The 143774-nt window shown below is 47.2% G+C and overlaps 5 protein-coding genes across 5 annotated transcripts; all 5 read left to right on the top strand.

Moving 5' to 3' along the window:
- The first annotated feature begins 2395 nt into the window (after nt 1-2395).
- s100b (S100 calcium binding protein, beta (neural)) lies at nt 2396-4687 on the top strand. Its single transcript, XM_083938082.1, has 3 exons — nt 2396-2422; nt 2572-2727; nt 3275-4687. Exons 2-3 carry the CDS (start codon nt 2578-2580, stop codon nt 3419-3421), a joined length of 297 nt encoding a protein of 98 aa, XP_083794208.1. The 5' UTR covers nt 2396-2422; nt 2572-2577; the 3' UTR covers nt 3422-4687.
- Nucleotides 4688-5683: 996 nt separating this feature from the next.
- On the top strand, nt 5684-7547 carry LOC310964733 (signal transducer and activator of transcription 1-like; the record flags this gene model as incomplete). The annotated part of the gene is made up of 3 exons (XM_083937989.1): nt 5684-5812; nt 7059-7210; nt 7385-7547. The coding sequence occupies exons 1-3, from the start codon at nt 5765-5767 to the stop codon at nt 7545-7547; spliced, it is 363 nt and encodes a 120-aa protein (XP_083794115.1). The 5' UTR covers nt 5684-5764.
- A 16467-nt stretch (nt 7548-24014) lies between these two features.
- On the top strand, nt 24015-84300 carry LOC310964804 (aryl hydrocarbon receptor-like). The gene is made up of 11 exons (XM_083938072.1): nt 24015-24426; nt 35286-35473; nt 73319-73497; nt 73580-73669; nt 75499-75625; nt 75836-75945; nt 76161-76363; nt 76810-76919; nt 77042-77183; nt 77280-79026; nt 79674-84300. The coding sequence occupies exons 1-11, from the start codon at nt 24368-24370 to the stop codon at nt 79758-79760; spliced, it is 3042 nt and encodes a 1013-aa protein (XP_083794198.1). The 5' UTR covers nt 24015-24367; the 3' UTR covers nt 79761-84300.
- Nucleotides 84301-86493: 2193 nt separating this feature from the next.
- Nucleotides 86494-108296, top strand: ahr1b (aryl hydrocarbon receptor 1b; the record flags this gene model as incomplete). Its single annotated transcript, XM_083938288.1, has 11 exons — nt 86494-86617; nt 87317-87504; nt 93947-94047; nt 95995-96084; nt 97456-97582; nt 97738-97874; nt 99480-99685; nt 99996-100105; nt 103274-103415; nt 103502-104993; nt 108150-108296. Exons 1-11 carry the CDS (start codon nt 86577-86579, stop codon nt 108294-108296), a joined length of 2781 nt encoding a protein of 926 aa, XP_083794414.1. The 5' UTR covers nt 86494-86576.
- Nucleotides 108297-130336: 22040 nt separating this feature from the next.
- Nucleotides 130337-140875, top strand: LOC310964563 (major facilitator superfamily domain-containing protein 6-like). The gene is made up of 7 exons (XM_083937740.1): nt 130337-130552; nt 131571-133113; nt 135473-135570; nt 137544-137705; nt 137790-137888; nt 138141-138475; nt 139501-140875. Exons 2-7 carry the CDS (start codon nt 131573-131575, stop codon nt 139690-139692), a joined length of 2427 nt encoding a protein of 808 aa, XP_083793866.1. The 5' UTR covers nt 130337-130552; nt 131571-131572; the 3' UTR covers nt 139693-140875.
- The last annotated feature ends 2899 nt before the right edge of the window (nt 140876-143774 follow it).

Here is a 143774-nt window from a genome sequence, read left to right as displayed (position 1 = left end):
AGCAGAGACAGAAGTGACGGCTGTTATCTCTGCTCCGGCCCGTTTCTCCGCACAGACTCTCAGTGTTTGAAGCAACAATGAGACGGTTTGTCGTCGTCCGCGTGAGGAGTGCATTTATCACGAGGACAAAGAGGCAGTTTATCATGTTGGGACTGAATATACAACGAGTGGAGGGGGGAGGGGGTCGGTCAGAGGTCAGGGAGGGCGCACATTCATATCGTACACCTGACAAATGTCATCTTCAGAGTCACTTCTGGAGTGAAAACCCCAAAGCAGAGGCTTCCGCCCACAGTTGGAGAAGAAGAAGCAGTACAGATGCACGTTATGGCCCCAGACCCACCGGTTCCTGATGTTTGTGCGGACACATTCTGCAGCTTTTCATATTCAAGCGGTTTTAAATGAAGCCTGTGAATGTTCTCATGTGTCCAGGTCGTCCTTCTCCCCAAAGCAACTGGACTTGGTTCTTTGTCTAGTTCAGGGGTGGGCAACCCTGATCCTGCAGAGCCACTGTCCTGCATGTTTTAGGTTCCTCCCTGCCCTCACACACCTGAGTCTAACACACCTGACAATGATCAAACTGTGACGAGCTTCAGCTGCTTGATAACGAGCAGAGCATCAGACTCAGGTGTGTTAGAGCAGAGAGACACCTGAAACATGCAGGACAGTGGCTCTGCAGGATCGGAAGTGCCCACCCCCGATCTAGGAAGACGTGTCACCTCTGATCAAAGAGGCCTCATCAGTTCATGTACGCATAGGACCAGTCCCAGCCTGGTCCTGATCCTGCTCCTGGTCCAGTCCCAGCCTGGTCAGATGCGTACATGAACTGATGAAGCCTCTTGGATCAGAGGTGACACGTCTTCCTAGACCGGGTGTCTCAAAGCGATCCAGTAAAGAGTCGCTGTGGCTGCAGGTTTTCATTCCAACCAATCAAGAACACACCTGATCCAACAAATCAACTGTGTGAAGACAGTTCAGGTGATTGCACGACTCAAGTCAGGTGTGTTCTTGCTTGGTTGGACTGAAAACCTGCAGCCACAGCGACTCTTTACTGGATCACTGTGACGCCCCTGTCTTAGACAAATAACCAAGTGCACTTGCTTTTGACTGAAATGACTTTGGGGATGGATTTAAAATGAAGGTCACTTGTTGCACAAAAATCATAATTTGAGTTTTCTTCCTCTGTTTATTCATGAATCCTTTCTTCCTTCCCTGCAGCAGTCGTCTGCAGAGCTCCAGAGGATCCTTCCCGTTTGTCTCCAGCGTGTTTGGGTGCAGAAAGCTCCACTTCTGCCCGTTCGGCTGCAGCAGACTCGCTGTTTGTCTGTGCGAGCTCTGTTTGGGCAGCGGAGGGCACACGTCTGGCCAACTCCACCACAGAAAAGCACGTCTTCATTAACATGCACGACCATCCGCTTCCTCTGAAACGGGCCTTTGTCTCCCAGCAGATGCCCCCAACACAACGCAGAGAGGCAGAGCTGGATCAAAGGGAGACGCAGCCTTCAGTGTAACCTGTGACACCGTCGTCATTTAGAGAGAGTGACTGATGTGAAGCTGTGTTCACATGGAGGAGGGAGGAACCAGTCCTGATTACAAGAACACTAAGGACTTATAGTGGAAATGCATGATATAAAACACACTTTCCTCATCATGTAAAAGACATCTTTGCTGCTTATTTCATATGTTCTGTATGAAACATGTGGGTAAAGTGACTGCAGCTGCCAGAGTCAACGGGAGTAAAGTCAAATGTTGAATTTGGTCTTTGAGAGCAGAACTTTGGGACTTCACAGGTGACACTTGCACTCAAAGCTGCAGGGTTTGGTTGATTTGGATGCAAACACATTAAAAACAGGGCGCTCTGTAAGGAGAGCAGCTGAGCCGTCCCTGTTTGTGGATCTGGGCCTGTGGTGACAGACAGAGACGCGTGAGTCAGTGGGTTCACCAGTAAAAGTTTGAGCTCAGCTGGAAGAAGGATTTCTCATGAGCGTGCTCTGCCTGTTTCACTCAAGGTGGAGATCTACTCCAACTTCCTCTGCCGCCATTTTCACACGTCCGGGTGAGAAGTGTTCCTCTCTCGACTCTGGGAGCGTTGGGAGTTTGATTCTTGCTCTCTTGCCCTCAGAAGAGTGTGGAAGTACGGGCTTTGGGACGGTTCAGTCACTTTCTGATCGTATGGAAAGACATTTTTGTCGTTCCTCACATGAGAGGCAGCGTTGCTCCTCTGTGTTTCTTCATCTTCTTATAAAAGGACATTAAGAGTCAGACAATAGAGCAGCAGTGGAGTGAGGGGAGGTGGACTGACGGGATTGGTCAGCAGCTTGAATGACCTCAGTGCTCCACACTCCTCCACACGGCTGCAGTATAAAGGCTGCTGTCCAGCCTCAGCCTCCACCCCGGGACGACTTCTGCCTCCACTCACACTGAGGTAAAGTCTGGAAACTAAACTTTTCATCTTCCAGAATGTGCGTGTGTGTTCTCCAGAGGCTCTGTGGGAGTATTTCTGTCGTAAAAATCCTCTTTAAAGTGGTAAGAATGGGACACTGTGCTTCCATAAATGTACTTTTACCCGTCTAGGTGAAGATGACGATGACGATGACCGACCTGGAGACGTCTATGGCGACCATCATCGCTGTGTTTCAGAAGTACTCAGAGAGAGAGGGAGACAAACACAAGCTGAAGAAGAGCGAGCTGAAGGACCTGCTCCACGACGAGCTGCCCGACCTGATGGCGGTGAGGACTTTAACTCCGTCCTGTTTGTTAATAATCCACTAAAACGTCACTGAAGTTAAACTCCTGCATTCACTGATGACAAGAACATGAGTTTCTTACAATTCAGAAGCAAGTATTTTACTTTTGGCTTCATAAAACAACATGAAATATGATGCAAACTGTGAATTATAGAGAGCCGGTCCAGGCTTTACTTACAGAAACCAGTAGAAATACTCTGTTAGAAGTTAAAGTCCTGCACTGAAAATGATACGCACTTAAAAGCATACACATATGAGCATCACAATATACTTCATGTACCAAACGTTTGACTTCTGCCGGCTCATTCTACTAACTTTCACATCATTTTCTGTAATAATGCATCATCGTTTATGAGTTGATTTGTATTTTAAACTCTTTAAAGTGCATTCAGATATCTCACCTCGTCTTTCACCGCTGCACAAACGTCTCAGAGAACGGAAATTGTTGCCGTTCAAACATGTTTGACCTCAGATCCTCCTGTAAAAGCTGCTCCTGAGTGACCTCACGTGACCTCTGCGTCCTCCCGCAGCACGTGAAAGACCAGGCGGCGCTGGACAACCTGATGGAGAGCCTGGACGCCGACGGCGACGCCGAGTGCGACTTCCAGGAGTTCATGACATTCATCTCCATGGTCACCGTCTGTTGCCACGAGTTCTTCGAGCACGAGGACGAGTAGAGGAGGCGGTGGCGAGCTCGGAGACAAAAGAGGGGGAGCTACAGTAAATTATAAAGAAGTAGAAGAAGAAGAAGAAGAAAGAGCAGCAGCAGGGTGGGAAAACACGACTCCAGCCAGCAGCCTCATCATCATCGCCTCGGTTTGGCTGGTGGCTGGGAACCAGAGCGGCCTACTAGATCAAACCCCCCGTTTCTATTTGGCGTGCAAAGTCTTTAAAGCGGCTCCGAAGTTTGTTACAAAACACCGATTTGTAAAAGTAGCTTCTTCCACAACACTGTGCTCATCGGGCGACACCAGAAACCGTCTGTTCCTGCACTTTTTATCCAACTGAAACCTTAGAGAAGTGTCGGCCAAAGACTAAAAAAAACACTCTCTCCACTCTCGCATGCATTTATATGCATTTAAAAAATACACTACGTTGGCAACACATCCACCAAGGGTCAAACGTTTGAATGGGAGCAAACAGGGCGATGTTTGAGGTCGTGATAACGTCCCGCTGAAGAGCGGCGTAGACACCGACGCTCTTTACATACATCGTCCTTTGACTCGAGAGTCTGGAAGACGTTAAAAACCAGGTGGTCGGTCCATTGAGTGCCTCCGTTTTGAGGAAAAGCATCAAATAAAACGTCCCAAACCTTCATTGTACACGTGTTCTGGCGTCCTGGGGTCATGAATGCCCTTCGTGCCCCGCGTGGAGAATCACCACCTCTTAAAGTGAAGTTTAAAACACACGTTTCAGCCTCTGATCAGCGTCGTTCCTCTGAGATTTGACACGCTAAGCATCTGAACCCTGTGAGGGAAAACCCTGTCGACTATCAAACGTTGAAAAGTGACTTGTAAGTTGTTCGCTGGCTACTAAAAAGTTTGAAACGGCTTTAGGCGTTAGAAGTTTTCACTGAGAATTAGAAACAAAAGAGAAACGTAGGTGACTATCAAACAGTGTGAGTGACGCGTGACGTAGTCTCCAGGGAAATGTGTTAAAAAATGATCGTGTAGCTGATGCTTCATCATTTGGGTTGGACTGTAAAATGATTTGTTAGGTTTCAGACACTGTTCAGCTCTTGTTTCTGTTCAGAAGCTCTTTCAGGAGGAAGGTGCTGTTGAAATAATCATAAATAATCATAAAATGTGTATTTTAGCAGCTCTGACTGCACCTGCTACAGTAAAGAGCGTAGTTCCCCTGCACGGTTCTGCTCATGTAGGTGGAAATATGTGGATTAAAACAGTGTGAACACGTCTGATGATGGATTAAATATAAATGTGTGACTCTTTGGTTTCATTTTGTTGCCTAAACTTAACCACACACACATTTAAAGCAATAAATCTGGTTACAAATAAGATTTCAGAGTGTTTTATGTTCCTGTTTACAGCTGTTTTAAGCGACAAACAGCTAAATGATAAAGTAACATATTTTTTAGTGTTAGTTTAGATAGTTTATTTTGAATATGTGAGAAAAAAAATAAATGATCACACATTAATGAGGATTCATAAAGAAAAGGACGAAAAAAACGAGAAAAATAAATGTGCAATAACAAATTAAACTGAAAAAAATATAAATTCTGTTGCCATATCCGAAAAGGAGCGGGAAGAAGTATAAACGTATTTTATTTTATTTACCCTTTTTAATAAATATTACTGAAATATTTTGCCTTAAAGTCTTAAAGTAATAATAACAATAACTTCCATTTGTCTTCAATTATCCTGGTTCTGTATCTAACAAAGCATCTTTCTATTAAAAAGATATTAATCTGAATAAAACATATTATTCTCTATATAATATATAACACACACACACATACTGAAGATGACACAGAGTACAACATAGCTACCTATATAAACATACACACACACACACGGACACACACATATATACACATATACATACATACATTTAAAACTACAGTTGAATTAATCGAGTTAGTGTGATTAAATATACTCAATACTTCTGTTCACACCTTTAAAATGATGTTTAGGAAGCGATTTCACGCTTACTGACTGATTTATTCATTTATCTCTTTATTTATTTATACATTTGTTCATGCATTAATTTATTTCTTTATTAATTCATTAATTCATGTGTTCACTGAGACTTGAGTCCAGTTGAGTCCTTCTTAGTAAACTCGCTCCAGTCTCAGCAGGGACGTTAAAGGAGCGGCCTGTTCAAAGAGGAGTTAGGGCGCCCTCCTGTGGCCGCGCTCACAAACTACAACTGCATCCAGCTCAAGTTAGCGGAAGTACATATGAAGCACTTCCGCTTACACCCTTCACAATAACAGTGAGACTCCTGTGTGCACGCTCTAATAATGATAGAAGTACACTACGCTTGTGTCTGACGTCAGCTTGATGGTAACCATGGAAACGTGTTCAACCTTCTTCTTGTTCAGACCGAAGGTGCGAGAACATTCAGTTTGGAGAGAAGTAGATATGTGTCGGTGCTTCCGTTAGCTTCGGCTAATGCTGTAAGCTAACTACGGTGGCCCTGCGGGCTCAACGCACTGGAAACACACGCGGCTAATGTGAGCTAACCGTGAGACTCGAGCCAGTGAGCTTCTAAAATGGCGTCTGGTTATTTTCCTGCCGCAGTTTAGTGACGTTTAAATGTGAAACAGTGTGTAAAGTAACGTTAGCTGCAGTCGGAGCAGAATATCTGAGTAACCTCCTGTTCAGAAGGTGAGAAAGTGCGCCCTCCTGTGGCCGCAGGCACCAACTACAACTGCACTCACGGCAAGTTAGAGGAAGTACATCTAAGCAGCACTTCCGCTCTAATCCTTCAAAATAATATGTTTTAAATGGATTAGCGCGCCCTCCTGTGGCCACGGTGAGAAACTACAACTGAACATTGAGATCAAATTAGAGATTCTTAAAGTCTGTGCAGCTAAACACTACGTTAAAAACACACTTTAGAGACATTTCTGTGAATTAAAGTGTATTTTTATATTAATTAATTAAAGCTGTAAAGGAGAGTTGGGTGTTTTTACATGGACCCCCCTGCAGCAGCAGCAGCAGCAGCAGCAGCAGCATCATATTGTGGTGCGACCGTGGCCGTATGTGCTGTCGATGAAACATCCACTATAAATGAGTCTAAATGAACACAAGCTCAACACAACAGCCACAGCAGTCACATGCAACACACATGCACTGAAGCATCACAACAGGAAACAACCACAGGGACCATTTATTGACTTTTCAGTCAGCACGGGTTGGAAGGCCCCACTTTTACTGGTGTTTATTATGGGAGGATGTGCTTTGACCTGAAAGCCAAACGACAGGTGAGCACACAGACGTGTTGGTTCCTGTAAAATGAATCCAGGACTTTGGAGAAACAGCTCTGCAGAAGTTTTCTGGGGAACAAAAATGTCGACCCAGCACTTTAGTTTCTCGTAGATCTTTTTGTGTGTGCACTAAAGGCTCATTGCTCTCAAACACTGGTCATCTGCAGCCCTTCCCACAGGCTACAGGTCTTGTTGAGCCCTTTTTGATTGTGGATATTTGTTTATTTAACATTTTTATGCTTGAATCATCAAGATCTAGCTTTTGTTTGTTCAATGCACAACATTTACAGTGGAGCAGTCGTGGATAATCCGTCTCCCACCAACGATGCTGTTGAAACGGTTCCATGTTCTCTGCCGTTCCTCAGGACGTGGTGATCCAGCTGACGGACCTCCTGAACATCACTCAGGCTTTACTCTCAGACCTGATTTCCGAGGAGCTGCCGGAGTGGAAGCAGCGGCAGCAGATCGCCTGTATCGGAGGTCCCCCCAACGCCTGCGTGGACCAGGTGCAGAACTGGTGAGACTTCCTGTCATCCAGTAAGCTTTAAACAACAACCGCATCTCTCCTTCAGTGTCTGCATTCAAGGTCCTCTTTGCATCCTTCCCCCTCCTCTTCCTGTTCTCTTCCATCCTCCTCCTCTTGTTCCTCTCTCCTCCTCCTCCCCTCCTCCTCCTCCTCCTCCTCCTGCAGGTTCACAGCAGTAGCAGAGAGTCTCCAACAGGTCCGTCAGCACCTGAAGAAGCTGCAAGAGTTGGAGCAGAAGTTCACGTACGACAGCGACCCCATCACACAGAAGAAAGCTTCCCTGGAGGCCCGAGCCCTCGACCTCCTCAAGAACCTTCTCTCCAAGTAAGGAACCTCTCACTCAAGTTAGTCATCATTATTGATTATTGATTATCAACTAGGAAATGGATCTCATCCTCTAGTACGACTAGTAATGGTGTGTGTGTGTGTGTGTGTGTGTGTGTGTGTGTGTGTGTGTGTGTGTGTGTGTGTGTGTGTGTGTGTGTGTGTGTGTGTGTGTGTGTGTGTGTGTGTGTGTGTGTGTGTGTGTGTGTGTGTGTGTGTGTGTGTGTGTGGATGATGTAAGAGGCATTTCAGCTGCACAGTTTCAGACATCTGCAGGCTGTGGAGCATCACAGAGGTGGAGTCAGCGATGTGATTGGCTGGAGGAGGAACAGATCCCGACCCTAGGGACTGACACCACACCCATCTGTGCGTGTGTGTGTGTGTGTGTGTGTGTGTGTGTGTGTGTGTGTGTGTTGTCCAGCATACGCTCTGTTGTGTTTCTTCTTCTTCTTCTTCTTGCTCCTCCGCTCAGATCTGGTGAGTTTTTACATCTTAAATCTTACTTTAAAGTCTGATTTTCCTCCGTTTGTCACTTATGACTCTTTGCGTCGTGTCTGTGTTTTGCAGAATAAGCTGCTGTCCGAACTAACTTGTATTCAGTCATCACTGAATAATGTGTAGAAGGGTGACTGTAGAGTTGTTTGTCATCACTAAACTTCACTTCGCTGCGTGTGTTCTCAGTTTGCAACGACTCCTGCTCCGGTCTTAAATAGATGAAAGAAGCTGGATGAGAGTGACGCGTGGCTAAAGTCAGAGAACAGAAAAGATCGGGTTTAAATGACCTTCAGGCTCTGCAGCTCCTTCCAGTTCATCTTCAGTCTGTGAAAAATCCCCTAAAACACTCTAAATTATTTCTTAAAGTTCTGCGAGAAGACATGAGACGCAAACGCTGCTGCTTCAATATTGTTTCATCAACTTGGATTCACTCTTGTACTTTCACAGAAGTTCATTTCCATGGAAACGGCATCGACACAGACACTTAAAAACCTGCTTCTTTAGTCATTCGTAACATTATTTGCATATGAATTCATCATTATTGATCTCTTCAACAGAAAAAAGGACTGTTTAACTCTTATAAACATTTGATAAATGGCAGTTCAGCGTTTGCCTTGTTCTTTCTGCTCAGGTTGCCGTCAGCATGGACGTTTCCTCCGCTCCTGCCCCCGCTGGAGCTTGGTCTCCTCCTCTCCCTCAGGACGTGACTGAGATAATGACCAAAGGTACGCACCTGCACGTGATCGACGGATTTAAACTCTCATTTCATGAACTGTTTCAGGTCCAAAGACATCAAACCATGCAACATTTCCAATCAAATGTTAAAGATAGAGAGAAAAACTCTCCCATCGATCACCTCACGACCCCTCAGGCTTAAGTGCCGACCCTCCGCAGGGCCCGACCCTCAGGTTTAAGTGCTGACCCTCCGCAGGGCCCCGACCCTCAGGTTGGGAACTATGTGCAGTATATAAATGAGTTAAAGCTAGCAGTGGTGGAAGAAACACTCTTGTGTGTGTGTGTGTGTGTGCGTGTGTGTGTGTGTAGCAGGGAGTGTCTTATCTTGCTGGTGTCAGGAGAGGAGCAGGGGAAGGAGTGTGTGTGACGCCTCCAGAGTCTGTAGCCATGGAGATAAGAACTGACACCCTGATACTGGCTGGCCCTGGTTTCCACAACAGGGCCAAAGTGGGCCCAACCGGTCCAAACAGTCAACTTTAGTGTCATTCGTGAACAACAACACCTGAATGCAACATCTGATGTCGTATTTCTGACTTTTAGAAATGGACCTAATGATCGTTCTTACAGAAACGTGCTTGTGTGTCTCTCTCGTATACGTTAGTCTCAGTTTGTGCAGCAGGTGCAGTGGCACTTGTCCTGCAGTCAGACACAAACACACACATCTGTAGACATTAGAACTGTGAGTATGAGCTGTGTGGGGCGAGCTGAGCCCTCTTTGGCCCTGCAGTGTAAAAGCAGCCTCTGTCACCTCGTCTCTGAACACACTGAGCTTTAAAATAGACCGCGGGTGTTTGAATTCCATGCATTGTTGGATTCTGCTGCCGTGCGTCCTCCTCCACCTTTCCCGCTGTTCAGTCGTGACGTGACGCCCTTTCAGAATCTGATTTCTGGGTCCGAGCCTCGTGTTTACGCCGCAGCGCCGTGTTCCCCGTTGTTTGAACACATCTGAGTTTTTAAAGTAAACAACTTAATCGTCTTTGAGCTCTTTTCTTCTGGATGAAAAAGAGAATCTAACGGACCAAAGAGGGGATCCTGAGTGTTCACAGCGGGGCGTTTGGACCCGGGTGTTGGGTCAGACTGAACAGCTTTATAATGGGACTAACGCTACACGGGCTCAACACTGGAACTCACATCTGAACATCTTCATGCCATATCGCATCATTTTTCCTGCATCAGATGTGAGAGTCCTTGTTTCTAGCGCCCCCTATGGCAGTCAGGTGTAACTGCAGGTGAGCCGGTTCTTTCAGAGCCGCCATCTTGTCACGTTGGCGGCCGCTGTGTGTGTGTGTGTGTGGTGACTTTTTTAATTTGTTTAACACAATTTGTTTACGTAGTTTTGTAAACTTTGACACACATTCACCTCTCTACTTCCGGTCCGTCCCCTATATGTTCCCCTGTCAATTACACACACACACACACACACACACACACACACACACACACACACACACACACACCAACACACACACAGATGTGAAAATCACCACTGTTTTAACTCTGTGATAGAGAGGAACTGAACACACAACTAACTAGATGAAAATCTTACGGATTATATATAAATATATATATATCGCATCACCATGACGTCATCAATGCGTGTGACGTGCTACGGCGTGATGACGTATAGGCAGCAAGAAGCATTCTCCGAGGCCCAGGTAGTGTGAGTACAAACGGGCCTGGAGGGGGGGACAAGGACCCTAAAGCACGGGGCACGGGACGGAGGCACAGTGGGAGGGCGCCCTTAGAAAGCTGCACAGTGCTTGAATTGTATTGTAACTAAAGTTGCGTTGATGTCTTTTCCAGACACGGACATGGACCACGGAGCCTTGGCCTTAATCGGAGGTGAGAGCTGAACTTTAATGATGCTGCCAGATAAGACACGGGCAGTGAAAGGTGTTCTGTCCTGAGCCAGAATCACACCACTTAAACACTTAAACACTGAAACATCTTTTAAAAAAAGACACATATTGCCGCTGCAGATCTCAGTGCTCTTTCTCCTGCCTCCCCCCTGCAGGGCTCGTGGGCTCCTTGCTGCTGCTCCTTGTCCTCAGCCTGGTGGTGTTGCTGTGGTGTTTGTCCAGACACAAAGGCTCCTACGTCACCAACGAGACGGACGACAGTGATGACGAGTCCGGAGGTTCTGACAGGGAGCCCCTGAAGACCAAAGGGGACGAATAAAGACAGGAAACAGAGCTGAGGTGTTGAGGACTGAAGTACGGTGGCCCTGAGAGCTCACAGCTCTACATCTTACGAAAACGGACGCAAATAGTCCAAACGCAAGCAAATTAATGAAACAAATCGACGCAACACAAGGGAAGTGTTTCCGGGGGACACTTAAACGTGATGGACACTTTAGTCTCTCTGGGACGACCCAGTCCTGACTCAACACGTCTGGGTTGATTGGTTTTGATTCTGGACCTGCTCTTATGTGGGCTGCGTGTGTAAAAGAGCAGTGAAATCTCCCGTTTTGCATTTTCATAAATAGAATAAAGCTTTCTTAAAAGTCAAAGTAGGTTCCCATTGAATGCTTTACCCTGAATGTGTGACGCGCTTTCCCAACAGTGAGAGGAGAAACCGGACGAGTGGCCGCGCGGCTGTGTCAACGTTCCCTTCAGCTCCGTCCGTCTTCAGTTCACTATGGTGTGAACCTGTGACGGTGCAGCCGCCCACTGTCCTCATCCACAGCTCCTATACGTACCTACGGAGAGTCCTGCGCTCTCATTGGTGCGTGATCCACGTGTTTGCGTAGCCACTCACAGCGTTTAATAGAATATCCTATTGTTGTGCGTACGCTTCCGTAGTCACAGGGACCTGCTGATGAGACGTGGACCTGTTGCATCGCGACCCTCAGACTCTCGTTCTAAAGCTATTTTTTAACGTCCATACTCACATTTGCTGTTTGCGATGTGATTATGTGTCAGGTGAAATCTGTAATTCGAGCCCGAAACGCAGCAGTGATGCGGAGCCCACTGATATTCCCAGTGAAGAGACGATCTGGGTCTGTCGTTCCCCGCGGAGCCGACCCGACGACAGGAACAGGAGAATCTGCGGCACTTTCTCAGGTGATGAGTCTACGATTGGATCGCTTTACTAACTTTAAATAACCCAAGGGACATGTTACATCTCCTCCCGTTACTCTGCAGGTTCATCCTCCTGAGTCTATGGTTCAGATACTTTGACTGTGACGTGACTTTTCCACCAGACACGAGCTTTTACAGCAGAGGGGCGGGGGAGCACGTAGTGGCTGCTGCTGCCTGTTGCACTCATCAGTGTGCAAAGACACTTTATTTGGTTATAGTTCAAACCCCAGCTGCTGCGCTTGTGCTGCATTTGTTTTAATGTCAAGTCCTTAATGAAGACACAAAAGTTCTGATAGCACAGAGTGTTAAAAAGCTTTTTAGAGGAAGAAAGTCCAAACGTATTTGATTGTTTTCTGCAGCGAGACGTTGATTTGACTTTGTTTACTCCTTCAAATCTCTTCTCTGACTTATTAACCATTCATAAGACTAAAGTTGACACTTTTTGACACAATGGAGACCTTTGTTTTGGTTTGATTTTATGCTTAATGCACAAAAGCACTGCACTCGTGAGGGAATGGTGCATTTGTTGGACGTTAATCAGTCAAATGATGGTTTAAACAAATAAAAATGTCCTCTTTATATGTTTTATCATTAGATTATTATTGTTATTAGTCATGCTTTCATGCAAAAGCTGCATTTTACTGCTCATTCCCATTTTGAGCGATTAATTAATGATTGTTTTCATTATTGATCGAAATGATTATAAATGAATATTTATATAAATACAATAATAATAATAACGAAATACCAGACTTCTCTCCTGACACAGATCAGCTCCATTCAGCTGAGTGTGTGTGATTCTGTGTGTGTGTGTGTGTGGGTCTGCATTTGTGTGTGTGGCTGTGTGTGTGTGTGTGTGTGTGTTTCTGTGTGTGTGAGTGTTCGTGTGTCTGTCTCTGTGTGTGTGTCTGTGTGTGTGTTTCTGTGTGTGTCTGTGTGTGGGTCTGCATTTGTGTGTGTGTCTGTGTGTGTGTGTTTGTGTGGGTCTGTATGTGTGTGTGTGTGTGTGTGTTTCTGTGTGTGTGTGTGTGTGTGTGGGGGTCTGCATTTGTGTGTGTGTCTGTGTGTGTGTGTTTGTGTGGGTCTGTATGTGTGTGTGTGTGTGTGTGTTTCTGTGTGTGTGAGTGTTCGTGTGTCTGTGTTTGCGTGTGTGTTTGTGTGTGTGTGTGTGTGAACCTAGAAACTGAAGCAGAGGGAAAAACCCATTCAATGGAAATCTAAGTACCTCTTGTTGTACGTGTTTAAAAGTTTCTAAAGCTCTGAATTAAATATATGTGAAGCAGGAAACATATATATTCAACCTTTAGATCAATATAATGTTCATGTTTATGAACCACACACACACACACATGCACACACGCACACACACACACACCCATCATCAGCGGCCTGCAGGTGGTGCTGTTGGAGCTTCACAGCAAACAGCAGAGTTTTGACTGCACACTAATTCAAAAATGAAGTGATAATGAGTTGCAACATATCATCTCTTAATGATTTAAAATACATATTTGGACTTTATAAATAAAAAAAGGAGCAGAGGAGTCGTGTAAAGCTGCATAAATGTGAAAACACGGTAAGTTTCCAGCGCTGTTATTAGACTCTGACACGAAGCAGCTGCTGACGTGCTGATGTGTGTTTGACCTCCCAGAGCCGACTCACACTGCACCTTTGAACTAAAAGCAATGTCATGGTTGATTAACTCTTGGTTTTATGAGTGTGTGTGAGTGTGTGTGTGACACAGCGTCCTCATTACTGGGAGTGGAGCAGGTGAGGACATTAAAAAAGAGAGTTCAAAGGGAAGGTTTGGCCCTCTTCCCTCTTCATCACAGCCACAACTGCGTCCATTAAAGCCGAACCGTTGAGGATCCGAGGGGCTCGGAGCGTCGCCAGGGTGGGAAGTTTCATCTGTGACTCACATGCTCGCTGCTCGTCAAATCACTCTGAGTTAACGCCGCTGCCAAGGAAAGAATGAGCCCAAATTGTTTTGAGGGAAGAAATCAAAGATGTAAAGTACAATGTGGATTTCCCCGGAGAGCTGGGTAATTTCTCTCTTTTTCCACAGAAGAAGAGGAGGTTTGGCAGCGTCCAGTTTCCCACCCGGCAGTCCCACAAGAGCATGACGGGAATGTGGAAATACATCCATTTTAAGTGATTTATTGGACCTGGAATCGAGTGCAAAAGGACGACTCCAGCTTGGCTGTAGGGTCTGCTCGTTCCTGCAGCCTCTTCCTGTTTTCCATCACTCCTCCTGCTTTTATCATGAAAAGTTCCCCCGTATCACAAAGACAGGAGCTTTCAGCAGCAGTGGGAGGCAGATGATGTGTGTCTGAAGGTAAAGAGCTGTTTGTCTCGTCTGCAGAGCCACCGTGGCTGTAAGTGATGAAGAAAGATGACAAAACAGACGCAAAACACCACAAAAACATGACAAAATTACTAAAAACAGACGCAAAACTGCACAAAAACATGACAAAACGACTAAAAACAGATGAAAACACCACAAAACGACCCAAAGAAAGATGGAGGACAGGAGCTTCAGCAGATGATCTGTGTCTGAGGGTAAAGAGCTGCCATGGATGGACAGTTGCGTGTCACTCACTCGCCCCTCTGTCCCTCCGGCTCTCAGGTGATCATCGCATCCTCATTCCCTCTCCTACTGCTCCCATAGCCCCATCCCCCCCCGACTCAAGTTACACAACCCCCAAACCGACTGATCCACGTCCTCCATCACCAATCAGAGTCCATCCTCTGGTGATCATGAGCTCCAGGAGGGTTCCAGTGAGGACACACACCTCTCTCTCGTTGCCTCCACACCGACCCTACGACCCTACGGCGGCTTTAGTGACTCACTCCCAGGTGCACCACTGCCTTCCAGAGAGGGGTGCAGCAAAAGAGGGCTTTTATTTTGAAGGGGTAACTGAGTTCATGGGAACACACACACACACACACAATTTACACATTCATACACCACAACTTGTGTGTGTGTGCGTGTGTGTGTGTGTGTGTTTGGTGTTGTTAATCAACCCCAGATGAGCAACGAGGCGAGTCAGTGTGTGTGTGTGTGTGTGTGTGTGTGTGTGTGTGTGTGTGTGTGTGTGTGTGTGTGTGTGTGTGTGTGTGTGTGTGTGTGTGTGTGTGTGTGTGTGTGTGTGTGTGTGTGTGTGTGTGTGTGTGTGTGTGTGTGTGTGTGTGTGTGTGTGTGTGTGTGTGTGTGTGTGTGTGTGTGTTAGCAGTAATAACAGTCTGAGGCTAGTGTAGCTTGACCCGAGGGCTGGTCCCCCAAAATCCTGTGCCTGTGGCTGACACACACACACACACACACACACACATAGTGACGTCACTATCTGAGAATGTGGGGACAAAGAGCACTTTTGCTTATATCTATTTTATGCTAATTTATGCTTTTACTCTGCAACATGTCAGAGGGAAATGTTTCATTTCCCCACATTTATTTGGTACATAACGTTTATAATGAGCTTGTGTGATGCAGGAATAATCTACTACATGAAATGGAAATGCTTGTATCATTTACTTGGATCCTTTACTTAAAGTTGAGACACTGGTTTAAGATCATGGGTTCTTATTTCTCTGTTAAACATGTTTTATAATTTGTACATATCCTCTTTTTACCTCTGCTTGTTATGTCCCTGTGCTGCTGCAGCACCTGGATTTGTTTTGTGCCATTTCATATTGAACTTGATATCCTGTGGGCCCGCCACTCGCAGGAGGAACCACTTGGGTCGGGTGCGCTGCTGCACGGGTGGCAGTGAAGGTGAGGGGCCTCGACGGACCAGACCCGGGCAGCAGAGAGGGGGAGAAGTTCAGCATCCGTGAGGAACTCGGAGTAGAGCCGCTGCTCCTTTGCGTTGAAAGGAGCCAGTTGAGGTGGTTCAGGATCATCTGGTAAGGATGAACCCTGGGCGCCTCCCTAGGGAGGTGTTCCAGGCACGTCCAGCTGGGAGGAGGCCTCGGGGAAGACCCAGGACCAGGTGGAGAGATTAGATCTCCACACTGGCCTGGGAACGCCTCAGGATCCCCCAGTTAGAGCTGGTTAATGTGGCCCGGGAAAGGGAAGTTTGGGGTCCCCTGCTAAAGCTGCTGCCCCTGAGACCTGATCCAGGATAAGAGGCTGAAGATGAGATGAGATGGGATCTTATCAGGTATCAAGTCCATCCCTCCCAGTGTGGAATGAGTGGAAAGAGTGTTAACCAAGATGCTTTCTGACCTTAACATCCCCAAACCAGTGCTCACTGGATATTCTGCAGCTTAAAGGGTTTGTTTAAACTCCCACTTGACCATCTGTGCCGGCAGGTCTCACTACATGAAGTTGGCGAGTCATGAATGACGTAAACTGATAGGAATGATGACAATAACAACCAACATGATGGAGCTTTCCACGTAGGATGTGTCACATTTTCCTGAGGTTGACCAACACAAACCCTCATACCTGTGAGTCACAGGAGCAGCCGCCCAAACTGTCCCAGCGGAGCGTGTTTGGCTCTGAGAGGGAGACAGAACAGCAGAGGTTGTGCCACAGTTACGTTTGGATTGGTTTAAATGTGTTTTTGTGCCCTGAAAAACGAGCAGCACCTCACATTCTTCTCTTTCTTTCCTCCTGACTCATCAGACAACTTCATTTCATCCTTTCCCAAAGTCTGGGTTTTAGAGTGACTCATCAAAACAGCAGGGTTTGGAAAGGATCGCCGCTGGAGGAAACATTTCCCAGCATGCTCGGTTAGTCACATAGCAGGATGATGGATTGAAAGCTCGTCCAAATAAATACTTGAAGAGGAATCTGTGCTTCCATGTCGGAGAGGAGGTTTTTATCCACCCCCTATTTATCCACGGGAGGTTTGCCGGGCGCATTCTCAACAATGCCGTGATTTGGTTTCAAAAAGCTGCACACGTTATCATTTGGGAGCTGCCCGGTGAGGCCACAGCCCTCTGCTGTCGGCGACCAGGAGCTGCCCAGCATGCAACCACAGCCTGCTGCTGCACAGACTTAATGAAGTGTCTCGTTCAAGGGCTCAGCTGTGGCGTCTGGAGAGCGTTGCTGCTTCACTCAAAGGGTCAGTTCACCCAACCAAACATGCAGCTGCCTCTCAGATTATGGTGTCACACAATCTATTCATCCCTTTCTCTCTGATTAAATGTTTTACATGGGGAGGAAGTGCAGCTGCCAAAGCGCTGCAGCTGGAGTCAATGCTTATCTGTGTATTTGCACTATTGCATATTTCAAATCCAACTCAGTATGTGAACAATAAGATACATACATGCAGAGGTTATCTCAGCTCAATCTGGCATAATAACAGAAATGTTTATTAACATGCACTGAAGCTCTGGATCTACCGCTCAGTCCTGGTTCCTACCCTCACCTGTGGTCATGAAAGCTGGGTCAGGACCCAAAGAACCAGGTCCAGGTCAGGACCCAAAGAACCAGGTCCAGGTCCAAGCGTGTGAAATGTGTTTCCTCAGGAGGGGGGCTGGAGTCTCCCTTAGAGAGAGGGGGAGAAGTTCAGCATCCGTGAGGAACTCGGAGTAGAGCCGCTGCTCCTTTGCGTTGAAAGGAGCCAGTTGAGGTGGTTCAGGATCATCTGGTAAGGATGAACCCTGGGCGCCTCCCTAGGGAGGTGTTCCAGGCACGTCCAGCTGGGAGGAGGCCTCGGGGAAGACCCAGGACCAGGTGGAGAGATTAGATCTCCACACTGGCCTGGGAACGCCTCAGGATCCCCCAGTTAGAGCTGGTTAATGTGGCCCGGGAAAGGGAAGTTTGGGGTCCCCTGCTGGAGCTGCTGCCCCCACGACCCGATCCAGGATAAGAGGCTGAAGATGAGATGAGATGAGATAAACTCCCAATCAGCTAAATCCATCACAATCACTGCTGAACTCTCCTTTTAAGGGAAAGTGAGCAGGAACAATGGAAATGTCTTTATATTTCCACATTTATTTATATTTAAATGTATTCTCACCAACTTGTGCCTTGTTTCTATTTGTTCCACATTCATTCTCTTATTCTCTAACTATTTGTTGTTATTCTTATGGCTCCACAGGAAGCTGCAGGATTCATCTTGGAGTATTCATGAGCACATCTCACTGTGACTCAAACTGCCTCCAACACTGGACCCTGTATGTCATATGAGGTGTTTCACAAAGATTTGAATAATTGCGATGATTATTTGCATGCAAACAAGATGAAAAGCTCCGTGTGAATCTGAGTGCAGCTTACTGCCTGATAACTTTGCCCCAAACAAATTGCGAACAAGCTCGCTGCGCGCCGCAAGAGCCCGTTTAACGAGTGGCTGATTCAGCTGTGTGCGGTATAAATAGGAGCAGAGGTTTCCAGAGGCTGTGGGGTTAAAGTACAGGGCAGGAGGCTGTTAGGTCAGAGGTCCAGACGGTTTCATGAGAGGGAGACGACTGGCAACGCTACAGTCGAGCTGCTGCCTCCGTGGGAGGGCCGACACACAACTCAGTCCGAGAAAAACCCTGTTTAAGCTCCAGTGAGAGTCTCATCAAGGAAGACATCTTTAATATACGGAGGCTAGAAGAATCCCTGTGCCTCGTCCAGCGTTCCCAAACTGCTCTTGTTTGAGTTTGAATCCAAAAGGAGGCAGAGAAATATGCATAACTTTTAAAACATAACGTCCACCAGGCTTGTTGGACAGTCACAAGGTGGCCAGTGTACGGCTGCACGCTGCAGCCTCTGGTGCAAATGCATGTTAATGTCAACCAATGATAGGAAGTCAGCGTGCTCCCAAGATGATTCAGCAGAACGAAGGAGGAATACGGTAGTTTGCTGCTCTGATGACAGAAAGATGCTGGATAGTATGATGGATGATTTCAATTTATCAAGCTCACTGTTACAAAAATGAGATTTTAAGACCATGTAAGGACTTTTTAATATGAACATCAAAGTTAATCTGAAACAAAAATGCACTTAACCACAAGGACAAATGTCAGATTTTCACACGGTGAGCGTTAAAACCCATGCAGTCCGTTTGATTCCTCTCCTTTAAAACGGTTTCCCATTCGTTAAAAGTGGGTCTGCAGGCAGCACGTCCCACAAATGACAAAAGCATCGTATAAACAAGAATAAAACCACAGTCAGTAAACTATAAAGGCGCCGTAAAACAAGCAACAAACTTCCGGAAGATACAGACTCAACTTTCAAAACATCAGCTGATGAGACAGGACAGGGAGAGGCAGCGGTGCACGGGGTCACACACACTCACTGCTGTGAATGCTGTAAATGAGAGTGTGATTCTGTAATTGCTCAGTTTGGAGTTCACACTGGGGCAGGGAAGAGTTGTTTTCCTTATTCTGGTGAGTGATTAATGCTGTAAAAATATACAAAACTGGAATAAAACAGGAACACCATTTACAGAGATGCCTGTTCAAAGAGGACGGAGCTGTTTGCAGTTAAGCAAAGTGCTGTCATTGTTGGGGGAAAACCACAGGACGCCAGTTTTAGTGATCCAAAGGTCACGACTCCGGCTGTGCTGCTAATGAAACCCTTTTAAACTTCTGTTGCAGGGACAAACATTAAGACTTCTCTTAATTCCTGGACATTTTGAAGATGCAATGAGTGGTTAATTAAGAAATCAGCCCTGTTGCTCTTCAAAAAAGCCCTCGGATTCAGCGAAACATCTCTTTTTATCGACGGTGACGTTGTAATAACGACGACACGTGCTGAACTGAGGACGCCGCTAACTCGCCACAGACAAACCGTCCTCCGTGGCGCTCACAGAGATTCAAATAAAACCCAGTGGCCTCACTTAAGCAACTTGGTGCTTTGTTCAACTGCACTTTCCACTGAGGTTAGAGACTTTATTTAAAGGGTGAGTTCACTCAAATCACAGCACATGGGGCCATGTGTGGAGACGTGCAGTAGGAGTCCCATAACTCAAATCTGTAGAAGAATAAGAAAACAAATGTGGTGATTTAAAGAGAAATAAATCAACGTGGATCTAACCCCGTGTCTGCGTGGGTTTTCTCCGGGTTCTCCGGTTTCCTCCCACAGTCCAAAGACGTGCAGGTGTTCGGTTCATTGATGACTCTAAATCACCCGTAGGTGTGAATGGTTGTCTGTCTCTGTTCGTCTCTATGTGTCCTGTGATAGACTGGGGTCCTGTCCAGGGTGAACCCCGCCTCACGCCTGATGTCAGCTGGGATCGACTCCAGCCCCCGAGACCCCGACAGGGACAAGAGGCTGAAGATGAATGACTTAATGAATATAAGCATATAATAGAATCATATTTTCCTTTATTTTCGCATTTGTTTTGTCATCTAAAACCACTCAAATAGGTTTCCTTAGAAAAAGCTCCTGAGTGACCGTAATGAAAAGCAGGAGACTATTAATTCCTCACATCTACAGTTTAATACAAACCAACCACTCTTCCTCTGAAAACCCCCAATTTGCGTCCAAACTCACCGACATCTGCCACCAATTTACCAGAACCCGCCTGTCCCAGATAGCACTATTAACCAGCTCTGCCTGCCGTGTCTCCCCGGGCTTTTTCACCACTAACCAGGGCTGAAGGATGAGCCGCAGGTCGGAGCCCTTCCAGACCTGGAAGACCTGACATGGAAAATAACATGACTGCAGCAGGCCTGTAATTTAGAGTGACTGTGACCTTTAATCATATCTTGATCTACATCCTTTATGCCTGCATCTGTCGGTGGCCCCGTGCTAATTTGAGACCTCGGATGTCTGAAAGTCCCGACCTGGTCGCCGTCCAACGCTCGGCGCTGTTTCATATTCTGGAAACGGGGATGACCAGACGGAAACGTGCATATTTCTGTCAACCGTCTGTGAAACCAGTAAACAGAGGCTTTAATGAGTGCAGATCTGAGATGCATCGAATGTTTGAGGCGGCAGCTGCTCCAGCAACGGATGTTTGAACCTGCTGCAGGGATTTGCCCCCATTCAGACACAACAGCACCGGTCAGGTCCGACAGTGGTGTTGGCTGATCATGCGTGGCTCACAGGCAGCGCTCCAGTTCATCCCAGAGGTGTTGGATGGAGTAGAGGTCAACCTGAACCTTAAGGAACCCATCAGTACCAACCATCAAATGCTAGCTTGTCAGGAAGGAGGCTCGGTAAAGGTCCAGAGTTCTGCTACAGCTCGACGAGGGAAATGCTGTCGTGGCCATTTTCAAAGGGTTCCCTTTGACCTCTGACCTCAAGATCTGTGAAGGAAACGGGTTCTCCCCTTTACACACACAGAGTAAAAGACTTCATGATTACCTCGTGCAGTTTGGGGCACTTTAACCTTTTCTAAAATGGAGTCATTTCATATTTGTGCTCACTGGGCTCCTTAGACAGGCTTGAATTGTATAAACTGGGTCTGCCTGGAAAGCTGGGACTCTCGTGGATCCAGGGAGCCCTGTTGTTTTCACGCCGCCCTTTGCGAGCTGACAAATTAAGCCTAAAAAACATGGCGGATCAGAAAAGTTCACACGTTGTCTTCAGAGTTTGGGAGTGCGTTAACTGCCGTGTAAATGTCACCTCTGCATGTCGCAGTAAAACGCTGCAGCGGCTTGCGGTGGCAAAGTGGAAAGTTACCGCAGCTCTTCAGCCGGTTTCGCTGCTGGCAAATGTGTAACGTTTAGTCATGGTATGCTAATGATGAGGAACAACGGCTGCTGGCTTCAGAACGTCTGTACCACAGCACAGACTGCTGCACGTTCTGATCCTAACAATCATGCTGTCAGACCCGCCTGAGTTATCAGTCTTTTCTCTCCTCTTTTAAAAACAACAGCACTGTGATTTGTTTTAATTGCCGGCCGTAAATCACTTTGTGGATGTCTCAATTAAGGGCAACAACTGCTCGGCTCCATTAGCGCCTCGAGATCACAAAGCTATTAAGTTCAAGCTTTGCAGACACAAATCAACCTGTCATCCTCCTCACAGTCGTTCAGCTCAAAGAGAGCCAAGCAGAGCCAAGCAGAGCCAAGCAGAGCCGGGCTGCTGACACAGAAAGAGCCTCGTAAAGTAAAGTGAGCGAGCGCGGCTGCCAGACACCGCCGGTCCGAGCCAAGCCGTATTAAAACTGGGTGTATTTTAAACAAAGGTTGCATTTGATCGGGCCAGAGGATGGCATATCGCAGATAACTGTTGACTTGTAAAAGTCGCGTTCAGCGTTGAACACAACGTCCTGCTGCCATGGCAACGTGGAGGCCAACAAACTAACCTGGAACTGTTTTATGTGCAAAGCAGTCCCGAACGAGAAGTACATTTTAATTACAGGGAAGAACAAAAAGGATGAAAAGACTTTTATAAGAGAGTTTATAGAACTGCGTCAGATCGGTGCGCAGCTATCGCCATCATCAGCATCTTTGCAGAGCTTTAAAGGAGCAGTTCACATGTTTGGGAGTGGGGTTGTCGGCGTGCCCACAGTTGGGAAAAGCACACAGAAGTACTGACACAGAGCTGAATGAGCTGCTGTGGACGGGTGCAGCAGCTAAACGCGTTTTAGACACCGAAATTATTATTTTTCATCAGTGTAAGTGAATGCAACCGTCACCATCTTACCTTGCTGTCATTTTAAACACTCCATTGGAAAAAAACACACTAATTTAAGCTCACAGAACACAGAAGCTGCTAGTCTGCTGCCTCCATCGGCTGCTTTTGTTAGTTTCTAGCCCTTTAAAACACAAAGTAATGACAATAACATGAAGTATTTCCTCTACGGTGGGCGTGCAGGCAGCCTGTGTGACACAGTTTGTCCCTGTGAAGCTGCAGGAGGCAGGACATTGTTCTGGTGAAGCTTTGGGGAAGGTGATGTTTACACTCATCTGGACCGGTGCACCTTAAGATCACACAATGTTTGGAGCACAGAGTCTTCTTAAATTGCACTAATTGGCCGTAGAGGGCGCTGCAGACTCTGTTTACACTTGTTTGTGTTTGCTTGTTTGTCACCAAGGGTGTCTCCATCTTTGCACCTGCAGAAAGTCCTGCCTGCTTTCACCTGATAACAACAAATAATGGAGTTCTGTCCTCGTTCTCCCACTGAACCTCTTGGTCTAAATAAAATCCCAGCTTCTCGTCATTATTTCCACCCAGAAGAATGCTGATGCGTGACAGCTCATATTTACAGTGTGATTGTGGAGGTCGATAGCGTGTTACACAACGTGAACCTTCATGAAAAGTCACAGAAAATTCCAGTTTACTTTATAAATGACAGATGTTGCATGACACATATCGCGGCCCTGACTTCTGAGGTTTTCATTTTCAGCCTGAAGTTGGATTGAATCTGTGTGCCTGTCATATTTCTTTGTAAATTTGGTTCCTGGCGTGCTGCAGCAAGTCCCTCACCAAGTGCAGTAACAGCACGATATGTCACGCTGACACGGGCTGCACTGAATACAATGAACCGCACAGGAATCCTTCACAGTCCTGACCCCGTGGAAGCTGGTTCACCTTGCTCTGAGGGCGTAGGAGGACACGGTGACTGACTGCCAAACGACCGAAACACTGGATAAATATGAACATGCACCGTGGCTGTGAGGTGGTGAAAGGGTAAAGGCAGAGTGAAGCAACAGGGCACAGAGACTGATCCCTCACCTGGAGATAAGCACCAGGCTGGAGGCAAATATTGAGCTTTTTACTGACTGACAGCTTCTGTCACTCTGCAGAGTCATATCCTTAAAGCAAAATATAACTTTACTAATAAATGTTGATGTATTATTGTAGGATAAAGTGATGAACACATCCACTAATGCAATATAACATATATGAGTCTGAAACTGACCATTCTGCACAACCCTACTTTTACTTTGAGTATTTTTTATGCACTTTACTTATGTAACATTTGGATTTTATGCCAATACAACTAATTAAACTATATTTGTATGTATTAATAGAGTCTTCACGGTGCTGTAAATGCACGTGTGTATAAATGCTTTAACACTTTACTACATGTAACACCTTCAAATGCACATCAAGGTGCTGCATTATTATTGTAATACTGTAATATGATAGGATGTCCTCCTTAAGGTCTGCCCGCCTGGTCTGCACTCCTCCAGTCCTCCCCTGTGTGCGGTGTCGGTCTGCGTTGGCCCACATTTGGTCCACCTTAAATATTTCTGCTCTCGCGCTGTCACACAAGTACACGGCGACGGGAGCGCGCAGCGGCGGCAGCAGCCCCTGTCAAATCACAACGGAGGTGACGCGCGGGCGGAGGGCTTACATAAAACCCCTCCGAGGACTTTTTAAACGTGTCAAAGTGACGCTTTTTGCGCTAAACGCAGTGGAAATACGCAAACATGCGGACTGTGAACAGCCGTGATAGTTAGGCGAAGTCTCGCGGGCGTTTGGAGCAACTACAGCCCGGAGGCGCACGAGACGCAGCAGAGGACTAACTTGAAGGGGGTTTTGGTGTCTCATGCGGACACTCTGGGTCTCTGCTGGAGGGCTTTGAGGGCTTTGGACTCGATACTGGTTCGGAACTGGCAACAACAATAACTTTTATTAATATTATTATTTATTTTTGACGCCCCCGTCTTTGAGTTCACCATGCTGCCCAACACGGCGCTTTACGCAGTCAAGAAACGGAAGAAGCCGGTCCAGAAAATGTGAGTGAATTACCATAGAGACACACACACACACACACACACACACACACACACACACACACACACACACACACACACACACACACACACACACACACACACACACACACACACACACACACACACACACACACACACACACACACAGATCTCATAATGTGTCAGGAGCTTGTCCACAATGGCTCCTTTGTGCTGTCTGACCTTATGTTACTGTGCTGTCTGTGATGATCATGATACTCCTGCAGGAGCTCTGACGCCTCCATTGTCCTGTGTGTTGCACTTAATTCATACAATAATAATCCAGTTTTCTGTGCTGTTTGATCATAAATCCTTCTCAGATTATGTGCAGGGCCAGATGTGGCTGTTTTTAGGTGCTTACAGCTGAGACTCACTCATCTGTGCACCTCAGCCCGTGTCACATGTGATGTTAGCAGTTGTTCTGTGTCTGCAATAGTAGCTGCTTTGTCCTGAATGCATAAAGACCATAAAGTCTATTCCCTGCTGTTATGCAATGTTGGCCAGCCCCACCGAGGTACCGTGAAGTGCTGAAGTCCACCTACACTGCAGGCCTCTCCTCTCCAGCATGGCACATAAAGCAAACTGTTGCTTCACTATCCTTTAAACCTAATATACCATCTGAGTCAGCTCAAGCAAAGGTGTGATTCCCCGTCCTTTCTGAGTGGATGCATTGCATCTGTCTTGGTTTTGAGTATGAGTGTGCTCTGTGGGCGGGTGGGAAACAGTGAAGACAGTAAATCCCCACATCAGAAACATCAGCGTACCACTTTCGCATGAGTCTGAAAGGAGTGTAAATGGAAATTGCGTCTTGTTGTCTCCTGGATTCCCCCTCGAGACCACACTTTGTCTTTCCCCAGGGTAGAAGAGCAAACGCTTGTTGTGCATTAGGAAGAAGCATTTTGATCTTTATTGGATACTGTGCTGTGTCCAAATGTTGTCACTCATGGTCTCTCTTGACCCGCTCAGGGACCTCTGGGGCTCAGGGACCTCAGATGCTCTGTCAAGCACATACTCAAACAGTTTTATTATATATATATATATATATATATATATATATATATATATATATATATATTATTATATATTATATCCTTATATCTGGAGGATATGTCCAAACTCTACCCTGCTTACGTCAGTTCATATCTGAATAATGGAGGTATTTTCTCATTTTATTAACAACTTTAGTGCAAAATGAACAAAACACGCAATAACCAGCTTCTTGTTCTTTGACATTACCATAGAAATGACAAGAATATAAACAATAGGCATTTTTATATGGCTCTGACTTTGTTTCACATACATGAAATCATTGCTTATGTAATCCAGATGATGATAATCACATTGGACTTGGTGGTAAACAATGTGAAGTTTGATTCTCAAAACAAAAACTGCCATTTGGTTTGACTTGATGTGCTTGTTTTTGTCGCTTTAGACGACATAATGTGTAAATCGTGAAACCTCAGTGTGATTAGGGGCGGATTTAATCAGTGTCACAGGGGTCGTTCTGCCACGACAGGGATTATGCAGAAGCGGCATCACCTGGAGCATGAATACGTTTTAGTTTTAGCATTTAGCACATGAGGGAGACACGGCGTGAGTCCTGAAGTAAAGTCTTTATGTGTGAGAAACATGCTCAGCAACAACAGCATGACTGTAAATACCTCTGAGAGTGAATCACAGTACATTATTTACTAATTAACCTCCATTACTGGACCTGCACCTCCATGTTTATTCGTATTCGGACCCATTTTTCGTTCCATCTTTCTTTCTTTAGATGAGTTCCTTCCTTTGTCAATACAGAGAAAAAGATGCAGAATCACGTTTTAAGTGGAATATCCCGTTAAATTTTGTAATAATATCATCACTGCAAACAAAACCACGACATAAATGAGTGTTTTTAGCATCGATCCCATGGACAGACAGTGAATTATTGCATTGAATCCTCTCCCTGCACTGGTACCAGACCCTCGGTGGGTCTGTGAAGAACCCGTGCAGAACATGGGAGCTTCTCCTCACCGTCATTTTACCAGTTTGTGATTTTTCACTTTAACAAGCCAGATGGGGGTGTTAACTGTTCCACGCGGGACCACAGGCCCGAGCAGACACCAGAGCCAGAACCCTGCCAGAACCGTGGTTTCAGTGTGTGTGTGGTACTACCTGCATTAATCATAATCAGGACGTGGAGCGAGAGGACTCTCACGCGATGTTTCCATGAGGGAGGGAGGGAGGGAGGGAGGGAGGATGGCGTAATCTGAGACTCGCTGTGTTTTTTTTCTCCTCCTCCTCCTCCTCCGACTGCCACAACATACTTTTCCCCTGTCTTTCTTTCTGTCTCTCTGGGTGTTTTTTTGGGGGTTGTTTCTTTTCCGCCCTCCCTCAACACAAATTAACATAGTTCAGTGTCACGCAATCGCTTACATAACTCTGCCATGTTCACTCGCCTTTGTTTTTTTTAGGAAAAGTTGCTCTCAGGGAGTTTATCTTTCTCCCTTTCTCTGTCTGTGACTTGTGTGTTGTGTGTGTGTGTGAGAGAGACGGTTTAACCTCACAGACGGGTCTAGAGGCGGCGTTACAGCAGTCGACCCTGAGGCACTTTACCTGCATGTTTACAATGCGTTGTCAAAGTAGAACATTTGTGTGTGTGTGCGCGCGTGTGTGTGTGAGCGCGTCAAAACAAACACAAAACGTTGATATAGGTTAATAGGTGGCCAGAAGTATGTGGACACCTGTGCAGTACAAAGGCAGGCAATCAAACAAAAGAGCCGCAGTGCGTTAAAAGCTTCCAGATCTTTTAATTGTGCAACATTTCAATCCAACGCAGATCTTCGCCAGGATCTCTTCTGTGGATTCTTTGATCCTGCACCTGTAAAAGTTTATGGGATGTGCATACACCCAGTTAGTTGCCAGTGCTTGACACCCATATGTGACAGTTGAACATGTCTTTGGGCATTAATCTGCTGCAACACCCGTCAGCCCATCTGCAGGGATTTCAATCCCCACAAGAGCTTTAGGGAGGTCCGGCGCTGATGTCGGGCGCTAAGGTCACCTCAAACCACAGGGTTGATGTTAGCGATGGATCTGGTTCCAAAACTGTCCAATCTCTGGATCACTTAAGCTCTCTTTTTACCTCTTTCTGACTCTACAGGTGTCTACAAAGAAAAGAAAAACGGCAGATGTATAAAAACATGTGCAAAGTGTGTGGATGCACCTCACAAAATGCAAACACAACAAAGTTATGAAGCGTTCATGCTAAAGTACAAAGTTGTGGGATAACTTGTGACGTGGTTCCACTTGCAGTAAGCATTGTAAATTTTCGTAAATGTTCAAAGTTGGAAACTTTCTACTGGAATTAACAGGAAAGTATGGGAATAATCCAAGCCCCCATCACAGCGTCCTCCTGGTTGATCCAATCAGGAAGTGCCAAAACTGCAGTTCTCCCAGTGTCCACTAGGGGCAGGTTTCATAACAGAGCAGTTTCTCATTGAGCCCCATGTTAAACAGGCCGTTTACACAGCATCATTAAACCTGTTTAAGGACAAAAGAACATTCTAGTCTGTGTGTTTAGATCATATCTCCATGACAACACTGAGGGGGGTTAGTTTTTTTGTACCAGGCGAGTTTTTATTTTACTGGAGTTTAAAGTCTATGAATAATTAGGGGCGTGGCCTCTTGAGTGACAGCTAGCCTCTGACCCCCTCTTCTCCTGGGAGGTAAACGTCAGCCAGATGACTATACGTGATGACGTATAGGCAGCAAGAAGCATTCTCCGAGGCCCAGGTAGTGTGAGTACAAACGGGCCTGGAGGGGGGGACAAGGACCCTAAAGCACGGGGCACGGGACGGACGCACAGTGGGAGTGCGCCCGTAATGTGCTGATGAACTCCATGAAAAGACGTCATCAGTAATACATGGAACATGCATGCACTTGTGATTGTTTGTATTCAGCGTAACTCCCGGTCACATGTCTCTGCTGGTTAGATTAGTTTGGTCTTGAGCAGAGCATCGACACGCTGATGTGTAGCAGACCCGCTGTTTCTCTTATGACGGACATGTGACGGACACGAGTCCCCCACCCACCACTTCCCAGACACGATGACACCGGCAGACAACAAAACTGGGATGTTTAGTTTTGTTTTGTGGCTTTTTAGAGTAAAGGCAAAGAAAACATGCATAATAAACATGTCATAATATGCTTTTATACTGTGGAATAACTTTGGAAATATGACTTTATGACCTGTTCTATATACAGTATTAGGGTTTTTGCATCAGTGTGAGGAAGTACTTTGACTATCAGCTATTTAATTGTTCCATCAATCGTCCAAAACACAAAGATATTCACTCTACAGTCATATAAGACAGAGAAATGCATGCGAAACCTCTAAAGAACACACTGTAGAATGACTTAAACTAATTACTATAGGTGTTATACATGTGTCGACTACTGCAGAACATAAACCAAGTGAATAAAAGGGAGAAATGAAACCAGTTAAACATACTTTGGAGTTTACTGCAGCACCCAAATGCACCCCTGAAGTCCCATGAATGCCTTTAAGTCAACTGTGATCAGTCAGAGAGCCACAGTGTCCTTTTGAATCTTGTGTAATCCTCAAAACTGTCAAGACGTCAAGTGTAATGTTTCATATTCACGTGTCGCTGTTATTTGTGAAGTCCAATGTGAAATTGTTTTGGCAGGAGAGAGTTTATTTTACAGTGCGTTAGATAAGATAAACAAAGACACTTACAGACCAATATAAATATGATTTTAAAGGATGAAAGCATCTCAACTTAATGTGCGGAGTATCTGCACAAACTCTCAGCTATCTGCAGATCCAAGCATGAGATGTCTGCTCTCAAATCCACTTTGTGCGCCTGATATCGTCTCTCCGAGCCTGATATCGGTGGCGTTCTGATACTCTTCTTCTTCTTCTTTATCACAACTCCAGCAGTGCAACCTTTGCCAACACCATATTTAGTTTCTTTTGTTCCGCAAAGGTGTCGTTGCCCCGTCGGAGACAAAGTGCCTTTGTGTGAATGCAGGGGAGTGTTTTTTCAAGTCCAACAAAACCCCACTCTCTCTCACACACACACACACACACACACACACACAGACACACACACACACACACACACACAAGCACACACACGCCCCTTCCAGGGCAGATTTGGCAGATAAAACGAGAAGCAACAACACTGGCCGCTCATTGTTCTTGCAGGGAGTTGTGCCGTCAGGAATGCAGCGATAGCCATCTCGCCTCGATTTCAGATATGTCGTGTTCTGGAGTATTATTGGAAGCAGATGTCTTATTTACAGGAGGGAGGGGAGGAGGGCCTCGTGAGGGCCACATTTTACACATTTACAGTAACAACTGCCCGGGCCTACAGCTCACAACCTTTCCCTCAGAGACGGAGAAATACATCCGACCATTTAAAGGGTGAAATCCAACATTTGCAGGGAATGCTGTAGATTAGTTTGAACTCCACGCTCACATTTCTGTGGGGCTTTTGTCTAAATGCACTGATTTCACTGTACATGTTATAAGAGCCATTTTTAAACATGTTATCTCAGGACACTTTACAGAGTAGGTAAAGACCACACTCTATGACTTATTTATGATTTACAGAGACCCAACAATTCCCCTGTAGAGTACGGTGGAGACGAAAACCTTCACTATAACAGACAGGAACGTCAGACAGACCCAGCTCTGTGGAGGACGGACATCTGTCTGCACCGGAGAGAGGAAGAAAAGGAGAGAGAGAGAGAGAAAAGACGGACAGATGGACACAAAGACAGACACACTTCCAGTAACTAAAATAACATCTATAGTAATGTGAATATGACTTATATGTTATTAATACAGCAGAATAGTAGAAACAAGCACAGCTAAGGTGATAGATTATAAACGCAGCAGGAAGCGTCATACAGGACCACGGCAGCAGGCACCACCACCATCAGCAGAGACCTACACACAGGACCATAGCAGCAGGCACCACCACCATCAGCAGAGACCTGCACACAGGACCACGGCAGCAGGCACCACCACCATCAGCAGAGACCTACACACAGGACCACGGCAGCAGGCACCACCACCATCAGCAGGGACCTGATACACAGGACCACTGCAGCAGGCACCACCACCATCAGCAGAGACCTACACACAGGACCAAGGCAGCAGGCACCACCACCATCAGAAGAGACCTACACACAGGACCATGGCAGCAGGCACCACCACCATCATCAGAGACCTGCGGGGAAGAAGTGAATTAGTAACTTGCACTGATCCATCTGCTGATTGAAAACTTGACGCTCTTTCCTTCCAGTTCTTCTCCACATTGCCTCTTTCAACCAGACCGGTTGTTACATTTAATCTCAATTTCAGCGATTTTGCAGTCTTTACATGTCTGCCTTCTTATATTTGGAGGCACTTTGGTCCTTTTCTGAGAGCTGACTGTTATTTTTAATACAAACCTGTTTCACAATAGGCTGCTCTGTCTTTCGTTAACGGTTTTGAGTGCATTAAACTTTAACTCAGAGCTGTCAATCATTCTTCATATTCCTTTTTTGTATATTTCACCAGACTGGTTCTTGTATTTCATCTAAATTTAACACGTTTTACGGAAGGCTACAGACATGAGTTGACATTTTTAGCAGTGTTTGGTCATTTTTGACCTGTTATTGCAGAAAAACTTCAGCCACAGACTGTGTTTGAGGTATTTCTTTACCACTGTGGTTGTTTTATGTCATCTGAGTGTAAACTATTTCACAACAGGCTGAGACTGACATTCCAAGCATGAGCTTCTTCCTCTTTGTGTTATTTTTGGTGACATTTTGGTGCTTTTTTCAGAACGGCGTCTCGTACAGTCCAGACTCTGTTCTGCCTCTTGTTGACAGAAGTAGTCAAACCTTGTTCAGTATGTGTATTAAACTTTTGTTTTAATCAGGGTGAGTAATCATGGTGCTTGCAGTAACATTTACATATGATAGAAACCAGATACTGTGTTGTTTTGAGCGAACTAGTTCAGACTTTTCCCACAGAGATGTTGAATAAAATAGGAGCAATTATCACAGATATTAAAAGCAACCAGTGGAAAGAAATTGTGTCTGTTTTGCTCCTCATTGCTGTTGATATTTGGTGCATTTTGATCCTAGTTTGGGCTGTTTTGTTGAACTGTAAAATCATATGTTTGCTTGCCAGGTGTTTGCTCATAGAAGCTCCAAAAACTTGGTTACGTTGAACTTGTTTTTTTCACGCTGGGAAGAGAAGCTTCTCTGCCCTCAAGCAAATCTTTGCTGCACGTTTTGACACTTGGATATACCAGTGCTGAGAAGGTTAAAGGGTCACAGTGCTGAGAAAGTATGCAGTTCTGCAGGTGCATACACACTTGGCTTCCCCACTGGCCTCACCTGACCCAAAATATCCCCAGCGGAGTCATCAGCAGGAACATCTGAACCTGATTTAACTTGAGAACCAGCAGACGTGCAGCTGCTCTGTGTGAGACACGCCTGTAACTGGAGGGTCACATGTTCCCACAGCAACCAGATGCTAACTCTGTGTAAGTGCAGATATTTAGCTGTGTGTTAATCTGCACAAGACTTTCATGTTTAATTGATTAATGTTTGGCCTCCAAAGGTTATAAATAGTCCAACCTGCCCATCCCGAGACGTTGCTTCATCGCTGCATAATTTGCTTCTGTATGCACTGGTCAATTTAGAGGTGCTGTTTTACTTCCCTAACATGTCTGAAAGAAAACACCCAAAGTACACATTTAAGTGTTTATTTTACTACATTTTGTTTGTATTTCATGTGAATTCACCAAAAGTTAGCTTTAGAGAACGCCTCATTTGCATATTTAAACATAGAATATGGGAAAACTTGTCCTACAAAGAAAGAAAAGTGTGATGTAGGGCTTCTTGGCTTAAATGTAACCCACTGATGAAGAGTGTGTGACACAGATGAAAGCTCCGGGAAAGAGCTCAGTTCATTGTTTTGCTGGACCACTATTTCCAAGGTTGAGTTTGGACTCTCTTAAGCTTTTTATGTATATTATTTAGACTGTGTTTGTGTCAGAATATTCATGCTAGAAGAAAAGTACACTGAAGAAGCCTCGAATATACTTTAGCCAGCGTCCTTTCTGCCTTAAGGAGGGGCTTTTAGCTTGTGTAGACTGTGATTGTGAGTAAGTCAACTCTTGGTTCATGCATCAGGATCTGGAAACTTCAGTGTTTTGTTGTTTGTGTTTAAGTGGAAAGCAGAAGTAAAGACGACTTGTCATAAGAACCACGGAGCCCAGCTTGTGTCTCTGATTTTGTGATGACATGAACTGAAGGAGACGTCTCTTTATTGTTGTGACTGTGAAAAGTCTCTCTTTCTCCATGTGTTGATCAGATCTCAGACTTTGGTTGAACCGTACGACCACAGAGCTCCATCAACCTGTTGTTGTGGATAAAAACAATCCGCGTGTAGATGAGACGCGGCTCCGGGGCCGGCTCGAGGTGCTCCACGGCTTCACACCTTCTCTGGGAAAAAGAAAAGTCCCTCTGTGCAGCGAAGGTCTGCTTTGAGTTAGAGACGAGGAGCCGCCGGGTTTACCGCCGGTCACCGGAGTTCAGTTACAGATACACCCTGCTTTCTGCTGTGCTGCTCCATCTGATGGCCCGACTGTGCCCCCCTGCAGCCAGACACCCAGGGCTGATTCAACGCTTTGCACGTGTGCTTATCTAGACAGCTTTTATTAGCACCTGATGCTTTATAGTATCATTGAAGGCAGCAGAGAACCCCCTGAGGGCTCCTGTTCTCTCTCTCTCTCTAGTTTAAATCATTTATTTATCTTTGTCTCATACGTGACTATTTGATCTCTGATGTCTGTCAGAGCAATGTTTAATATTGCGCTAGGGCACTTTTGTCTCTATAAACAACAGGAGCATGCTGCAGTTTAAAGGCAGGTTATGGATGTAAACATAGATTATGAGGATTGCAGTTCATTTAGTCTGTAAACGTTAGAAAAGAGACACAAAACACGTAGCTGACAGAAGCTAATGGCACCAGCTACAGACTGTGTGAGTGCAGTGGGTATATATAATAATAATGCATTTTATTCATATTTCAGCTGTACTCTAATGTAAAAACAATAAACTACACAATACTACAGTCTGAAATACATTATGATAAACATGAGCAGCAAAAACTGGAACATGTGAAACTACAACTACTGCAACTAAAGTAGCAACAAAACACCTTTTCCTTCTGTCAGGATGTAAAAAAAAGCTTTAAAACAACATTTAGACGCCAGGACGTCTGCAAAACTCGCCACTGAAACCTGAGGTGATGACACACTGGAAACAATGACTTTGAGTCATGAACGTAAGGCTTAATGGACCAATCCAATCAAACAGCTTTTCATTCATCTTCAACCTCTTGTCCCTGTCGGGGGCGCTGGGGGCTTGAGCCAATCCCAGCTGACATCGGGCGTGAGGCGGGGTCCACCCTGGACAGGACGCCAGTCTATCACAGGACACATAGAGACGAACAGAGACAGACAACCATTCACACCTACGGGTGATTTAGAGTCATCAATGAACCGAACACCTGCACGTCTTTGGACTGTGGGAGGAAACCGGAGAACCCGGAGAAAACCCACGCAGACACAGGGACAACATGCAAACTCCACACAGAAGGGCCCCAGCAGGGATTCAAACCAGGAACCTTGTCGCTGTGAGGCGACAGTGCTGACCATTATTTAAAGGACAAGAATTGGCTCAACTCTTCATTTCCTCTTTCTCCAAAAATCCATGTGCACAAAGTGGCTCCTCCGTCCCGACCGAGCGGAGTTGAACGCACGCAGGTGAGGTGACGATAAACAGACTGCGGTCCTGGTTTCCTTGGCAACAGTGGATGGAGCAGGCAGCTTGTTGCTCTGCCCTCCAGAGACTCAATGTTATTTTCCACTCAAAGACAGAACTTTTTAAGCCCGTGAGGGAAAAACAACAAAGATATAAGTCTCAAAATGAAGCCTGTCAGCTCACTTTTCACACATGAAGCACTTAGAAAACTCTGAATCATGGTTTTTAGACGTGCAGCTGTGTGACTCAAGCAAAAATCTTTGACCAGAAGTCAAGTTTACATCCAAACTCTTCAGAAAACTCTGCACTGGTCTGTGAATATCAGGAGTTTAGTCAGATGCCATTAAATCTTTTAAAAAGAAAAGGGTTCAGTGCAACATGATGGAGATATTGGTAATATTGTTTTCAAACATTTGCTGGTTGCAGCCTCTCAGATGTGAAAATTGGCTGTTTTTATTCGTCTTTGTGTGTGTGTGTGTGTGTGTGTGTGTGTGTGTGTGTGTGTGTTAAAGTGAATAGCGTGCACATCTTTCATAATGATCTGGAGTTACAGTGGGGATGTCGCAGTGTTAAATAATTTCACTTGTGGTGATTCAGGGGGGCTCAAAGGCACAAGTTCCACCTGGAAACTCTTAGCTGTCAGCTGTTAGCAACAGCCGCGGAGGTTAGGACGACAAGTGGAGAGGCGAGCCAATCCTCAGTGAAGCTGTGGAGCTGTAAGACTCTGCTGTAGGTTCCCTGTCAGCTACAACAGCAACTGAGAGAGAGTTGTGCCTGCCGTCCTCCCCCTCAGTTGGCTTGTTAATAGTGCAGTATTGCAGTATTACGTGCACACACACACACACACACACACACACACACGTCAGTATACAGGACACATTTAGCCTCAAGCTTTTAAACTCCCCTTCCTGATGTCCTATAATCACTTCTTTCTCTTGTGTTTTCAGGAAGTGAGCTCTTTCTGGTCACTGTGTTTTAATGTCGTCTTCTTTCTGTATCCGTAGACCCAAACCACCGCCTCCAGATGGCACCAAGTCCAACCCGTCCAAACGCCACCGTGACCGGCTCAACGGCGAGCTGGACAAGCTCACCAGCCTGCTGCCCTTCACAGACGAGGTCAGGGCTCGGCTGGACAAGCTGTCGGTGCTGCGCCTCAGCGTGGGGTACCTGAAGGTCAAGAGCTTCTTCAGCGGTGAGGGCTGACATGTTGCTCATCTTTCTCTCGTGTTGTTCAGCTGCTAACTGTTTGTGTCTCTACTGGACTCATCAGCCTGATATTTGCTACATGTTTAAGGGCTTCTAATGGTTTGAAAACTGTTTAGTTGACTGTATTTGTTGCTGACTCCTCACTCCTCTTAACTGGCTGTTGCGATCAACAAGTGCTTCAGTAGCAAAAGGCTCAGAACAAGCCGTAGCTCGTCTGCTTCTGGACTCACAAAGTTTGGTCTCATTTTGAACCAGAGCATCTGCAGATGAATCCCATACCTGATTTGTTGTTGATACGATCATGACAGTAGAGCTGCTACATCAGCCTGGATGTACAAGCAGGAAGCGGCGTGGCGAGTTTGGTAATGGGAGGTGCATGGAGGCTCATCCACATTCAGCGGCGGTGCATCTGGGCCTCAACAGAGCCGGAGGTGGCGGTCGAGTGTGATGGGACTCTTGTGTGTTTGCACAGGGATGGATTATCTGCTCTGTCGACTCCTTTTTTGAGTTCTGATGTCTCTTTCTTGTGACTGACGTAAGTTTGAAGTGATTGTTCTGCCCTCACTGTCAGGACTGATAAGCTCAGGGGCGTGCCATTTCACTTCCAGTTCCAGTCCCAGTCATCTGCATCATTACCCATCAGGTATATCAGCAGGTTTCATTGCCAAAGTATATATTTGATGTGTACCAGTTAAAGGACACACCAGTAAAATACATTCAACCAATCAAACGCACTGTGAGCGTGAGAAAACAGTTCTTCAAAACCTTTTTTAAAGCAGCGTTTAGTCTCATCGAGCGCCCTAAATAGAACCAACGCTTGGATACAAACACCCTGCATGTATTAAGCTGATATAGACCAATCTCCTTTCTTGGCTGATACTGAAAGAAGATCATTTATTGAAATGGTTAAAGGGCGTTTGGCTAGACTGCAATCAAATCCTAACATTCAAAGTCACACATGCATTTTCATATACGCTTTAAGCTGATTTACAGAGGTTTGACTGCAACAGAAACACACTGTTCACCACACATGATACAAACAAATACAGTATTTGTAGCAAATGGCTGAATAAACTAAAAACAGTCTTGTAACTTAACTCGAACACCAAAGCAAAGCTTGCATGGTGAAGAAGCAGCCCGGCCTTGTGCTTGATTTCCAGATGTTCCTGTAAACGTCTAGAAAAGAATAAAGGATAGCGACAGAAGGGTTTGCTTCTGTGTTTTCTGACCTATTTCTGAAGCTCTCAGAGGTTATTCCAGTTTTCAGCGTGCTTCCTTACATTGTTACGCTGCCTCCTATGAAAATAGCAGTGATTAGATCCAGACAGCCCGGGAGACAAGGTTCCTATTTACAGTGAAGGGCGGTGGGAGTGTGCACGTGCACATGCTCGTCACCAGCTGAGAGGCTATATCAGTGCACCACTGTGAAATGCGGCCGTGCCGGCTCACTGTATATTTGGCGCTGACCTCCTCTTCAGATGGAGGTGTGAAGTGGAAGGAAGAGAGGCGAGCCATCGGTGCACCTGCTCCGTGCTGTGGCTAAAACACTGAGATGACTCTGTGTGCATTTATAGAAAAGCTTAAGATTAATTATGGAGTTCCTTCAAAATAAGCAATCAAAACTGAGAGTCATTTGCATCCTGCTGCATCATTGGTGTAGGATCTGCAGCTCTTATAACTCTTCATGTGTTTGTTTTTAAAGCTGCACAATTAACTGCAATATGGACGAGTGCAATATCCAAGTGATGTGTCATCATGACTAAATAAAGTCTTGTGGTGCTGCAGAGACGTCCCAACTACGTTCTACGCAAAGAAAGAAGGAAAAGAGATCCTCACAAAATCACATTATATGATCATTTTTTAGTATAATGATGCTAAAAAATGATAATTTCTGACATTATCGTGAATCATATCAGTCAAAACAACCATAATAATTCCGTGTTTTCACCATATCCTGGTAATCCACGGTTATGGGAGCACAGATTCAGCGGGAACGTCTCGTCACATCCATCCTGAGTAATAAAACTGCTGTGGCGTTCACTTTATTGGCCTTGAAACGGAGGCCGTCATTGCTGAAATCAATGGGAGTTATTGTTTTCCGGAGCAGGCTGCAAAGGGAGCCAGAACTCTGAGCCGCTGGCGAGTAATCAATGAGTCACTGGCGTTGACTAAACTCCCTATCAACCTCCTGCAGACATGTTATGATCTACACTATATTGCCTCGTCAATACAGCATGTGTGTCTGGTGTGTGTTGTGTTGAGTTCCAGTCTTGTCGTTCCAGCAGCCTCGACCTGTTGCCAAGGGAAACAGACAGCAGAGCCCCTTTCTTTGGACTCGTGAATTATTTGGCAGCGCTGGTGACTTAGTGTCGGCTGAACAAATGTGTTTGGAGGCAGCGTCTGGAGTCTGGTTACTCTCAAACTCACACCGTCCGTGTGGAGCGATGCTGCAGGTTCGGCTTCACTCAGCGCTTTTATTTTGAAAGAGCATCAGAGTAGTTTAGATTTGTTATGTACTCGCTGTGTCACTTATACATAAACGGAGAAGATAGTCACTTTATTCATGAGGTGAGCAGAGGTGTGACTTTTCATATTGAGAACACACACACACACACACACACACACACACACACACACACACACACACACACACACACACACACACACACACACACTTCTTCCCCCAGCCCCTCCCATGTCTTGGCGGCTGACCCGCCGCTCTACCTCCCACCGAGCCCCACCCATTGCCTGTGGCGGCCCCTGCAGCACCCCGGGGCCCCTTTTCCTTCGACTGTTCAGCCTTTTCCTCCCCGGCTCTTACGTCTGAAGTTCACAGCTCCTTCACCCCCGTTGCACCCTCCTCCAGCCCCTCCACCTCAAACAAACGCTGCAGGACTCCAGTTTGTTGTTACAGTGGGGAGGCCTGTTCGCACGGCAGGCCTGCACCGGGACAACTTAGGGCTTTATGCATTCATCAAACTCTCCAACACACACACACACACACACACACACACACACACACACACTCTCAAAGGTCCCGGGATTCTCCTTCTTCTCTCCTGCTTCAAAGCACTTTCATTTAAAGTGCTCGTTACTGTTGCTTTGGAGGTTTTTCATTACGTACCGACGAGTTTGTCCACCTTGAGATGAATCCAGATAGCAACATGGGATGTGTCTGCTTTAATGAAACTCCTTGTCCCTTTTTTTGTCTGCAGAACATGCTCATAATACGCTGATTGTCTAGTTAAATAGGACGTTTGTTGAGACAATGCAAGGTAAATTACTCAACAATAGACTTGCACAGTTATAATAATAATAATAATTCTCTGTCCATTATGTCTTTCCGTGTCCTATTTGCATAAATATTTAAACATGAAAAGCTTCTAAAGCACTTCAACATTCAATAAAGAGCAGACATCAAAGTCAGGAAGTGACTGACAGTGGAGAGAGCACCAGGAGATAAAAAGACGGGGACAGAGGATAACAATAATAGTGAAAACTATAAAATAAAGGGCATCATGTTACAGTAAGTCTATAAAGTTACATTTTACAAGGTGATTTTAAAAGCAAATACTGATGCAACGCAGCTGGTCAAGTCTGGATTTCTAAAGATTGAGACTGTTTTCTCTCACTTCCACCTGAGGCCACCGACGGTTAAAGTGAACGTAGTGCAGCGTTAACAAGAAAAGGCGTTAATAAGTCCGTAACAGCGTGGTGTTAATGAGAAAAGGGTTTCCTACATGTACAAGCTACAGTCAGTTACAGTTTAACAAAAGTATGGTTGGTAAGGAATGTTTTGATTTCCATACCGTGTCTTTTTTCTGCACCTGTCTTTTCTGCAGAAGTGTAAATAATAATAAGTAGAAAGAGAACCCAAAGAACCAGGTCCAGGTCCAAGCGTGTGAAATGTGTTTCCTCAGGAGGGGGGCTGGAGTCTCCCTTAGAGAGAGGGGGAGAAGTTCAGCATCTGTGAGGAACTCGGAGTAGAGCCGCTGCTCCTTTGCGTTGAAAGGAGCCAGTTGAGGTGGTTCAGGATCATCTGGTAAGGATGAACCCTGGGCGCCTCCCTAGGGAGGTGTTCCAGGCACGTCCAGCTGGGAGGAGGCCTCGGGGAAGACCCAGGACCAGGTGGCGAGATTAGATCTCCACACTGGCCTGGGAACGCCTCAGGATCCCCCAATTAGAGCTGGTTAATGTGGCCCGGGAAAGGGAAGTTTGGGGTCCCCTGCTGGAGCTGCTGCCCCTGAGACCTGACCCCGGATAAGAGGCTGAAGATGAGATGAGATGAGAAAGAGAACAACATCTTTAAACCTCTCCAGGGCTTCCTTGGACATCCTTGAACATCCTTGGACATCCTTGGACATCCTTGGATCCCAGTTTGGAAATCAGTGACAATACTTCTCCTGTGCATCCATAAAAACCTGTAACATCAAACGTATGATTGTCGACCTTAATCTAAAAGCATTTTGGAGATGATTTTCCACTTTGACTGACTTTTGAAAAAGTCGATGTTATAACGTAAATCTGTGTTGAGAGAACAGCAACAAGAAAGGAAGTGGCTTTGGTATTCTTAGCCCCTGAGCCTCGACTGAGCTTTTCCAACCTTGGCATCGGAGAAAAAAAGGCATATTTTCCATGCAAGGTCCAATGTGTGGACAAACCACGGATTTAGATGTTGATTCATAGCTTTTAAAAAGTCAAACAATGGTCTCAAAACTGTATGTGCTGGAAAGTGGCTGAGAGAGAAAGCGCTGTATCTTCAGCACTTTTGTCATTTCCCGCTGCCCAAAGCACAGACATGATGAACGTATCTTTTGTTGGCTGGTAGTGCCGCTCTGTGCAGCTGTGTGTGGCCTCTGTGCAGTCCAGACGCCGATGCCAGCAGGGGTTTCTCAATTAGATTAGTCTTCATGAGGAATTCACATGAACCACAGGACCTACAAGGCTGAGAAAGCCTGGCGTTCGCCAACAGAGACGTGGACCAATGGAGATTTAGAGTCACATAGATGACTGCAAACATGGCCGAACCTTAATATACTGAGATTCAATATCCCTGACCTGTTATAGCATTTAAACATAATTACAGCTATGATTTAGTAGAAACTCATGCAACATTTTCGTCACAAAGCAATGCTGCAAGAATAACACGCCAACGCCGATCAGAGGAGCGTCAGGTGACACTGACAAAGCTGCACAGGTCGTCAGAAAGACGTTGGCAGAGCAGGAAATACATTGACACTAAGCTGGAGTTCAGGGTGATTTCCAGGCTCCTTTAGTGCACAGAAGAAACAGTTTCTGAGTGTGATTCAACACTAGTGCTCATATGAGACCCCAGTTTCCTAAAGTTATCTGTGAAAACGTGTCTAAACTGTGAATTATCTAATGAAAGAATGTAATCTGAGGAGACATCCAGAGCTGGGGTTGTGGCGTTATCAAACACAGCACCCGGAGTGTGTCTGACGGTCAATTTCCCAGCATGCTCCTCAGTTGAACAAAGGGCACCTAGGAGTGTAAAGGCTCATGGGAAGGCCAGGCGGACGTGTTGGCCCTGCAGGATGTGGCTGAGAAAGGAAGGCTCTGTGGCCGTCCTCTCGTCCCCGTCTCTCCTGGGCTGCTGGACGGGACCGATGGGAATCGCCCGGGGGTTCGATCCCATGGCCAACGCTCACAATGCCGCCATTGTGCAACACTGTGAACATTTGTGAACCAGACCTCCCTCATCTTCAGACACAGCCCTGTTTTTATCCCGTCTGTGTCGTTCTGTCTCGTGCTCTTCTTTTGATGAAGTTATTGTTAACTTGGAAAAAAGAGAAATACTGTTGACTTTTTTATCCTTTTCATATGAGCAGTCATCCCAGAGTTAACAAACTCCTTTGGACCGTCACTTTAATGGTCTTTAAATGTACAGTGAGACGAATACCAAACCCAGGGGCCCAAGGGGTCAGAGCCTCTGTTTGAAGTGGCTGTTAATGTTTCATGTTAGAAAGTCATTCAAAAGACCACAAAGAGACACGGAAAAGCCCCAGAGATGCAAAAAGGCTACATGGAGATGAACAACGAGCACAGAAAGATACAAAAAGACCACAAAGAGATGCAAATATACTACAAATAGATGCAAAACTACTACAAAGAGATGCAAAATGACTACAGAAAGATACAAAAAGACCGCAAAGAGAGGGAAAATTACTACAGAAAGATGCAAAATGACTACAGCAAGATGCAGAATTACTACAGAAAGATGCAGAATTACTACAGAAAGATGCAAAATGACTACAGAAAGATGCAGAACTACTACAGAAAGATGCAGAATTACTACAGAAAGATGCAGAATTACTACAGAAAGATGCAAAATGACTACAGAAAGATGCAAAATGACTACAGAAAGATGCAGAATTACTACAGAAAGATGCAAAATGACTACAAAGATGCAAAATGACTACAGAAAGATGCAAAATGACTACAAAGATGCAAAATGACTACAGAAAATGCAAAATGACTACAGAAAGATGCAAAATGACTACAAAGATGCAAAATGACTACAGAAAGATGCAAAATGACTACAAAGATGCAAAATGACTACAGAAAGATGCAAAATGACTACAAAGATGCAAAATGACTACAGAAAAATGCAAAATGACTACAAAGATGCAAAATGACTACAGAAAGATGCAAAATGACTACAAAGATGCAAAATGACTACAGAAAAATGCAAAATGACTACAAAGATGCAAAATGACTACAGAAAGATGCAAAATGACTACAAAGATGCAAAATGACCACAGAAAGATGCAAAAAGACTACAGAGAGATGCAGAATGACTACAGAAAGATTCAAAATGACCCCAGAGAGCTGCAGAGAGCCGTACCTTACTGCCTGCTTCTAATGACCTCATGTAAATAGCGTAAAAGTAGAAAAAAACGAATGTGCGGTAGAACATGAGAAGAAGTATGAAACTGCTGGAATGTGTCGTTCACAAAGAGGACAATACTGCTTTCTTTTCCTTCTTTCTGCCGTCTGGTTTGCGTGGGAGGACGTGTTTACTCTGCTGACAGTGGATGAAACGAGCTTCAGCACACCTGAGGTAATGACAGGTGTGAAGGACAAGGACGAGGTATTTCACCAGAAACAGGGAAACCGCTGCTGCCTGCACTCACACTCACAGAAATAAGACAAGGCAAAGAAGCTTTCTTTTTCCTAGGTTTCGTTCACAGATGAAATAGCGTTTGTTTCTGAAGAGAGATCTCTCTGAGGCTACCACATTTTGGATGTGAAGTCCTCGCTGTGCCGTTGATGAGGCCCCAGCAGAGGAGACTCTGGCTGCGGAGAGCCCTAATTTGTGGTCTTATAATAGCTCGGCTGAACTTCCCTCCTCTGCTGGGCCTCAGGAAGCACACACACACGCACACACACACACACACACACACACACACACACACACACATGCATGTATACACACTTTTTTCTTCAGTATTTTCTTGCACACACACCCCTCCCCCTCGTCCTCCATGCGTTTTCCAGATGTGTTTCCAGTCGGACAGTTTCACTGTTCCCAGCAGATTAAAGCTTCTGGAGGTCGTCGAGCTTCCTCTCTCTGACCCCTGTGTGCCCTCCTGACCCCCAGCTGGACCTCTGACCCGTCTCACGGTCGCCGGCGGAGGCGGGTGCAAAGGGCAAGGGGTCGCTCTGTTGTAACAGATCCCTCTGTTTGATGCGTTCAGATGCTCCACGGCCTGCATGTAGCCTTTTATTTTGGGCATAAACTTTGTAAAAGACGTGGAAATAGCTACCGTGACGTCACCCGTTGGTTTGTGGACGACGCATTTTGGCCGTCGTCATCTTGGTTTGATGGAGCCAGACGTGACCATATTTGGACGAATGGGCGGAGCTGAGGAGGAACACTAAGCTTGTGTTGTTTCAATGTCGCCAAGCTAAACGCCAAACGCTAAACGCTAAACGCATCCCCTAATTTATGGCCTATTTGACCTTAAATGGATCATTTACTGAATGAACCGAATTGCCTTTATCCGGTTAATATTTGAATCTATAAAATGTCAAATCATGTTCATGTATCATGATAAAATCAGCAAAGCTTTGTGAGGGGCTGGAGCCGATCCCAGCTGACATCGGGCATGAGGCGAGTCCACCCTGGACAGGACGTCAGTCTATCACAGGGCACATAGAGACGAACAGAGACAGACAACCACTCACACCTACGGGTGATTTAGAGTCATCAATGAACCAAACACCTGCACGTCTTTGGACTGTGGGAGGAAACCGGAGAACCCGGAGAAAACCCACGCAGACACGGGGACAACATGCAAACTCCACACAGAAGGGCCCCAGCCGGGATTCAAACCAGGAACCCTCTTGCTGTGAGGCGACAGTGCTAACCACTACAAGGGAGAAAAACCTTAAAACAACCTAAAATAGATTTTAGATGAGAACATTTCAAATAAGAGGCAGACTGGTCGAATCCCAGCCAAAGTGAATTAAACTAGTGTATAAGACAGGACTGATGGGAGTATCAGGTTTTGAACAGGCTGTCCCTGCGCTGTCTCCACTCCTGCCCTCCTCTGCTTTCTCTTCCTGCTCTTTGAGTGGCAGCTCTAATGTGAGGCGTCAACAGACACAAACCGGTGTTGTTGCCTCTGTTGCGGTTTTGCACACAGCGACAATGTAAAAAAACAACACATCGGGGGTTCAGACTCCCAAACACGAGCCGGTGCTGCTGCAGATCCAGTGTTTGGCAGGACTCCCAAACCGAACCGCCGTCAGGAAACAGATGCCTGGTTGAGCGGCGCTCGGTGGGACCTGCCTGTGTCCTGAGGCGAATCTGAAGAGCTGCTTTTCTGACTCCGATCACAGGATTTCTGCTGGTGATGGGACTTTTAGAGGTGCATGAGGGTCAGGTCAGAGGTCACGGTAAAGATCTCCCTCAGCAGATCTGAGTCATGAAATCAAGTGGAGGTTGGACGCCTGCCATATTATGGGTTTGGCCCCGTAATTATCCTTTTAAATAAACTGTGGCTCCGTTCTTTTGTTGCCTCTTCTCCTCATTCTTGAGTGAAAAAAAACAAACAAACACATTTACAGCGATTAAACGTGTATTTATGATGACATAAAAATGTATATATTAAGACAAATCAAGCTTTATGAGACTTTAGCTTAAAGTCTTAACGTAACCATCTGCAGACGTCTCTTTGATTGATTATTTAAGAATCATTGGAGGTTTAAATGTGCTTCCAGCAGTGTGAGAGCTTTGATTCTGCAGCCACGTGGATTTTATTCAATGTCTCAACTTTATTAATCCAGTGCACGAGAATTAAGAGAAGAGAGAAAGCTGGTTTGTGTGAGTGGAGTCTGAGCATCACAGAGTCCGACAGAGAGACCTTTAAAACACTGCAGCAAACCGGTTCTGTTGTAGGAGAGGAGAGAAAACACGGGAGGGACGGTGCAGCAGCGCTGTGACAAATGAGCCAATCAGAGAGCAGCTATCAACGATTTAACATCTTGGATTTGTGGTAATGGAGAGGGATGTCTCTCCATGGGAGTGTTGTTGTGGAGGACAACCTGGAAAGGTCCTGGAGCGCGTCCAGGGATGTCTCCAGTGTGATAACATCGGACCTGCAGACCCTCTGCGTGGAGGAGCGCAGTCAAAACACAGCAGACAGCCGGTCGTGTAGCAACCTGCCCTCTGTGCGTCTGTGTGTGTGTGTGGTTCCCTGCCTTTCTTTGTCTCTGGGATTAATTTTTAATCTACTGTCATTATCTAAAGTGTTCTTCTTCACCGCCTACTACTGATTATTTTGGTCCAAAATGATGCTAAATGCCCGTAGTGGTGTTGAACTAGTGCTTTATTACTAAGCATGTTTAATCTTTATCAATACATAAATATCTGTATGAACTAACCACACGGTAAAGCCTGCTGTATTTGTGTTTACTCAATACTAAAGGATTAACATCACTCCTTAACATCTTTGTTGTCATTTACTCGTTCTGTGATTTTGTATTTTAAATCTTATTATTATGAACTTGTTTTATTTGTAGCAGTATCTAATTTGGGGCTCTACGTTCCGCACCAATGCAGTTGTCATTTTCACGCCCGGCGCCCACGTTGTGCAGGTGGCAAACGCACTTTGTTGCTCAGTGGAAGAGTGGGTCGTCCTCCATTTGAGAGATTGGTGGTTCGATCCCCATCTCCCCCCGGTCCACATGTCGAAGTGTCCTTGGGCAAGACACTGAACCCTGAATTGCTCCCCGTGCTGCGCATGGGTGTGTGAATGTGGTGTGATTGGTTAGATTAGATGGTCTGTAGATGTCCAGTGCATCAGTGTGAATGTGACAAACACTGTGAAAGCGCCTTGAGTAGTCAGAAGAGTAGAAAGGCACTATATAAGTCCATTTACCCTTACTTGCCCCCATCTCTGCACCCACGGGTGTGTTGCTCTTAAAACGAGGTGAGGTCAGGCGCTTCGTTGGCGTGCTGCTATCTTGATGCAGCAGACAGCGTTTGCACAATTGACCAACCAAAAAAACCTGATCTTAAGTCAAAAGTACAGTGTTTTCCTGTTATTAAGTCAGAAAATGAAGCCTTCTAACTCTGCGACACACCTGGATTTTTAGAGGGAATTGGAGATGGCGCTCTGGTTTCGTTCACGTTACGCCCAGAACACACCCATGGCTGATGAGGTAGATCAGATGCAACCCCTTTGACAGTTGCAACAGATTATGAGCCTTCGAACTAGCAAAGGTGGAGCTGGATGCACCCTAAATCCACTTTTATGTTATGTAAGCTACTTTAGTTTGAATGGTTTCATCTGCTTTAGGTGGTTCAGCCCTGCAACTCTGGGTAACAGAGTCTTCTCCTCTCTCTCTCTCTCTCTCTGCGAGTGCAGCTTTAACGTTTACCAGGCATTTGTTTTCTAACAACAAGCTGTGATTTGAAAGATAACTACAAAATAATGTGAGCATATAAACGGTAGGCAAACATGTACACTGGCTGTACTCCTGTGTGTTCCCTCAAACCAGAGAGATTTAGGAAACACGTCCCTCACATCCTTCATGGTGCAGCTCTTTGTGGCACAATGCCAGGCCTCGCTAATCAAGCGCACATGTCAAACTCTTTTCATCACGTATCCCACTATCAGTGACCTCACGTGTAACCGGTAGGCACACTTTGTTTTCGTGCCACGATGTTGTTCCTGTGCAGAGCTCGCTTACACTCATGCAGACAACAATCATAAAACTGGCAAACAATGAAACAGCCGCCGTCTCTTTCATCTGCGTGACTAAACGCTCGCTCCGCTCCAAACACCGTGGGCTCCACTTCTCAGTGATTAGCTGCTCCGTGTAGGGGAGGTTGTAGTAACATCTGCTTGTGTTGTTGTTTCTGTTGTCTGCCCAGGTGAGTTCTGCTGAGCCTTGCAACAATGCAAATTGCATATTTGCCTCACCGTCTCGCTCAGCTGTCCTCACAGACAAACAACAAACACAGAGCGATGAACAACGCGTTGTCTCTGAAGGGAAACTGTTGTTCATATGTGACGGTTACAAGACAGGCACACAGTGTCACAACATAGCAGCTGTCAGCCAGCGATCAACACACCTATCTTCAGGCAGGAGACGATGATTAGTGAAGAAATACTCTCTTTATTTATATATTTACACACTTAAGTCGGACATTTTGCTCCTCAAAGAGGGGCTGAAGCTTTAGAAACCTGTTTCAAAATGTGAAGTTAAATGCAGTTGAAGCTAAACTGACTTGTGTTTAAATTCTGAGCGGAGGTCTGAAACCCAGCGGAGGCTTTCCGTCCGCTCCGTTGCTTTATTTTCGTAGCACATTGTGAACACATGGTGGTTCATGGTGCCTCACAGAAGGCACTGAAGAAGATCGAACGACATAAATTGAATAAAATGGCAGAAAAACAAAGAAGAAAGAGTGAGGAAACATTCCAGACAATAAAACAGTAAAGTTTATCAGCCAACATTTAATCAAAATGGAGCAGATAAATCCACATACACACGATGTAAGCTTTGTGGCCAGGCATGCAGCTTCGCTCCACATGCGTCTCACTTAGTTGGGGGAAACCTGTAAAACGCGTTGACTAATCTCTCCTGAGTGTCTTACAGGAAGTAATGTTTGTCAGAGGAAGTCAGGGTGGGAGGAAGCGCCTGGGGCGAAGGCGCGGTGGAGAGAAAGGTGTCTGCTAACCTCTGATCCAGCCACAGGCGGGGCCAAACGGGGCTGGGGTTAGCAGCAAAGACGGGCATTGTTACTTTGAATGGACAGGACATCATGGGCTCTATATTTGTGCTTCTAACTCTCTGCTGCTCGTGTGCACACACTCACACAGAAGATATAAAACAGAGAGCAAAGCTGCCAGAACCAAATGTGTAAAAACATTCAGGAACAGCTCGTCCTCTAAAAAGCTCCAGGAGCCGCAGGATTCCTGTCCGAGCCCAAACGACAGCAGCTGACTTCAATCCTCACCACAGCTCCAGCGAGAGCAGCTGCTGCTGAACTAAACGAGCGTCTGGCGGTGGTGAAAACCCTCCCTGGTGCATGGCGCTTGATTTATATAGATTTTATTACACTTCATTGTTTTTTCTGATGCAGAGAAGAACAAGAAAACTCTGAGGGAGGTTTTTATTGTCATCTTGATCCCAAATCTGACATGTTCTGCCATTTAGCAGTTAGTTTAGGGTTAAAAACAGTCTTCAAAATGATGTTGGAGTTTGATTTTCTGCAGAAAAGCTTGTGCAATCTAAAAATATAGAGCATGGCTTCCTGCAGCGAGAGGAAAGGAACTCTAATTTTAACCTCCTCAGAATAAGAGCAGACAGAAAATGCCTCATGTTTAGATAGTGAGGCAGCTGTCAACACCAGCGCAGACTCATTTGAGACGCATCCAGATCTGTGGAATCAGTCACATCGTAAGTCGGCTTTATAGGAATTAATCAGAGCTGCACTGAAAATCAAGAACCATTTGAGTGTGTTTTAACAACAACAGAGCTGCAAAGGTTATTAGAGTCCCAGTTGTATGCAAAGCGTACCCGCCGGGTCTGAAGGACAAGTCCAAATGTGGCCACATCAGCAAACAGTCCTTCACAAAAGTGTCACAATGACATGGAGGGAAGCCGACGTCATTACACGTCATTACAGCGAAGAGCAGTGTTCAAGTATAACTGGGGACTCCTGATGGAAGAACCTGCGTATTAAACAAAGTCAAAGTCCTTTAAGGGAAGGAGTTTAAACTGCGGACGTGGAACAGGAGCACCTATTTTTCAATATCTCATATTTAAGCCCAATGCTCATAAGGAGCCGGATCATATTCATGAGGCGATGCTGATGTCACAGCAGCTGACGATCCCCAGTTTCTTTATAAAGCCCAACAGTTGTGACCGACCGCACGATGGCCGCCATGTTTTTAGCATCTGTTTCGTGTGGTGCTGATGTGAAGAGTGACCTGTCGCACGCTCGGTGTCTGTTTGGCTTTTCTCTCCACGCCTTTATGATGCATAATCTTTAAGTCTGTCCTTTAAAAAGATAATAGTGTAGATTATTGTGTCGTGATACTCGTTCGAGCTGTTGTGCTCTTAAAATACTCATGAAAATCAAATCCTTTAATTTGAAAGGACACGTGGAGTTAAAGCATCAGGGAGGAGGTTCTACCAAAGAAGAAGAAGAGCAGCTCTGAGCCGCTGAACGCTGAGCGAGCTCATGAGTGTGTGAACAACTCTGGTGATTGAGCTCTACTAAAGCTTCTCTCAGGCGAGTGAAAATATGACTTGAGGTCGTGTTAGGGCGCCCTCCCACTGTGTCTCAGTCCCGTGCCCCGTGCTTTAGGGTCCTTGTCTCCCCCTCCAGGCCCGTTTGTACTCACACTACCTGGGCCTCGGAGAATGCTTCTTGCTGCCTATACGTCATCACGCCGTAACACGTCACACGCATTGATGACGTCATGGCGATGCGTGGCTTTGTTTCCAGATCTTTCCGTAGACCTCGGAGTTTTTGTGCATCTTGTCGACTGTTTTTGAATCTTTTCATCGACCAAATCTGCAGTAAACACTCCACCTCCGCATCACACCAACGTGAACCTTTCACCGCCATTGTTTGAAATGTCCGCGCATGGTCCCTCCTTATTTTTTCTACGTCCCAACAGGCGCACAGGAAATTACCTCAGAGCCGCCGTAGGCCTCGTGCTCGTACACGTGCGCACGCTCGTGCTCGTACATGTGCAAACGTGCTTTACTAAAGCCCACCTCTCCCAAACGGGCCGTGGACGGCAAGCGTGCCGCTCCTAGACGTGGTACGGTTGCACTCACACTGGTCAAAGGAACCAGACTTTAGCCGTGACACGTGCTGGGGCACGGTACGGAGGCACAGTGTGAGTGCGCCCTTAAAGTCCTGTACTACTCTCCAGAAGCCTTTTTTTAAAAGAGCGTTGAGCGCAGACTCTCCCAGAGTCAGGATACAGTTACTGAGCCGTCATGATCTCATTTTCCTCCGAGGAACAAGCTGCTTCCTGACTTCACTTCCCCTTCATCGACCCAAATGTGTCGCTCACAGTTAGCATCTCCTTTCCTTAGATAATCTGCGAGCTGCTGACGGATGGGCCTTTTATATAACGGGCAGCTCCAGCCAAGCACTTTGATTGGGCCGAGACGCCTTCCAACAATGACGGTAATTCATGTAATGGAGCCGCTTATCAATCTTAATTAGTTTCTTCTTTTTCCCCGTTGCTCAGGGGAAAACCTTTGAGCCAGGACACATGTTGTTGATGTCAGGCTACCTTTGATCCAACCCCAAGTCGCTGTCTTCAACTTAATCTCAGGAAAACACTTGTGTTGATTTGATTACATACCTACTCCATCTTGAAGTCAGTGATTGTGCTGTTGACCTTTGAGCTAATTCAACTTTAAAGTACATTTCACCCAATGCCACACATTAGTGAGAGCAAATTACCTGCAGGGCAAAGGAAGAGGCAAGTAAAACTACTAAATATGTCTGTTCTCCAGCAGACAGAGATGTTGTTCCACAGTTTTTGGTCATTTACACGCGTACGGTAATGGATAAGGTTCACGTTTAGAGAACTTTCCAGGATGGAGAGTTTAAAGCTCTGACAGCAGAGTGGGCACTACAGCGTCACTGACTGTGATGTCTGAAGGTGATCTTCTGTCCAGCGTTATTAAATAAGTATCATTTGATTTAAAGGACAAAGAGAACATTTCCTCTGTCGGCAGTCGCCACCCGTCTTCCTGCATATCTGTAAATCCTACCACACCCCGTCCGTAGTGTTGTTGTGTTTTAAGCTCACAGGCTCGAGCTCCCCTGATCCATCCACCTGTTGCATCCTCAGAGTCCGTGGGGAGATGTGTTCACAGATAATACATGTGTGATAAGGACGTGGGGAGTGTGCTCGAGCTGCTGTTGAGGTTGTGGGACTCCCGTGCACACGCTGCACGTCTGGAGCTGCAGCGGCGCTGTCGCTTTAATAACAGGGGAGCAAGTTTGGTTCGATCTTTATGGTGGAAAATTACTGGCAGCCTCTCAGCCCTGCCTTCCTCCTCATGAATGAGAGTTTACATAGGCAGCGAGGCAAGTATGTGTGTCTCATTAAAGGGCGGAGAAGCTGCCAAAGTGCAAAGAGACGGTTTGGTGCAGCAGGAACTCGATCTGCTGTGTGATATCTTCAGCTGCAGCTTATCTTCTGTTAGAGCACAACATCTGTTCGCTGCTGCAGCAACTTAACAAGATATCATTTCTTCAGCAACAATTTCTTTATAATTATAGACTTTGAGACACTTATTAACAATTATTTCTCACTTGTGGTCCTCTGTGTCACGCTTTCAAGTTATTTTTATGCCTTTAATGATATTAGATTATAGCTAGAGTCCCATTTCTCTGCCACCCACAGACTTGATAACGTATGAAGCTAAATTAAACTTGCCTTAAAGGTGACGGTGCATCCTCACATGTTACATCTCCTCCTCCACCCTCCACCTCCACTGATCTCCACTCTCTTTTCTTGTTTCTTCCTGAGAACAGATTCAGCTTACGTGCGACCGTAAGGCTGCAGTTTGTGTACTGCGTTGTCTTTTTCAATGCTTTTCTTTCCCACTGTGAGCCGGCTGAAGTTGACCCAGGATGGCTTCTCTGCATTATGGACCCAAAGTGTGTAATAATGTACATTTACAGCAGTTTAATCATCATCTCCTCTATGTTTTAAACACAACAGCGTCACATTTTCAGGCAGATGACTCAGCTAACACTGGGGATGAGCAGTTCATCTGCTGTCTTTCCCTCTCGTCACCTTTTTTTCCAGAGATGTTTCGGAGCCAAAGCGTTAAAAAAACAACCTGTCAGAGCAGATCACCCTAAACCCCCTCCCAGCTGTCTCTGCGCTCGTTTCTGGGAATATTTCTAATCTGTGAAATCAAAGATGTGTAATTGATAGGGATGTGTGCCACAAGATGGTTTCGAGTATAAAAAAAGACCTGCGTCAGCGTCTTTTTGTTGTTTCGTCATGTTTTTGTGTGAAAACTTCCCCGTGTGTGATCGGGTGCCAGAGACGCGAGGGAGAAAAGAAAAATAACTGTCCCCCAGAGCAGAAGGGTGTGAAGGCAGAGCTGCTTTTATCTTAATAAAGTCAATAAAAAGGAAGCCGCCTCGTGAAATGGCAACAAATCATGCATGAGTTTCACAACACAGCCTGCAGTACTCGCACTTCACACAGCACTTTGGCTTTGAGCAGAGTCTGTTTTCACTTGTCTCACATGAACTTAAACGCTGACAGTCAGAGCTCCGGTTTGTCCTGAACGTATTTTAGCTGCAGTGTAGTTGCTTATATTATTATATCAGTCTGGCTGTGGCAAAGCAAAAGGAGTGTTCGATCCCTGAAAAGAGCTGCAGCCAATCACAATGCATTCATCTGCCAGTTACATTTTTGATTTATGGATCCATGGTACATGGACTTTCTAGTCTTCTGACTACTCAAGGCGCTTTCACACCACTTGCCACATTCACCCGTTCACATAGACCAGGGGTGCCCAATCCTGGTCCTGGAGAGCCCCTGTCCTGCATGTTTTAGGTTCCTCCCTGATCAAACACACTTGAGTCTAACAACTTTCAAACCTGTGACGAGCTTCAGCTGCTTGATAACGAGCACATCATTAGATTCAGGTGTGTTGGAGCAGAGAGGAACCTAAAACATGCAGGACAGTGGCTCTCCAGGACCAGGATTGGGCAACCCTGACATAGACATTCACACTGATGGCAGTGGACACCTACAGACCATCTAATGTAACCATACACACCACATTTACACACCCATGCGCAGCACGAGGAGCAATCCTGGGTTCAGTGTCTTGCCCATGTGGACCGGGCGAGCTGGGGATCGAACCACAGATCTCGCAAATGGAGGACTCTGCCACTTAGACACAGCCGCTCATTAATTTTGTAGCCTTATGAAATGTGTGACATCTTTGAATGTCTCGTTTCATCCGACCAACCGTCCAAAACAGCTGACGACGGTGTAAAACATGACTGGCATGACTGCAGCCTGTTATTTTCTGGATTACTGATGAATGGTGTTAACTTTAGTCTCGGGTTTAGAGCAAAGATGGAGACAAAATCTACAAAAAGAAACTGTCTCTGCAACTCCGGGCTACGCAGGACGAGGCAGTCCCATTCCTCTGCTGTTATTAATGCAAAATATCATTATGAGCAGAGACACTAGGGCCTCATCACCCTCAGAGAAAAGAAGGCCCCCCAGGTCTGACTTCACTGCATTCAGCATCTTTTATCATCCACATGCTCTCTACGTACACCTCCTACAACCTTTATTAAAACGGTTTTGAAGCACAGGGGCCAGACAATTACTACAAAATGATGTATTGACAGTTTTACCTATGAGGTGTAAATACTTAGTCTAAGTATGTTAAAACAAGCTCACTGCAGTTCAGCTGACAGGAGCTCCTTTAACGTCAACCTACAGCTGACCTGCAGAAATGTAGTTGGGACATTAGTCAGGGAAAGAGCAATGATGGATTACGATCTGTTGTAAGTTGCACAGTGTTCGTCAGTAAGAGCCTCTGCAGGTGAAGCTCCGTACACCTGCAGCATCGGGGCGCACGTCTCCCTTATTCATTGTTTTTGTGGGACTTAGCTATTTGCAGACAAATGAATGCAACGCAAAGAGAGAAAGGAAAAGTCGCAGGTCATCACTTGACGAGGCGGCACGGTGCTGTGGTGGTTAGCACTGTCGCCTCACAGAAAGAGGGTTCAGGTTCGAATCCCGGCTGGGGCCCTTCTGTGTGGACTGAAGCGATACACAGATGGATGAATGAATCACTTGACGGATCAACTATCATTCATATTCCAGCGTTACATTGCTGCGTTGAGCCAAGTGTGTAAAATCCACACACTTGAATAGTCAGGAAGTTAAACACACACACCGTGTGTGTGTGTGTGTGTGTGTGTGTGTGTGTGTGTGTGTGTGTGTGTGTGTGTGTGTGTGTGTGTGTGTGTGTGTGTGTGTGTGTGTGTGTGTGTGTGTGTGTGTGTGTGTGTGTGTGTGTGTGTGTGTGTGTGTGTGTGTGTGTGTGTGTGTGTGTGTGTGTGTGTGTGTGTGTGTGTGTGTGTGTGTGTGTGTGTGTGTGTGTGTGTGTGTGTGCGTCCAAAGACGTGCAGGTGTTCGGTTCATTGATGACTCTAAAATCACCCGTAGGTGTGAATGGTTGTCTGTCTCTGTTCGTCTCTATGTGTCCTGTGATAGACTGGCGTCCTGTCCAGGGTGGACCCCGCCTCACGCCCAATGTCAGCTGGGACCACGACCGGGACAAGAGGATGAAGATGAATGAATGAATAACGGCGTTTAGCAAAGCAAGATGGTGACCACTAAACCAATAACAAACCAAAAAGCAACACGTATGAATGTCAGTCTGTAGGTAATACTCTCAACACGTAGAGTCCGTCTGTACGCTTCTCCAGATGAGACGAGCTCATGGTGTCTCTGGTGTTCTGGAGGCAGATCTTTCAGTCCCCGGTTCAAACGCTTGTACTCCTCTGGTGATTCTCCGCAGCGCTGCTCCTTTTGTTTACATACTTGAGCTCCTGCAGATGAAAGAGGAGCCGGCGCCTCCTTCCAGCTGGTTCAGACATGTCGGCAAACTGGCCTTCCTCGCCCCCGGGCCCGGACACCAAAACAATGGCTCCGGTTGTGTAATCGCTCTACAGGCTGCAGAGGGCTTCTTTAACCCTTCAGCGTGCTCCAGGAAACATGTTACAAATGAGGAGGGAGATGGAGGTGTTTGTGCGACGGGAAAAACAACCTATGTCTATCCTATCACACACATTCCTGGAAGTAAACACCACAATAAAGTGTCAATTAGTCTCAGATTCAAGCTTAAAATGCTTGTTTTCCCTTTAAAAACCTGATATTTGCCACTATCTCAAGATGATTTCACACAAGCACACACCCTTCAGCAGAAGAACAACACATTTAATCAGTTACCAGGTGGAGAAACATGTAAACCCTCCGTGTGCGGACACACCAGCTGACAGCTTAACTGTTTATTGTGTGTTTCCTATCGGGCTTCGTGCAGCAGCAGCTGCCGGAGCTGTCGGAGCCATCAGCGTCCTCTGCTGAAATATTTTTAGCCACGTGTGGAGCATGTTTAGGAGCCAAATAAAGCCCGACGCCCTGGTCCCCGCTGCCATGCTGGCATGGGGAGGCGAGAGATTCCCGGTCCCTGACGGACAGCTCCGGTGTCTCATATTGGATCTTTGGCACATGTGCGGAGAGATAACACCCCGGATATTAATCCAAACAGCTGTTTCATGTTTGTATTCTGCATTTTGAGACATTTTCAACAAACATGCAGCAGAATCATGCTGTATGTTATGTTAGGGGCGGCACTTGCTCAGTCCATATGTGACTGGGAACTGGAGCGTCGCCGGTTCAAGTCCCTGTGTGGACCATGAATGGAGTGTGGACTGGTGGCTGGAGATGTGGCAGTTAATTTCCTGGGCACTGCCGAACCTCAGACTGCTCGGGTCGCTGAGCCATTAGCAGCCCCCCATTAATCCTGTTTGTGTGTGTGTGTGTGTGTGTGTGTGTGTGTGTGTGTGTGTGTGTGTGTGTGTGTGTGTGTGTGTGTGTGTGTGTGTGTGTGTGTGTGTGTGTGTGTGTGTGTGTGTGTGTGTGTGTGTGTGTGTGTGTGTGTGTGTGTGTGTGTGTGTGTGTGTGTGTGTGTGTGTGTGTGTGTGTGTGTGTGTGTGTGTTATTCGTCTTTATTGGTTTTAATTTAGAAGATACCTGCTGCAGAAAGAGAGGGGAGGAGGAGGAGAGAGGAGGAGGACGGAGGAGGAGGGAGGAGGGAGGAGGAGAGAGAGGAGGAGGAGAGAGAGGAGGACAGAGGAGGAGGAGGAGGAGGAAAGAAGAGGAGGAGAGAGGACAGAGTAGGAGGAGGAGGAGAGAGGAGGAGAGAGGAGGAGGAGTCGGAGGAGTCGGAGGAGAGGAAGAGAGAGGAGGAGGGAGGAGGAGAGAGAGGAGGAGGAGGAGGAGGAGGAGGAGGAAAGAAGAGGAGGAGAGAGGAGGAAAGAGGAGAAGGAGGAAAGAAGAAGAAGAAGAAGAGGAGGAGGAGGAGGAGGAGGAGGAGGAGGAGGAGGAGGAGGAGGAGGAGGAGGAGGAGGAGGAGGAGGAGGAGGAGGAGGAGGAGGAGGAGGAGGAGGGGGGAGGAGGAGGAGGAGGAGGAGGAGGAGGAGGAGGAGGAGGAGGAGGAGGAGGAGGAGGAGGAGGAGGAGGAGGAGGAGGAGGAGGAGGAGGAGGAGGAGGAGGAGGAGGAGGAGGAGGAGGAGGAGGAGGAGGAGGAGGAGGAGGAGTGTCCGAGAGTGAATTGTCCATTTATCTCTTCATATTTGTAACGTTTGTGTGAAAAATCCGTATTTTCACATCTCACACGTCTTTTCTCTTCCTGTGAAACAGTTTGATGAGTCACTTTGGGCGACTCGCTGCCCTCACCTCACTTACCTCACTGTGTGTGGGCGGATTTGATGCTTTTTTTGGTCTCCAATGGAAAATATTATTATTATTTTGCACCAATACGACCTATGAGGACGTCACCGTGGGCTCTGTGAAGCAGCAAAGAGCATTTAAAAAAGTATTTTATCATTTTTTATAGAGAAATGAGCTGATGATGATCACAGTGTTGGTCCTTAAGGTGCTGAACTGAACCGTCATCCGATAGTTAGAGGAGGCCGAGTGCTTTCCATCGCGGTCGGCGTGAAGTAAATACGGTGACGCAGGTTTTGGGTAAAGCCTCGCCGGTCTCCCAGGACTAAGACTCGCTGATGGAAAACAAGCAGCGTGTAGTCCTCTCTCCTTTCAACCCCCAGTGTTTACTGAGAGTACGGGCAGAGGGTCACGCTCTGCCGGTGATTCCCTAAGCCCGATTCTGCGCTGATGCCATCCAGAGGCTCTGTCGCTCCGTCTGGGGACCAGCGGCTCGCCTCCGGTCCCACTTTGGACTGTTTAGGTTCTGTGACGAGGCCGAGCCACAGTTTACACTGGAAGAGTTTCATTCCTAAACACTATAAATCTATTTAGGAAAAGAAAATGGATGCCCGATGTCTGTTGCTCAACATTAATAAAGAAAAACATGTGAGTGAAGGTTCAAACTTAAAGCTTCTGGGTGATGAAGTTGCTGCACTTTGGCACCAAAGGTGATGACAGCACAGTTTAAGTACTTCACTCAATAGAGAATATTCATCATAACGACCTGAAAATGACTCAACAGGAACAGGAAATAATCCATGTTGAGAAAGAGAGATCAATCATCCAGAGCTGATCATTTCATGACCCAAAGAACCAGGTCCAGGTCCAAGCGTGTGAACTGTGTTTCCTCAGGAGGGGGTCTGGAGTCTCCCTTAGAGAGAGGGGGAGAAGTTCAGCATCCGTGAGGAACTCGGAGTAGAGCCGCTACTCCTTTGTGTTGAAAGGAGCCAGTTGAGGTGGTTCAGGATCATCTGGTAAGGATGAACCCTGGGCGCCTCCCTAGGGAGGTGTTCCAGGCACGTCCAGCTGGGAGGAGGCCTCGGGGAAGACCCAGGACCAGGTGGAGAGATTAGATCTCCACACTGGCCTGGGAACGCCTCAGGATCCCCCAGTTAGAGCTGGTTAATGTGGCCCGGGAAAGGGAAGTTTGGGGTCCCCTGCTGGAGCTGCTGCGCCCACGACCCGACCCCGGATCAGAGGCTGAAGATGAGATGTGATGGGATGATCATATAGCGTGCTAGCGGTTATTATGACATGTATTATATTATGTGTCTACCTTTTACTTAGAGAACACATAATTCTTGTAAATAAGGCTTCTGATCTGCTTCCTCACATCAGACAGGAAGTCTATTTCCTTTCAAAATAATGTTATTAGCAGATGATGATTGCATTGACTGACTGCTGCCGTTATAAGTGCACACACAGCAGGTGGTCACCATGCAAACTGTGAACCATTTTCAACATGAAGGCATTGACGTCTTCCACGGACCGGCTGCTAACTGCAGTGTAAACAACACCGGTTACACGTGTAACCTGATCACAGCTAACTTGTGTAACGTGTGTAACCTCATTACAACTAACCGTGTGTCTTGTGTGCATGTAAACACGCTAGATATGAAATTTGAGCTCAGGAAACAAACCCTGCAGAGTGATGATTCTTCCTCTAACTTTGTTTTTTTTGTCTTCTTTTCATGTCCGATGGCTCCTCACTCTGCTCTTCACTGCCACAGGTAAGACTTGTATTATTCTGGATGCTTCCCTTAGAAAAAGAAAGTGCTGGTTCACTCATGTAGCATCTTTGTTACCGTCAGCGGGAGGTGTCACAGCATCTCCCGTATGAGCAGCAGTTAGAGTAGTGCTTTGGCTCTGGGTCACATTCCTGCAGACGTGCTGGAACAAACCAACCCAGCCTGTTTGACTGCATTCAACTCTATAACACTGAACACAAGCAGCAGCTTCCCATTTCTTTACATCACGCTGCTTTTCTACGGACGAGCTTTAAACCTGGGAAACACCTCTGTCTTTAGATTATACAGCAAAATTATAGATTATCAGCTCATTCCAGCCTCAGAAGAGCTGCAACACACAGGCTTCTTTGTGTCCTCTTTATTCTCCCAGAGTATTATTTTAGTTACTAAAGCCCCGAAAGTTACTCGCCCCTCCGTCGGTAGCTCGGCGTTGGTCAAAGCAGCGCTTGCACATCCTCTAAGGGCGCACTCACACTGTCCAGTCGCACCGTGCCCCGTGCTTTAGGGTCCTTGCCCCCCCCTCCAGGCCCGTTTGTACTCACACTACCTGGGCCTCGGAGAATGCTTCTTGCTGCCTATACGTCATCACGCCGTAACACGCCACACGCATTGATGACGTCATGGCGATGCGTGGCTTTGTTTCCAGATCTTTCCGTAGACCTCGGAGTTTTTGTGCGTCTTGTCGACTGTTTTTGAATCTTTTCATCGACCAAATCTGCAGTAAACACTCCACCTCCGCATCACACCAACGTGAACCTTTCACCGCCATTGTTTGAAATGTCCGCGCATGGTCCCTCCTTCTTTTTTCTATGTCCCAACAGGCGCACAGGAAATGACCTCAGAACCGCCGAAGGCCTCGTGCTCGTACACGTGCGCACGCTCGTGCTCGTACATGTGCAAACGCGCTTTACTAAAGCCCACCTCTCTCAGATGGGCCGTGGACGGCCAGCTGGCCTGAATAAGTACCAGACAGAACCACTGGCCTCCATGCTGCTTTTTACCGTTTATTAACGCTCAGCAGAAAAGAGTGAACATCTCCTGGGAAACACACCGTGCTCACTTTAACCCTTCACACCAGTATGATGGTAACACGTCTGCATTAAACTATTCCTGTTTATATTTAACATTTTAAACTTGCATGCAAAAAGGACTCAGAGTAAACTCAGTCTGCAGCTGTTGGAGTCAAAGTGAGTGACTTTACTCGACTGTGTGGGAAAGCAAAAGGCTCTTGTTTCAGCTTCCCCCCGGCTGTGATCGACGCTGGATGATATCTCATATTTAATAAAAGACAAATATTGTCTCTGTAGATCCGATTCCCGTGTTATTCACAGGTGTGCAGCGTGGATGGGATCGTGCAGGAAGGGAAAACACTGATCTGTAATCAGTCTGTTGCTCCTCCACTCAGACATCCAGCTGAACGTTCTCACTCCAGCGTCTCTGGGATCTGCTCTGTTTCACACTGTGTTTGTGCTTCGCTGTTAAAGTGCAGTAAATTCACCAAAGTCCTCGCCCGCCTCCGTTTACACAGTCACACACACTCAGGTTTCAAGTTACAGCTGTTGTTGTTAATGTCCGTTAGATTATGGAGTGTATGTGTTTTGTGTCTTTTTGCAGTTTTGAGCCTCGAGCGAGAATAAAAAAGGGAAGTTTCCTGTGTTTCTGTCTCCACTCGTGATGATTTATGACAAAGAACTTCACTTTAAATCCAGCGTGTGTCCTTAGAGACCTCCTCGTCTTCATCAGTGTGTGACAGAGCGACCGTGATGTGACTGTGATCTGTGAAGAACGGATTTTTTCTGGGCGCTATGATCTTGTTTCCTCGCTTCTAACCTCCTTTAACCTACATCTCTCTATCAAAGCGCCGTGTGTGTGTGTGTGTGTGTGTGTGTGTGTGTGTGTGTGTGTGTGTGTGTGTGTGTGTGTGTGTGTGTGTGTGTGTGTGTGTGTGTGTGTGTGTGTGTGTGTGTGTGTGTGTGTGTGTGTGTGTGTGTGTGTGTGTGTGTGTGTGTGTCTCTGTCTCTGTCTCTGTCTCTGTCTCTGTGTGTGTGTCTATGTCTGTGTGTGTGTCTATGTGTGTGTGTGTGTGTGTGTGTCTGTGTGTGTGTGTGTGTGTGTGTGTGTGTTACCACAGTGGCAGCCAACTGCTACCACTTCCCCTTCGTGGCACCCGCAACACGTGGCCTCACCTATGAAAAGAAAGCTGCTCGTTTGAGGGTTTTAAAGGTGCAGTCTGCAGTTTGCAGCATGCGCTCTGATGAACAAGGGTGCATGATTCAGTAACACACATTTCATCTCAAAATTCAGACTAATAAATAACTAACAGAAGAATGTAAGCACCTATATGGTGAGTTATATGCTCTCTATAATCACAAACAAACATTCTTTAAGTACATATTTCTATCTATCTTTTCTCTTTTATTTGACTAAAAGTCAAAGTCAGGTCTCCTGCCCAACTTGACTTTGGCCGAATGTCATCGAAACAAGTAAATAAAACAGTATCTCCAGTTGAAAAGCTGCTTTAAAGGCTCCTTCAGTCCACCTTAAAGCTCCCTGGAGGTGCTGGTAGGTGAGAGCTGAGGGGGAGGCTGAATCTCTGCTGAGGTCGGCCATGTTTTCCTCTCATTCACCTGACGCTGCAGCGCAGAACAGGCCTCACACGCACCGGGAAACCTCCTCTGAATGGCACCTGATGGGGCTTTTGTTGAGGCTGAGTCACTGGTTTACTGACGGCTGAGTCACAGGTTTACTGACAGCTGAGTCACTGGTTTACTGACAGCTGAGTCACTGGTTTACTGACTGCTGAGTCACTGGTTTACTGACTGCTGAGTCACTGGTTTACTGACTGCCGAGTCACTGGTTAAATGACTGCTGAGTCACTGGTTTACTGACGGCTGAGTCACTGGTTTACTGACTGCTGAGTCACTGGTTTACTGACTGCTGAGTCACTGGTTTACTGACTGCTGAGTCACTGGTTTACTGACTGCTGAGTCACTGTTTTATTTATTGTGAAGCCGAAACATTAATTAATCGCTTTCAGTGATTTTGGAGGAGAATGGCTCAGACACGATCAGACACATGCATGAAACACATTAGATCAAGACAACTCCTCTGATCAAACTGATAGTGTTTCCATGTCGTGCACACACACACACACACACACACACACACACACACACACACACACACCCATCTGCCAGGAACAGAGCATCAGTCATGTGTTTTTGGGTGTGTGTGCCGTTTGTGTGCATGGTTTTGCACATTATATCTGTATAATGTGTGTGACTAACTTGAGGCATGTATGCATGATATGTTAATGCGTACGTGCACGTGTGTGTGCATATGTGTAAATGTACACACACATGCAGCTGCACACTATACAGTAAATATGTATCTGCATGTACAGTATGTGTACATGCAGATACATATTTACTGTATAGTGTGCAGCTGCATGTATGTGTACATTCTGACATATGTGTGAGTGCTGTACAAGTGTAGGTGTTTATGTTAGAGTGAAGAGTGTTACAACAGGCCGACTGACTTGTTTACTGAGTAGCCGGCTGCGTTAAAGCAACTTCTGTACCTGGGAACAGTTTTCCTCCTGTGATTGAGAGTAAGCTGAAAGTAGTTTTCACACAGTTTCACATGAAACACTTGTGACGTGTGTGAAAAGTACCGGACGTCAGTTTAGACGCTGAAGCTGCTGATTACTGATTAAAACCAAATCTCAAAACTTCCCGTTTCCATGACAGCGAGAACAGAAACAACTCACGCCATTTTAAAGTGTAACGCCACATGAGTCATGCTAATAAGGCTTTACTGGATTAAAATTACAGATGACGTTTCCTGAACCTCCTCCAGTAACACTTGAAGTTGTCACTGTGGTTTTGCGTCGAGACGAAGGCTGCAGGGGGAAACCCAAGAGTTCCTGCAGAAGCGTCCGCGCAGAACCTCAGGATACTCTCTCTGTTTTGGGGTTTTTGTTCTTCTCCTGAGCAGAAACATTCGGGTTTGGGTGGAGGTTTACGTGTCGGAGTTGTGGTGCTGTGGCGGACGGAGGAAGGAGTGTGGTTAGGATGGAGACACCATGGCGACACCATGGTGACACCATGGTGACACCATGGCGACACGGCGTTAATGCGATGAAACCTGACGCTGATAATTCACTTTAGTCTTTTTTTCAACCAGGTTTGGACACAAAAAAGACCTTAACACCAGCTTCACGCTGTATTACTCAGTGGTGAAAAGTGTGTGTGTGTGTGTGTGCGTGTGTGTGTGTGTGTGTGCTGAATGGTTTCCTGTCCTCAATGATTTCAGGGCACGACAGCGATAAGAGCGCCGGAGCTCCATTATGTTTCCAACCCCATTACAGATTACTGGCTGTTGCTCTATTCCCCCCCCCCATCCTCCCCCTCTTCCTCTTCCTCCTCCTCTTCCTGCCACCTCCTCTTGTCTCTCCTCACCCCCTCTGCCCTCCACCTTACACCTCCACCTGCCCTCCTCCTATACCCATTTATCCCCTCCCCCTTTTAGAAAATCTTTCCGCTTTACCTCCCTCCTGTTGCCATTGCTCTCCTCCTCCTCCTCCTCCTCCTCCTCCTCCTCCTCCTCCTCCTCCTCCGCAGGTCTCGTCTCACCCCTCTTCACTTCCTCCTCCTACTCAGGTTTAGTTTCTCCCCCTTTAACCTCCTGCTACCTCCCACGTGTTTCCATCTCTGTCCATCTTCTCTCTCTCTGTATTTCTCTTTTCCCCCTCCGTTGCCTCCTCCTCCTCTTCCTCTCCTCCCCCCTCATCAGTATGTACTGTATAACAACATTTAGCAGTTCCAAACTCTTTGGCACCCAGCGCCATTTTGTGTGTGTGTGTGTGTGTGTGTGTCTGCATATGTGTGTGTGTGCGTGTCATAAACAAACACACCTACACACACACACACACAATTATCCTGCTAAATGTTTTCCCTCCCTCTCTCTCTCCTCGTCTTTTTCCTCTGCCGGCCTCCTTCCTCTCCTTTCTCAACTCAGGATGTCGGGGATTGAAAGTTCGCACGCGAGGCTAAGTGTGTGTGTGTGTGTGTGTGTGTGTGTGTGTGTGTGTGTGTGTGTGTGTGTGTGTGTGTGTGTGTGTGTGTGTGTGTGTGTGTGTGTGTGTGTGTGTGTGTGTGTGTGTGTGTGTGTGTGTGTGTGTGTGTGTGTGTGTGTGTGTGTGTGTGTGTGTGTGTGTGTGTGTGTGTGTGTGTGTGTGTGTGTGTGTGTGTGTGTGTGTGTGAATTTGAAATTTAGCAGCATGTTAGCCGTATTTCCATCAGTTGTGTCGAAGCGATTAAAGTCCTCTCCTGATGTTTTCTGTCTTTCGTTCCTTCTTTTAGTTTTTCTTTCTTTCCTCCTGGGGGGCTGAATACTGACCTTCTTCTGTTTTTTTTAGGGGGGGGGGGCAGTGCAAACTCTTCTTTTGAAGCTGCTGTGCTACATTTTCACTTTAGGAAGCGATGCATTCATCTTCCTCAGAACGTTTCGGCCTCAGATTCTCTCCCGTGAGTGAAGTTTTATTCAGTTTGTGGATTCAAACCCAACAAACAGACTCTTACAGCAGACGTTTGGCTGAATGGTGACACCTACCTGTGACGGGATCATTGGTAAAGACAGTTATGGTTAATAGTCTGTTATATCTCATAGGAAACATGGATACATATGAACTAGCTTTCTGCATAATGGACCCCTTTACTGTATGTAAATAGTGTTGAGGCGTTTTGATGCTGTAAACGTTTCATTTCAGGGTTTAAGGCTCGCTAACTTGGAGGGAAACCGCCACTATTTTGGATGATGTCGGCTGTAAAAGGGTTTATAACGTGGTGTTTTCACAACACAGGAATGAACACATAATGTAAGTACCAGTGTCACAGAAGGCAACACGACTAATGCACAATATGATAGGAGCCCTGACCTTTGCGTGCATAAGTGCGTGCGTGCGTGGTGGGTCGTGTGCAGTATCAGTGCAGGCACCGGAGAGTGACCTGCCATTAAGACGAGGAGGAATGTAAACGCTGAGACGTCTCCTCCAGACTCGGCCTTATCGTAGCGGTATGCCAGGGGTCAGAGGTCAGCGCTGTCAGTGGGAAGGGCAGGGTCAGGGTTGGAGCAACGCGTGCGTGTGTGTGTGCGTGTGTGTGTTTGGTGCATGAACTTTCACAGGACAGTGTGTGTTTTTTCAGACTGAATACAGCTTGTGTGTGTGTGTGTGCGTGTGTGCGTGTGTGCGTGTGTGTGTGTGTGTGTGTGTGTGTGTGTGTGTGTGTGTGTGTGTGTGTGTGTGTGTGTGTGTGTGTGTGTGTGTGTGTGTGTGTGTGTGTGTGTGTGTGTGTGTGTGTGTGTGTGTGTGTGTGTGTGTGTGTGTGTGTGTGTGTGTGTGTGTGTGTGTGTGTGTGTGTGTGTGTTTTTCCAGGAAACAGACAGCAGCACTCATCTTTCAGCCTGAATATAATAATAAGTCGTCCTGTGTTCACCTGAACTGTAATAACCCAGACGATCCTGCGGGCTCAACATTCGGGCGTGGCCGTCAGTGAAACAATTGTGGTTTTCAAAATAAAACAAAGTAAAAGTGCAGAGCAGGAAGTGGCAGTTAGTTACAACAACCACGGGGGTGTCAGGTGTCAAGAGAGCTCATTTTATATCTCAATAATGATTTAAATGACAATACAGAGCATTCTCTCTATTGTTGTATACTCTTATATTTAATATTTACTCATTTTATTATAACTTTAACATAATGTGCAAGTAACAGGACAAGTAACAGGACGTAGAGCGTCCTTCAAATGACCCAAATATGGACATCACGGGAGAAAAGATGTGGAAAAATATGAATGTTTTGATGCTATATGTTGTCACAGGGAGTGCTTTGCTACGTTTATGAATATAGTAAATAAGTCTAAAGAGATGCGTGTATGTTTCTAATGTACGGCACAAGCAGAAAGGACTATAAGGGCGCACTCCCACTGTGCCTCCGTCCCGTGCCCCGTGCTTTAGGGTCCTTGTCCCCCCCTCCAGGCCCGTTTGTACTCACACTACCTGGGCCTCGGAGAATGCTTCTTGCTGCCTATACGTCATCACGCCGTAACACGTCACACGCATTGATGACGTCATGGCGATGCGTGGCTTTGTTTCCAGATCTTTCCGTAGACCTCGGAGTTTTTGTGCGTCTTGTCGACTGTTTTTGAATCTTTTCATCGACCAAATCTGCAGTAAACACTCCACCTCCACATCACACCAACGTGAACCTTTCACCGCCATTGTTTGAAATGTCCGCGCATGGTCCCTCCTTCTTTTTTCTACGTCCCAACAGGCGCACAGGAAATGACCTCAGAACCGCTGTAGGCCTCTTGCTCGTACACGTGCGCACGCTCGTGCTCGTACATGTGCAAACGTGCTCTACAAAAGCCCACCTCCCTCAGACGGGCCGTGGACGGCCAGCTGTCCGCAGTTATGCGCAGAGCGGTTGGGCTCACACTGGTCAAAGGCACTAGGCTTTAGCTGAAAAATGGTTTTGGCTCGGTGCAGAAGGACAGTGTGAGTGCGCCCTAAGAGCACCCCCTGATGGACAGATCCTGGCATCATGGGGTGCAGACGACATGTGGTCTGCACAAAATGTCACTGATCAAAGGGGCCGTAACATAACAGGAAGCGGCTCATGCTCAACAAAAGATGATACATGTTAAAAAACACACAGAGCGTGCTGGTTCGAAGCCAGAGAGCAAATGGAGAAGCAGTCGGAGGGGAACTGTGAATCTGAACCCTTTTCAAGCTCCAAACCGCACAAGGCCCTTTTCTGTATTTGCCTCCTTTGCTTCTCGTTCATGTCCAAACCTGCTCTGAGAGGATCAGGAGCAGAGGGGGGACAGGGGGAGGGCTTACACTGAGAGGGAGAGAGAGAGTGTGTGTGTGTGTGTGTGTGTGTTGGTGATTCTGATCTCCTGTCAACCCCCCCCTCGTCCTCCATCGTGCAGTCCAAAGGGATGGAGAACAATGACTCCATTCAGCTCTTGGGTTTCAAAGTCGACAGAAACCACAAAGTGCTTCGGAGCGGGTGTTTGGAGATGGAGGGATGATGGGAGGGAGGGAGAGACGGAGGGAGAGAGGGAGGGGGGCGGGGCGTGTTCGTAAATATGATAGAGAAGAGAACAGGGGAAGTAGTCGAGTTGTTGCAGCAGCTTAAAAATGATTTAATTTACTGTAAAAATGAGAAAAATACCACGATTACACAAACGGCTCAAAGCTGCGGGAGGTCAAAGGCAATAGGGTCTCTCTCTCTATCTATCTATCTATCCATCTATCCATCTATCTGTCTATCTATCTATCTATCTATCTATCTATCTATCTATCTATCTATCTATCTATCTATCTATCTATCTATCTATCTATCTATCTATCTATCTATCTATCTATCTATCTATCTATCTATCTATCTATCTATCTATCTATCTATTCTCTCTCTCTCTCTCTCTCTCTCTAGCTCTCTCTCTCTATCTATCTATCTCTCTCTCTCTATCTATCCGTCTATCCGTCTGTCTGTCTGTCTCTATATATCTATATCTATATATAGATATAGAGAGAGAGAATATATATATTCTCTATCTATCTCTCTATCTGTCTCTCTGTCTCTCTGTCTCTCTCTCTATCTATCTATCTATCTCTCTCACTCTATCTGTCTGTCTGTCTGTCTATCTATCAACCTATCTATCCATTTATTCTACATATCTATCTATCTATTCTCTCTATCTTTTCTCTCTCTCGCTGTCTCTTTCTCCCCCTCTCTCTCTCTCTGTCTCTGTCTCTCTCTGTCTCTGTCTCTCTCTCTCTCTCTATCTTTTCTCTCTATCTCGCTGTCTCTCTCTCTCTCTCTCTCTCTCTGTCTCTCTCTGTCTCTGTCTCTCTCTCTCTCTCTCTCTCTCTCTCTCTCCCTCCCTCTGTCTCTCTATCTCTCCCTCTCTCTCTCTCCCTCTGTCTCTCTATCTCTCCCTCTCTCTCTCTCTCACCTGTGATTGGCCAAAGTCTGGTGTCACAGGCTCGATCTCCTAAAGCCCAGAGGAGGAGCAGAAGTCTAGTTTTCTCCCAGAACACTTGAATAACATATAATAATAATATAATAATAATAATAATGTATATAATCATTAATATTTGAGCGTTGTTCCATGTGATAGATCACAGAAACGGACAGAAAAGTCACATATTCGGGGGTCTTTGACTGTGAGCTGAGTGATTTAGCATTTTCTCTATTAGTCGATCATCCTGCTGTGTGGACAACGTCTTATTTCCCTTCTAATAAAGACGTTTATACCTTAATGATCCACGCAGAACCAGTAGCACTGTTGTTGCTTTGATTTTCTTTATAGCCCCAAAAAGTTCTGCCCATTAAAGAGGCTCATCAGGCCCAAACGTCCCAAATGAAGCTGAGGAGGGGGGCTGTTACAGTAAGTGCCCCAGGGCCCCTCTTCATTTAAAACCATAGAGGAAGAGGGGGCGGGTGGTTTGGGGGGCTTCTCCTGCTTTACGAGGCAGTTTGGTAAAAGTCAGCTGTTCCCTGTTAAAGTGTCAGCGTTGGGGGCGGAGAGGTGAATGAAGTGGGGTCTTCACCACAGCGCAGGCAGAAGTGGGGGTTCCCCAGGGCACCACCTCGGTCCCCTCAGGTGTTAGTTTGATTTTTTTTTTTTATCCTCTTCCTTCAGCACTTTGACACTTTCTCGGCTCATACCTCACATGCTTCTTTGATGTCTTCTTCCCTTCTCGCCCTCTTCTTCTTCTTCTTCTTCTTCTTCTTCTTCTTCTTCTTCTTCCTCTTCTTCTTCTTCTTCTTGTACTAAAATAGCTCATTGTTGCTGTACAGTGATGCTGAACCACTAAACCCGATCGCCTCCAGCTACGAGTTGTGTGTGTATATGAGTGTGTTAGAGGCCCTCACTCTGAGCATGCCCGGACAGACCCCTCCTCCACACACACACACACACACACCAAAACCACACTAAGCCAACAGTGAAACCCAAGACAAAGACGTTCACTCTTAAAAATTCTTGCGTCTAGTTTTGGGTAACACATCTTTACTCAATATTTGTTAACAGCCCCCACACACACCGCATATTGTTCGTGTTATGTTTATGGACAACTGTTCCATATGTGCACTTATAATAATCATTATTCACTCTCTTAAGTAAAGCGTCTCATCTGCAGAAATAAAGACGTTTCTGTGTGTGCCGCAGGGCTTTTCATTACTGTCACTTTCTTCCCCAGTTAGTGGAGTGTGTGTAAGAGGATCCTTCCTAAGTGTTGCCTACCATTCCTACACTGTGAGTGAATGTTTGTGTGCGGTCGGGTTACAGAAAGGATGTCAAACCAGGTGTCATGAGACGGAGTCTGCACGTACGCCAGGTGATGTCACCGCTCAGCAAAGCTCGAGTCATGAGTGAAAGTCCCTGCTGGAGCTTTGGTGAAGAAGTCACAAATCCCATATTTACCTGAATATAAGAGTAATTATAGTATAACGTAAGTATAAGATGCTGTTTTTTCTTGCAAAAGTGAGACATGAAGCAGGACTTAAAGCTAACAAAACACTTTTTGTGCTAACTTAGGGTCCACACCCACTGTTCCTCCGTCCCATGCCCCGTGCTTTAGGGTCCTTGTCCCCCCCTCCAGGCCCGTTTGTACTCACACTACCTGGGCCTCGGCGAATGCTTGTCAAGTCACACGCATTGATGACGTCATGGCGATGCGTGGCTTTGTTTCCAGATCTTTCCGTAGACCTCGGAGTTTTTGTGCGTCTTGTCGACTGTTTTTGAATCTTTTCATCGACCAAATCTGCAGTAAACACTCCACCTCCGCATCACACCAACGTGAACCTTTCACCGCCATTGTTTTAAATGTCCGCGCATGGTCCCTCCTTCTTTTTTCTATGTCCCAACAGGCGCACAGGAAATGACCTCAGAACCGCGGTAGGCCTCGTGCTTGTACACGTGTGCACGCTCGTGCTCGTACACGTGCAGACGTGCTTTACTAAAGCCCACCTCTCCCAAACGGGCCGTGGAAGGCAACCGTGCCGCTCCTAGACGTGGTACGGTTGCACTCACACTGGTCAAAGGAACCAGACTTTAGCCATTAAACGTGCTTGGGATGGACAGTGAGAGTGCGCCCTTACTCTGAAAAACACTAGCCTAGCAACATTAAGGCTAACAACCAATGCATTAGGCAACTCTCTCTATGCTGTATACTCTGTATTCTAAGTGTGTGGTGGTTTATCACGCAGGGCGTCTCTGCACTCAGCTGATCTCTCCTGCTTTAATGTACCTAGTCGGGCTGAAGTGTGAAACACTGCTGTTGGCCTGCAAGAGAAAAGGGGGATTCAGTTTTCCAATTCATCAGATGTAAGAGTGCATCAAATCAATTGGCGCTGTTGTGTTTAGCCCTAAATCGTGTTAAACGGCGGGCAGAACATGCCGTGGGAGCAGCGAGACATTTGGCACAGCACGACGGAGAAGAAGCCCCGGAGAGAGAGAGAGAGAGAGGGAGGGAGAGAGCAATGCAGCCTGGGAATAAAAATGCCTGTTTTAGCATTCAGCATGTCGACACATTTCACAGCACATGATGGGAAAGTCCTGATCATTAATGAGGATCAATGTGAGAGCAGGTGAGGCTGAGTGGACAGGTAACCAGTCATTATACAGCCCGTGTGTTACCTACAGTAGGAGGCGGTACTCCTGTCTGCTCCTCCACACTGGGGGGCGTGCCCACTATCATCCACTGTGCGTGACATACTGACTGTGGAGAAGAACCTCATGCAACCATACTTCAAAACGTCTGGACTGTCTCTTTAAGCCCTTTGCAACTTTTTAATGCATCAGCTTTACACACACAACTTTAATTCTACAGAAGCCTCAATGGGCTTCGACAGCAAGGGATTGGCATTTCAAAGAGATCTTCTGCAGCACCGTTAATCAAAAACAGATCCTTAGGGAATGAGTCCTGACCCCAAGTGAAGGCATTCAAGTACCTCTGGATCTTGTTCACGAGTGAGGGGACGATGGAGCGTGAGTTTGGCCGGAGAATCGGAGCAGCGGGGGCGGAGCTGCAGTCGCTCTACCGCACCGTTGTGATGAAAAAAGAGCTGAGGAAGGCAAAGCTCTGGATCTACCGCTCAGTCATGGTTCCTACCCTCACCTGTGGTCATGAAAGCTGGGTCAGGACCCAAAGAACCAGGTCCAGGTCCAAGCGTGTGAACTGTGTTTCCTCAGGAGGGGGGCTTAGAGAGAGGGGGAGAAGTTCAGCATCCGTGAGGAACTCGGAGTAGAGCCGCTGCTCCTTTGCGTTGAAAGGAGCCAGTTGAGGTGGTTCAGGATCATCTGGTAAGGATGAACCCTGGGCGCCTCCCTAGGGAGGTGTTCCAGGCACGTCCAGCTGGGAGGAGGCCTCGGGGAAGACCCAGGACAAGGTGGAGAGATTAGATCTCCACACTGGCCTGGGAACGCCTCAGGATCCGTTTGGGGTCCCCTGCTCAAGCTGCTGCCCCCGAGACCCAACCCGGATAAGCGGATGAAGATGAGATCCTTATATGTAAAATCCAGGCAGGTGTGTGAATCGGCTCAAGAGGACATCTCTAAAATACAAAACGGTTTAACGTCCTGATTTATGGCTCCTGCCAAACCCAACCTTTCCTGGTTTGTACTCTATCCAAACTCTCTCTCTCTCTCTCTCTCTCTCTCTCTCTCTCTCTCTCTCTCTCTCTCTCTCTCTCTCTCTCTCTCTCTCTCTCTCTCTCTCTCTCTCTCTCTCTCTCTCTCTCTCTCTCTCTCTCTCTCTCTCTCTCTCTCTCTCTTGCTGTTTGGTGTATTTTGGTATCCGTACCAGCTGCTCTGGAGCCTAAATTATGTGTTCTCTTCATACTTTTATGGCTCTGGAGTGGATCAAACCAGCGCCTCGTGGTGTGGTTCTGTCGGGGTACCAGCTTGTTTGGATGCTAATATTGGCTAAACACACACCATGTGAATTTCCTGCCACAGCTCATGAATGTCTTCTTTGATATAAGCTTCTGAAACATAAGCAGCACCTGGTATTCTTTCCTGGGAGGAGACGTGAAGAGTGTGTGAGCGCTTTTAGCCTTTCTTGTGCTTTGGTGCGTTTAACCAACCCATCTGGTTCGGTCGCCCCCTGGCATGTTCTTGTCTTTGTTCCCGGCTGTCGTGGCAAATCTCAAATGATCTGACTCTTTTATGGCTCTAATTAAACTTTACTCTTTTAATTCTGCATGTCCGTGTCAATGCACAACGTTTGTAGATGACATTAACCATCGAACCAGCCAGTATACCAAAGTACAAAGAAATACTTATTTGCTTTGCATTGCTTTGGTACCACTTTCATGTCTGTGTTGACAAATGTGAAGCTGCAGCCAGTTAGCTTAGCTTAGCTTAGCATAAAGACTGGAAACAGCTAGCCTGGTTCAGTCCGAAGGTATCACAATTAAGGTTGTTACTTAAACACACAAATACAGAAGAAAAACGTCTTTGTATGACATTGTAAATCACTGAAAATGTTAATAATGCAGATATCTGACTTTAAAAACAAGGTTTATGGTTCATAGACATACACAGTTTGTTTCTACACAATACATTAATAAAGTGACTTTAAGTATGAATATTCTTCCTTGAATACTTTTGGCTGTCAGACATTTTAAAACATCCTATATCAGAGCAAAACATGAGCGTGTCACATATAATCACTTTTGTCAAAGCTGCTTTCTGTAGCTCATATTTAGAGGGTTCTTATCCAGCATCTAAATCACACATCAGATGCTTTTTATGAGGCTCTGTTGGAGGAGACGCTTCGTTTCTATCCATCTAGCTCATGACAAAACTCTTCTGTTGGAAAAGCAGCTTGATCCGGATCGATCGAGTCTCTCCTGCTTCCACCACTTCACATGAGTCTTGTTTTCCAAAATGGCTGCCTCCCGCTGCGTTCGGTGCGCTGGGGGAAGAACGCAGAGGCCAACGGGTAATTTTGTGGCTCTGCCTGTTCTCCTCATTTGGCCTTTGGAGTTTTTTTTTGTTTTTTCGTACAAAAACAAAGCGTGTGTGCATGGTGGCATTGGAGTCCAAACCCACTGGTGCAAAACCTTTAAACGCACTTTGAACCATCAGCCAGCAGCTCATCTACTGACTATTCTGTCGATGAAGCGCTTCACTTGAGGTCTTTGAAGTGTCCGCAGAGCTCAAGGACAGACAGCAGCCTTCAGACAACCAAAGGATCAAAGATCCGATGGAGTTCATAATATTAATAGACTTTGTCGGGGTTAGAGCAACACCTACTTTGGCTAATTTCCATCTAAAATCAGATTCAACACCTGAATCTTGTCGGTTAATATAAAAGAACAACTAAAACACACCAATACATGTGGTTTCATACATATTTATTGACTTGTTTTTATAATTGAGCTCCATAAATCACCTTCTCTCCCTCCTCCAACGCTCGGTCCATCATTTTCTACTCGTTTCCTGCATCTGCTTCCTCTGTGAGAGGGTATTCTCAGGTTATCTGTCTCCTGTGTTTCTGATAAGAGGCGCTCGATACGTGCCAGAAGAGGAAGAGGAGGAAGAGTTGAGTGACAGTGTTGTAAGAGGACAGGAAACGTCGGGCGGCTCCACCCTGATAGAAAGACACACAAGTGTTCCTCTTTCTGTTTCTCCTCACTTCTCATTTCACCACTTCTTTCTTCTTTCTGAGAAATTGTTTTGTAAACAAAATCAACTGTTTGCTGCTGTTTCATAAAAGGTTGCACAGAGATTTGTTCACAGGGTGGAGCGGGGTCAAAGTTAGTTTCAGTTCCCATCTGTTGTTTCTGTGTTTTTGCTTTTCTGTTCTGTTAAAAAGGTGAAATGAACAAAACGCAAGCAAATTAGTATCAGTGCGGGCAGAAAGTTTGACCTTGTACCTTGTGTCCAACATGCAGCTCAATTGTTTCTCCTCCAGCTGAATATGTTTTTGTCTCTTCTTCACCTCCAGCCACCATGAAAAAAGGCCACAACGGCTCCAGCTGGACCAGCGAGCGGAGCCTCATGTTCGGGGCCAATCAGATCGTGCCGGCTCCGTCCTCCACGGCCTCCTCTTCCTCCTTGGCTGCCTTCTCCGAGGTGACCTCCATCGACGGAGTCCGCTTCACAGAGGGAGACCTGCTGCTTCAGGTGACACCTTAGACACGTTGGGTTCTTCTGAGGGAAGAAGCATCATGGCGCTCTGAATAACGTCTGTTATTGTGGTGTGCAGGCGCTGAACGGCTTTGTGTTGGTGGTGACGGCTGAAGGCTACATCTTCTACACATCCTCCACCATCCAGGACTTCCTCGGCTTCCACCAGGTGAACCACGACGCGCGGGTCGTTCATAATAGCACAACAATAAAAATAAAGTTCCAAAACACACGTCCCCACGTTTTCCCCCACGGTCTTTAGAGCACTTAGGTGCAAAAGACGTCATGCTCTCATTTGCATATTAACGACATCATTGTGACGTCATTTGCATAAAGCTTATTGGTTGTCGGTTGCAGCGAGGGAGAGAGATTACGAGATGTTTACCTCGTTCTTTGAAGTTTGGACCCTGTTTGATATGATCAACTGACAATATATACATATACTGTATATAAATATATATATAACGGGCGTGAGGCGGGGTCCACCCTGGACAGGACGCCAGTCTATCACAGGACACATAGAGACAAACAGAGACAGACAACCATTCACACCTACGGGTGATTTCGAGTCATCAATGAACTGAACACCTGCACGTCTTTGGACTGTGGGAGGAAACCGGAGAACCCGGAGAAAACCCACGCAGAAACGGGGACAACATGCAAACTCCACACAGAAGGGCCCCAGCCGGGATTCAAACCTACCAAGAAACATCTGCATGGTCCTTTAAAATAGAGTTATGGACTGTGTGTGTGTGTGTGTGTGTGTGTGTGTGTGTGTGTGTGTGTGTGTGTGTGTGTGTGTGTGTGTGTGTGTGTGTGTGTGTGTGTGTGTGTGTGTGTGTGTGTGTGTGTGTGTGTGTGTGTGTGTGTGTGTGTGTGTGTGTGTGTGTGTGTGTGTGTGTGTGTGTGTGTGTGTGTGAGAGAGATGCATGAGAACTGAAGGGCTTTGTTGGCTGTGAACTCTTGACTTGTAAACACATCCGTTTGCACCGCGGTTAAAGATGTCTGCAGTCAGGGGGTTAAAAAAAACATTGCCCGGGGAGAATGCACGTGGTAAACAACAACACACACTCACACACACACACACACACACACACACACACACACACACACACACACACACACACACACTATAACACTCAAGACTCAATCTGAAGTCAGGATGAAAATCAGGGCAGGACACTTTTTGTTCTCCAGAGCACAGCTGCTATATTTGATCAGGATAAACTTTACTTATAGAGCTGCTTTAAACACAGTTAAACACAGTTAAAGAGGAGGAACAGGAGGGAACAGACACCACAGACACAAGTACAGAGCCGCAGCAGCTGGACTTGTTGCAGCAGCAGTACGAGTATTAATAGAACTAGAGAGAGTAATAAGAGTTGTGGTAACAGTTCAAGTATTCAGCACTATTCCTGTCTCTGTATAAGTAAAAACAAAACCTCAGGTGTTGATAAGACCTGACTGGAGGGTGTCTTTGAACGCAGCACGTGGAGTGGATCCATGCCATGTTTCCGCTGTGTTGACACAGAGCGTTTGTTTGAGGAACAAAAAAAGGCAGGGAGGCAGGGCTTGATCGGCACAACGGCGTCTCTGTGTTCCCACCCTGAAGTCTGTGACATTCATCATCTGGATGTGTCAGGGCTGAGAGCCTCGTTCACACTGTCTGTGCGTGTGCGTGTGTGTGTGTGTGTGTTTTTACCCTTGCATCATCGTTCTTGAACGCAGCTCCCCAGTAAAAACATTCATAAGAGCTGGAGCTCGCCAACAAAACACTCCTCCAGCCTCTAACATGTGATATTTATATTCATCTTACAGCGACACTTTACTGTGAAACTACTGCTACTCTTATTACAATCTTATTTTTTACTAATACTTCAGGCAAGATGGATGAATAAATACATGTTTATTATAATAAGTCCTTTTTTTTACAGTCAGGAATCCAAAATCCTGTCAGATTGCAGAAAGATAAATACAGATGTGTGTGTGGGTTTTCAGTCAGACGTCATCCATCAGAGTGCGTATGAGTTGATCCACACAGACGACCGAGCTCTCTTCAGACGGCAGCTCCACTTCGCTCTGAAGCCGGGACCAAGCCAGAAGGACGGCAGCGTGGAGAGTCCGAGTGAGTCTGCCATTTATGTGAAAGTGTTTCTCCACAACCAAAGATATTGAGTTGAGTTAAGGCAAAAAAAAGAGCCACTGGCATCTGAAACTAGTGAATGTGAATGCATTTTCCCCGTTATCAGTCAACTAATGGAGGAATTGAATAATTATGAACATGATTATCCACTTTAGAAGGAAGTAGAAGGTAAACTTGTGGTCACTGCTGCAGGGGAGCTGGTAAACGACCCGCAGGCCATCCCTCCAGAGAACTCGTCCTTCCTGGAGAGAAACTTCTGCTGCCGTTTCCGCTGCCTCCTCGACAACTCCTCTGGCTTCCTGGTGAGAAACACACGTCCAGAGACAGGTTTTCACTCCCTGTGGGCTCATTCTTCACCGCAACATAGAGTGCTACTGACATTTCTGCTACCTCTCATGTTGTTTCCTCTCTGCTCAAGACTTTAGGTCACTCATGGCTTCACAGCGTCACTGAGGAGCGCAGAGTTGAATGTTTTTTACAGGATGTTATTTGTGCACTCATTTTATGGGTTATCCAGGCTTTGAACTTCCGCGGCTGCCTGAAGTTCGTCCATGGTCAGAACCGGGTGTCCAAGGACGGGACGCTGGTTCCCCCGCAGCTCGCTCTGTTCTCCATCGCCACGCCGATGCAGCCACCGTCCATCCTGGAGATCCGCACCAAGACGCTCATCTTCCAGACCAAGCACAAGCTCGACTTCACCCCCATGGGCATCGACACCAGGTAGATTAGTAGTTCATTAACACCTGTGACATTAAATCAGCATCACCATAATTCACTCAAGATAACAAGACAGTAGAACGGACCAAACGTGTTTTCTCTCAATGAAATGAACAAACAACACAAGTATCAGATGGAAACAAGTTGGTTTGGCATCAATATTATAATGTGACAAGCAGAAAACTCCAATACAATTAAACACATTCAGCAAAAACTTGGTACTGGCCATAAAAAAAGTATTCAAATAAACACATCTATTTAGTATTTCCTCTACGTTTCTGTAACTATTCTGTTTCCATAAAACAGGAAAACCATGAAAACACTAAGAAATTACTCATCAAACTTCATTTAATCAGCTCAAAAACACAATGGCCCCTAAATCCTTCAAATATCTACGGGAAACGTGTGTGTTTTTGTTCATTTAAAGCGTCTACATTTGAATTCCACAGAGGGAAGGTGGTTCTGGGTTACAACGAAGTGGAGCTGTGTATGAAAGGCTCAGGCTACCACTTCATCCACGCTGCTGACATGATGTACTGTGCTGATAACCACCTGAGAAGTGAGTCGCCTCTCTACTGTCATGTATTCAGTAAACAGCCCACACGTGTAGAGGCCTGACGAGACGCAGATACAGTTGGAAAATGTTTCTTTGAGGATATATTTTTCTCCTTTTGTGTTCAGTGATGAAAACCGGAGAGAGTGGCTTCACCGTCTTCAGGCTTCTGAGTAAGACTGGGACGTGGGTCTGGGTCCAGGCCAACGCCAGGCTGGTCTTTAAAGCAGGGAGACCCGACTTCATCGTGGCCCGGCAGAGAGCTTTGACGTAAGTCCCCCTGAGTTACCGACCAAAGCGCTGGGCGTGTTTTACGCTAATGGTTCAGGAGCAGTGTCCCATTCTTGTTTGTTTGTTTTGCCACAGAAATGAAGAAGGGGAAGAGCAGCTGCGTCTCCGTCGGCTGCAGTTGCCCTTCAACTTCACCACTGGAGAGGCGATGCTATATGATATCATTCCGACCGTCGACGTCCCTGACCCCTGCTCCGCCCCCAAGCAGAGGAAGTTAGACGATTACGTCGTCAGCAGTGACTCCATACTGGGCTGCATACTGAGTCAGGACCAGTCCGTCTACTGTGAACACAACAACGCTAACACCCTCAGCTCCCTCAACGACGCAGCCTTCCAGGACACCCACGCTACCGTCAACGTTCCTGGAGATGTCTGGCAGCTCGCTACACCCAAACCTGCTGTGGGAAGCCTGGTGAAGCCAGAGGCCACAGTCCAGGACATGATGGAGACCCTGCAGCAGATCCTCGGGGACAACGACCTCAGCGACACCCTGGATGTGGGGCCTGAAGAGCTCAAGAGCTGGGAGAGCACCCTGCTAAAGATGAGCAACAACAGCTGCGAGATGAACGAAGACCTGGATGACATTCTCAGCAACGACATCCTGTCATATGTAGAGGAGCATCTCCAGAGGGAGGGCGGGCTCAAGCTGCCAGATGAGCTGAATGACATACCAGCCTGCCTGTCCACTTTGGACCTCCAGAACCAGAATCCTGACCAGGGTGGGGAGCAGAATTTCGGCTGGCCTCTCGAGCCCCAGAACCAGCTGATACCAAATGGAGGGCAGATGGTGGCCGGACAACCAAGTCCAGCCCTGGGGATGATGAAACTGACCCACATGGATCTTCCTCCGCTCAGTTCAACCCTGCAGCAGGTTCCTTCTGTGGGTCTTCAGCTGGGAGCCCCAGGCAACACCGGCGCTCCTGTTACCTTCAACCCCTCCATAGCAGCTAAAACGCCCAACCAGCTGAGAACTTTGCAAGTTGCTGCCAAGGACAACAATCACGGAGCATACCCGCCCGTGCAAACATCAACCAATCCAATTTCCTCAAACCAAATGGCTCCACCAATGCTCAACCAGAGTCAGATAAGGATGCCCAATCTACCACTCGGCCTCCAGGACCAAAGTGCAAAAAGACAGTTGAATCCTGTGTTCAACTTTCAGGGAAACCAGTGGAGCTCCTCTGTCCCCAGCTCAAACCAAGCCGACTTTGCAGAAACATACATCCCAAATATTTCAAACCAACCAGGTTTCACTGCAGATCCTTCCTCGTCCAGCTTCCTGCAGGGCCACTTTGCACTCCAGACACAAAACGGGGAGAGTCAGAGACGCTCTTGGCCGCTGGAGCAGCAGCTGACCTCAAGTGGACACCAACAAATAGGCGCCCGCCTCAACCAAATGTCAGGATTTCAGAGGAATCCTCTTCCCGGGATCGTCACGGCCCAAAACGCTGTCAACGGCAGTCTGATGTTCAGGACTCCAGAGACATCAAATGTACAATTTCCTGTTCAGCAGGTCATGGAGCCGCCGTCTCTCGCGCCTTCCAACAGCTGTATGTTCAGAAATGCCCCCACCTCGGTGCCTGTAAACGGGGTGCACCTCAGTCAGGCGCCGTCCTGCCAGAGACTTAACCCCTCCAGCAACCAGATTCCCTCCAAGCCCTCGTGCTTCTATCAGGGTCTCAGAGGTGGGACTGTGCCGGGGATGACGGCTATCCCCAATCCTGATGAGGCAGCGCTGTCCTGCCAACTGACGGCTGGTCTGGACCCGGACGGCCTGCTGGTGCAACAACAGCCGTACCTGACCTTCAGTGAACAGACGCAGGTATGTCCGTGACAGCACTCTCCTGCTATGTTGATGTTTTTTCCTCCTGTGCCAGTGTTCAATACACACTGTGAAGGGAATTGAATGTGTAGTCACATAAAATACACATGCATTCTTAAAAAGAGGGAGGTTCAACATAGGACACATGTTAAAATGTGACTGCAGGTGAGTGTGTCTTTCCAACAATCACCAACTCCGATTTGGTCCAAATAAATCCTCAGTTCACAGGAAAGGTGTGAAAAGAAACAGTGGAGACACCAGGATCCAATGAAAGAAGCCATTTTAATCTTTAATTCACAGTTTCCCCTCACTGTCACGTGGAGTGGAGGCTGCTGCTCGCTCCTCTGAGGGAGCAGTTCATCAGCAAGTGTCATTCAAATCAAATTAAAAGTGCTCGTCCTGCAGCAGAATCATATATAATGTATTACTGTATTCGTCACTTAAGTGTTGCACCTGGTAAAGATGGTAAAGGTAGTTTCATCCACAGTAATTCATCATAATGCATTACTTTTATTATATTGTGCTAATGATCTGAATCTGCAGAGCAATTAAAGCCGTCAAGATAAATCTATCAAAGTGAAAAGCACTTGATTACACATGTGACAGCTGAATGAACAGATAAAGACACGTCCTTTCTCGTCTCGCAGATCAACAGCCATCCAGTTGTTGGGAACGGAGGCTTCCCCTTCTCCTCGCTGCCCAACGGGAACGCTTTCTACTCCGAGAACAAATAGGAACGAGCCGCTGCCGACAGCACCTGTGCACAGCACCTGTGGACAGCACCTGTGCACAGCACCTGTGGACAGCACTTGTGGACAGCACTTGTGGACAGCAGGGGAGCCGGCTCGGCTCGGACTGAAGCGAAAAGACTCCTGTCTCTAAACCTGAACGTGGATCAGACTGAAGAAGTGAAATGAGCCCGAGGAGGACGAGCAGACGCAACAGGACGCCGCTCTTCTCTTTTTCTTAGTGTTAGGAAACGGTGATGACAGCTTCAGGTGTTTGCTGCAGAGAGGAGGTTTTTGAATTCCCTCTTTGGAGCTGGTTGGATTTTACCCCCAAAATAAGATGTTAGACGTCTGGGTTTTCCACCACGGGAGTCACCTGGTGTCGTCACTAATGGTCAGCCAATGGAGCGGCCCCGTGCTGCTCTTCATCGCAGGTGTTTCAGCTCAGATCCACTCCTCAGTCCTCCGTCCTCAGTCCTCCGTCCTCACCCTTGAAGTCATTTCTCTTGTAAAACCCATACAAACTGCACCCAAACACAAATCTGACTTGTGTGTGTCCAAGTACGTTATCGAGTATCTTCTTCCACCCGTTCCAGGCTGCACTCGGATCAGCGCTGCCCCCTGTGGCCGGAGAGCAGCAAAGCACCATATATATTTATATACTGTATACTATATTACCAACACTGTTTTTGGGTTGTACAGTCAGACGACTGAAGGCAGGGACACACCAGCTGTCGGTCGCCATAGCTTTTGTGGATAATCGTCGGCCCTTGTTGGCAGATTTTCGGCTGATTCAACATTTTGAACGGGAGAGAAATCCCTCTGATTGGCTGTTCGCTCAGCGCACAGGAAGAGAAACGAACTTGTTATACAAGGTCAGATATTTTAATCCAAAATACACAGGGTGAATATAATCTGCTCTTTCAACTGTTGCGTTGCAGATGTGATCACCTGCATCTCGAATCCGCCCTGTTTCTCTTTCTGCGGTAGGGAGAGTAATTTCCGCGGACGTGCTAGTTTGTCGTCGGCTGTAGTCTTTCATGTGTTCACAGGTCGACATGAGACAATGCAGCAGTAGGCCGCGGTTTGATGCCGCAGCCCTGTGTATCAGTGTCTCTAGTTGTGTGTTGGGAGCGTAGAGAGGTCAAAGAGAAAGCCATCAGAACCCTGGACAGCGCTCTGACGCTCCGACTGCTCAAACCGGAGCTGTCTGTTTCACGCCGGTGCTGAAATCACCACTCACCAAAGTGTCTGACATTGTTTCCCCGTCAGAAATCGATGGTTTAACCTCCTGGACGGATTTCTCTGTGTTCAAAAAGAGAAATATTGTTTGAAACAAGAGAAAAGGACAGAGGACGAGGACTGGGCGGGTGGTTTGGTGTGAGCCTCTGATGAAGAGCTGCTCCCCTGAGCCTCCACAGGTGAATGAAAGACCCCCGTTGATCCTCTGCCGTCCCTGACGCACGAACCCCACACACCCTCTAAACCTGTTTCCTGCATCGAGTGCTCAGAAGGATAAGATATATCGACTGTTTAGTTTTGTTATTGCTGTTTTTGTCCCTTTTGAAAACGCGTCTCGATTCAGTTCATTTCAACTCTGACGTGTCCCAGTGAGGAGGACTCGCTCCGCAGACAGGGTATCAAACAAGAAGACAAACACTATCCTCCTCGCAGACGCCTTTTCAGATGTAAGGGGGATCCCGTGCACACAGCTGCTCCTCAGTGCCTCTTTGGTGTAAATGTAAAAGCTTTCAGCCCTGAGCCACTTCTTTCTCCTCCTGTTTTGAATATGTCTGCCTGGTTTTCCTGTTGCAGGGAGAAAGAACAAGCACAGGCGGTGCCTTACAGCGACAGCCTGCTGACGTTTAAAGACAGAAAAGACGTCGAGGTCATCGATATTAACCAAACGCGCCCTCGCCTTAACCTCAGAGCCAATTTGTGAGATTTGTTTGCACTATTCCCTGAAAGTGTTTGCCAAAGCAGAGTGAAGAGACAACACTTCACAAAGAGCTTTATTACATAAATACAGAGTTCAGACTCGTTATCATGTCTTATTTGAACAGCACTCAACGTAAATGAATAACAATTGTACTTTTTAATGAGATTTTTTTAAACCCGGCTCAGACTGAGTGTCGAAGCCAAGCAGACTGTCTCACTGCCTTAAGTCTGTCTTTGAAAGCAGGTTAGTTTGATCTGAAGCTGGAAATGAGAGACCAGGATGTAAGTCGGTGTCCCGTCAGACACTGACGCGTGAGTGGACCCTGTATTCATGTTTCCGTCCTCTTCCTTTCTCCTCTTTCCGTCTCTGGGGGGACGCTCTTGCTCTCCGCGGTCGTCCGGCAGCCAAACAACACAGAAGTAAACAGGTTAAAGGCAGCTATTGTACATTTGAAGTGAGGAAAAAAATGGAAAACCTTCACACGTGCCTTTGAATTGACCTCTTTTTGATTGTCTTTGTATTTAAAAAATCAAATCAGCACTTGGATTGAACAGAACACATCGTGAGAACGCCTCAAACTGCAAGAAATCTGCATGCGATCTTTGTCTGAGCAGCTTCTCTGTCACGCGTTATCCGCACTTATGTACTTTTTAAAATAACAATGCTCCTAGAATAAGTGGCCTTTAGTGAGAGCTGCAGTAGACAGAAGTAGAGAGGGCGGACTTGTGCCTTTAAAACCAAAAACAGAAAGTAAAGCCATGTGTGGTGCTTCCATCACCAGGATACCAAAGGGAAAAGACAGAAAACACACACCTGCTGTTGGAAAACTGCAGTTTCAGCAGTTTCCAACACGGCAGGAAACAGACCACAATGATTGTAGCTCCACTTAGAGCGGGGGGGGGCGCACTTCCTGTCCTGCAGAGCCACTGTCCTGCATGTTTTAGGTTCCTCTCTGCTCCAACACACCTTCTCTGAGTCTGACGCTCTGCTCGTTATCATGCAGCTGATGCTCGTCACAGTGTGATCATTGTTAGACTCAGGTGTGTTAGACTCAGGTGTGTTAGACTCAGGTGTGTCAGGCAGGGAGGACAGGGGCTCTGCAGGACCAGGGTCGCCCTCCAGGACCAGGGTCGCCCTCCAGGACCAGGGTCGCCCTCCAGGACCAGGGTGGCCCTCCAGGACCAGGGTCGCCCTCCAGGACCAGGGTCGCCCGCCCCTGCCTCAGAGTGAACATGGTTTGATATTCACAAAGTTCATGTCGTTAAACACAAACATGACAAAAGTCTCGTTGCTGCTCTTCTCTCCGTATATTTTGGTTTTTACACGAAAGACGAGTTTCAGCAGCTGTTTTTCCACTAAAGTGATCGATTAATGGGGAAAATCATCAGCACAACGACAGCTTTTGAACATTTTTTACAGGATTAGAGTCCGTGTAGTCTGTGACTTGTGTGTCAGCAACAACAATGATGAACCATGACTGTGTCCCACACACTCCTCATCATGGCACGCTTCACTTCAGCAGGTCCGACTGTGCGCAGAAGTGCTGTTTACCTGCAGGCAGTGAGGCGTAGCGTGGATGTGGGACACGCCGTGTGACGTGAGCGCTTCATCAGCAACACGCGAGTCAGTGAACGGCATTTTGGGTAATGTAGTGAACCCCTGCCTGCAGTAGGAAAGGAGGAAAGTTGAGTTCTGATTGCTCTGGCTCCGTTTTCACAACATAATGTGCAAAACTCTTCCCCCCAGACCCTTTAGCATGTGTTAAGCATCTACAGCAAATTAGATCATGACTATAATTTAGATCTAACGTATGAATACGCTCCAACAAACACATGATCATCAAAAGCACATTTCTGTTAGATTATATCAGAAGCAACAAGTGTGTGTCCTGCTTCATTGTAAACAACCGTGACAGTGAATCTGCACTTCCTTTTTGATGTTATTTAAGATAAAAAGTGTGGAAACTGAGCCGGAGCAGTGAAAAACAAAAAGCAAATAGTGATAAAAGCCCCCAGACTCGTCCCCGTGTTGATCACCGCGGAGGTTTTTGTGAACCTCAACACGTTTTTGACGGTTTGTGGTTCGATCTGCTGCTAAAACACAAAAGATTCGGCCAAACGAGACCCAAACGCATCACAGACGGACAAAAGAGGTGCTCTAGTGTAACGCCTCTTTAAAAGCCCAAGTGCTTTCACTTCACGTCACAGAGTATTCACGTCGAAATATCAAATGTATCTCGTTGCGAGCTTCTAGATTGAAAGAAAAGCCATTGTTCTTATTGTACCTTTCAACCCCCAGGAGGCCAAGGCTCCCAACTGCAGTACGTGTGTGTGTGTGTAAATGTATATAAATCTATGTATTTGTGTTGTACTGTGTACGTTAACGTGGTATGGCCTGAGCCTGACCTTTTGTACATGTTCTGCACAGCGTATCCATATGTTAACCTGTCGTTCTGACGCCTTTTTGTAACTTTTCATCCCATATTTGTGGATTTGCCTCCAATATCAGCCTCTCACAGTGTATCCAGTGTTTGTGTCAAGCCTTCATGCTCACTCTATTAAAGGTGATCTGATCACACGCTGGGGTTCCCTCAAAGTCTCTTCTGTCCTCCAACAGATATACATGTGTGTGTGTGTGTGTGTGTGTGTTTTATTATCACGTTTACAAAAGAGAAAAGTTAAGTTAGTTAGTTAACAAGAAAACGTGTGTGTGTCTGGGTGCGTGTGTGTGTGTGTGTGATTTTATTTTTGTAGCTATGTCCAGTGTCCACCAGATGGCAGTGTGACCTTGCTTGTATGTGTGTGTGTGTGTTTGTCTGTGGTGTGTATGTGTGTGTGTGTCTACGTCTGTGTGTGTGTGTGTGTGTGTATGTGTCTACGTCTGTGTGTGTGGGGGTGTGTGTGTGTGTGTCTCTGTGTGATTTTATTTTTGTAGCTGTTTCTCCGATGTCCACCAGATGGCAGTGTGACCTCATTTGTGTGTCTGTGTGTGTGTGTGTGTGTGTGTGTGTGTGTGCGTGTGTATGTGTGTGTGTGTGTGTGTGTGTGAGCTTCCAGTTAATCCCATCATGGTTCTCCCTGCAGGACCGAACTGGGTCAGGTTGGATCCAGAACAGTCTCACAGCAACTGAACGGAAACATGATGAAATCAAATAATAAAGCATGAAATGTGGAAAACAATAGAATAAAGAACATAATTGTCTTTATTGTCTTTATTGTCGCTGCACCAGCACAACAACACACACAGCACAGCACAGCCCCTTAAAGTGCACACGTGTCCCGCAGGTGTGACCTTTAACCCTGGATCATATAATGATAAGTATTTACAGCTTTTACTTTGGTGAAAAACACAAAATAAACACATAATAATTAGATATTTGTGTTTTTATTGTTTATGTTGGTGAAGTTGGAGCTGATTTGACCCACTTTATAAAAAACACCTCACAGATTTACACGAGTCCCTGTTCATTTCCTGTTGCAGTGCGTGTGATTTACATAAACTGACAGGAAGTCAACAAGGACCCGGGTTGTTACCTAGCAACAGAATCCCATAGTAAATAAACTTGTGTGTGTCAGAAAAGCACAATATTTAACAGAGTTTTATTGTGAATAAATTCAGCTTTTCACGTGAAAGAGGACTTTAAGAAAAGTGACTTTAAATCAAATCTATTCATTTATGCTTTTATACGAAATGAAATGAATGTAAATAATGAAATTAAATCATTTAGATTTGATTAGAAACACTTTATTGATGAGGAAATGAACTCTGTCAGCTTTACTTCTGTAACATGTTCACGTGACTACTGTTCAAACTCAAAATAACCTTTATTCTTATTTTTGTTTTTGTTCCTGACGTGACCTTTGACCCGCTGCGCGCTCCCGACGTCAAATCAGTGCGAAGGGTGCGCGCTCTGCTCCGGGACCGGCAGAAGGAGAAGGGAGGAAGAGAGGAGAGGAGAGGAGGAGCAGCAGCAGAGGAGAGGAAGAGGAGAGGAAGAGAAGAGAGGAGGAGCAGCAGCAGAAGAGAGGAAGAGAAGAGAAGAGAGAGGAGAGGAGAGGAGGAGAAGAGAGGAGGAGCAGCAGCAGAGGAGAGGAAGAGGAGAGGAAGAGAAGAGAGGAGGAGCAGCAGCAGAAGAGAGGAAGAGAAGAGAGGAAAGACAGAGGAGAGGAAGAGCAGGAGAGAGAAGAGGAAGAGAGGGCGAGGACCACGAACATTTCACCGTGTCACGGGTTCATGGGGTCGCTGTGGTCGCTGGAGCTCGCCCCCAGCAGGTGAAGCTCACACGGACGCTGTGGTCGCTGGAGCTCGCCCCCAGCAGGTGAAGCTCACACGGACGCTGTGGTCGCTGGTGCTCGCCCCCAGCAGGTGAAGCTCACACGGACGCTGTGGTCGCTGGAGCTCGCCCCCGGCAGGTGAAGCTCAGACGGACCCTGTGGTCGCTGGAGCTCGCCCCCAGCAGGTGAAGCTCACACGGAGGGTTTATTGCGGAACCTTCGCGGTGTTTGGATTTGACGCACCGGCGGAGCGCCGCGGACGGACGGACCGGAGCGCGGACACTGCGGGTCGGTCCTGGACAAATAGGGAGCTGCGTCTGTTCAAAGGGACTTTACAGGGACCGAGATGTGTCCGTAGTCACACTGGAGTCTGTTACATCTCTGTGCAGTGAAGGCATACCCTGGTCCTGGTCCTGGTCCTGGTCCCTGGGAGGGCTGCACTGGTTTCTGCTGGAGTCCACTGGTTTCTGCTGGAGTCATACTGGTTTCTAGTGTAGTCATACTTGAGTCCACTGGTTTCTAGTGTGTGCTGCCGGCTCATTGGCACACTGAAAGCGGATGGATTTCCTCCAGCTTCCCTGAGACTAAATCCTCCACAACAACACAAACATGTACGCTGGAAGGAAGAGAAGGAAACCTGCTCAGAAGGGGTGAGTTGAACTGACATCTGCCCGTTAAAAGCATCTTTTACTGTCTCCTTCCTCATCCTCATGGTTAGTAAAGAGAACCTGCTGAGCACCAGCCACATGGGAAGAAAACACTACCACTGAATATTGGCTGCTAATGGATCATTCATATGCATTACTGAGAATAATGTACAGGAAGTAGATTACACTTAATAATCCATATCTGTCATTACCCAATATTGGTCAATAATGACAATATCAGCACCACAGTAGCCTGAAAGTCATATCCTGTACATGTCAGTGGATTTATTGATAATCACAATCACACAAAAGCTGTCCCCGTCCTCTGACTGCAGCGTCTTCAGTGTGATCGTCTCCACTTTCTGTCCTCCTCTGTGACAGTAAACACAATATGAACGAGGTCAGCAGTAAACAGGACCCCTGAGGACCTCATCTTGGACTCTGGGAAACACGGAAACACATGTTTTAATATTTGATCAGTGTTTATGGACCAAACAACTCATGGACAAATGTAGAAAATGTTCATTTCTAATCAAACTGCATGTAGCTGCAGCCCTGCTGTGTGTGAATCGATCCGTGTCTGAGATGGAAATGAGCTCCAGCTCTTTCTAAATCAGGACCACGTTCATCCTGAAGGTGTTTTTATGGCGTATTTACCCGATGATGAAGTGTTAAATATGATAATGCTCCCTTCATGTCCAGAGTCAAAGCCACCCCAGCTGAAGGCGCCAAGTCCAACCCGTCCAAACGCCACCGGGACCGCCTCAACTCTGAGCTGGACCGCCTCGCCGGCCTGCTGCCCTTCCCCGAAGACGTCATCTCCAGCCTGGACAAGCTCTCCATCCTGAGGCTCAGCGTCAGCTTCCTCCGCACCAAGAGCTTCTTCTCCGGTAAGACACAGCCGATTACACCGAGGTATACTCCACCGCCGCAGGCACCGTCAGCTGATGTCAGCACGCGGTGGTCGACATGAGCACGCAGAACAGGACGCTGCGTGTCACAGGGCCTAAAGGACTGTGGCAGCGTCAGCTGTGGTTCAACAGAGGGAACAGGGATGAATCTTGAAACTGAAGCTGCTAAACGTGCGTATGCGGTCCTGAAACAGCTGCTCCGGCCTGTTCCTCCTCTGACCTGCAGACACAGACACAGAGGCAGGGACGGACCGCGGGGAGAGGTTCCACGTCCAAAGAGAGGGAAGTGCCACTTCAACTCTGTAGAGATCTAAAACCTTAGGGCGCCCTCCCACTGTGCGTGCGTCCCGTGCCCCGTGCTTTAGGGTCCTTGTCCCCCCCTCCAGGCCCGTTTGTACTCACACTACCTGGGCCTCGGAGAATGCTTCTTGCTGCCTATACGTCATCACGCCGTAACACGTCACACGCATTGATGACGTCATGGCGATGCGTGGCTTTGTTTCCAGATCTTTCCATAGACCTCAGAGTTTTTGTGCGTCTGGTCGACTGTTTTTGAATCTTTTCATCGACCAAATCTGCAGTAAACACTCCACCTCCGCATCACACCAAGGTGAACCTTTCACCGCCATTGTTTTAAATGTCCGCGCATGGTCCCTCCTTCTTTTTTCAACGTCCCAACAGGCGCACAGGAAATGACCTCAGAACCGCCGTAGGCCTCGTGCTCGTACACGTGCGCACGCTCCCTGTACACGTGCAAACGTGCTTTACTAAAGCCCACCTCTCCCAAACGGGCCGTGGACGGCAAGCGTGCCGCTCCTAGACGTGGTACAGTTGCACTCACACTGGTCAAAGGAACCAGACTTTAGCTGAGAAACGTGTTTGGGCACGGTACAGAGGCACAGTGTGCGTGCGCCCTGAGTGTTCCAATGGGAACCACCAATGAATCCTATTTCTATTCTCTTGTCTGACTGAAAACAACATTTTCACAGTCTTGAATCAAACTGACTGAGTGAACCAGTGTCACACCCCTCAGTGTGTCTTTGTCTGCAGACGTGCTGGGACTTGATCGATTGTAGGGAAAACTTTAAATCTATATGTTTTAAGAGGTTTAGAGGTCGTGACCTTTGTGTCTGGGCTCCAGGCTCCGTTTAAGAAGTGGCTTTGTCGAGGAGTTAGCAGGCTTACAGGCACAGCAGATGGGTGTGTGTGTGTGTGTGTGTGTGTGTGTGTGTGTGTGTGTGTGTGTGTGTGTGTGTGTGTGTGTGTGTGTGTGTGTGTGTGTGTGTGTGTGTGTGTGTGTGTGTGTGTGTGTGTGTGTGTGTGTGTGTGTGTGTGTGTGTGTGTGTGTGTGTGTGTGTGTGTGTGTGTGTGTGTGTGTGTGTGTGAATCCTTGGTTTCTCAGTTTACAGCTGATCGTCCTAAAATGAGCTGCTTCATATTCATCAGTACCAACATACGACACAAAGCTGCAGCCACATGTGATTCATCATGAATTATTATTATTACCCAAGGCTACCAATGTTTTACGCACGTGCATGAAATGCCCGTTTGAATATACAATTTAATCTATTTTCCTTAGTGTCTCTGTGAAGTGTGAACTGCATTTCCCATGAGCACTTGCAGGAGAACAGCCCCAGGTTTGAAGGTGTAGTGAGAGAAAGCGTGTCCGTATTATAGAGTGTGTCTCATTCAGGGTCAGCTTTCTGTTTTGAATGTTTTTAAAAGAACATCTTTGCCTTTTTCCATCGCACTCAAACATTTTCACTTCCACAATTTAACAATTCATCACTGTTGTCATCCTTCATTCTAAACAGCAGCCGTTCAGAGACGTAGACAGGCTTTATGTTGGACCGTGTGCTCAGACCGCCCTGCTCCGCGCTGATCCTGCAGGAACAGGCCAGCACACCCATCTCTGTCTGAGTGCGTGAACCCTGGGTGACCCCCCCCCCCCCCCCCCCCCCCCGTCTTAGCACAACCTGAACGTATTGTAGGTCAGCTCGTCTTGCCTGTGGCTACGAGTCGCCCCGTGTCCCAGAGCCTCAGTCACACAGTAATATAGGTCTGAAGAGACCGCAGAGAGGAGGTGGGAGGAGGAGATGAAAGCCCCGGAGAATAACAACACGGCGGGATAATCCGCTCCCGGCCGCTTTACAGACCTTTTGAAGAGAGAAGGGGGGCACAGGCGCCCGCGTTTCAACTTTTGACTCTCCCAGCCTCAGAGGAACCTCTGTGTGGTAGTCCACCGTGTGTTTCATCTACATCTGTTCTCCGCGGAGAGCTGAAAGAAGGCTCCAGTCTCATGTTGGCTGCCTCCTCTCACTCCCTTATGTCCGTTGTTTTATTCCATTACTCAACGTTTACAGCTTCTTTCACACTGAGGGAATCGTTTCTGGTAAAGACGAGATTTAAAGAGGCGCTTTTGCACCATTCTTTGTGAAGAAACTCTACTTTTTGACAAATTGACAGGATCGTACGAGTGTTAGTCCACTAAGAACTTGTTTAATTGAGGGCAGTCGAGCAGGATGTGAAGTTTCAGTTTTCAGCTCCTCATTAACAGGAGAAGAAAGTGTCAAATACAGTTCTGTAGATGGACGAATGAACTCTACGGTTCACTGTTTAACACAGTCCCTTCTCCTCTGCTGCACCACTTAAACATCACTGCTGCACCACTTAAACATCCCTTTATCCATATTCACGTCCATCCACTGTAGTTCCTTTAGTCTGGAGCAGCAGGGAGGCGTGTGTGTTCTGTCTCCATGTGCTCAGAGCAGATACGTGCTGTGTCTTCTCTGTTCCTACAGCTGCAGAGACGCTCGGCCTTCCTCTGACTCCAGACACGAACAATAACACACAGTTTGTCTGAGGATGATTGAAATAGCATCATGAAGTGTTGCAGGTCCCATGAACATGTGACACTAACCTCTTTACGCCCCCACCCCCACAGACACTTTGTAGTTTGTGGCTCTCTGTTGTCAATGTTGTCATTCGGGGGACGCCCTCCTCCCGTCGGCCCGGCCGCTGCACACACATTTATTTGGGTCACAGCGATGAGTGGCTGGATTAGACGGGTCACCGTCAGTGTCATCGTCCCTCCAGCCTGCAGAGGAGACTTCAATGTGCGGCGGCTGCAGGTTGAGGAGCGGGTGTCACCAGCGTTTCCTGAGAGGTTCTGAGTCTCTCAGGTACTCAGCAGATTCAGTCCTGAGACCAGTGGAAGTCGAGTCAAGTTACTGGAGGAGCTCAGGAACATAAACACTGACTCCAAGTTTATGTTAATGTTTGATTCTTGTTTTATTGGATCTGTCCTGGCGTTTGCTTTGATCTGCTGGTTCGGGTCGATGAACCTTAAGAACCGCAGCAGACTTCAGGGCGTTGTTAGAGTGTGTGCAGTAAAATGATCGGTACTCCACTCACGCACATCACCATCCTGTACAAAACCATGGCCCTGAACAAAGAGAGACTGGTCCTGTCTGACCCGAGCCGCCCCTCAGCACCTGAAGTTACACTGCTTCCATCAGGACGCAGGTTTAATGTGCCCAGATGCAGGACTCACAGGTGTAATGTGCCCAGATGCAGGACTGACAGGTGTAATGTGCCCAGATGCAGGACTGACAGGTGTAATGTGCCCAGATGCAGGACTGCCAGGTTTAATGTGCCGAGATGCAGGACTGACAGGTGTAATGTGCCGAGATGCAGGACTGACGGGTGTAATGTGCCCAGATGCAGGACTGACAGGTGTAATGTGCCCAGATGCAGGACTGACAGGTGTAATGTGCCCTGATGCAGGACTGGCAGGTGTAATGTGCCCAGATGCAGGACTGACAGGTGTAATGTGCCCAGATGCAGGACTGACAGGTGTAATGTGCCCAGATGCAGGACTGGCAGGTTTAATGTGCCCAGATGCAGGACTGACAGGTGTAATGTGCCCAGATGCAGGACTGGCGGGTGTAATGTGTCCAGATGCAGGACTGACAGGTGTATTGTGCCCAGATGCAGGACTGACAGGTGTAATGTGCCCAGATGCAGGACTGGCAGGTGTAATGTGCCCAGATGCAAGACTGACAGGTGTAATGTGCCCAGATGCAGGACTGACAGGTTTAATGTGCCCAGATGCAGGACTGACAGGTTTAATGTGCCCAGATGCAGGACTGACAGGTGTAATGTGCCCAGATGCAGGACTGACAGGTGTAATGTGCCCAGATGCAGGACTGACAGGTGTAATGTGCCCAGATGCAGGACTGACAGGTGTAATGTGCCCAGATGCAGGACTGCCAGGTTTAATGTGCCGAGATGCAGGACTGACAGGTGTAATGTGCCCAGATGCAGGACTGACGGGTGTAATGTGCCCAGATGCAGGACTGACAGGTGTAATGTGCCCAGATGCAGGACTGACAGGTGTAATGTGCCCAGATGCAGGACTGGCAGGTGTAATGTGCCCAGATGCAGGACTGACAGGTGTAATGTGCCCAGATGCAGGACTGACAGGTGTAATGTGCCCAGATGCAGGACTGGCAGGTTTAATGTGCCCAGATGCAGGACTGACAGGTGTAATGTGCCCAGATGCAGGACTGGCGGGTGTAATGTGTCCAGATGCAGGACTGACAGGTGTATTGTGCCCAGATGCAGGACTGGCAGGTGTAATGTGCCCAGATGCAGGACTGGCAGGTGTAATGTGCCCAGATGCAGGACTGACAGGTGTAATGTGCCCAGATGCAGGACTGACAGGTTTAATGTGCCCAGATGCAGGACTGACGGGTTTAATGTGCCCAGATGCAGGACTGACAGGTGTAATGTGCCCAGATGCAGGACTGACAGGTGTAATGTGCCCAGATGCAGGACTGACAGGTGTAATGTGCCCAGATGCAGGACTGACAGGTTTAATGTGCCCAGATGCAGGACTGACAGGTGTAATGTGCCCAGATGCAGGACTTACAGGTGTAATGTGCCCAGATGCAGGACTTACAGGTGTAATGTGCCCAGATGCAGGACTGACAGTTGTAATGTGCCCAGATGCAGGACTGGCAGTTGTAATGTGCCCAGATGCAGGACTGATGGGTGTAATGTGCCCAGATGCAGGACTGGCGGGTGTAATGTGCCCAGATGCAGGACTGACAGGTTTAGAAAACCCTGGGTTCCAGTGGCTGTCGGCCTTCTTAACCATTAACAGCACTGTGGTCACTTTAACTCCTTATTTTGATCCAGTGAGGCACTGTTGCACTTTGTTGTTGACTTGACTTGACTTGGAATGACAGGAAATGAATCAACAGCGATAGTGTTTGAGCTTCTCGAATGTGAGAATGTGCAGCTGTGTGCGTACATTTGCCCCGTTGTGATGCATCCTTTATGTGCCCCCGGAGAGGCCTGAGGATCGTCTGTTGTGATGTTTTTATGGGCTGTTGGTGTCCCCGTTTCCCTCCGTTGTGCCAACAAATGCCCTGCTCCCCCCAGTCGCCTCGGGGTGTTTTTTTTTCCTGCGGCCAGCTCCCGTTCATGACGTCGCGGAGGGCACAAAATACCCCCTCCACCCTCCGGAGCTGTGAATTATTGATGGTGGACATGCTTTCTCTCTGAGCTCCGTCACCAGCAGACAAAGGTTTGGCTGCAGCTCACGGAGGATGCCTCTTAATGTGCGGAGACATCTTTAACTGCTAATTCTGCATCGTTTACTTTACTCCCACACATTTGACTGAACAGATCCCAGAGTCCTGACACCGGCTTGAACAGTCAGGTCATCGATGAACAATAGTGTCTGAAAACTGACGGCATTTCAAAAGCTGCGTCCGTCCCAGTGTGATCTCTGTCAAGTCAACACTTCCAACTAAAGACAGACTAAAGCTGATGGGCTGAGTGGTCAAAGGTGTGTAATACATGTAGCATGAAGGGCTCTCTTGAGTGTGACTTGGTGCTGGATCCAGGTCAGGCTGCCCCCCCCCCCCACACACAGGCTCCTTTAACCAGAGTGAAGCCACATGATGGAGCTTTCTCCATCTCTGTGTGGATTTAGGTCGTGATCCGCAGAAAGCGTTTAAGTGCTGGGAGCTAGGGCCTCCGTCTTTGTCTGCAGCGCTCACACACTTCCTCTGTCGTTAACGTCTCTGCTGCTGCTTCAGAAAGGCTCTTTGTTTGCCTCACACTCGACCCACTCACACACGTTTGGTCCCCGGGGTTAAAGGCACCGGGCTGGCCCCTGTGGTTTTGTCTCAGGGGTCAGAGGTCGCAGAGATGCCCCCGGGGGACTTTAGTGTGTCTGACTGTACGGGACACGTTTCACTCACAATAACTGTCAATAAGAACATTGATGAGCCGGCGCTTCGACCTGTTTATTGGTGTTTTCCTGTAGAGTCTCTCCCCTTCTGTCATTCTGTGTTGGGTCCTCTTCAGACCCAGGTAACCAACCTCTCTCTGTTCGTCTCTGTTGCAGTGGCGCTGAAGAACCAGCTGTCCAACGGCAGGAAGAAGAGCAGTGACCGCAGTGATGACAGCGTGGACGCTCACGTACCGGAGGGGGAGCTGCTGCTGCAGGTCAGTGACGTTTCTTTCTGATCTGTTTCCTGTTCCTGCGTCTTTCATCATGGCTGCCTGCTGCTGTAGTCGATGCATGTGGCTCAACTCAACAGATGCTTTTACACTTCATCAACATCTGGACACAGTTGACGCAGAGTCGTTACATCACTGTTCTTCCTCAGGACGTCAGGCACAATCAAGCAGCTCCCATCTGACCTCTGAAGACCCCGCGCTGAGTTCCTAATCATTTGTGTTATGGTCCATTTGTGCGAGGTTGTTAATGTGTGACTAGCGTCCTGAATCGTCCTGTTCCTGCTGGTGTGGAGAGTTGTTCCTCTCTCGCAGGCTTAGGACAGTCGTGCTAGTTTGCCATCGGCTGCAGTCTCTTCTTTGTGCTGAAGTGTATTTTTTAGGGTGCATCCCAGGTGACGTGTGGTGACACAGCAGCTGGTGAACAACGTGGAGCATTTAGCAGCTGAAGACAGATATTTCCCTCAGAATTGGATCGAATATTGATCTGACATTCCTCGGGTGGGTCAGGACCCAAAGAACCAGGTCCAGGTCCAAGCGTGTGAAATGTGTTTCCTCAGGAGGGGGTCTGGAGTCTCCCTTAGAGAGAGGGGGAGAAGTTCAGCATCCTTGAGGAACTCGGAGTAGAGCTGCTGCTCCTTTGCGTTGAAAGGAGCCAGTTGAGGTGGTTCAGGATCATCTGGTAAGGATGAACCCTGGGCGCCTCCCTAGGGAGGTGTTCCAGGCACGTCCAGCTGGGAGGAGGCCTCGGGGAAGACCCAGGACCAGGTGGAGAGATTAGATCTCCACACTGGCCTGGGAACGCCTCAGGATCCCCCAGTTAGAGCTGGTTAATGTGGCCCGGGAAAGGGAAGTTTGGGGTCCCCTGCTAAAGCTGCTGCCCCCGAGACCTGATCCAGGATCAGAGGCTGAAGATGAGATGAGATGAGATGAGATTCCTCAGGTGTCACAGACACACACACTAATTATTCATAGTGTTACACTTCTGCAAGACACTGCTTGATAACAAATCCAACTCATCAAGCTTTAAAAAAAGTATATATTGATGTTGTGTCCTTATGTTGAAAGAGCTTTGAGGGTGAAACTTTGAAGTTCATGGTCCAGAAACCACCATGAACTTCAACTAAAGGGAAATAAAGGCGTTTAATTCTTAACCCCAGGGTGTGAGTCACGGCTGGTTCCTCTGCTCTAAATCAGTGCACTGATAAATGTATTGATCCCAGAGGAGTAAGTGGGTCAGCGGTGGAGAATCCTGCGTTCAGCTGCTCTCCTCCACTCCAGACAGCGCACCATGAATTATCCAGAGCCGGTGAACACATCTATTATTGAAGGGAGGGGGTTTGGGGGGAGGATGTGTGTGTTGGTGGAGCTGGAAATCCACTAAAAGCATTTAAAGTATTCTTGGATGTTTGGCGTCATATCACCAAATCTAAAACACCTTCACATTGTTCACTGATGCACCAGTGAGTCGTGTGTGTGCGACTGGGGGGGGGGGGGGTTCTTCTATGTTAGATACTGACATGGGAACAAAGTGTGTCAGGGACGACAAACAGATGAATATAAAGTCAATATTTATACACAGGCTGTGTGTGTGTGTGTGTGTGTGTGTGTGTGTGTGTGTGTGTGTGTGTGTGTGTGTGTGTGTGTGTGTGTGTGTGTGTGTGTGTGTGTGTGTGTGTGTGTGTGTGTGTGTGTGTGTGTGTGTGTGTGTGTGTGTGTGTGTGTGTGTGTGTGTGTGTGTGTGTGTGTGTGTGTGTGTGTGTGTGTGTGTGTGTGTGTGGCCTGACATGGTTGCTACCAATGGGTTCTTTAGGTGTTCTAGTTCCACACGTCAGCAGAAAAGATCACACTTTGAGTTTCTTCTTGTGACGGTTTACGTCAGCGCACCCTTCCAGTCACCGATCGTTCTGATCATGCTGTGTTTTGTGTGGACAGGCCCTGAATGGCTTCATCCTGGTGGTGACGGCTGAGGGGATCGTCTTCTACTGTTCTCACACCATCCAGGATTACCTCGGCTTCCATCAGGTAAGACCTCCCTGTGAATTTCACCTCTCTCCTCTCAACCCAGCAGCCTCTTTAGACGGGAACAACCGAGACCACGGGTAATCAAACATTTCTGTTGGTCCGACAGGAGAGGAAACACAGCAACACACCAACAGGAAGTGACCCAAAACACAAGGGATTATGGGTAGAGGAAGATGGATGTAGTTCAGATATTTCTCAACCATAATTATCACTTCCAAATACAGAGTTCCCAAACAAAGGCCTTTATGTATGATGTAATCCCAATTCCTTACTTTTGTTACTATGCAAACAACATGTCTGGTTCAATATAAGAACATGTGTAGTCTCACGGCCACAGTCGTCAGGCTGAAGCAGTCTGCAGAGGGGGGACTGTAGTGAGGCAGAGCAGTGGAGTTAACAAGCACAATGACCGTGAGAGCAGCAAGTGAACGCATCGTCCTGACTGCCCCTGACGATCGAAACAAACGCGCATGTCGAGCGAGAGGTTTCATCCTCTTGGATTCACAACTGTCATCTAATCTTATTGTGGAGAATGTGATTATCAAATTATCCAAAGGCTGTGTGTCACACAAACACACACCATATAAAGGCAGACTGTACACACACACACACACACACACACACACACAGCTGCAGACATCACCTCCGCCCCTCGTTTCCCTGTCCACCTGAGACGTGTCACCATGCATTTACCAAGCTAACCCAAATGTGTCTCCGCTCATGTGGAGTGTTTGGAAACCAACAACATTCGGTGTGAACAGATGCTGTAACACCTTGAACCCAGGCGACACCTGAGAAACAACTTTGAAATCAAACAGGAACGACACAGATAAGGCCTCTGCCTCTCATGCATCATATAAATAAATCATAGAAATACTCTGTAAACGGTCTCGTGCTGAGCTAAAGCAGGCACACTTCTTCTTAGCGTAGCCACCACTAGCCTTTAGCACAACCTTAACAGGCTGCACGGAGCCCAAACACGGTCAAAGAGAAGATGAAGTCCCCCGTTTGTGAAGTGTTTCTCCTCTTTGGTGACCTGAGGTTGATCCCTCTGGGTCCACTCTGGTCCTGAGCCAGGTCATGCTGGGTCTGGACAGCAGATATCAGGGTCACAGCAGGTCTTTGGCTGGGTTTCGCTCATTTGAGTCAAATGTTCAGCGACACTCGATTTCTTTTGGCTCCACTTCAAAGCAAACGGAATCAAACGCACCCTCGGGGCACCAGCTGACAGTGACCGCTTCAACTAAACGCCTGCCCCAGCCCGCGGACTCTCACACAGTTGTATTGTTCTGAACCGTGTTGAATGTCTCTCACTGTTTCTGTGTCACTTCCTCTGCGTTCATCACACTGTGAATGATGTTTTCCTGTCAGACTGACGTGATGCACCAGAGTGTGTTTGAGCTCATCCACACCGAAGACCAGCAGGAGTTCAGGAGCAACCTGCACTGGGCACTCAACCCCCCCTCCGGCCTCGGCCCCCCCGGAGACCCCTCAACAGGTCTGTAAACAACATGGCTGACAACAGAAACTGAACATTAACGACACGTAACGGTCAATAAGTCACTGAGGGTTCCTCTAATCTGTGATCAACTTTGTCAGGTGAGTATGATAAGGACAAAGAGGTTGTTAGTTCTTATTATTTGATGTCTTCAGATGGCGAGTCGGTGTCGACCTCTTCCTGCCTGGTGAGCTACAACCCCGACCAGCTCCCGCCTGAAAACTCCTCCTTCCTGGAGAGAGGCTTCGTCTGTCGCTTCCGCTGTTTGTTGGACAACTCCTCCGGCTTCCTGGTAAGAGACAAAGAGTGTTAAAGTGGACAACAACACAACACAAAGCAATTTCAGTCCAAAGCAGCTGGACTTTGTTTTATAAAACAACAACTACTCTGTATATAGTGTCATTTCTGACGTGCTTTTGTCAGATTGAACCAATGACGACGGCTCAGATCAACCTTCCACTTAGAGGCAGGATGATTGCTCTGCACTTTCCCAGTCACATCAAGTGACAACATTGAACCCTTATTAGAGGCCTGTGGTGTTTCCAGGTCCGTCGGTGCTGCTAACAGTATGGCGTGCCACCTCAGAGTCCCTCAGGGATCAGAAGCCACCATGTACTCCTGTAATCCGCCTTAAGAGAGCCTTGGGGTCGTGGGGAAAAGGGCCTTAATCCTCCCGCAGCAGAGGGGGAACTTGCTTAGTCAGGGTTGGTAGCTCCAGACCGGCCCCTGCTACTTTCACTGAAACAATTCTCTGCAGATGGAGGCAAACCACCACGGTTCAGCAAAAATCCCCCTAACCTGCTGGGAAAACGGGCTCAGGGTCCTCCGTGAGCAGGGCACTTGAGGAGTCAGTGAGGGGTCGACAGAAATCAAATCACTTCTCAGGAGAAAACTAGTTTCAGCTTCTCATTAAAGATGGTTTCATGTTTTTGGCGGGGCAGGGACTGTAAATATAAGTGTGGTCAGGGACGCCTCTTCGCTTAAGTCAGGGATTCACGGTCTTGCTCAAGGACACTCCAGCAGCTCTCGTGAAGGGGGTTCGAACCTGTGTCTCTGTCCTCCCTCCCAGTGCGTTTGCGTGAGCATTAAGCCAGGTTTGTGCTTCTGTCTGCCGGTGGCTATGGCTTTGTTTTTTGTAATCCCTCCTGCTATTCAGGGCTGGATTCCTGACATCACGACTGCAGGCCCTTAAACCCACCAAGGTCAATTACCCAGAGCTAAAAGAGGAGGTGGGGGTCCTCACACGGGACGCCGCAGGGTGAGAGCAGGACAGCAGGCGGGAGAAAGTGGTTTCTCTCCCAAGTCTTTGTAAAGTTTCTGCTGATGTGAAAATACAACAGGTGCATGTTGAAGCAGGTTGTTAGTGATTATTGTAAATGTTGGCAGCTGGTAAAAAAATGTGATCTTTGTTCCTCAAGTACACAAGTCAGAGATGCGGTTTCCTGTTTTGGGGCTCAGTAGATTCACTGCAGAGCCTTTTGATCCAAACATGATTCAACACGATCACCAGGAAAACATAACATCTGATCTGATGTGCTAACTTTTACCACAGCTTGTTGTGTCTATAACTGGAGTAACGGCTTCATTTAGGAAGAGCTAGTAGAAGGATAATGAGCACAAACAGTGTTTATTTACAGCCAGATACAGAAAGGACAGAGGAGAGCAACCCGTGCAACATTACGCATGAGTTCATGTACAGATGGACAGACGACTGACGACCTGATGAGCTTCAGTCATGTATGAAGTCCCAGTCACTTAAAGACTCTCTTCACATAGTGTCCTGTGAGTGGTGTCAGCCGAGGGAGAGCAGCTGCTCGATGCAAAGATGCAGACTGAGGAAAAGGATTCACAGCCTCCTCTTTACATCTCATTTGGGATTCATGTGTTCTCGTGTCAGGCGCTGAACATCCAGGGTCGACTCAAGTTCCTCCGCGGTCAGAGCCGGCAGCAGTGTGACGGCGAGGGCTCGACCCCGCCTCAGCTCGCCCTGTTCGCCATCGCCACGCCCCTGCAGCCTCCGGCCATCCTGGAAATCAGGACCAGGAACATGATCTTCAGGACCAAACACAAGCTGGACTTCACTCCCATGGCCTGCGACGCCAAGTACGCACTGTCCAAACCTCACACTGTATTCAAAACAAATAATATTCACTTTGTTGTTCATCACATATGAACACGACCCTGCCTAGAACAATCCATGTTGTATCCATGTAGCCTGTTATATGTTTGATTAGTCTGCAAATATTCGCATTTTCTGCCGTTTTTGCATGAAAAGTGTCTTTATAGATGACTTGATGATTAAACATAGTTGTATGGGTTTGATTACTGGAGTAATGGGTGCAGCTCTACAGCAGCTGCTTTCAACTCGGTCCCTAATAATTCAATCATTCTGCTGCTTTTCCTGGAATTTCAGAGGTAAAATCGTCCTGGGCTACACCGAGGCAGAGCTGAGAGTTCGAGGTTCGGGTTACCAGTTCATTCACGCTGCCGACATGCTGTACTGCGCCGAAAACCACGTTCGAAGTAAGTCCCAGCTGTTCGCAGTCTGTACACTTTACATCTTAGTGAAGCCCGACTGGAAAGGCTAAAATCTGGTTCCTTTGACCAGTGTGAGTGCAACCGTACCGCGGCTAGGAGCGGCACGCTTGCCGTCCAAGGCCGTTTGGGAGAGGTGGGCTTTAGTAAAGCACGTTTGCACGAGCATGAGCAAGAGCGTGCACACGTGTACGAGGCCTGCAGCAGCTCTAAGGTCATTTCCTGTGCGCCTGTTGGAAAAAAGAAAAAAGAAGGAGGGACCATGCGCGGACATTTCAAACAATGGCGGTGAAAGGTTCACGTTGGTGTGATGCGGAGGTGGAGTGTTTACTGCAGATTTGGTCGATGAAAAGATTCAAAAACAGTCGACAAGACGCACAAAAACTCTGAGGTCTACGGAAAGATCTGGAAACAAAGCCACGCATCGCCATGACGTCATCAATGCATGTGACGTGTTACGGCGTGATGACGTATAGGCAGCAAGAAGCATTCTCCGAGGCCCAGGTAGTGTGAGTACAAACGGGCCTGGAGGGGGGGGACAAGGACCCTAAAGCACGGGACGGACGCACAGTGGGAGGGCGCCATAAAAGACCCAAAAGGATCTACCGTTAAAAACAAAAGAGCAGAAAAATGTTGCGGCTTCCTCCCGTCTTGGATGAGTGTACGTTAATGTGCGTTGACCCCTGCTTCATGTTTGGCTCCACATTACATTTGTAACACATGCAGCAAACAAACAAACAAACACTCTGTGTGCGTCTGTTGATGATGGAGGAAATCTCCAAGCGAGAGTCAAGTGTCCTACTTACCTCGTGTACCGCATGACCCGGTTAGGCGTAACCATGGCGCCCTCAACGCGCCGCTACCAGACATGCTCACACACAAAGACACACACTGTATGCATGTAGTCATGCATACAGAAATGGAAAATTATGCATATGCATTTGGAAACATACAACACAGAGATAAACACATGCTCAAGTAGACACACAGATGGGAAGGCAGGTTTCCATGTAGCACAGCAGAAGCCGACAGTGACAATAACACACAGATCTATGAACAGAGGTGAGGAACACACACGTTTACTCCTGTAGTCCCTCACACTAGCCCTCATTTATCAAACGAACGTACGGCAGAAAAAACGTGCGTACGACCAATTTCCTGGCAAACGTCGGCATTCATCAATTTGGACGTGAGCGTGAGCTACGATCAAATCTCACGTCTGGTCTGAGGTCGTGTCGCACATTTCAGCCTGTGTATCTGAAACTAATGAACAAACCTCAGCTGTCATTAAGCAGAAGCCGTCACATATTAAGAACAGATCAAAACCGATTCTTAAAACCAATAAAAAAAAATTTAAATTGTGGTTGGAGCGTCTGATTGTGCTCATGTGCGTCTGAAGGCACCATCCATGAATGATTACGCATTCATCAATCGCCAAAACTACCACTCCATAAATGTGCAGGTGATGTGTGACGCCAAGCTGTCGCTGTTAAACGTGGTGGCCAGGTGACCAGGGGGAAAAACACGGGCGTAACATGTTAATGACGATCGAATTCAGCCGCCGCATTTATCAAGGCCCGATCATTCGTACGCTGAGATCGGTCAGATATGAATGTTTCATAAATCACACGTGGGTCCTGTCCTACGACCAATTCTGTGCTCAGGTCTGCGCCCGTTTGCACGCAAGACTGATAAATGAGGGCCAGGATGAGCAAAAACATCATCACGAGGAAAGTCAAACACTAGAGAACGTACTCACCCTGTTTGTCTGTTTTGGTTCTGCACAGCAGAAGCCGACAGTGACAATAACACACAGATACACACAGATATATGTATGAACAGAGCACTCACACTGTCCGTCACACTGTCCATCCGTACCGTGCCCTGTGCTTTAGGGTACTTGTCCCCCCCTCCCTCTCCCCCCAGGTCCAGGCCCGTTTGTGCACACACTACATGGACCTCATGTACTCAAACAACAGTACCGCTCCTAGGCGCGGTACGGTTGCACTCACACTGGTCAAAGGAACCAGACTTTAGCCGTGAAACGTGCTTGGGCACGGTACGGAGGCACAGTGTGAGTGTGCCCTTACTCACCCTGTTTGTCTGTGTTGGTTCTGCTCAAAGTGACACAGTTGGATATAGTACCATTATAAGTGACCGGATCTCTATTGTGGTTGTTCTCCTTCAGAGCAGAGACATAAATATTGCAGTTCCCTCTAAAGGTCGGCAGCCCGTGGCTTCTGCTGCTAAAAATATGCAGCCATGACTCAAACTCTACTCATCCTAAAACTTGTTCCTGTACTTTCTTCGAAATAGTCTAAAAGACCAGACTTTGATGTGAAAACTCTTAATTCAACCCAACAATACCAACACTATGGCAACCAAAGATGGTCACTGTTATTGATATAGTTCTTATCCCACTCATGTTCGTTCAAGAGTTCACGTTTGCTCTTAACGAGTTATTTACGGGCTGAGACGTCATGAGTGACGCGTCGTCCGTCTTTATCAACGGTCCATGGGATTCACTGCTTCTAAAGACGGATGAACTCATATGAACCGTGCCCTGATTGTTCCAGTGGTGAACTCGCCGACAGTTCTCTGCTGCAGCACGGAAACATGACCTGCACCACAATGACACACACCGACAGACACAACACTGAGATGAGGGAGATGAGGGACTTGGGGGTAGAAGGATGTGGTGGTGGTGGTGGTGGTGGTGGTTGTTGGTCTCTGTGTGTGTGTGTGTGTGTGTGTGTGTGTGTGTGTGTGTGTGTGTGTGTGTGTGTGTGTGTGTGTGTGTGTGTGTGTGTGTGTGTGTGTGTGTGTGTGTGTGTGTGTGTGTGTGTGTGTGTGTGTGTGTGTGTGTGTGTGTGTGTGTGTGTGTGTGTGTGTGTGTGTGTGTGTGTGTGTGTGTGTGTGTGTGTGTGTGTGTGTGTGTGTGTGTGTGTGTGTGTGTGTGTGTTGGGCTGCTTATATGTGTGCAAACAGGGCTTGTAACATGTGCATGTAGCCAAAGTGAACATCAGCATGTAGCCTCCACCACAGCAGCACGCCCCACTGAGCAAATGCGGCGTGAGTGTGTGCACACAGCGGGGCGTGCAGAGGGTAAACAGCAGTGACACAGAGCCTCTGATGTCCTGTCTCATGTGATTCCAGTGATAAAGACGGGCGAGAGCGGCCTCACCGTCTTCAGGCTGCTCACCAAGGAGAACCAGTGGAAGTGGGTCCAGGCCAACGCCAGGCTCGTCTACAAGAACGGCAAGCCAGACTACATCATCGCCACTCAGAGGCCCTTGGTGTAAGTGGGCAATGATCGAGGAGCGATCTTTGAGTTTGAGCTAATTGATCCATTCATTTCTTATCTGTCACACATATTTTTCACAGGGATGAGGAAGGAGGGGAACACCTGAGGAAGCGATCCATGCACCTTCCCTTCACCTTCGCCACCGGAGAGGCGATGCTCTACCAGACCGGTTATCCCCTGCACGGCTTCCCTGATTCCTTCCAGGGCAAAGCCAAAGGCAGCAAGTCCAAGAAAGGCAAAGTGGACAAGAGCTCCTCAGATGAGCTCGACCCAAAGTCCCTGCTGGGAGCGCTGATGAGCCAGGACGAGTCTGTGTACGTGTGCCAGCCGGACACGCAGCCTAAGATGTCTTACCACAGCAGCCTTTTTAGCGAGCAGACCGGTGGCAGTGATGGTTTTGGTGGCCTTTTGAGTGCCGACAGCTGGCAAATAGCATCCAACGGTGACGCAGGGAGATGGAATAGCAAATCATCCAGTTATGATCCACTGCTGGCCACTTTGGACTCTCTGTCCCTGGACGGAGAGGAAACGTGCTCCAACAGCGAGCTCTTTAGCGCCTTGGAGAACCTGGGCCTAAATGCTGAAGACCTGGAGCTCCTGCTGCTGGACGAGAGGATGATCCAGGTGGAGCTGGGCCCCAGCCACATCCCAACACTGGGTGACCTTCTCACCAACAATGAAATCCTCTCCTACGTCCAAGACTCACTGGAAAGTGGGACACAAAGGGAGGGACGTGGAGATAGAGGTGGATTTGGACCTTCGACTCGTCCACCAGACCCAGCCCAGGGCGTCTCCCAGCAGTCACAGGCGTGTCTCACACCTGCTGTCCCTCCAGCTCTTCCCATCGTCCAGCTGTCACAACAGATGCAGCAGCACATCAGCGCAGGGGAGCTGATTCAGTCTGTCTCCCAGCCCGGAACAGTGGGCTCCAAGACCTTGACTGGGATTCCCAACAGTCACTGGGTGGTAAGGACAGAGAACCACCATCACCCAAGCAACAGCCCCCATCATGACCCACATCCTCTACTCAAGGGCCCACAGCTGAACGGTGAACATAAACACCTCCACGCACTTCTGGAATCAAGCCAACAGCAGCAGCTTCGGCAGGACCAGCACCCGGTCCACTTCCAGTCCCATCAGCCGGTGGGCAGCCAGAACACTTTGCTGCCTGACTTCCAGAATCAGCTCGGACTCACGACAAACGGATCTTACCTCCCAAACGGACATGCGGCCTTTCCACAAAACCTGGAGGTCGGCCACACGGGTTACAACGCCTCCAACACACCGCAGGCAGGCGGCACAGTGCTGAATGGCCTGACCACACCGGACTTTTGTCACTACCAGAGTTGCGTGGCCACCACACGACCCTACCAGCTGCAGGGTCACCAGAAGCACCAGCACGTGTTGCAGCAGACTCAGGCTCCAGCCTCTTGTTTGCCCCAGTGTCCAGGCCAGAACGCTGCACTGGAGCTAGAGCAGCTACTGGGTTTGTCCCAGCCACAGCACAGCCTGCCGTCATTAGAGGCCTACAGCAGGTTCGACACCGCGGCACAGGACTCCACTCACAGCAAGGTAAGAATGGGATTTTTGAGTTCTCCAGAGAGAGCATCAGTCAGAGCAAACACAGTAACAGACAGTCCTGTTTCTACTTCTGTTTGATTGTTTATGCCAAAACCATTAAAGAAAAAAAATGCTATTACACATGTGACTTCACTCTTGACGTTGAGTTAAATCCTGGATGAAAATGATGAATGCAGGTTTAATTCTCCTGCAGCACGTTTCATTAAACACAGACGTGATCTGTTTCTGTTTATACGACATCCTCACTGAATATTAGACCCAGGAAAACAGGGCTTACGCTGCATGTCCACGAGACAGTGAGTAATGCCTTCCCCTCCCTGAACAGTCCCTCTGAGTCCCACTGCGACCTTCTGTCGTGTGTCAGGCCTGTTCTGTCTTCTTCTTTACTTCGTCACCATCTCAAAAAGGACTCAAGCTGCCAGCTCTCCTCAGAACTGTTTGGTCTGGGAGCCAAACTCTTGATCCTCGCCCGCTGACGGGGCCTCCAGTGTGCGTTGCCCTCAAATATCAGTGAACATCAACAAACCCAGGGCTGCGGCATCTACGCTGCACTGTTCTCTTTCACTGTCATGGAAATGGATTTTATTCCGAGTCAGCACACAGAGGCCGCGGGCTGGCATGGAGCTCGGGGTAAACTGTGATGATGCGAGCAGACAGGCCATGTAAATAAGACGAGGGGGAGATGGGTCAGAGCAGCACCGTCTGAGAATAGAGGCCACGAGGATGAGTGTGTGTGTGTGTGTGTGTGTGTGACTAATGGGGCTGAGTGTTGAGGATTATCATTCAGTTCAAGTCACAGTTTGTTAAAAATGGCGACAGATAATTAATCTGCAGCTCTTTTGATAATCGATCAATCACGTCAAAGCCCAAACTTCTCAGATGTGCATGTTTTCAGGTTTTGCTTTCGTCTACTGTGAAAGTAAACTGAATATCTGTGTGTTTGGACTGTTGTGCAGACAAACCAAGCATCTCGAGCCTGTCAGAGTGGCCTTGGGGAGATAGTGACGGGCCTTTGTTATGACACTAACGTCCAAGATAAATCAATATTGAAAATTACTGTTCTTTGCAGCCCTAATAAAAGTGAGCTGTAGTCGTTCCAACCGTTATTGGGTCTGTTAATGAGGGTGCATAATGTTGAGAGGAAGCAGGGATTGTCTTTAAACTCCAACAAAAACTTTCCCCAGTGATGACGGAGCAGCGAGGTCTGGGGAGCGTCATCCTCATAAATGCTAATCAGGACAGAGTAGAGAGACGCACGGAGCTGGAGGTGGACAGACACAGAGAACCAGGAAATGAGAGTGTGCCAGTCAGCGCTGCCAAGTTTGAAGCAGGGTTTAAAGCAGGACACACACACACACACACACACACTCAGCTGTGAGCTCTAACAAAGGCCAGTGTAGAGATCAAAAGCAGACATTAGAAAGTTGTATAAGGTTATACTTATGTTTGTCATGTCTTAAGCTCCATCCACTGTGGGGCGGCTGGTTTGAGTTCTTCACTAAGGCCTTTAATCATCCATGTCACCCAGACCCATCCACCGTGTAGTTCGGGGTGGCCAATCCATTCATTCATTCATCTTCAACCGCTTGTCCCTATGGGGGTCGTGGGGGGCTGGTTTGAGTTCTTCACTCAGGGCGCCCTCCCACTGTGCCTCCGTCCCGTGCCCCGTGCTTTAGGGTCCTTGTCCCCCCCTCCAGGCCCGTTTGTACTCACACTACCTGGGCCTCGGAGAATGCTTCTTGCTGCCTATACGTCATCACGCCGTAACACGTCACACGCATTGATGACGTCATGGCGATGCGTGGCTTTGTTTCCAGATCTTTCCGTAGACCTCTGAGTTTTTGTGCGTCTTGTCGACTGTTTTTGAATTTTTTCATCGACCAAATCTGCAGTAAACACTCCACGTCCGCATCACACCAACGTGAACCTTTCACCGCCATTGTTGTTGTTGTTAAATGTCCGCGCATGGTCCCTCCTTCTTTTCTCTACGTCCCAACAGGCGCACAGGAAATGACCTCAGAGCCGCCATAGGCCTCGTGCTCGTACACGTGCGCACGCTTGTGCTCGTACACGTCCAAACGTGCTTTACAAAAGCCCCTAAGGCTATTTCACTTTCCACATTGTTAGCCAGAAAGCTCATTTTACAGTGTTGGAAATCTGAAAGGGCTTCTACGTTTGATACGTGGTAGAGAGAACTTGGAAATCTCTTAGACTTAGAGAAAATCAGGTACATAATCTCTGGTAAAGAGGATATTTTTTTGAAGATATGGAAACCGTTCCTCAATTTAACGTCTACAACCTGAGTTAGTGCCGTTCTGTCGCTGTGCCATTGGATCTATACATGTGTCCTGCTTGTCTCATGTCAAACAAACATGTTTCAAACATGTTTCAAACAGTTCACCACCACCAGCTTTTGCTAATATGTTTCTATTGTTGTGTTTAAAAAACAATAGAAATAAATTCAGAAAAAGAAAGTTGTACGAGGTCTGCTGCAGTTCACAGATCTCCTCAACCCTCGTCTTGATTATGGGATGTTGTTCCTGTATTTCATGGAGCAGCCTCGTCAGAGTTGTGTTCATCACAAACTTAGATTATAAATAGAGTGAATTGTCACCTCCAGACTGCAGAGAGAATCATCCATGCACATACTTCTGATGTGATCTATTTTCAGTGTCATTGTCCCACAGCGAGATAACAAAGGAGACATAATGAAATCTGAGCGCAGGAGCGGAGAGAGGACAGAAAAGCAAAGAGGCAGCGGTGAGAAAGAGCACAGTAATGAATAGAATAAGGTCTCGGCTCCAGAGATGGCCGACCCCGGCAGGCATCCATTCATCCCCGCCCCATTCAGCCTCCTCTGTTATTCTTCAGGGTCAGTGGCTGTCCATGAAAGGGAAGTAGTGGCAGGCCGGCCAGTCAAGCATGAGCGGTGCTGACCTACAATTTGACTGTCATCATTACCTAATGCTGTGAACGCAGGAGGGAGGGAGGGGCAGGGGGAGGGGGAGGGAGCGATGCACCCGGGCTGTCCTCAGCTCAGTCAGAAGAGAGTGATTTACGTTATCTGTCCACTCCTGTGTCTCTCATGGTTTGGTGATAAAAAGATCAATGAAATGGTTCAAATGTGACCCCTTGTGTGTTTTCCAGCTGGAGCACGGTTGCCTCCTCAGTGCCACCAACGCGGCGTACATCAGGACGTGTCTGATGCCCAATGGAAACGGAGTGGTGACGGGCGACGTCCCAGACGGACTCCCCGCCCTGCAGGACCCCCAGAAATCTGGATTCTTCCTCTGAAGGGCGTGTGCAGAGAACCAGAGGAGGCTAGAGGGGAAGGTACAGGAGGGAAAAAGAAGGAAGACTCCTTTTCATTTTTTTTTTTTTTAATCAAACAATTGGAGGAGTGAAAAAGAGGCGCAAGGACTCAGGACCAGAAAGTACTTTTGTCTCACCCCAGAGTCCGATATGACGCCCGTTCTCCTCAGAGAGCCGACACGAGGATCGGAGGAGAGGCGTATTCTGCTCCGTCACACTGCCCATTAGGATGTTGCTCGTCGTGCGCTCACTAAAAGTGTCCTGTTCATGTTGGGATAGGATGTGTGCTCTTCTTGTACCTGATTGGAGGCAAAACTCTGAACTTCCTGACCCACTGTGCTCCGTCTATGCGCGCTGTTGAAGAGAGTAGAAACTCCAAACTCAAACCCTCATAGCTTCAGGAGGCCTTTCCCTTTGTGTTGGGAAGTTTCATCACCATTCAAATGAACTCATTTTCATAATGTGCATCTTTCACATGACTGCCGACCATTTCCTAAAGCACGCTGAACATTTGTAGATTCCTACTTTGCGAGTGGATCTTGGTGAACAGCTGTGCACCACATGAACATATGCATAGCTGCTGTTTCCCAGCCTGGGATCAATAAAGTATTTCTATACTATAATGTTCCTTTGGAAAGTAAATACAGCTGTATACGATCGATGAGCTCTAGTCTCACAACCAAGCTTCAAGGCTGCAGCTTAATACTTATTGGATTCTCATTTCTAAAGCAGCCGCTGCCTGAAACACGTGCTTTAAAACTGGTCTGCAGGAACATTGGAAGACTTGATTTGCAGTCAGCGGCTGAAACATAATTCCCCACCAACATCTACGTTATATCAGTCCAAGAACAGCTGCTTTCCCTGGGGTTGCACCCACTCCTCATGTGTGCTGGTCGTCCGCTTGTGTTTCCTCATACAGGAGTGTGCATCATACAGACGGCCATGAGATTTGGAGTGAACACGCCAACAGATCATCGAAACGTGTGTGTCTGTGGATGACCTTCGTCCTGGTGCTTTACATGTCAACAGAACAGCATTTGATTCTTATTGTTGAGACCGTTGAGATGAGATTCAGACGGGTGGTCGCAGCTTCAGATCAGACGGTTTTCATTTATCGCCGCTGCGTTCATCCCATGCTGCGCCTACTTGAGGTTTACAGTGATCTTGTGCACTTACAGCACATGTATATCAGACAGAATTCAGAAAGGATCTGATTGGTCCGTCAGTGGCGCTGCGATCAAACAAAGAAAGCATTTCAGTTTCCTGACCGGAGACGGTGTGAAGCTCTCCCGTGAATGCCTTGTCTCGGCGGCCTCGGCCGTCACACTCCCGCTGACTTTCCCCTGCAGTCGTGTCGCGTGGGAAACACTGAGTGCACTCGCATGCACGCAGTAATCCATTAAGGACATAATTGTAAATAATAGATCACAACCGAAGGCCGAAGAGGAAGTGCATGGAAGTATTTCTCCAGTTTCTGTTTTCCTGTGATCACAAATGATGAAGAGCAGATCTGCACTTAAATGTAGTCTTTTTTTATTTCCATATCTCAACACACGTGAACATAAGTGTGCAAGTTAAGGTCTACATCAGGAGCTCAGAGAAGGGCTCCTTGATCCGTAGTGTTTGTCTCAGATTCAAACCAAACCATGCTAGCCGGGCCGGGACGGGCTTAACCGTGCTAACAGACACGTCTCAGATACTCGTCGTCCAAATTCGTTGTCCTGTTTCCTTCCAGGACTGTGACATGGTGCATTTCAACGTTAAAGCCCCGACATGTCGGGATTTTAAATGTCCTATTTCAGCCTTAGCATCAGAACAGACACTGGGTCAGGAGCCAAAGAACCAGGTCCAGGTCCAAGCGTCTGAAATGTGTTTCCTCAGGAGGGGGGCTGGAGTCTCCCTTAGAGAGAGGGGGAGAAGTTCAGCATCTGTGAGGAACTCGGAGTAGAGCCGCTGCTCCTTTGCGTTGAAAGGAGCCAGTTGAGGTGGTTCAGGATCATCTGGTAAGGATGAACCCTGGGCGCCTCCCTAGGGAGGTGTTCCAGGCACGTCCAGCTGGGAGGAGGCCTCGGGGAAGACCCAGGACCAGGTGGAGAGATTAGATCTCCACACTGGCCTGGGAACGCCTCAGGATCCCCCAGTTAGAGCTGGTTAATGTGGCCCGGGAAAGGGAAGTTTGGGGTCCCCTGCTGGAGCTGCTGCCCCCCGAGACCCGACCCCGGATAAGAGGCTGAAGATGAGATGAGATGATTCCCTCTGTAAGATTCCTAACATGCTGCTGCGTTCATGTGCTGCCCGGTTAACTTCATCACTTATTTTAACATTAACATAAAGTGAAATCTACAGAGTGTGTGCTATTGTTTGTTTGTGTCTGATCAGTTTAAAGCAGCTCACTCCTGAAGTGACAGGATTACTCTCATCCAAACGAGCTGACGGGTCAAAAGCTGCACAGCATTTAGCATTTAGCATTCAGCATTTAGCACCGACTCAGAAACCAAATGAGACCCACGTGAACACACACTCGTGAACACACACGCGTGTCTGCAGTTGCTCCTGTGTTGAATGTCTCCTGTGAACTGTAAAGGCTTTTATTCCACTACATGAAGGTGCTCAAAGGTGATTTTAGATCGAGATTTGAGCGTCAGCTGACGATGAAAGGCATTTACAGCTTTGCCTCGTGTCTTTTTGTTTTTATAAACGGACTTTTCTTATAAAATAGCAGAAATTTAAACCCGTCGTGAGATCAAATGCTGTATGAAAGATATTAAAATGACAATCATTCTCCAAGGCGCTTTAAAAAGAAACAAAAAACAATGGTTGTGTGTGTGCGTGTGTGTGTGTGTGTAAGTGTGTTTTTAATGGTGTTGTTGCAGGCACTACTTTGACATCACTGCTCTTACAAACTCTTCCTCCTGCACTGAAAGTCGTCCTGTAGAAAAAGCATTTCATGACTCCGTGTTGTCTGATTCTTGTTCCTGTGACTCGTGTGTTTTTATCCTTATGTCATATTTGTCACTTCAGCTCAAAGAGGTGCCATGGTTCAGTATATTTATACACCTGAGCTACATTTACATATTAATCTTTTTTATCCACTTTGTCCACCAGATGACGTTCAACAGTGACTGTTAGTGGTTTTACATTTTCGTCGTGTCATCAGCCATGTGTGGAGCCAAACTCTCCGTGAGCGGTGTCGTCGTAGTTCCTTTCTTTTTTAAAGCGCACAGACTTTATTTTGCTACTTTTGTCACTGAATGTTGTAGCTGTATGTAAACAAACCTTTTGAAAAATGCAGTTTGTCTTTGAGCCATGTGTTGGAAATGTGCTCTAGGATCCTGGAAATAAAGGATTTTGTGCAATCACGCCGACAGCTCTCCTCTGTCTCATTGTGCTGACGTCTCTCTCGTGTTTCCAGAGCCTGAAGTTCCTCACCTGCCCACCGGCCGTCACTGAGCCGCTCACCTGGTCCCCCAGTCAGCCGCCACTGTGCAGAGTAGCCAGCCAGACTCAGTCATTACAGGAAGGTTAGGTAAGAAGTTCACTACAACTCAGGGCGCACTCCCACTGTCCATCCGTGCCGTGTCCAAACAGGTTTCACGGGTAAAGTCTGGTTCCTTTGACCAGTGTGAGTGAAACCGTACTGAGTCTAGGAGCGGCACGCTAGCCGTCCACGGCCCGTTTGGGAGAGGTGGACTTTAGTAAAGCACGTTTGCACGTGTACGAGCACGAGCGTGTGCACGTGTACGAGCACGAGGCCTACGGCGGTTCTGAGGTCATTTCCTGTGCGCCTGTTGGGACGTAGAAAAAAGAAGGAGGGACCATGCACGGACATTTCAAACAATGGCGGCGAAAGGTTCACGTTGGTGTGATGCGGAGGTGGAGTGTTTGCTGCAGATTTGGTCGATGAAAAGATTCAAAAACAGTCGACAAGACGCACAAAAACTCAGAGGTCTATGGAAAGATCTGGAAACAAAGCCACGCATCGCCATGACGTCATCAATGCGTGTGACGTGTTACGGCGTGATGACGTATAGGCAGCAAGAAGCATTCTCCGAGGCCCAGGTAGTGTGAGTACAAACGGGCCTGGAGGGGGGGACAAGGACCCTAAAGCCCGGGGCACGGGATGGAGGCACAGTGGGAGTGCGCCCTAAGAGGAGATGTGAAGGAATAACCACTGAGGTATAGTCCACCCTCAGCTGCATCAAGGGACCTCAGAGGTTTAAAAGAACCAAAGTGACGCACGGAAGCTTTTAGCTGCTGTCACTGACTGTACACACACACACACACACACACACACACACACACCAGTATGGTCCATTTCCACCTCGACGTTCTTACGCTTTTTACACCAGTGCACGTGTGAAGTCACGCCCGGTCGAAAGCAAACAAACACACGGTGATATGAGCCGTGATCCTCGGGAGGCTAACGGGAGTCTCAGTGAGCGGCAGCACAGATAAAACCCTGAGCCCCGGCATCGAACATCTCCTCTCAGAGCACATTTGGATCTTTTTCATATAGGAACAGGGAGACTTTGAGCCAAGAGCAGCCGTCCCCTCCCGTCCAGAGGGAGGCACCGTGTTCTCGCTCGTCCTTGTGGGCTGAGAGACAAAGAGGTCAGAGAGGATCCATTTTGTTTTCTGAACCTTTTGAGCTCGTACACCTGCAGGGGTCCCCAGCTCGAGCGTCCCTCCCCCAGCTCAGGCTCACATGCACGGGGGCCAATTCATTCAGAAAAAGATTTTAGAGCTGAAAGCCCAACCGAAGGTGTTTAGAGGCCGTGTTCCAGCGGCCGCACAGCTGCACACGTGACGGCTCCCTCTCCCGAGTGCTGAACGCTGTCCGCCTGCTGACGTTGCATCTTTAATGACTCGCCCCGAATCATTTATGAGAGTTTTTCTTCTCCCGCAGTCTTCAGCCGGTTAACTTTGCCCGCTTGTGACGTGATCAATCAACCGAGCAAGATGTTGTGTGTCCCACTTTAGCTTCCTCAGGCCGCCGCCTCACACACGGGCCGCCGGTGGCTCCCGCTGGGAGAGCTCAGCCCTCACCGAGGCCCACGCAGCAGCAGCAGCAGCAGCAGCAGCAGCACACAGTAAAGACGATGATGGTGTGTTGGTCATGGAGATCATTCTTTACGACCGCTCAGAGAACCACGCGGAGACGACCCAGTGTTAATAACAATGTTTATTATGAGCGTCAGCTGCTGTTTGCACGGTGAAGTGCTTTTAGAGCGCGTTGTCTCTTCATCAGTACTTGTGTTGATCTGTCTGCAACAAAATCCATTTAAAAATGACCAAAAAATGAAGATTATGTCGTCTAAATGTCTCCCTCAGACCCTGTTTCATCTCTACACCGTAGTGCTTTTGTTCACAGCTAAGCTCAGTGTGTTTTAATGACCATTAAACACATACAGTGATGTGTGTGCACCGCAGTAAGCACTAACACAAAGCACGTTTGGGTCCAGTCTTCTCAGCCATAGAAACACCATCAGTGTGTGTGTGTGTGTGTGTGTGTGTGTGTGTGTGTCGCTGTGTCGTAGCTGCTATTGCCACGACTCATCATTGATCATGTTTGCCACCATAATTATTATCATTGTCATAATCTTTCACCTTAGCTGTGCTTGTTTCTACTGTTCTGCTGTTTTAACTGTTATAACATATGAGTCATATTCACATTACTATAGATATTATTATAGTTACTGGAAGTCTGTCTGTCTCTGTCTCTCTGTCTGTCTTTGTCTCTGTCTCTCTGTCTGTCTGTCTGTCTCTGTCTCTCTGTCTGTCTGTCTCTCTGTCTGTCTTTGTCTCTGTCTGTCTTTGTGTCTGTCTGTCTTTGTGTCTGTCTTTGTGTCTGTCTGTCTTTGTGTCTGTCTTTGTGTCTGTCCCTGTCTTTGTGTCTGTCTTTGTCTTTCTCTGTCCATCTGTCCGTCTTTTCTCTCTCTCTCTCTCTCCTTCTCTTCCTCCCTCCAGTGCAGACAGATGTCCGTCCTCCACAGAGCTGGGCCTGTCTGTCTTTGTGTCCATCTGTCTGTCTTTCCTTCCTCTCTCCGGTGCAGACAGATGTCCGTCCTCCACAGAGCTGGGTCTGTCTGACGTTCCTGTCTGTTATAGTGAAGGTGTTCGTCTCCACCGTACTCTACGGGGGAATTGTCTGGTCTCTGTAAATCATAAATAAGTCATAGAGTGTGGTCTTTACCTACTCTGTAAAGTGTCCTGAGATCACTTTGGTTATGATTTGGCACTGTAAATAAACTGAACTGAAGTAGCAGTGTTCCTGTAGGTATGAAACGTACGTACGTGGTCAGACCTGGAGGAAGTGTAGTTATGGTTACGGTGTGGACAGGACATGTTGCGCTGAAGTGTTCAAGGCGCTCTGTAGACGTCCTGTGCGTCCAGTATTTGACACCTGGATCAGGACTGTGGCTGTGAGTCGCTCCTGCTGCGCACACACACACACACACACACACACACACACACTATGAAATATTGAATGACCACTCAGGTGTTGTCCCTGATGGAGGATGTGGACGCTGCTCTGTGTCTGTGAGCCGCTGCACAGCTGCACAGCTGCACAGCTGCTGACCTGCTTTCAGACCTGAAACTGTTGTTTCTGTCAAACGTGTTCAAACAGCCCAAAGCTGATGTGCAGCATATTCCAGCAGGGACTCTCCGTGAACCTACTTTGGCTTGTTTTCCTACATTTCCCACAATGCCTTTCACCAAGCCATGAAATTGAATGCACCAGACTTTTAGCTCATATGAAACTGTTCTTTCTGATTAAAGTGTAAATGTATTTTTAGATTAGAGATGCGCTGAACTCATTTTTCAGCTCAACCTGGAGCCTCTGACGCAGGGATGGATTCCTCATGGACTGAGTTTAATGTCAAGTTTGTTTCCATTCATTTTGTCTCCCTTTAATCCGTCCACGCGCAAAAGTGCAGCAAACAGCCATCTGTCCACGTGCACTACCTCCGGCCCAGCACACACATACTCCTGCACTTCCTCACATAAAGGTAAAACACACTCTTTGTGGTCACTCTTTACACCAGCTGTGATACACACTGAGATAAAACATGAATGAATGAAGGAAGAATAAGGAAAATAGACATTCAAGTATGAGAAGAAGAGTTAAAGTGAAGATCCTCTCACCTTTGGTCTGCAGCTGAAGATGAAGCTGCTTTTTCTGACATTTATCTCCATCGAGCGACACACAGCGCTCCAGATGGGCGTGCACGGCGAGCACGGTGTGCACGGCGAGCAGGGTGCGGTGGAAGCTGTCATAAAGGTTTAAACAGAGCACTAATGGCCAGTGTTAACAGGCAGGGAGGCTTTTAGAGAGGAAACACCCCCACAACCTCCACCTCCACCTTCCATCACTGTAACCCACATCTGAGCTTTGACTCCCTGCAGGCTGCTCACACACACACACACACACGCTGCTCTGGTTAAACACAGTTATTCTTTAACTCCCTCTATTTAGCAGTAAAAATCAGTAAAAGACCCAAACTCAGAGTCAACTTTTAGTTATTTTCTAGTTCTTTTGAATCCATTTGTCATTCTGCACCTATTTTTTGATGTTTGAAGTTTCTATGTGGTCCTTTTGAATCTATTTGTAGTCATGTTTTGTCTATTTAAGTCATTTTGCGCATCTTTGTAGTTGTTTTCAATCTGCTTTAGTCATTTTGCTTCTGTTTTTAGTCATTTTACATATGTTTTTAGTCGTTTTGCTTCTGTTTTTAGTCATTTTGCATCTGTTTTTAGTCATTTTGCATCTGTTTTTAGTCATTTTACATCTGTTTTTAGTCGTTTTGCTTCTGTTTTTAGTAATTTTGCTTCTGTTTTTAGTCATTTTACATCTGTTTTTAGTCGTTTTGCATCTGTTTTTTGATGTTTGAAGTTTCTATGTGGTCCTTTTGAATCTATTTGTAGTCATGTTTTGTCTATTTAAGTCATTTTGCGCATCTTTGTAGTTGTTTTCAATCTGCTTTAGTCATTTTGCATCTGTTTTTAGTCGTTTTGCATGTTTTTAGTCATTTTACATCTGTTTTTAGTCATTTTGCTTCTGTTTTTAGTCATTTTGCTTCGGTATTTAGTCATTTTGCTTCTGTTTTTAGTCATTTTACATATGTTTTTAGTCGTTTTGCTTCTGTTTTTAGTCATTTTGCATCTGTTTTTAGTCATTTTGCATCTGTTTTTAGTCATTTTACATCTGTTTTTAGTCGTTTTGCTTCTGTTTTTAGTAATTTTGCTTCTGTTTTTAGTCATTTTACATCTGTTTTTAGTCGTTTTGCATTTGTTTTTAGTCATTTTGCATCTATTTTTAGTCGTTTGCATGTTTTTAGTCCTTTTGCATCTGTTTTTTGTCATTTTGCTTCTGTTTTTAGTCGTTTTGCATCTGTTTTTAGTCGTTTTGCATCTGTTTTTAGTCGTTTTGCATCTGTTTTTAGTCGTGTTTTTCATCTTTATCGTTGTGGTAAAATGATTATAGATATCATAGAAATAACTGAAATAGTTTAAGAGCAAAGGCTGAGAGTGATTCTTGTGCAGATGGACGGAGGAAGGTGTGCAGGTCAGTGTGAGGCGAGTGTCTTTGTTTATCAAGTAAAGGTCTTTTCCCAGCAGGTGCATGCAGCGGGGAAGTGCAGAGGTCAGCAGCAGGTTGATGGACGTAAAACTCATTTTGCAGCTAAAGAAGCCGTAACTGTTCACTTCTGCAATGGAAAATCACTCAAACTGCTGCACATCAGATCAGACTGAGTCCACTTTAACAGCAGGACACTCTGGTCCAGATGTTCACTCAGGTTCTTGTTCACTAATTGCAGGTGATAGAAGACAACGTGTGGCGAGCTGAAAGGTCATAAAACCTCCAGAGGACATGTGTGTGTGTGTGTGTCTGCAGGATGCTTCAGTTGAATGTCCCGACTTTTACACCGTGTGCAGACGTCGACCTCAGTGTGGCGCTCGGGTCAAAGCACCACAGAGCTCCTGCGATATGCGACACCCAACACACCTGACCCATTAAAAGTCTTCTCAGGACTCTAAAGACACGTTTGCTCTTGGGAAACACAGACTTTACCACATCAAGCTCGAGGCATTCAGCACAAAACTAGTCCATTCAGTTGTTTTCTTATTCATCTTTCTGCAGCAGTACTGTCATAACTAAAAGTCTTTTAAAAACACGGTTAAATGTATATTAGTACATAGTTTTCCATCATATATTGGAGTGATGTTAAATACCACTTCATCTCATGATAGTCCAAACACCTGACATCACCATGGCAACAGCTGCAGACTGACGGGGATCTGTTTACTTCCTGTTGAGATTTTGTTTGACAGGAAACTGTTTCGCCTGTGTTTTCTCTCTGCGGACGCTTCACTGAGCACCTTCACCCGCACGGTTTGACCTTTAACCCCCGCCCATGTTCACACGTGCATCCACACAGTTATACTCATACGTAAACATTTACAACAAGCACACAACCATACGTACTTCACAGTTGCAGCTATACAACTCAACAGAAGGCGGCAGCAGCTCAGTCCATAGGTAACCTGGCTGGGAACCGGAGGGTTGCTGGTTCAAGTCCCTGTGTGGACCATGAATGGGGTGTGGACTGGTGGCTGGAGAGGTGCCAGTTCATCTCCTGAGCACTGCCCAACTGCCCCCTCGCTCTAACATCTCTCCATTGGTTGCATGTGTGCGTGCGTGCGTGCGTGCGTGCGTGCGTGCGTGCATGCGTGCATGCGTGTATTGCCCCCTCGCTCTAACATTTCTCCATTGGTTGCATGTATATAGGTCCTGACTGTGCATGTGTGTGTGTATTTCGGGTCTGTGTGTGTGTAAAATAAAAAATAATAGAGTGAAAATTGAATTTCCCCATTCGCGGGACTAATAAAGGAATTCTTCTTCTTCTTCAAACACACAGGAAAGATTCATAAGAAAGGCACGATGTTAAACTGTGCGTCTGCTCGTGGCATCAGTCGTGTTTGGTGAAAGGCCTCAACAGGTGAACACGCTGATGAGACATAATCCTTTAATGCAGCTTGTGTTCATGCGACACACTTCTTTTGTTGTGTCGACTTTGAAACGATGATGTTGAATAATTCAGAGTATCGTCGGCGTCCTGCTGCTGCTTTTTCCAGGAAGCTGCTGAAGCTCACAGATCTGCCTGACCTAAAAGCTCTGACATCTCAAGGGGCGATCACACACTGAGCTGCCAAAAATACTGTGTGTGTGTGTGTGTGTGTCAGTGTGTGTGTGTGTGTGGAGCAGAAACACAACCTCGACCTAGATACTGAGGCAACAACCAAAGGAGCGTTCAAGGAGACAAAACAAGGTGGAGAAACAGGAGGAAGAGAATAAAAAGTAGTGAGAATTGAAAAATGTGGGGTGTGAAGATGAGGAGAGAAGGAACAGGACGGAGGAGAAAATGCTGTGGAGGAAGAGGAGATGAAGGGGAAGGAATGAACGGAGAGGGAGGAGCGATGAAGAGGAAGAAAAGATGAACAGAGTAGTGTTGGATTGGAGGTCACGGCCTCCCTCCTGTTGGTCTGATGGATCCACACTGACAACCAGAGACCACTGGAGACTGTGTGTGTGTGTGTGTGTGTGTGACCACTGGAGACTGTGTGTGTGTGTGTGTGTGTGTGTGTGTGTGACCACTGGAGACTGTGTGTGTGTGTGTGTGTGTGTGTGTGTGACCACTGGAGTCTGTGTGAGTGTTCAAGCTCAATCTCACTCAAACACACACACTTTTCCCAGTTTCCCTGGGGGTGTTTTCTTTATCGACTGTGGCTTCGTCTGGAAACACACACACACGCACACACACACACACACACACACACACACACAGGCAGAGGTCAGAGGTGAAACAGGAAGTAGTTTCCTCGTCCACATGGCAGGTTTCATGTCCGTCACAGTGTGAAAGCTCTCAGGACATTAGTACAGCAGCAGTCACTTACAGTAGCTGCTCAAGTAGCAGCTACTGTAAGTGACTGCTGCTGCTGCTGCTGCTGCTGCTGCTGCTGCTGCTGCTGCTGCTGCTGCTGCTGCTGCTGTTACTGCTGCTGCTGCTGCTGCTGCTGCTGCTGTTACTGCTGCTGCTGCTGTTACTGCTGCTGCTGCTGCTGCTGCTGCTGTTGCTGTTACTGCTGCTGTTACTGCTGCTGCTGCTGCTGCTGCTGCTGCTGCTGCTGCTGTTACTGCTGCTGCTGCTGTTACTGTTACTGCTGCTGCTGCTGTTACTGCTGCTGCTGCTGCTGTTGCTGTTACTGCTGCTGCTGCTGCTGCTGCTGTCACTGCTGCTGCTGCTGCTGCTGCTGTTACTGCTGCTGCTGCTGCTGCTGCTGCTGTTACTGCTGCTGCTGCTGCTGTTACTGCTGCTGCTGTTACTGCTGCTGCGGTTGCTGTTACTGCTGCTGCTGCTGCTGTTACTGCTGCTGCTGTTACTGCTGCTGCTGCTGCTGCTGTTACTGCTGCTGCTGTTACTGCTGCTGCTGCTGTTACTGCTGCTGCTGTTACTGCTGCTGCTGCTGCTGCTGTTACTGCTGCTGCTGTTACTGCTGCTGCAGTAGTTGCTGTAGTTGCTGCAGTTGCAGTAGCTGTAGTAGCTGTAGTAGTTGCTGTAGCTGTAGTAGTTGCAGTAGTTGCTGTAGTTGCTGTAGTTGCTGTAGTTGCAGTAGTTGCAGTAGTTGCTGTAGCTGTAGTAGTTGTAGTAGTTGCTGTAGTAGTAGCTGTAGTAGCTGTAGTAGTTGTAGTAGTTGCAGTAGTTGCAGTAGTTGCAGTAGTTGCTGTAGTTGCAGTAGTTGCTGTAGTTGCTGTAGTAGTAGCTGTAGTAGCTGTAGTAGTTGTAGTAGTTGCTGTAGCTGTAGTAGTTGCAGTAGTTGCAGTAGTTGCAGTAGTTGCAGTAGTTGCTGTAGTTGCTGTAGTAGTAGCTGTAGTAGCTGTAGTAGTTGTAGTAGTTGCAGTAGTTGCAGTAGTTGCTGTAGTTGCTGTAGTTGCAGTAGTTGCAGTAGTTGCAGTAGTTGCAGTAGTTGCTGTAGCTGTAGTAGTTGCAGTAGTTGCAGTAGTTGCAGTAGTTGCTGTAGTTGCAGTAGTTGCAGTAGTTGCAGTAGTTGCAGTAGTTGCTGTAGTTGCTGTAGCTGTAGTAGTTGCAGTCCCAGTTGTAGCTGCTGATCTCATCAGCGATCACAAACAGGGTGAAGTGAAGTTGACGGAGCTGATGGAGATGAGCACACACGCGTGGGGGGCGACAGCGCTGACACTCACGGTGACCATGACGATGATGAAGATGGCAGCAGATGATGTTTATTCAGAGGAATTGCTTCACACTCGGCGAGGGGTCTTCATCACGCAGTTTAACGTCATTAAATAAACTGACAACTTCTGCATGTTCATAAAGGCATGTTACACCAGACCCACACTTTATTAAAGAGTTTATTTTTATAAACGCACTTTAGTGTTTACTAATGTTTCAAGGATACGTCTGGATCAGCAGACAAACCAGAGCAAACGCTCTAAAGGTTAAAGCGTGAATACAAGATCAGTGTTTCAGCAGCTGGTCGTTGGTGAAACGTGAGGACCTGATTATGGACCTGATTGAGAACCTGACTGAGAACCTGATTGAGGACCTGATTGAGGACCTGACTGAGGACCAGATTGAGGACCTGACTGAGGACCTGATTGAGGACCTGACTGAGGACCTGACTGAGGACCTGATTGAGGACTTGACAGCGGCAGGGACAGTCTGTTCCTGCTGCCACGTCTGATCTGAGGAGGGGCGTGAACGTGCCGCCACACTGTGCCATATAATAACACCTCTACCCATGTCTCACACACACACACACACACACACACACACACACACACACACACACACACACACACACACACACACACACACACACACACACACACACACACAGGTTCAGCGTTCACTGCACTGCAGCTTCATGTCAAACCTAATTCTGTCAAAAGTGGTTGGTAAAAAAACACATTTTGAATTTTCTTTAGTGGTCAGAGGTGTGAGTGACAGAGGGGGATGATTGACAGCTGAAGGGCGGGACCTGTCATCAGGTTCTTACAAGAAGAGTGTGTGTGTGTACGTGTGTGTGTGTGTGCCGCCTGTTTTCTGTCAGGTGGAGCTGTTTCGCCCCCTGCTGGCCACAGTGCTGCACACAGGTCTGATGACATCACTACGCCCTCACCTGCACACAGGTCTGATGACATCACTACGCCCTCACCTGCACACAGGTCTGATGACATCACTACGCCCTCACCTGCACACAGGTCTGATAACATCACTACGCCCTCACCTGCACACAGGTCTGATGACATCACTACGCCCTCACAGCTGCACACAGGTCTGATGACATCACTACGCCCTCACCTGCACACAGGTCTGATGACATCACTATGCCCTCACCTGCACACAGGTCTGATGACATCACTACGCCCTCACCTGCTCACATGTCTGATGTCATCACTACGCCCTCACCTGCTCACAGGTCTGATGACATCACCACGCCCTCACCTGCTCACAGGTCTGATGACATCACTACACCCTCACCTGCACACAGGTCTGATGACATCACCACGCCCTCACCTGTTCACAGGTCTGATGACATCACTACACCCTCACCTGCTGCACACAGGTCTGATAACATCACTACGCCTTCACCTGCACACAGGTCTGATGACATCACTACGCCCTCACAGCTGCACACAGGTCTGATGACATCACTACGCCCTCACCTGCTCACAGGTCTGATGACATCACTACGCCCTCACCTGCACACAGGTCTGATGACATCACTACGCCCTCACCTGCACACAGGTCTGATGACATCACTACGCCCTCACAGCTGCACACAGGTCTGATGACATCACTACGCCCTCACCTGCTCACAGGTCTGATGACATCACTACGCCCTCACCTGCACACAGGTCTGATGACATCACTACGCCCTCACCTGCACACAGGTCTGATGACATCACTACGCCCTCACCTGCACACAGGTCTGATAACATCACTACGCCCTCACCTGCACACAGGTCTGATGACATCAGTACGCCCTCACAGCTGCACACAGGTCTGATGACATCACTACGCCCTCACCTGCACACAGGTCTGATGACATCACTACGCCCTCACCTGCACACAGGTCTGATGACATCACTACGCCCTCACCTGCTCACATGTCTGATGTCATCACTACGCCCTCACCTGCTCACAGGTCTGATGACATCACCACGCCCTCACCTGCTCACAGGTCTGATGACATCACTACACCCTCACCTGCACACAGGTCTGATGACATCACCACGCCCTCACCTGTTCACAGGTCTGATGACATCACTACACCCTCACCTGCTGCACACAGGTCTGATGACATCACTACGCCCTCACCTGCTCACAGGTCTGATGACATCACTACGCCCTCACCTGCACACAGGTCTGATGACATCACTACGCCCTCACAGCTGCACACAGGTCTGATGACATCACTACGCCCTCACCTGCACACGGGTCTGATGACATCACTACGCCCTCACCTGCACACAGGTCTGATGATATCACCACGCCCTCACCTGCTCACAGGTCTGATGACATCACTACGCCCTCACCTGCTCACAGGTCTGATGACATCACTACGCCCTCACCTGCACACAGGTCTGATGATATCACCACGCCCTCACCTGCTCACAGGTCTGATGACATCACTACGCCCTCACCTGCTCACAGGTCTGATGACATCACCACGCCCTCACCTGCTCACAGGTCTGATGACATCACTACGCCCTCACCTGCACACAGGTCTGATGACATCACTACGCCCTCACCTGCTCACAGGTCTGATGACATCACTACGCTCTCACCTTCTCACAGGTCTGATGACATCACTACGCCCTCACCTGCTCACAGGTCTGATGACATCACTACGCCCTCACCTGCACACAGGTCTGATGACATCACTACGCCCTCACCTGCACACAGGTCTGATGACATCACCACGCCCTCTCCTGCTCACAGGTCTGATGACATCACCACGCCCTCTCCTGCACACAGGTCTGATGACATCACCATGCCCTCTCCTGCACACAGGTCTGATGACATCACTACGCCCTAGGAACAATATATAAAAGAGAAGAAAGTCAAGTGAGTGTGATGAAGATAGCTGGAGTGTGACTCTGATGTCCAGCAGCAGAACATGGAGGTAATCCCTGTCGTCCACAGGGATTAACGATTAGCGTCTTCATTTCATGTGCTCCACTGTCCCACTGTAATCCTGCTTTGAGTGAGAACACACATCTATACTCTGTGCGCTGCGTACACATCATATATATGTGTATAAATAGTATCTGTGTTGCATTAATTCCTTCTGCTGGGAGATTATCACGAGTCAACTCTTAATCTGTGTGCCACAGTGGCAGTCCTGATCCTGCAGGAACACTTTACTGTCACCGCTCGTGCACAACGAGAGGAGAAAACATGCAGATATCAAACATACATACAAGTCTGAAGGGTCCATGGGGATGGAGAGGACGTAAGACGGAGAGTTTCACATGGGCCTGTAAAATAATACAAGACATTTTTATGGTTTGTGGATTCTAGCAAAGTCATCGACTTCCTGTAGAAGTTGATGACTTTGCTCAGGTCAAAGGGATGAAGACGCACAGATTCAGTGTTTCAGTGGAATTCAGAAGTTAGAGACTAATAAGTGGCATTTTCTCTGAGCACCGCGGTGAACTCAAGGCTGCACGCACCGTTGACACTGAGCAGCTAACAGTGACCCAACGAAGGAATATTGAAATATTAGAGTCCAACCCAGACAATAGTTTTAAACATTTGACCCATTTTAAAGAAAATTTAATGTAATTTATAGATTTTTGAACTGTTGCTGCATCACAGTAAAGATGAACCTAATCCTGATTCACGTCATAACTGCTGTTAGAACTGGGTTTCTTTGGAGAAAGTGAAGATAAAATGTGTCATTTACATGTTTTTTGACTCCCTGGCAGGTGCAGGAGAGCTTCACCCAGACACAGGGTGGTGTGGGGTGATGATCAGGTGAGGTGTACAGTAAGGAGGTAACTCAAGTGGTTTCCAGCCGCAGCACAATTATGCAGGTGGAGTCACTGGATCCCTGCAGGAGACACCTGATATCTGTGAGAGGAAACTCTAGTGCAGCATCAGTGACAGGTCTGTGTGAAGCGTCTGCACCTGCACCGGCTCCAAACACTCACAGCAACAACACTGATCACCCCCCGCTGCCCCTGAAGGTCTCGCTGCTCCTTTTTTGATTCCAGGAAACAGAAGCAGAAGTGATCATGAGCAGTGAACGCTGCGGTGAACGCTGCTTTACACCAACAACCCCACACACTGCTCATTACACAGCTGCTACTGATGCTCCCTTTACTGCACCTGCACTTCTTTAACAGCACTAAGTTTCAGAGGTGCTTTTGTTCCCTTTGGACCCAGCCAGGCTAGCTGTTTCCCTTTGTTTCCACTCTTTATGCTAAGCTAAGCTAACTGATTAATGGCTGTAGGTATCGATATGTTATTACCAGACTTTGAAATGTCTGCAGCAGCGCATTAAACAACATTAACTGCATCATTCATTTGCTGCAGCTGCGTCTGTTATATGTTTTATTTCATGTGTTTTTGATGATGTTTGCAGAAATACTCCTGTTCACACGGCGTCATACAAACACAAGAAACTCTTACTTTTACAGACCATTCATTCACTAACTTTGATGCATTTTATAGATTAAATACTTCAGCTTTTTGTGCTGAAGTGCAGTTTTCTATTAATACTTCTTAGATGCAGATACATTCAATGCAAGTCCTTTACTTTTATGAGTGTTTTACAGTGGTGGAGGATTTGAATGCATGAAAAGCAGAACTGATATCTTTAACACTAAATGTGGATAGGCAGAGGGGCGGAGGTGTGGAGGGGCAGATAGGCAGAGGGGCGGAGGTGTGGAGGGGCAGATAGGCAGAGGCGGAGGGGCGGCAAGGTGGAGGGGAGGAGAGGTGGAGGTGTGGAGGGGCGGAGAGGTGGAGGGGAGGAGAGGTGGAGGTGTGGAGGGGCGGAGAGGTGGAGGTGTGGAGGGGCGGGGAGGTGGAGGTGTGGAGGGGCGGAGAGGTGAAGTGGAGGAGAGGTGGAGGTGTGGAGGGGCGGAGAGGGGAAGTGGAGGAGAAATGGAGGTGTGGAGGGGCGGAGAGGTGGAGAGATGGAGGTGTGGAGGGGCAGACAGGCAGAGGAGCGGAGGTGTGGAGAGATGGAGGTGTGGAGAGGTGGAGGTGTGGAGAGGTGCAGGTTGGGTGTGAGACTGTGTTGGTTGAGGGGTGGAGAGGTGGAGGGGCGGAGAGGTGGAGGTGTGGAGGGGCGGAGAGGTGGAGTGGAGGAGAGGTGGAGGGGTGGCGGCTGCTGCACCGTGGTTTATCTGTGCAGGGATTAGCACAGTATCAGTGTAATCTCCCTCTCTCTCTCTGTCTCCCCCCCTCTATCTCTGTCTCTCTCTCCCTCTCTCTCTCTCTCTCCCTCTCCCTCTCTCTCTCTCTCCCTCTCTCTCTCTCTCTCCCTCTCCCTCTCTCTCTCTGTGTCCAACAGGAGACTCCATGACGTCACATCTGCAGCTCTAACATCTGTCAGGGAACAATCATCTCCATCTCATCCTTCCTGCTCTCACTTTCTCTCCTTCATATACGAGAAACCTTCCTCTTTTCTCTCTCTGTCTCTGATTCCACATATTTGACTTAATCCCACATGATGAGAACATCACACACCCGACGGAGGCGCCCTGACCTTTGACCTCTGACCTGTGCCGTGTGTCAGATGGAGGAGCTCATGTTTAAATCAGGCGTCACAAGTTCAACGTGTAGCTTCACATTTCTGCACTTTGGTTTGCTTCTGAAGGAAAATAGGCGTCACAACAATGTCAAACTACTAATATCATTAAAAATGTTAGACATTAAAGCCCCATGTGAGTAAATCATGAACGAATCTAACGTATAAAACCATTCTTTGCTCTGTAAAGTGACAAAATGCTGAAAAAAGGACCAAAAGTCTCCAACAGGAGGTTTGCTAACTGGAATCAGAGACTTTAGATGTTTGATTTCTTATAAAAATGACTCAAAACACTGAATGAATCATCAGAATAGTTGTTTTTTTTATTTAATAATTGATTATTTGATTAATAATCATATATCCACTTGATGTTTTTCATATATTCTTGTCCACAGACGCTGATCCAGATCAAAAGAACATTAAAAAAACACTTTTGCTGTGATTACGTTTACATAAATGTCTGAATCCACCTGCGGATAAACACCCTCTGCCTGCAATCAGTCAGCTCCTGCAGACTCTGTGATCCTCAGCCCTGTGGCCCAGTTTGGCTTCAGCCTCTCACAGCTCCCCTCACAGCCCCCTCCCACAGCCGCACCGCCGCCGCCGCTGCCTGGTGAATAATTGACCAGCCCTCCCCTCCTCTCTGTGTCTCTTTCCATCACTCTGTTTCTTTGTGGCGTCGCTCGTCGGCTTCTCCGGGCCGTGACAACCCGCTCATGTCCGCCCTCCACCTGCCGCCGGCTGTCAGCAGGTGAAAGAGACGGGGACACACGGGAGCAGCTGCTGGTAAGACTGAAGCCAGAACCTTTAACCAGGAGAGGAGTTTTCTCTGTCTGCTTCACTTCAGGGATATTTGGCTTATTGGGAGGTTTTGTTAAAGAAAAGGGTCAGAAATAGAACAAGAACGAGGATTAAAGTATATTTAAAGCCGTTTTCCTGTGTGTGTGTGTGTGTGTGTGTGTTTGCATTCATTAGTGCGTGACTGAATGAAGACCACAGTGGCCTGATGCACTAGTGTCCAAAGGAAACACGTCTCTATCTCCTGGATAAAGACCTCAATGAACTAATTCTACACCTTTTCATGGAGACATTGTTCTGCACTTTATCCAAAAACTATTTCTGGAGCTGTAGAAAACCTTCTGTTCCACATTCAACCATTAGGTGACAAAACAAATGTGCACAAACTCTTTTATTGTATTTTTTAATTCTGCTTCGCTGAGGAAAACAAATCCAGCAGCTTCTCAGCTAGTACTTGTGTTTATTCGGAGTATAACTAAAAGGAAACTCCTGTCTGGTTGTTTTCAGAGAGCTTTGGAGCCATGAGGGAGTTCCTGATCCTCCTCCTGGTGCTGACGGAGGCGTCCTCCAGGTCCCAACGCAGCTGGTGTCAGCTGGGCTGCGACTGTCGAGGAGACCTGAAGTTCACCATCTGCTCTCGGGCGCTCTTCACCCGCCTGCCCGGCCGAGTCCCCCCCAACACCGAGCTCCTCGACCTGTCGGACAACCACATCTCCGTCGTCCCTGAACGCTCCTTCGACAAAAACCGCAAGCTCCGAGTTCTGCTGCTGCAGAACAACAACATCAGCGAGGTGGAGGATGGCGGCTTCTCCCAGCTGGAGTTCCTGCAGAAACTGGACCTGAGCTGGAACCGGATCTCCACCCTGACTGAAGGTTTCTCCATCGGCTTGGCCTTCCTGCGGGAGCTGCAGCTCGCCCACAACCGCCTGACGAGCCTGAACAGCCGGAGCTTCCTGCACCTGGACGGCCTCCAGAGGTTGAACCTGACCAGCAACAGCATCCACAGCATCCAGGTGAGGGCCTTCTCCCCCATGAGCAGCCTGCGGCAGCTACACCTGCAGGACAACCAGCTGACGTCTCTGAGGAGCGGGATCTTCTCCATGCTGCGCTCTCTGGAGGTCCTCAACCTGGCTGGGAACCGCATCAGCCAGATGGAGTTGGGCGTCTTCAAGCCGCTCACCAGCATGACGTTGCTCAACCTGGCCGACAACCAGATGTCCACCGTCTACTTCAAGACGTTCCTCAGCATCCACACCTACAGCACGCACATCCTGCTGGAGGGGAACCCGTGGAACTGCGACTGCGACCTGCAGAGGGTCTTCGGGAAGCTGCGGAGCATCCAGAGGCTCTTCCTGGACGACTACTTCAACCTGACCTGCAAGGAGCCGCCCGTCCTCAGGGACTACCGGCTGATGGATGTGGACACCGGGCTGTGCCTCGCCGAGACAGTCACGGTGCTCATCATCACCGTCACCGTGGTGATAACGGTGCTGGCTGCCATGCTCATGGGTGAGAGGAAGAGGAAGAAGAAGAAGAAGAGGAAGCACTGGACGCAGCAGGCGGAGCTTTCAGATGAGTCCGACTACTGAAGCTACAGTCTTCCCCACGCCCTTTATTTTCTGGCACAGTAGGACGAGATTAAAAACCAGCGTTTTGACTTTCAGGCGATATCTCCAGGCAACCGTTGCCTAAACCCCACAGGAACATCTGCATGCCTGGAAAGAGATTTCAGATCCTGCGGCTCATTTTGTGGGATTTCCCATCCGCTTCACACCCAAAAGCCTGAAAAGCAATCACTCTAAAACATCTGCTGCATAATAAAAATCCACTTCATTCACAGAGTTGTTGTGTGTCCCCCTGAAACCCAGCGGTGTTTTAATGAAAAGGCTTTATTTTCTGATCCTAAACGTTTAAACGGTGAATATCTGATCTCTGTGACGTGTGTTCTTAATGCTCCTGATGTGACTCCAGGTTTGGGAAACATTAAATGGGATGTTGTGACATTTCCTTTCCTCAAACTTCTTTATTTGAGACGAACGTTTGCTCACATTTCCCCCCACAGCACATTCACACCAGCTGCTGAAGACACGCAGCGCCTCCTGCAGGTAAAGCACGCGCACTGCCTCAACATCACTTCATGACATTTGACTTAATATTAGTATTAAATGCATTTATATCAGTTTATTGATGTATTATAAATCTATAATACCACTGACATTGACGTATCTGTGATGCTCAGTGGTGACTTTAACACTTTATTGCTGTATTGTTTTGATTTACTGGATGTTTTTATGTGTTTTACTGTGATTAATGCAAGTTTCTCCTTTAATAGACACACTGGAGATCTATATCTATATATATATTTATGTATTTCATATATATATTCTGAATTAAACTGATTGTCAAAGTCCAAGGAGGCTCCATAAACAGCGCCTAGACAACACATTTAATGGTGAAATAGCACAGGAATAAATATTAAATGTACATTTTTTAACATCAGTTAATCAAGTAATTGCTTAAATCATTGTATTCATTGTTTGGTCTGATAATAAAATGCAATTCCTGTTTATTTTATTCAACAGCAGCTGTATTTTATCTTATATAACAAAGAAAAGTAGCAAATCTTACATTTGAGAAGCTTAAAAACATTGAAAACTGATCTTCTCTTGATCAACTTATAGTTTCCCAGACTCATATTTAAGCTCTGATTGTATTTAATTAAATTACTCTGCATACAAAGGTGTTTAAAGGACGTCTGTTGACAGGAAATATAGACTTTAAACTGAGAGTAAAGACAAAAAATAAATGCATTCAACTGTACTGTGAAGCCACAAATGATCCCCTTGCTCTGTACATTTACTCAAAGTACTTAAGTACAATTTTGAGGTACTTGTACTTTACTTTTATACTTTTACTCCACTACATTTATTTGGTAACTTCAGTTTCTAGTTACTTTAATTCAATTCAGTTTTATTTACAGTGCCAAATCATAACAAAGGTCATCTCTGGACACTTTGCAGAGCAGGTATAGACCTCACTTTACAGATTCAGATTATTAAAACACACTATTATCAAATGAAATAACATATATGGTCATATTGCACGTACACAGCAGTGTATGAAGTAAAGAAACCAGCTGCAACATCAATATAATAATGTAACATTCTGCACAATGAGAATTAATGAGTATTGTTGACCTTTTGTACTCATGTGGAGCTTGATTGTGCTGTCACTGCTTCTCCTGAGCTCCCAGTGCTTCTCCCACCTGCTTGACTGAATTCTACCACAACAAAGGCTTTTGTTTTGGAGGCGTGGGCCGGATGTGACGTGTTATTGTGTCGGGACAGGTGGGAGCTCCGGTTTGACGAGCCGCCGCCGCCGCCGCCGCCGCCGCTGTTGTTCTCTGTTCAAAGGGAAAAACACTTTGAATTCACCTGGAAATGAGAAAGTGACTCTTCCCGCTGGTGTCACACTTTATCCGCTGAAGGGAAATCATATTTATTTGTGTTTTTGTGAGAAAAATGTCCGAAAAAGAGCAGAAAAAGGAGCGAAACTGCGGCGTCATAGTTTAATGGGAGCGGTGACCTGAGCAGGTAACACACACACACACACACACACACACGTCTTATCATTAAATGTGCATTTTTATTCTTCATATCTTATCTTTAAAGAGTTTATTTCATTGTTACCAAAGCGCCCGACGTCAGAGTCATCCCTGCGCTTTCCTTGTGTTTTTTTGTTTTAATTAGTGACGTCATTAGAGGTAATTTACGTCATTTTCTATATTTAAATGTGATGATATAAGTAACAAGAAATGATATAAGCTGGCTTTGTTTAGGATAGCACTTACTTCCGCATAGGACACTCAGTGACAGCCCCAGACGGGCGGACGGGTTTCAAACGGGGGTTCGCGGATCTCGAGCGGTCGTCTCAGGCTAACCCAACCGGATGTGACTTTTCTGATGTTTCTTTAGCTGAAAAGTGGATCTGATGCTATAATCCAGACACACTCCTGGCTCTCCAACACATTTGAATAACTCATATATAAATATATGTAAACAAACAACAAAGACTTGATTTAAAAGCACAACATCAGCTCCGTCCGACCTTTGTGGCATGTGTTCAAACTCAAAAAGAGAGAATTTGCAGTTGTGTCAATGCATTTCTAAAGGTTAAAAACGTGTTTGCTCAGTGAAAAAGAGGAGATAAACATGTTAAACCATTATTTAAAAAGTCCCTGCAGCTATTTTCTAATAAGTCTGATGTGATCTGCAAATTCCATCTTCCCTTTTTTAGTCGTTTTCATGGTAAACTCCCCTCTAACACCCCGTAATCACACTTCTTTTGTTATTAGTACAACAAAGAAGCATTCAATGAAAGTCTGCATATGTTCCTCTACAGAGAGATCCATTCATAAAAGTATATGCAGTGGGATTCATGCGTAGAGAGAAGTTAGGGGTAGCATCACTTGTCTTTTTTAAATACAGATGTAATGCTTTATCTACAGTAGGACCCCGTTGTCATGGCCGCCGTCAGCAGGCCGACTCCGTCCAGCATCACTTGGTGGTTGAGCGTCGGTGCTGCTCTCACCCTCATTTCCTTATCTTCCAGATATGCCAGCTGACGACAAGGTTGCCATCCTGACGGACGACGAGGAGGAGCAGAAGAGGAAGTATGTGTTGGCCGAGCCGTTCAACACGCTGTCGAGGGAGGAGCTGGAGGGTGTTTCTGCATCGGTCCCAACACCCCCACCCAGCTCGGACACGCCGCCCGAGGAGCCGGCACCCTTACAGCCCGACTCCATAGACTGCTGCGAGAGGATGTGCCTCCGCATCAACAGCCACCTCCTCATCTCCAAAGTCTTCTACTTCTTCTTTTACGCCGCCTACGGCTCGCTGCACCCTCTGCTGGCTGTGTACTACAAGCAGCTCGGCATGTCGGCCAGCCGCAGCGGGCTCCTCGTCGGCATCCGTTACTTCATCGAGTTCTGCAGCGCCCCCTTCTGGGGAGTGGTGGCGGACCGTTTCCAGAAAGGGAAGGTTTTGCTGCTGTTTTCCGTTCTGTGCTGGTTGGTGTTCAACTGCGGCATCGGCTTTGTCAAACCGGCTGAGATGAAGTGTGAGGAGAGAGGTGCGGATGTTTCTTCGACCGTGGCGCCCTCAACGACGACTTTCCCGCACGGCAACTTCACGCCGTCGAGCAACTCCACGCCGCCGAGCAACTCCACCAACAGCACCAGAAGTCGGCGGAGCTTTCTGGACCTCCCCGGGCTCCCTGAGATCCTGAGCTCTTTTTCGAGGGTGCTTCTCAGGCACGAGCGAAGCATATCAGACCTCAACGCCACCTCAGCTCCTTTCAACACCACCCACCTCATGCCAAACACCACCTTCCCCACCACAACCGCCACCTCCCCTGCTCCGACCGAAGCCAAGGAGTACCAGATAATCTACAACAAGGACCAGGTGGAGAACATCTTCCTTATCATCCTGCTCGTCATCATCGTGGGCGAGTTCTTCAGCGCTCCCGCCGTCACCCTCGTGGACACCGTCACCCTGCAGTACCTCGGCAAGGCTCGGGACCGTTACGGCCTGCAGAGGATGTGGGGCTCGCTGGGCTGGGGTCTGGCCATGCTGCTGGTGGGCATCTGGATCGACCACACACACATCTCCGTGGTGATCGACGGCCTGGGCTGCATCGTGCCCGACTTCCGCCTGCACAACTACCAGATCGCCTTTATTGTCTTCGGTGTGCTGATGGGCGTGGCTTTTGTCGTTGCCACTCAGTTTTACTTTGAAAAAGGTGACAACTATCAGCAGGAGCTTCCAGAGAGGGTGGTGGAGGACGCAGGGATCCCGAGAGCGTCATCGGAGTCCAGCCCCTCGGACCAGACTCCCACCAGCCCCGAAGCGGCTCAGGAGTTCCACTACAGCGATCTGCTGAAGCTCTTCTGCAGCGTGCGCTACGGCTCCGTCCTCTTCGTCGCCTGGTTCATGGGCTTCGGCTACGGCTTCGTCTTCAGCTTCCTGTACTGGCACTTGGAGGACCTGAAGGGGACCACCACGCTGTTCGGGGTGTGCTCCGTCCTCAGCCATATCTCCGAGCTCGCCGCCTACTTCACCAGCCACAAGTTCATCGAGCTGGTCGGACACATTAGGTGAGACATACACACACCTGGGAGGGTAACTTACCTGTAAATATATATATATACACACACACACACACACACATATACCTCCAGCAATCATTTTCTTTCATTATTTTAACATTTAAATACACATTTAGCTGATTTTTTGTGTAGAAATAATGTTTCAAACATGCACGGATGTTTGCAAAACTCTCTTGAAGATCCTGACTTTTTCTTTTATAACTTTTATTCTCTTTAAAGTAAAAAAAATACAAGAACCCCATTAAACCAGCTGGAGTTAGATTTTATTTCCAGTCGATGCTGTAAATCATTAGTGACTTCCTCGTCGTCTGTGGCCATATCTCCCTCCAGTCAGTCATAAACTGTGGACAGTAAATAAAGATGTGTTTGTGCTTCAGACTGAGCAGGTGACACACTCCCCCCTGCAGCAGCAGCAGCAGTGTGTGTGTGTTTATGTTTGTGTGTGTTTGAGACAAAGCTGTCATTGATGCTCGGGGGTTTCTGCTGGTGAGTTCGGGGTCGGACCTCACGGGCAGCAGGGACATTTGAGAGCGTGGTGTTAGATTCCCACTGCATGGAAAACACACAGCGTCTCTGCTGGTGACTCTGAAATAACTCCTGAGGCAACAGGAGGTGGGGTTCAGTGTTCAGGATTATTATTCATTACTCACCTAATACACCTGCCCTGCTGCTGCTGCTGCTGCTGTTACCACTGCTGTTGCCGCTGCTGCTGCTGCTGTTACTGCTGCTGCTGCTTCTGCTGTTACTGTTACTGCTGCTGCTGCTGCTGCTGTTACTGCTGCTGCTGCTGTTACTGCTGCTGTTACTGCTGCTGCTGCTGCTGCTGCTGCTGCTACTGCTGCTGCTGCTGTTACTGCTGCTGCTGCTGCTGCTGTTACCACTGCTGTTGCTGCTGCTGCTGGTGCTGGTGCTGCTGCTGCTGCTGCTGCTGCTGCTATTAATCACAAACTAACAGTCTTTATTGATACGGTAGTGGAACGTCTGATTGAGTTTATCTGGTAATATCTCACAGCCCCTCAGATTTATGCTGCAGCCACCCGTGGGGGTCACCCGTGGGGGTCACCCGTGGGGGTCATCCGTGGGGGTCACCCGTGGGGGTCCAGAGTTCATCCTTTTTAATGACTTTCTTCATCAGTCACTGATTTAAATCATACTTTTGCAAATTCAAGATTGTGTTTCCTTTGACGTTGACTTCTTCTGCAGCTGCTTTTGTTTACAGAGCATTAAACCGAAATAAATCGCTCTCTTAACGAGAAAGCTGCAGCTCTGAGTTCAGCTAAGAGAGTCCCTCACATGATCTTTGATAAAACCAGCTCCTATTTTTTTTTTTCACGCTTCAGTTTTTAGAGAAAGAGATGTTTTCTCTATTATGAGTTTGAGAGGTGCTGGTGGCAGAGTCAGGCTAGCTGTTTCCAGTCTTTATGCTATGCTAAGCTAAGCTAATTGGCTTTAAAGCTTCATATTTAACTGTACGGACACAAGAGTGGTTTCAATCTTCTCCAATTTAATTAAATTCAATACACACACACACACACACACACACACACACACACACACACGCACACACAGGTAAAGGTATTTGCGGTGTTCAGCACTGTTCTAGCTTTAACTCATCAAACTTTCTGCAAGAAAATATTCAGCTTGTACTTTAAATACAAACATATTTGAGAAGTTTACTCATCAAAACATATTAAAGCAAAGGTATTTTCCATCTAATAATGAAACCATACTCTACTCTTTGATGGAAACCAGAGAATAGGGACAAAAGTAACACCATTAAAACTGAGACGACTGTGTTTTACTGCTGTCTCAGGTTCATCTCACACACACTCACACACTCCTCAGAGGATGTGACACTCTGCTGCAAACACACTTCCTGCTGCACTGGAGAGTCGGAGCAGAAACAGCGTCTCGATGGGAGGACCACGGGCTGCGTGTGTCCGAAAGCCTCTGGTTGCAAAGGCTCATTTTAAAGGTTTCAGTGAGACGTGGGTTTGATCCGTCTGTACGCTCAGCATGAGCAAACACTGAGGTCCTCCTGTCTGCTGATGACGACCATTTTGAGGGTGTGTCACGTTCAGATCCGTTTGCTTTGTTAGTCCTGGTGAGAGGGCAAATAAGAAGAGTGATAAAGAACCCTTTCCATTGTTTTTCACTTCTGAGGAAACAAAATCAGTATTTCTAAGACATTTCCTACACTCAAAGCCAAACAATAGAGTAGATCCTAACAACGTTTGGGTTTTTATTTGCACACGTCACCTCAGCTGATGATAAGCCCTAAAAAAACCCTGCACTTTTAACAGTTTGTGTATATTTACAACTTGTCCCCCCATCTTTTCCCTCTCAGGGTGCTGTACATCGGCCTGGCCTGCAACACAGCTCGCTACCTGTACATCTCCTACCTGAAGAACGCCTGGACCGTCCTGCCAATGGAGGTCCTTCAAGGTAACCTCTCTCAGTCTGCAGGAAAGGTGTGGACGCTAGGACCCTGGGTGCAGGACAGGAAGTGGCTGTGTGTCGAACAGGAAGCTTATCAGACGGCGTTTTTCCTCCCACAGCCGACAGTTCAGCCTATTTTACTATCAACAGTCATTTCCAATAACACCAGGGTGTCTGCCAGCATCACCTGACACGACCTCGAACGCCTCACAGAGGCCTTCAGGGTACTTTCACTCCCTATCAGAGTCAACACTGACACATACTGTAGTATTAGAGTGAGTGTGACTTACTAACGTCCACCGTGCATCATGAATGAAAGCTCATTTATAACTGCAGAGCGTTTTCTTCAGGATCCAAATGATGAACTAATAACAAACATTACAGGAACTGTAGTTTCACAGCTCCTTTTATAGGAAATCAAAGTAAAATAAGGTTTAAAGAGGAAACATTAAGTTGATCTGGTGCATAAATGACCAGAGTTCACGCAGAAACGATCCAACTAGTGCAACACAAAACAGTGATGCTCAGATCTCACACTCTGTCGTTCATCAGTGAATATTTAATATAATGAAAACGAATCATCTGGGCTTATTTGAGTGTTTTCACTCTGTGATGAAGAGATCAGCAGGTGCCGTGAGAGGTGGTGTGTTTGGGAAAACGCCTCACAGAACAAACATTCAGTCGTTTTGCTCCCACTTCTCCGCCTGTGGTGACTCTTCCATTTCATTTTTCTAACATCATCACACAGAAAACATCAGGAAGAGAGAGGTTACGTGTGTGTGGGGCTGTTTACCTTGTGATCAGCTGCAGCTTCCAGACAGGAAGTTGCCAAAATAAAAGTGCACATTTCAACAGAGGCATACACACTTGTTACATTTTGCACAGTAAAGAAATCCTACAGCCTCATAAATAGTGGATTTTCATGCCAGGTATTCATTCATTCATCTTCAACCGCTTATCCCAGGGTCGGGGTCACGGGGGGCTGGAGCCGATCCCAGCTGACATCGGGCGTGAGGCGGGGTCCACCCTGGACAGGACGCCAGTCTATCACAGGACACATAGAGACGAGCAGAGACAGACAACCATTATCAATATGAATATTTATGAGTGTAAATTCATTAAAAAGTGACCAAGATGTGAACTGAGCTGGAAAATAAGCGTCGCTCTCTGCTGGACAAACTGTGTCATGAAGAAATATATATTATATGATATTTTTCTCTAATGCAATTTCTTTTGAATTATCCGCTGTTGATTTATCTGTAAAAAGATCAAATAACAACCAACAAATAATGTAATTAAAACTAGATTAGACCTACCGTATTTTCCGCACTATAAGGCGCACCTACAATGAATGTCTTATTTTGAAACTTTTGTCATATATAAGGCACACCACATTATCAGGCGCACCTTCAATGAACGTCTTATTTTGAAACTTTTTTCATATATAAGGTGCACCACATTATAAGGAGCATAGAACAGACGCTACAGTGGAGGCTGGGGTTACGTTCTGCATCCATTAGATGGAGCTGCACTAAAGGGAACGTCAACAAAACAGTCAGGGGAGGTCGTCTTGTTGCTTCCTCCACTTCAGCACCATTGATCTTACTCCAGTGTCAATGCACACATTTTACTTTTAAAAAGATGGAGGTCGTCCGTGCACAGCTCCCCGGTTCACCTGTTTACAGAGACACAACCTGTAAACTCTACGTACTTGTGTTTAAAAGATTACAATTATCAGTGAGACATTTTTAATTTAAACAAATCCCTTGAAGAGACTAAAACCAACAATATGCATCTTACCAACATGTATTGTGTGTTTGTGTTCTGTTCCACAGAGCAGTGTTTTCCAAAATGGTGAAACCTATGAAATGGCCAAACAGCTGCTTCGCTGTACGTCCGTAACTGCGTTTCCCTCTGTGACACTGTGAGTGACATTCTCCTCCAGCTGTGACCCACGTCTGTCCCTGTGTGTCCTCCAGGTGTGACCCACGCCTCAGTTTGGGCAGCCTGTATCTCCTTCTTGAGTGCGGCGGTCCCCCCGGCCCTGAGGACGTCGGCGCAGGGCATCCTGCAGGGCCTCCACCTGGGCCTGGGCCGCGGCTGTGGAGCCATGGTGGGAGGAGTGTTTGTCAACTACTTTGGTACGACACACAGGCTGAAATTCTCCGGTGTCAGGGTCCGGTAAGATCGAGACACTTACGGTTTTCCTCCCCTTTGGTTTGCAGGTGCTGCGGAGACCTTCAGAGGAATCGGCATGGCCTCCCTCGTCATCCTCCTCATCTTCGCCTTCATCCAGTGTCTGACTGGAGAGACTGAGGGGAAAGGTGGGAAAGACACACAAGTGCTCCTTCCTCCAGCTCTCAGTCCATGTAGCATCCAGAGTTAGCATTTTACCTCTGTTTCTTTTCATCTTCACACAGATTTATCTTGTGTTTGTCGAACTCAGTGCTCAGTTTGTTCTCCTTTATGAGCGGCGCGACTAAAACCAATGTTGTTGTCTGATCACAGCTGCTTTACTTTCCTTGTTTTTCGTCCGTAATGTTTGTAACAATTCCTCTCACCTCATATTCTCTCAGAGGACAAAATGCTGGCTGAGAACATCCCGGTTCCCTCCAGCCCGGTTCCCATAGCCACCATCGACCTGGTACAGAGCCACGCCGCTGCTGTGGGCGGCCCCGCCACTCCTGTGGGTAGCCCCACCGATGCGGGTAGCCCCGCTCCGGCTCGCCAGGTCGCTGCGTTGCCCGTCAAGAAGACCAAACACCAGGAGGAGCAGGAGGACGCGAGCAGGCCGGCCTGGGTGCTCTCCGGAGCCCCCTGGGTCACCATCGCCTTCGCCATCGTCCAGATCAAAGAGATGATGAACATGAGGAAAAGCAGCCAACCACCGACAGAGACTGAGCCGCTGCAGGTGAACAGATCTCAGTTAAAACATGCTCGCATCACTTCAGTTAGGTAGACTGATGGATTATGATGATGTATACTGTGCCGGGAATAGGTGCACAGTGGTGTGTACAGTGTTATGTGTACACAGCTGCAATTAACAAACAATAATGATGATGAAAAGATTTGTTGGGATGGTCAGTGGTGGAGGAAGTACTCAGATCCTTTACTAAGGTAAAAGCCCTCCTGCTACACTGTAAAAATGCTTTTTGAAAGTAAAGGTGGAGCTGGTTTCTCATCACTAACGATTCTTTTCATCAAGTATTAATTCATTAATTCAGTGTTCAGTGTTATTTGCAGTTGTGCACCAACTGGAAACTGACATTTGCTGGTGCAGCTGCAGCCACAGGGCTCATATTATAATAATAATAATAATATTAATACCACCCTCTTCCATCTGTTCCATCTGATAACAAAATGACTGTGTAGGAAACTGTATCTTTCCCTTTCACTAACCTGAGCTTTCTAACCCTTCCTCCTCTATCCGGCTGCCCACGCTCACACACACACACACTCTGAAGAGAGGTGAGACATTTTTTGCGTGCAAAGCTCGATGGAAATCTACTGTGTGTTGTGGGCGTCCATGGTTTCCTCTGTCTGTCTGTGCGTGTGTGTGTGTGTGTGTGTGTGTGTGTGTTGATGCATGTGGTGATTAGTGACTCATCCTTAGCTGCATAGTTTGTGGGCGTGTACATGCATGCATACGTGTTTGCGAACCTCCCACGCACCCGTGTCATGACGTTAAGTGAAGTGCATGCCTTAATTCTTCCCCCGGTGATGTCACCCCCCCCCCGACCCCACCCTCTGGCGGCCATATTGGAGGTCTGAAGATGGTCAAGTCAGATTAGTGCAGCAGATCGTTACTGTTGTGTTGATTAGCATGTCCGTTCAGCGAGCTCTTTCCTGTTTTTGGGGATAATTATTTGAATAAAAGATCCAAAAACACGTCGCTGCCTGTAAAGCGCCATCACTGTTTGCTCCTCTTGTTGCCAGGTACCTAATGAGCAGGCGTCGGCCGAGGTGGCGTCACACAGAAACCCGGGCGATGACGGCACAGACACGCCCACACAAGCAAACTGCACCCACCCAGCACCCACAGACTCTAACGAGGACAAAGAGCAAACACACCCATCCTCAGACAGAGGGAAGGAAAACCCAGCCTTCACAGCTGAAAACACACACTGACTGTCCACTCACACACACTTTAGAGCAACTTTAGAGCTTTGAAATGTGTTTTATTGCTGCAAAAATGTTCATCTCAACAAGTCGGCCCGTCTGGAGTCCAGTCTGAAAAGAGTCAGTATCTCAACAAAACACTGCACTTATAGAGATTCATTCTAACAATGAGCTGGGAATGAGGCAAGAATCTATTCTGTTACTATGGAAATGAGTTGTTAATGCATTTAAGACGTATACATGACTTGTTTTAATAGGTTGTTTCTGCAAAAGGGAAACTGGGTGGAGGGATTCTGTGTGCATGGTGGCGTTTTCCCCTCAGATCCAGCTGCGAGCACTATCTTTACCGCCCTGCACAGGTGGAGTGTGAAGGGAAATTGAGTTATTTATTTACCTAATTTACTTTATTTTTTTAAAATAATGAAATCTGATAAAACAGGGGTTTAATTCAGCAGTTAATGCGTTTAAATGAAGTGACAAATGAACTGAATTCATCAGTAACTGGAGTTATTTTTCCACGCAAATTACATTTTAAAGATTATTTAAACCAAAACACGACTTAGTTATAGTTTTTTGACACTGCAGGGAAATACCTGGACCAGTATGATCCTGAAACAGGTGTTAAATAGTTTTCTCTGAGGTTGTAAAAAGGGCTTTAGTTGAATCCTAAATGTATTTAATCATCGCTGCGCTTCTATCGCTGCAGAAAGTCGTCTGTGGCCTCCAGGGGTTGAAAAAGAACGGCGTTTTTGTATCCAACGCAGGTTCACGTGACGGGAAGAGAGGATTTGTGAAGTTGACCCAGATTTCGTCACTTCTTCCAAAACTCTTTTAATACTCTTATATTAAACTCTTATAAAGAACCGGAGGAGCGGTGATGAAGAAGTGCCTCTGTGAAACACACTCAGTCATCCTTAGTGTTCTGACTCAAGGAGCACGGAGCCCTTTGCTGTGAGTCCAATAGTTTTGTATTTGAAACTGCCAAACACCGACACGATACCTTTACTGTCTTTGTTTTCATCTTCATGCCAAACACTTACAGTATTCTGTGTTTCTCGTGTCGTCCGGAGGGAAACGGCAGCAGCTCGATGAAGAAATACGGTTCTTTTTTCTGTAAAAGCAATAACTGAAGGATGTCTTTTGCCCTTTAATACTGTATCTTAATCTCAAACATTATTAAATATTTATCTCACAAATAACAGCCAGAGTTTAAAATGACGACTCAAGGAGCTTTCACAGTGTTTGTCACATTCACACAGATGGCAGTGGACATCTAATTCAACCATTCACACCACATTTACACACAGACACACATTTCAGTGTCTTGCCCAAGGACACTTCGACATGTGGACCAGGGAAGGTGGGGTTCGAACCGCTAATCTCTCGAATGGAGGACGACCCACTCTACCACAGTGGCCCAGTTTAATGGCTGTGTGCGTACCAGTTTACAGCAAACGTCTGAAATACACACAAAAACAAAACCTTTGGAGTTTTCCAGGCAGTGTGTGAAAGGAGCCTCTTGGTGGCAGTAGTGCTCTGGGTGAAGGAGGGATTTATGAGTCTTAAATGGACTGAAGCAGTCAGTCTGTGTGTGTGTGTGTGTGTGTGTGGAGGGTTATTGAGGTCGTGGTGCGCCTGCTACTGATGGGTGTGTGTGGGCGGACAGTAATAGGCTTCCTCAAAAACTAGACTATGTGCTGTCGTAAAAAATAAACACATATATATATAAAAATAATGAAATGCGAAGCGTCTTGGCACGCTCAGCCTGTCTGAGATCCGTGGAGAAATTCCACCAGCCCCTCTGCTGTCGATGCTGTTGTTGTTGTTTTGTCTCGCTCTAATGAACGATACACAAACTGCAACACGTTTAAACTCCAAATGACACGACGGTGGAGACGACACGGCTCTTTGTTCTCTGACACAGCTTTGAAACTGCAGTGATGACCCACAGATGTTGCAGTCACAGTGGTGCGCGCGTCATCATTTCAGCGTCTTGCTCGTGGGCACTTTGGAAGGACACGTGGACAGTCGGGTGATTACTTGGCTGACTTCCATTAGAACAGTCTGTTCCTGGCTAATCAGCTGGAAAAATGTCAATAACACCAATAATTGTTCTTTCATTGTTTATAGATCATTTTCAGAGGTAAAGGAGGACTTTAAGTTTATTTCCCACCATTTCAGCTCATTAGCATCCTGTGTTTGTCTCTTAACGTGCTCCTCTGCTCTCTTGCACTTTCATTTCCTTTGACCCACTGCACCCAAAGTGACATTTGTTGTTTTCATCCACATCCTCCACACGCACCCGAGCACTAAAAGGATTCAAATCAGATGCTAATATCTCATAAAGGGCACGATGATTACCATCAGATTAAAAAGCACGGCTCTTATTCTAATTAACTCTCACTATCCACTGCCCGGATACAACCTGGAACTATTTTTAGCTTCTTTTCCTCTGTGCTGTGATGGAGAGGCGAGCCACGCGCCCGCAGGAGGGACTCGGCCGGATCTGTTGAGTCGAGGTGATGACGCTTCCTCCCTGGACTCTGCAGAGATCAGGGACACGGTCTGAGACGAGAGACGAGGTTCAGATCTCCTTAAAAGCACCGTGGGGATCTCTCCATCCTCTTATTAACTTCTGTTAATCACAGGAGGAAACGCTCTTCAACAATAGGTCAAATTTAAGCTCCTTCGTATTAAATGTCCTCCTCAGCGGCTCGGAGCTCACATCTCCAGAGCTGCAGTGAGAAACCCAAACATGCCGAGCGACTTTTATCATTCCTACACTTTATTCTTCCAAAGTTCAAAGAATGACCTTTGTCCAGAGGATCCCGGGTCCAGTAGAGACAGTCCTGACCGTTACAGTGAACAGAACCCAAAATACATTACAGCTGCTACCAAAGAGACTTTCACATGTGTATATATTTCATTTTGCAGTTATATTTTCTGTGCATGTTAGCTCCTCACGTAGTCCTAATGATGTGAAGCCTGACAAATATCTGTGTCACTCTTAAAAACACATGATTGTAATTTGTGCATTTGTAGACGATAAATTCCCCCTCAGCTCATCAAAGCCCCCACATCCCCAGAAACAATGCACAGTGAGGTACTATCATGCATCTGTAGTATATGAAGGGTAACAGGTGGTGAATAGAAGTGAGTAATGAGAGCAGACAGGGTCCAACATGCAGCTCTAAAGCCCCCCTGACCGTCGTGTTTCGTGTTGCCGGTCTGCAGCTCTCAGGTAGTGGAAGTAGCTGCTTCAGTGTTGACTTGGGAAAGAAGCTGCGAGGCGAACTGCAGGAGACAGGCGAACTAAGTGACTCAAGTGTGAAGTGTAACAGAGCAGACAACAGAGCGGGTCACGGGTTAAAGATGAGCCTGATGCTGACGCTGTTCCAGAAAACCCCCCACACCACCTCAGTTAGACCTGCAGGACCACCTGAGTCAAGTCTGAGTCAGACTGAAGACCACAGCGAGTCATGTTATTGGCAGGATGCTGCAGACTAAATATCACATGGCTGCATGCCTCTCCTCTCTCTCTCTCTGTCTCTCTCTCTCTCTCGCTCTCTCTCTCTCTCTCTCTCTCTCTCTCTCTCTTTGGATTGAGACATTTGTGCTTATTTTAACACACTGATTTAATTATAAAAACCTCCTGCAGGGGCTGCATGTCACCCCTTTTCTCATGCATGCTTATATCTCTGTACACTTTGTCCCACAGTGTTTTACAGTATCATTGTAGCATTATTTAGCAGGAAACTACAAATGCAGGCCTTTACGTCCTGCACGTCTCCCTAAAGGGCGGATTAGTGGAGATCTCATGATCAAATGAGTTCGTCAAAGGTGGTCTAAACCATAACCTTTACTTTTAAATCAATGGCATTTGTGTGTATCTTTTTTGGTCCACATGGTCTGAACTTTCTGATTTTTGCCTAAAACAATAAAATGTAAAGATAATGAACCTTAGCCTTAACCCTCCATCACAAAACAGTGCTACCTTTATACTGAAATGTGCATTTAAAGAGGTCAATATGGGGATAACAGATAAAAAGAAGGTTACATGTATTAATCAAATATTAATGTCATTAACGCTA

Source organism: Echiichthys vipera (assembly GCF_963691815.1).
Source record: "Echiichthys vipera genome assembly, chromosome: 23".
NCBI lineage: Eukaryota > Metazoa > Chordata > Actinopteri > Perciformes > Trachinidae > Echiichthys > Echiichthys vipera.
The sequence above is the reverse complement of the archived record's forward strand: the minus strand, read 5'-3'. Positions and strand labels throughout refer to the sequence as shown.

What these genes read in the sequence shown, in the direction of transcription:
- s100b (XM_083938082.1), top strand. Translation starts at nt 2,578, where the DNA reads ATGACGATGACGATGACCGACCTGGAGACGTCTATGGCGACCATCATC. An exon ending in AGCTGCCCGACCTGATGGCG is followed by an intron (nt 2,728 to 3,274) that starts GTGAGGACTTTA and finishes GTCCTCCCGCAG; the next exon opens with CACGTGAAAGACCAGGCGGC.
- LOC310964804 (XM_083938072.1), top strand. Translation starts at nt 24,368, where the DNA reads ATGCTGCCCAACACGGCGCTTTACGCAGTCAAGAAACGGAAGAAGCCG. An exon ending in GGTCAAGAGCTTCTTCAGCG is followed by an intron (nt 35,474 to 73,318) that starts GTGAGGGCTGAC and finishes CTTCACCTCCAG; the next exon opens with CCACCATGAAAAAAGGCCAC. An exon ending in CGGCAGCGTGGAGAGTCCGA is followed by an intron (nt 75,626 to 75,835) that starts GTGAGTCTGCCA and finishes TCACTGCTGCAG; the next exon opens with GGGAGCTGGTAAACGACCCG.
- LOC310964563 (XM_083937740.1), top strand. Translation starts at nt 131,573, where the DNA reads ATGCCAGCTGACGACAAGGTTGCCATCCTGACGGACGACGAGGAGGAG. An exon ending in GAGCTGGTCGGACACATTAG is followed by an intron (nt 133,114 to 135,472) that starts GTGAGACATACA and finishes TTTCCCTCTCAG; the next exon opens with GGTGCTGTACATCGGCCTGG. An exon ending in TGGAGAGACTGAGGGGAAAG is followed by an intron (nt 137,889 to 138,140) that starts GTGGGAAAGACA and finishes ATATTCTCTCAG; the next exon opens with AGGACAAAATGCTGGCTGAG.